The sequence below is a fragment of the Phocoena phocoena genome, chromosome 1, assembly GCF_963924675.1.
Source record: "Phocoena phocoena chromosome 1, mPhoPho1.1, whole genome shotgun sequence".
NCBI lineage: Eukaryota > Metazoa > Chordata > Mammalia > Artiodactyla > Phocoenidae > Phocoena > Phocoena phocoena.
In genome coordinates, this window is record NC_089219.1 from 153927071 (window position 1) to 154070325 (window position 143255).

The following is a 143255-nucleotide window of genomic DNA, read 5'->3' on the forward strand; positions in this document are numbered from 1 at the left end:
GGCCTAGACAGCCGAGCACCGATATCTTGAGTAGTTTCTCACTTGCCTCTGAGAGAGCATGACCCACTGTCCTGTGTAAGACAGGCCCACACTGCCCTTTATCTACCCACAGGTTCGTGGATATGGTGGCTATAGCCAATAACCGACAGACCATTGTCAACTCAGCCATCAGGTTTCTGTGCAAATACGGCGTTGATGGTCTCGACCTCGACTGGGAGTGCACAGGAAGCCGGGGGAGCCCTCCATCAGATAAGCAGTGTTCCATAGCTCTGGGGCAGGTACAGCTGGGTGAGATAGGGAAGACCTAGTTGGCCAGGGGGCCACATAGGTGCTGCTCTGCCCCCAGGCTCAGCTGCTTCATGTGTCTGCATAGCACAGACCAGGCCTGTGGTCAGTTTTCAGGCTCCTGTGTGGGAACATCTGCTTGGGGCTCACAGGGCTGCCTGTTCCCTGCCTGTGTGTTCACTCTGAGGTGCCCCTGCAGGACCTGGCCAGTGCCTTTCAGCAGGAAGCCCAGGCCTCAGGGAAGGCACACCTCCTGCCGAGCACAGCTGTCCCAGAAGGACCACACTGCACAAAAGTTGGATACGAGGGGGACAACATTGCTCTGTGAGTCTCAGGCAGATGGCATGGACCTTGTGTTCTCTGCGGGGGAGAGAGACCAAAGGTAGGCTGAGCTTCCCCCAGAATGGAGCAGGGGCTCGCCTGCACCACCAGTAGACCCAGGGAGGGTTTCCTTACCACATCTGCTACTCCATCACTCCGGAGTCCCTCTCTTTGGAGCCTGGCCCTCAGTCTTAAAGTGAAATATCCCTGGGGGAGGGGGAAAGAGGGAAGCACTTAGCATCTCCAAGAGAATGAGTTCCCACGCCAGGCCTACTGAATAAGAGCCTGCACCTGAATGAGATTCCCAGGTGATTTATGTGCACAACTAAAGTTTGAGAAATGCTAAGCTAAATTTCCCTTCAAAATAGCAAAATAGCAAGAGGTGTCCTTGAGTGGACTCTGTCCTGAGGGTGCTGAGGGGACAGCTGGGAGGAGGATGCTGAAGACGTGAGCTGCCAAGAATGAGAATGGCCTGGATGACGGTGTGCGGGGGGGCGGGCGGGGGGGGGGCGACCGGAGGTGCTGCCTATGCTGCTGCATCTCCCAGAGCCAGGAGGGAGCCCACCCCCACCATGCAGGTCTCTCCCCAGGCCACACACTGCGTGAGAGGGGAGGGAGGAGCAAGGAAGGGGTAGGGCTCCACCCTGCGCACTAGCCCCTCACTCTTTCTTCCCACGCCTCAGGCAGGAGCCTGGAGTTCCTCAGCTTCATGGCCTATGACTTCCATGGCTCTCGGGAGAAGAACACAGGGCATAACCGCCCCCGCCCCCTGACGAGAGACAGGGAGAGAGCGGGGCCGTGGCCGAATTCAATGTGGTAAGTGGGAGGACGCCCCTGGCACAGGCCCTTGCCGGTGGCCCATTTTGAGCCTCGAAGAACCAAATGGAAGGGAAAAGCAGGATACCAAGCAGGGCATGGAGAAGCCAGGATATTTTTGTTTCTTTTGTGTTTGTTTGTTTGTTTGTTTTATTTTCCTGTTCCATGTCACTGCTGAGGAGAAACCTCACTTCTGTGTAGCATGTCGGCTGATATCAGACACAGCAAACCAGTCTAGTTTGGGGACACATCAAACAAACCAGTGACTAACTGGGAGGCTGTCTTTGAGCTCAAGTTTCCAGCCAAAATGGCTTCTGCTCCCTTCATACACCCTCAGCCCCATTTCCTTCAAGATAATGGGTAGCTTTTGCTCCTTGGCACTGAATGTCCTTCTGGAAGGTGTTTTCTGGAAAGAGGTGAGAGCTTTCCCAAGTTGATAACATCTCAGGGCAGAACCACCCCTACGCCACCCCAGTCCCAGGAAAGGGAAGGCTTGGTTGTAGGCTGGAGTGGGTGGAGGTTTCCTGCCCAGCTCTTCCTCATTCAGTAGGCTAGACATTGTTTTACAAGCCCGTTCTAATTTTAAAAGTCAAGATTGACTGTATCATTTCTCCTTCTTAACAAACAACAATAACAAAAAGCCCTAAATTAAAATGTTTGTTAATTTTGCAGAGCCCACATCTTTGTGTGTCAGCTGGGTGGAACATCTAGGACTTCCATGGCTCTTTCACAAATAAAGTGCACTTCTTCAGGCACTTGAGCTGAGCATCTAGACCTCACATTGCACCTGGCTCCTCCACCCTCATCTGGGAAACTGTGTGGGTCCCAGGAGAAGCCAGCCCAGTCAAGTGGGGAGACATACAAAGACATTCAGCTGAGAGGTGAGGGGGTTGGACTCCCACTGGCACAGTGCTCTCCAAGCTGTGTGCCCTGGATCCATGTGGGGGAAGGGAGGCCTTTATCCTCCTACAAAGAGGCCTTCTACTCTCCATACTATGTGCCCTGCATGTTGCTTCTGGCCAGAGGGGTGACTTTTCCAAATTTGCACAAAAATGCCACAGAACTTAGCAGGGTGCTCTGACCTCTGCCCTCAGAAAGCTCCAGTCTGATCAAAGATAAATTATATGGACCAGCAAAACCAAATACACGTAAATCAATACAGTGAAAATACCTAAGTGCTAAGAGGTTGCAGGGTAACTAGAAAACCTGGACTCAAACAGGGTGCCTTCTTGGGGAAAGTGAGCCTACCATCCTGGTTTGAGGGAAGAGTCTTCATTATTTGTTTATTCCACAGAGTTATATTGGGTACCTCCTCATGTCACAGGCCTGGGGGTGTCATGTCAAGTAATACATGATGGGGGAAGGTCTTGTGCAGAGGCGGTGAAGAAGCCCTGTGCTCATTCGTTCTTTCTATTTGCACATCTTAGTGCCAAGCATTGTTCTAGGCACTGAGGATACAGAGATAAACAAAATTCCCTGCTCTTGTACTGAGGGTGAAACAACAGCGATGGTAATGATCACAATCATAGCTCCCCTTTATCGCACTATGTTAGACTTATACATGCATTATATCTTTTAATTCTCACCATGCCCTTAGTGACAAATATTTTTATCATTTCCATTTTATAGACAGGAAGCTCGAGGCTCAGCAAGATCAAATAAGCTGCTGAGTAAGGCAGAGATTGTTGTTTACTGAGGTATCCCAAGCACCTAGGACAGTGCCTGGCACACAGCTGGCCTTCAGTAAATATTTACTGAGTCAATGACTGTTTGACTCCAGAGCCCATGCTCTTGGCTATAGGGCCATGCAACCTCAATCACTGTGGTTCAGGGTCTAAGACAGGATCTAAAGAAGATGGGGAAGGGCTGGAACACTAGTAAATGCTCATGAAACTCCTCTGGAGCCCCCAGGCTTGGATGATCTGAACCAGTCTAAAGGCAAAGAAAATTAGCCCTGACATTCCTCCTTCACCACCAGGACTCTGCCATGCAATGGTGGCTGCAGAAAGGGACCCCTGCCAGCAAACTGATCCTTGGCATGCCCACCTATGGATGATCCTTTACCCTGGCCTCTTTGTTGGACACTGGAGTGGGGGCCCAAGCCACGGGGCCTGGAACTCCTGGCCCCTTCACCAAAGACGGAGGACTCCTGGCTTACTATGAAGTAGGAAAACCCACAGCCACCCCGAGTATTGTGCAGAGCAGGGGCTTCTTCTCCCATAATTTCTGAATGAGGATGCTAGGCACAGTGAATTCTGGTTGGGTAAATTCCATCCCATGCCTGTCATCTTGGATTTATCCCTAACCCCAGGTGCCTCATTGAATCGCCAGTTCTAGGTCACTCAGTCGAGAGCTTCCTAGATTCTCCAAGCTTCTCAGACGGGAATATTTCAGTCTCTAGTCTCTTCACGACAGGGAGAAGGTGCTTGTGGCGCCTCCCACCTCCTTCCCAGCTCTTTCCTCTGCTCCTACAGGTCTGCTCTTGGAAGGGGGCTGGTGAGCACAGAATCAAGGACCAGAAGGTGCCCTATGCCTTTCAGAGCAACCAGTGGGTCGGTTTTGACGATGTGGAGAGCTTCAAAATCAAGGTGAAGCTTGGCCCTGCTGGGAAGGTGTGGTCCTGTGTGGGCCCAAGGCCTGTCAATAACATTCAATGACAGCATTCAGAACCTCTTCAAGGAGAAATATCCCAGCATTTCACAGATCTCCATGTGATACCATTTGGTACCATTATCACCTATTGATTAAGAAAAGACACAATGGCAAAAAAAATTGCTCTACATTGAGTATCTCTCTTGAAAGTATTTGTATTTTATTAAACACAAATTCTACAGATATATAAGAGGAGAAATACATACAGTAAGGCATATCATTTTATTCAGTCCATTGACAATATTTGGTGCATGTTCAAATTATAGATCCTTTGATTTACTTTTATGACACCCCCTCCATTCCTGCCTCAAAACTTGAGTGCGATTATCTGTTTCCATGTCTCTCTCTCCAGTGAGGTCATTGGCACCTGCAGAGGGACCTGCATTTGCTCATCTGCTTATCTCTTGTCAGTTATGCAGTGGCAGGTCCTTCTGGTGGTGTAGACAAAGTGCTCTGGAGAATTGAGGAGGCAGCATGATCCTGGCTGGGGGAGATGAGAGAAGGCATCATGGTGGAAGGGATTTTGAGAAAGTCTTAAAGCGGAGAAGGTGGGCCTTCTGGGGAGGAAAGCGCAGGAGAAAGACTTGATGGAGAGGAAAGGGGAAGCTGGCCTCTGAGAGCAAGGTGTACCATAGCTGGAACCCTGAGTGGGGACTGGTGTAGAAAGGGAGGTAGCTGGGAGGGACATTGGGGCCATCAAGGGTTCCGACCACCCCTACCCTGTAACCCCAGCCTCACGCCAGAGGTGAGCCATGGCCCCCTGGCAGGGCTAGGGCCAGGGAAGCCCACTTGGAGGGGACACACAGCCATACCCTAAAGAAGCCTCAGGGAACTGGTGGAGGTGAGAAGGCCCTCAGCGTGGACAAAAAGACATGAAGACAGGGAATGGATTCAGATCTTTGGGGAAGTTTAGTCGTTCCCTATGTCAGCCGAACTCGTCACAATCAGCAGACAGTACCACAAACACAACAGCTCAGCCCAGAAAATGCTGGGAAGTTAAGGCTGCCAACCTAAGGAAGGTCACATATCCCTGTACTCCTCACACCTCCACCCTCACGTCCACCCCTGGCCATGTTTATGTCAGGGCAGGGAGATTTGAGAATGAATCATGCCCAGCAAGGATAAGGACTCATGGACCTGGGGGTGCTGGAGAACGGAGGTCCCTGCCTGGATGAGGAAACCGGTTCTGGGGCTGCTGGCCGGGCTTCCCTGCTCTCCTCCACCCCCATCTCGCTCCTCACACAGGTCAGCTATCTGAAGCAGACAGGACTGGGTGGGGTCATGGTTTGGACACTGAACATGGACGACTTTGCTGGTTTCTTCTGCAACCAGGGCCGATACCCCCTCATCAAGATGCTGCTGCTGGAGCTGAGTGAGTATGGGGTCAGGGCACCTCAGGAACTGGCTTCTTCTGAGGAAATGACTTTGCCCCAGTACCGTGATTTCCCAAATTTCACCCCCAGGAGCTGAGGAAGCTGTAGAAATGATTCTCTTTTCACACTCTTCTTCCTCTTTCTGATTGTACCAATGCCTGCCCAGGGTGTCGGTAACCAGGGCTTCCCTCCAGAGGGCCCTCAGCCTCTCTTCTCAAGGCCTGCACTCAGCCTTCATTGTGACACCCCGCTGGCCCTCACCATTCCTTGGTTGGGCTTTGCAGATGGTAGATAGCCATTGACTGCCTATGACACTGGTAGCTCCGGTGTTTTCTCTTGAGCTGTGCTCCAGCTGTAGGTGTGGTTGCTGTCTGGCTGTTCTCTGCCTTGGGTGTCTGACTATGCCCTGCCTGTAAGGTATGGGGTGTTGAGCTGCTGCTGCCTATGGTTGCTGCCTGTGTGCTTGGCCTATGGGTTTGGGATCTTTTGGAGGAGCCTTGGTTGAATCATCACTGTTTTCCCAGGTCATCCATATATGTCTTCAGGCCCCCCAGAGCCTGAAGTTCCTGCACCAGGCCAGCTGTCTGAACCTGAGTATGGCTCCAGCCTCGGACAAGACACCTTCTGCCAGGGCAAAGCTGACGGGCTCTACCCCAACCCTCTGGACTGGTCCAGCTACTACAAGTTGTACAGGGGGGTGGTTGTTCCAGCAAAGCTGCCCGAGGAGCCTGGTGTTCAGCTCCTCTTGCAAATGCTGCACCTGGAGTTGAGTCTCCAAGGCCCCTTCGGCCCCAGCACCTGGGCAAGGGCCCAGGACCACTCCATAGCCCGCCTCCCCAGCTCTCCCTGGCAGTTGCAATCTAGCTTCTTGTGTCTTTCCATATCCAAGCTTTCTGTTCTCAGCCTTGGTTTCCTCTTGTTCTGCTCTTCCTGGGCTGCCTATTTTACTTGAAAAATAAATCTTTGGTTTGCACCCCACTGCCCCCAGACGTGGTGACTTACAGAGGCTCTCTGAGCACTCTGTTAGTTCAAACTCTACCCTGAGGAAGGTAGGGAGACAAGAGGGGAGGGTGACGTAAGGCATGACTAAGTCAGAGCCAGGTGAGAAGGCGGTCCATTCAGGGTGTCATGCTCTGCACCAGGTCTCGCCTTGAAGACTCCACTTTCCAGTGGGCAGCTTCCAGGGCACAGATGATCACATCTGGGGCATGGCCCTGGATCTGACGCATTCTTCATTGGCTCAGAACCCCTTGGGGAGAGAACTCTTCCTGGTGACCTCCATTCAGGTGTTATTCCCAAGATGCTCACTAGATGGCAGCAGAGAAGAGTTGTTCCCTGCCTTAAGGGCTCAGCACACGGCCACTCTGCATTAAAACGAGAATCCAGACCCCCTGCTACTAAGCGCTCATTTGACAGATGAGGCAGGGATACTCATTACCCTCCTTTAACAGGTATTTAAACTGAAGACCTATTCTAACCCGGTTCTGAGACCAAAACCAAGGCCTAAATGGGCCAATATGGGCCAGAAGGGCATGCACATACAGTACCCTGGACAAATAGAGTAATCCAAATAGTCCTTGAAGCTTTGAGTTGAATCTTGGTCAATTTGAAGAAAATCTGCACATAATCTAATGGTCCAGCTTGCCACGAACTCACCCAAAGCTGGTGTTTTGGGTGGGACTCGGGCAGCTGAGGATGGGGACAAGTAGGGAGAGAGACGAGCTGGCCCTTCGCATGAGTACAAGCAGCACCAGATCCCTCTAGCAGCGACTTCCCCTCTACACCCTGCCTGTCCTCAAGCCTTTTGAAATCTGCTCTTCTTCAGTCCAGAGCACAGGTCTGCTTTTGCCCATGTTCCTTCCTCTGAGGTCTCAGCTGAGACCTGTCTCTGCTCAGAATGGAGTCTAGGATGGAAGTCTCCTTATGGCGGGGGCTGCGGGAGGCTTAGCACCAGACAGCTGCAGAACTGACTTCCGGCTTCACCACCTACCAGCTGTGTGACTTTAGGCAAAGAAATGGAGCCTCAGTGCCCTCATCCGGCAGCTGGGGACAGCTTCCTCCTGTCAGGGTGGGTGAGGATTAGGGGAAGTAAGTGCGTGTTAGCTGGGTCCAACGTGATCAGCACCACCTCTCACTAGCCTTCTCACTGGGCTCTCTGCTTCCTGTACCTCTCTCATCCAGTGCAACCTCCACACTGTGACCAGCTTGATCTCTCTAAATGAGGAGTCTAACCCTGTCATTTCCCATGCCTAAGAACAACCAACAGCTTCCTCCCGCCTAAAGAATAAAGTCTCTGTCATCAGCACAGTGTCAAGACACTTTATCAAGGCCCAGTCTCTTCTGCTCTCATTCCTATCGCCCAACCCCAGTTCAGTTGCCAGGTACCCCAGCTGTTGTTACTAAACTCAGCCACGCCAGCTTCTCATGTGGGACCCCCAGATGTCCACCGTCACTCTTATGAGTTTTGAGCCCCTGTCCCAAAGCAAATACTATTGTGTACTTTACTTTTTTAAATTTTTTTATTTTTTGGCTGTACGCGGGCCTCTCACTGTTGTGGCCTCTCCTGTTGCGGAGCACAGGCTCCGGACGCGCAGGTTCAGCGGCCATGGCTCACGGGCCCAGCCGCTCCGCGGCACATGGGATCTTCACGGACCGGGGCACAAACCCGTGTCCCCTCCATCAGCAGGCAGACTCTCAACCACTGCGCCACCAGGGAAGCCCCCTATTGTGTACTTTAAACAAGACTGTCTCCCTTTACCCACCTGTCTGCCCTACCCACCCACCCCCAACTTTATAACCTAGGTGACGTACCCTTGTATGGAGTAGGCCCTTGAAGTCAAGTGCAAATATTGCCCGGATTGTTAGGTTTGCTTCGCGTTGAGCAATATAGTCTGTAAAGGAATTTTGGGTCACTTATGCTCTAGTGGCTTAGTCCATGAATGTCTGGCCACTCTCTCTAACAGCAATGACCACTTTCAGCCCCATAGAGGAGAAGTTCCTCTGGTCTTCTCTCTGAGCAGACTCAGAGCATTCACCACCATGTCAAATATACCTTCTGGAACACCAGGCAAATCCTCAACCCCCATCCCACCCCAAGACCCAGCTCTCCTGGTGGGCCCACAGTCCCCTGCTCTGACATCATCCACTTCTTAATGTACCACGCCTTACCTGGAGCCATGGGAACTGAAGCACTATTGTCTTTATTTTGTTTCAATTATGAAATCTACCACACGCGCAAAAGCGTGTTTAAAAAAATACATATGTTCAGTATCTCCCAGGAATCCATCACGGGAGTAAGGAAACAACACTACCAACAACTTTGAAGTTACTCATGTGCCCCTCCCTAGTCTCACACCCTTCTAGCTAGACTTTGGTTAGTCATTCCCTCTTTTTTCTTATAGTCTTACCAACCGTGCGTATGTTCCTAAACAAGATATTATTTAGTCTAGTCTGTTTTGAAACTTAAATAAATAGAAACGTACTGTGTGGTACCTTCTGTGGCCCACTTCTTATGTTCCACAGAGCTGTAACCCACTCACCTTCACTGCTGTGCAGTATTCCATCACATGACTATACCACAATTTATACATTCTGCTATTAATAGGCATTTGGGTTGCTTCCAGCTTTTGGCTAATGTGGACAGTATTGCTATGAACACTCTTGAGCATGACTGTTGGTAAGTATGTGTAGAATCTGTCCAAGAGTGGACTTGATAGGATGTGGGGCATAGGCAAATTCAGTTTTCCTAGGCGCAGGCAAATATTTTTCCAAAGTGGTCGTACAGGTTTTCCCTCCCATTGCAATGTTCACACTGCATTCCATCCCCACCTTTACTACACTATATACCAATCCAAGAGGTGCAAAATGGTATCTCATTATGGTTTAAACTTGCATCTCCGTAGTTACTCATTATTTTAGCATCTTTTCCTGTGTCATAAGCTATTTGTGTTCTTTTGTGAATACAATGAGGGGGCCTTGCCCATTTTTCTGTTGGGTTGTTTGTCTCTTTCTTATTGAAATGTAGGAGTTCTTTACATATTCTGAACACAAATCCTTTGAGAGTTACAAGTTTGGCTATATTTTCTCCTAGTTTGAGGTTTGGCTTTTCATTCTTTTTAGGTGTTGTTTAATGTAATCTTATACCCTTTATTGTTTGTTTAAGAAATCTTTCTTTAGTCTGAGGTCAGAAAGAGATTTTCCTAGATTGTCATTTAAAATTTTTATAGTTTTTTTTTCTTTACGTCTTCAATCCTTCTGAAACTGACATTTGAGTATGCTGTGAGGTAGGATCCAAAATAATTTTTTTTCCATTTGGATAACCGGTTGTCCCAGAACCATTTATTGCATAATATAATAATAAATCAGGTTTATATCTATGCGTGGGTATCTTTCTCTGCCTTGATCTATTTTTTTTACCCCTGCCACAGTAACTCACAGACTTAATTACTAAAGCTTTACAACACGTCTTGGTATATGGGAGGGTAAATCCTTCCATTATGCTTTCTGTTTCAGGAATGTCTTGGCTATTCTTAGCTCTTACTTTTCCATGTACATGTTAGAATCCTTTCACCAAGTTCCGTTAAAAATTCTGTTTAGGTTTTGACAAGAACTGCATTGAATATATAGGTCAATTTGGGGAGAACTGACATTTTTACGATATTGAGTCTCCCATTCTAAAAACATGGTGTATCTCTTTATGTAGTTATTTCTTCTAAAACATATCTTAATAAAATTTTGTCATTTTCTTCTTAAAGATGTTATACATCTCTTATGATACTTATTCCTAGATTTTAAATTTTTTTTTTTTTTTTTTTTTTTTTTTTTTTTTTTTTTTTTTTTTTTAGAAAGCTGGATTTCTTTTTTTATTTTTTTGCGGTACGCGGGCCTCTCCCGTTGCGGAGCACAGGCTCTGGACGCGCAGGCTCAGCGGCCATGGCTCACGGGCCCAGCCGCTCCGTGGCATGTGGGATCTTCCCGGACCGGGGCACGAACCCGTGTCCCCTGCATCGGCAGGCAGACTCTCAACCACTGCGCCACCAGGGAAGCCCCTAGATTTTAAATTTTTGATAAATTTTATCCTTTTTAAAAATTAAATTTTTTCACTAATTATTGCTAGTGTATAATAATATCATTGATGTTTGGATGTCAGTGTTGTACCCGGAAACTTTCCCAACCCTTTTATTAATTTCAGTGATTATTCTGCAGAAAGTTCTATGTAGACAATCGTATCATCTCCATTGATGTTTTGTTTCTTACATTCCAAACCTTATGACTTTTTTTTGTTGTCAACTGTCCGGTACAGCGGTGAATAAAAACAGTGGCAGTGGGCATCTTTATCTTGTTTCTGGCCAGAAAGGAGATGTTTGCAACATTCATCCTTAAGTATGCTATTTATTGTAGGGTTCTGGTAGATGCCTTTTATAAGACAAAGGGAGTTTCCTTCTATTCCTAGTTTGCTGAGAGTTTTCAAGAGAAGGTCTGTGATGCAAAATAAATGAGTCACCAGCATGAAATGTACAGCGTCAATAACTATGTAGTATCTTTGTACAGCGAAATATCATAACTAGACTTACCATGGTGATCATTTTGAAATGTATGGAAATATGGAATCACTATGTCATATAACAGGAACTAACTTAGTGTTGTAAGTCAATTACACTTCAAAAACACAAACAAACTCATAGAAAAAGGGATCCGATTTGTGGTTATCAGAGGCAGGGATGGGGGAAGAGGGAATTGGATGAAGACAGTTGAAAGGTATAATCTTCCACTTATAAGATAAATAAGTACTGGGGATGTAATGAACAACATAACTCATATAATTAACACTGCTGAATGTTATATATGAAAGTTAAGAGACTAAATCCTGAGTTCTTATCACAAGGAAAATTTTTTTTCTATTTCTTTAATTTTATATCTATATGAGATGATGGATATTCACTAAACTTACTATGATAATCATTTCATGATGTAAGTCAAATCATTGTGCTGTACACGTTAGTCTTACAAAGTGCTGTATGTCACTTATATCTCGTAAAACTGGAAGAAAAAAAGCTAAGGAGGGGCTTCCCTGGTGGTACAGTGGTTGGGAGTCCGCCTGCCGATGCAGGGGACACGGGTTCGTGCCCCGGTCCGGGAAGATCCCATGTGCCGCGGAGCGGCTGGGCCCGTGAGCCATGGCCGCTGAGCCTGCGCGTCCGGAGCCTGTGCTCCGCAACGGGAGAGGCCACGACGGTGAGAGGCCCGCGTACCGCACAAAAAAAAAAAAAAAGCTAAGGAATAAAGCTGAAACATTGTAAAGCTCTAGAAAATAAAAGAAGGGCTGTGAATTTTGTCAAATGGTTTCTATTTATAGTAACTTTTTGTTTTTATTCCCTTAACGAAGTAAATTACAGTCATCAATTTCCCCTGTGAAATTCATCTTGCATTCCTAGGGTAAATCCAACTGAGTCATGATAGATTACTGCTTTTGTACATTGCTGGATCTGGTTAATATTGTGTCTCATGTTTTTGCACTTATATATTAATGAGTAAGATGGGCCTGCATGTTTTCTTTCTTACATTCTAGGATGTCCTTGCCATCCCTTGCTGCCTTCCAGGCTTATAATAAGCTGATTTGAGGTACTGAGGTTTTGCTAACCTCATAAAATGAGTTGGGGAGTTTCCCTCTTTCTACTCTCTGAAAGAGTTGTATGGAAGGACTTACCTGTTTGTCTTTTTTAAAAAAATTAATTAATTTATTTTTGGCTGCGTTGGGTCTTCGTTGCTGCACACAGGCTTTTCTCTAGTTGCGGCGAGTGGGGGCTACTCTTCATTGCGGTGCACAAGTTTCTCACTGCGGTGACCTCTCTTTGCAAAGCACGGGCTCTAGGCGCATGGGCTTCAGTAGTTGTGGCTCACGGGCTCTAGAGCGCAGGCTCCGTAGTTGTGGTCTGGGGGCTTAGCTGCTCCACGGCATGTGGGATCTTCCCAGACCAGGGCTCGAACCTGTGTCCCCTGCATTGGCAGGCGGATTCTTAACCACTGCACCACCAGGGAAGTCCCTTATCTGTTTCTTGAATGTTTGGGAGCAGTTCCTAGGAATGCTGCCTTGGCCCCATGCTTTTGTTGAGGATGATTTGTATCATGCTGATTCAATGTCTCTTTGTGGTTACAGGACCATTGCATTTTCTAATTTTCCTTGAGTAGATTGAGGGCTAAAGCTTTTTATTCCTCCCTGGGCCAAAGATTCTCCCCTTCCTCCCCAATGGATATAAGGGTTATAGCTGGTGGCACTAGAGCTTGCTTTTGTTTTACTCAGAACTCAGTATCCTTGTGCTCCTGGGTAGAGCCCTTATTTGAGATAAAGTCAGGGAAGTTGCTGGTTCTCTCTTCTTCCCATCTGTCCCTCCCAAGTGGCCCGGAGAGGGTTGGGTCAGGCTGTAAACCCACAATTTTCTCAGAGGTCACTGGAGTGGACTCAGATTTTTGAAGGCCTTATGGACAGTTATGAACCTCCTGAAAATGTTGTTCATCTCGAGGCGCCATCCTTATATCCTCCCACTAAGGGAGTTCTCAGATACCCCCAGGGATGTCCAGAGAGTTCAGGCTCAATGAACCAGCCTCCTCCATGCCTCTCTGCCTCGTTCCTCTGCCCTGATCCCCACCCCCATCCCACAAGGCAAAAGCCTCAGAATGCCACTCTCCCTGCATTGTAAGGCTCTCACCTGGGAGATACGTGCATTTCCCTTGACTCTAGGTCCTGCTATCCCTGAGTTTGGGGGAAACTGGAAAGGATCATGGCTGAGAGGCCAGTGCCAAAATGGAGAAGGATGGCAAAGCATTTTAGATGGAGCTGCCTCTGAGAGGTTGGTGGAGGGTATATCAGGAGTGGGGAGCTGCTAAAGGATCCCTGGGCACCACCTGCCATGTCATGCTGTCCTGGCAGCTACTTTTTCTAAGCATCTTCACTGGATGCCACCACCCAGTTCAGTGTGGAATCACTGCTAACAAGTACTCTTGGAGCTCATTCCACCGTCCTCTGCTGTAAGTCAAACCCATTTCCTCGTGCTGAGAGCTTGGTGCCAAGAGGAAATAGCCAGTCATATATTAATTAATTAATCCAATAATTAATTCTGTCATTCAGCAAACTATGTTTTTTAAATACATCTCAAGTAGGAAAGCATAGCTTCCGAAAGCTCACTGTTCAATTTCTCTTGGGCCTTACCTCATTTTGTTCAGCATGGGAGTGGGGACAAGAGAACATGCAGACATTCCTGGCATTCCCCCTCTCCTCGTTGGCCTCCACCATATGGCATGTGAGATCTTGGGAGTTTAGGATGGCCCCAGCATCACACGTTCCCTCCTTCAGAGTGTCCTTGCTATTCCCAGCTGTCGCCCACGCCAATAGGAAACTGACAATGCCAGGCAGCCAGGATCCCAGGCTTAGCTGAAGATAACCTCTTCCACCCACTCAGCCCCTTCATTTCTTGGCGACCACACTCCAAGAAAGGACACTGAAAGGGCAACCTGAGAAGGGGAGGCATCTGGAGGACTCAGTGCCCATATCTTCCATCATCACTACAGCTTGCCCTTGGCCTTCCTCTGAAGCAGAACAGCTGGGGTACTGAGGAGCCAGACCAGTCTAAACCAGCCCAGAGCATAGGCCCTTGGTCTTGTTTTTCCTAAGCTCCTTCCTAGCATTAAATTTGAGAGTGTTGTGCTGTAGCAATAGATCACATGACCTTATTTGGACCCCTGTAAGGATGGAAACCTCCACCCTATTCATTTTTAAAGTTAGCTCTCAATTTTCCAGATATGGCTTTTCTGTGTCCATGGTTAAGTCTTGGGCTGCCTTCCAGTGTACAACCCAATGCTCCTTCACTCAGCCCTGCCCCACAGAAAGGCAGACTTCGAATATGAGGGGCTCAGACCCTGTAACACGAGCCAGGGCAGGACTTGAAGTTAGACAACTGGGACCCATAAAGTCAAAGTACAGAGAGGTTGTCACCCTATCCTATTCCTACCACCATCACCCAGACTCAAAAGTGACCTGATAAGGAAGAAAGTGTACTAGGCTTTTACCTCTGCCTCCCTGTGTGGCCTTGGGCAAGTTGCTTCTTATCCTGAGTCCTCAGCTTCCTGCCATACGGTGGGTGGGTTGGATTTACTGGCCACAGCCAGCCACAACCAGCCACTGAACACCTCTTCCCAAGAAATAGGAAAGCAAGGGGGGTCCAGAGTCTACCTTTGGCTTAAGTATTACCCCTTTACCCTGCTCTCCCAAGTGAAAGGCCCCTTTTAATATAAGTCTTGAGCTGAATGTTGGGGGTTCGCTCTGCGGCTCTCTCCTCCACACACACACGCACACACACACGCGTACACAGGGAACTTGTGCTTTCTTAGCTAAGCAAAGGGACTTGCAACACTGGGATGGAGAATCTTACATTACCCTTCATGCCAGAGTGTGTCTTTACACATTTCTCAGGGCCTCCATCTCCACTAGCAGACCTCAGCCAGGCCTTCCTTGCCCTCTCATCTGCCCACATCTGCAGGAGCAGCCACAGAGCGAAAGCAGCTGAACGTGATGTTCTGGCTGTGTTCCAGAGCATCCTTGGAGTGATTCAGAGGTCACCGGCCTGTGGAGGGCATCCAGACCTCCACTCCCCAGGGGTGGAGAGATCTCTTAGCACACCAGTCCTCAAATGCCTTGAAACAATCTCTTTCCAATCCTTTAATCCAGTAGGTTGGAGCCATTTTCTAATAAGAGACAGTGACCTCAGTGGAAAAAAACAACAACCAAGGGTCATATAATCATATAAACTCACTTAATTGAGGTGTGCACGCTGCTGCTGCGTTTTGACTTAGAGGAGGTACATGAGCATCAAACACACCTGATTGTAAAAGGAAGACAAAACCATACAGAATAAGCAATATTTGAAAATATGTCTTGAATCCAAATTTTGGGCTGTTGCGGTATGACTTGAAATAATGTGAAGGAGAGCAAAAGTAAGAAATTTGTGATGGGAGAAAAGAAAGAAAGATAAAAAGATAAGAAAAAAGGTGAAGGAGAGAGAAAAGTCAGGGAGAAAGAAAGAGATGAAATTAGGAGAGAGCGAGGAAGGCTCATTAGGACAACTGCTAACTTGTCACTCTCTGGGCTTCATGCTCCTGGTCATCCCTAACCTTGTAATGCTTGTTTTTAAGTTATTATGTGGACTATAGGTTACCACTTATACAGAGTCAACATGATAGGTGCTTATTTCTATTATATCATTTAATCCTCGCAAGAGCTCTAAAAATGAGATATTTTACAAATGAAGAAACTAAGACCCAGAAAAGATGCCCAAGTTCACACACCACTAATAATTAGAATCAGAACTCAAATTCGTACCTTGTTCCAAACCTCTACATGCCACGCCATCTCTTATTGGCTATCTCACCATTGCCCCCCTACTGAACACTTGTTCCCCATGACCCGGTCACTCTTCCCTTCCTTCCATTCCTTGCGCCCATTAAACTCATTCCATCTCTCTCCCCACCTGCCCCAACCTCAAAGCTTCGTGTTTCCCCCTTCACAGAGTCCTCATGCCCAGACCTTTCCATGGCCACCTGTGCTCGTCCTTCAGGTCTTTCTGTAAGTGTCACTTCTTCTGAGAACCCTTTCAATCACTTCCCAGTCACACTATCACATTACTCTGACTTTTTTTTTGTTTTATCATGGCACTTACCACTACTTGATGTTTTTCCTTGCTTATCATCTGTCTTTCTGGGCTAGAACAGAATCTCCACATGAGCAAGAACTTATCAGTTTTCTTACTATATCTCCAGCATCTGACACTATTTCTGGCACATAGTAGATGCTTAATAACTGTTTGTTGAATGAATGTATGGTTGAATTAATGGATGGATGGATGAACAAACTGCTCTCTATCCCTTTATGGACTCTGTTCTTAGCATAGAGGTGCATTTTTCCCAGAGAACCAATAAAATCAAGTCCTAGGTTGCATTTTCCACATCAGTTTAGGTGCCCCCCTACAACTTTAATCAAAACTCATCCATTCCACAAGCCTGTCCAAACTCTTTGCTGAGACTGTGGATGGAGATAAATGAGATTTGGACCCCAGACTCAAAGCTTGATCTCCTGGAGTTTATAGAGTCTAGAAGGGGCAATAAGCATGCCCATGAAGCATTATAGTTCAAGATTAAATGAGCCATAAGTAGTGAGAAAGGAACAAACTAAGCATGTTCAAAGGAAGAAGAACTCTTTGGTGGGGTGATTTTGGTGAGGGCTTTAACAGATAGAGGTGCCAGCACTGAGACTGAGCCTTGAATGTGTGTTCAGACCTTCCTCAGTCTCAGAGGCAGAGCATTACCCAGGTAAGGACTGAGTGCCAGGATCCCCAGGGCACGTCCAGACTGACTGATCAAGGCACACAGGAAGGAGGCAGCATGAGACAAGGGCGGAAGGAGAGGTTGGGGCCAGATCGTGCAGGTTCATGGACTGAACCATAGCCATGGGAGAATTAGCCATGGGGGCACCTTGACCCAGGCAGCAAAGTGAACGAGTGCAGGTCAGCCCCCTGCACTCAGCAGCAGATGGGAGGAGGGAGGGTGGTCAGTGGAGGGTCCTCACCTGCAGTCATGAGGGGGCTGACCTGGCTTCTCTCTGAGAAGCTCAGTGAGACAGATCCCTCTCGTTTCTTCAAACAGTACAAAAAACAAGCTGGTCAACACACATGATTTCTCAACAGCAGGAAATTAAGCAACAGTTTCTGAGACAACATCCTGCCTTGATAGAGGGCAAGGTTCCAGGCTGTGGTCATTTTGCTCTGAAGTTAATCCTGTTTTTGAGAACAGTTCTCCTCCTAAGGGTGCTAGCCTGTCTGGGAAGGGGTGGAGACCTGGGGGACTGGAGACGGGGATGGAAACAAAGAACGAGCAGGACTCTGTGGTGTTGGCATGGACAGTGGGCATTCTGGTGGAGGAAAACCAGGGCGTGGAGGGTGGAAGAGAGGTGAAGCTGGGTTCAAGGAGACTCAAGGAGTCTCAAGGGAGATCTACCAGATCTGGAATAATTCCAAGCCTCTGCATCCTTTGTCTTCATCTTCTGGGGGCCCATGGCCCCTCCCATAGACTCGGCCATACCCCCAGGTTCAGAGACCTGAGACCAAACAGCCCCTTCTCCTGGGTTCATCTCTAAACTACTTTACCATGTTGTACTGGAGCTACCAGCTCATACACTTGCTCCTACACACTGTGAGCTCCTTGAGGACAAGGGCCTTGTCCTACTCCCCTGGTGTCCCCAGCATCTGTGGCATATGCAACCAAGCCTGTAGGCTTGATAAATGTTTGGTTGCATGAAACGGTTGCAGCTGCACCTCCTTGGTTTCCTCCACCTCCACCTGATCTCTAAATGTCAGTATCCCCCAGGGTTTGAACAGGGGCCTTCTGCCCTTCTGTCCCTGGATGATCTCATCCATTCCCATGGCTTTAAATAGCGTCTTTATGCTAATGACTCCCATAGTTATACTGGGGAGCTCCAGTCCCAGGGTCCCCTCTGAGCTCCAGACACATATATCCACAAGCCTTCTTGCTATCTCCACTCAGATGAAGTGTAAACAGCTCATCTTTACTATGCCTGAAATAGAACCCCTTACTCTAAAGCCTATCCTTACCCCAAGTGTTCCTCTCTTTAAAAAATTACCACAATCCTCTCTAAGTTGCTAAAAGTAGAAGCCCAGTGTGGTTCCTGATTCTTCCTTTTCCCTCATCCCTTTACAGCAGTAAGTTTGTTACTTTTCCTCCAATAAATGTCTAGAATTTCCCACTTATCTCTATCTCCATCCTCACCAGCCTGGTCCAGGCCACTGTATCTCTTGCCTGGACCTCTTTAATAGCTATTTATGTTCTCACCTCTTCCCGCCTGCATATCTATTCTCTACAGAGCAGCAAGAGTGACTTTCTAAAACAAAAATCCTATCATGTACCTCCTTGCTTAAACATTCAGTGGCATCTGACTGCACATAGAGCAAAACCCCTCCATGGTTTACAAGGGCCCCCTGACCCAGACCTTCTTCTCTCTCCACTGGGCCCCCTGCCTCTCTCCCCGTAGGTTCAGTATACTTTAGCCACACTGGCCTTCTCTTACGTTTTTTTTTTGTTTGTTTGTTTTGTTTTTTATAATGCCCAGAGCTGTTTCTCACCTCTGGGACTTTGCATATGGTGTTCTCTGCCTAGATCACTTTCCCACCTCTTGGCATTTCAGATTTCAGCTTAAGCTTACCTCCCCAGAGAGGCTTCCCTGGCCATCCAAACTAAACTAAGTCCCTCCACCCACTCGTCACTGCCCCCGCCCCCAGCTTAGCCCAGGATTTGGTCCCTAGCAGGGACTCAGCAGATACTTCCTGAAAGGATGGATAGCTGCAGCCCTGGGTCCCAGCTCCTGTGAGTTCTTTTCTTCCTCCTTCCACACCACCAGGGACTCAGCACCCTCCCCTCATTTTTACACTTTCTCAAAACTGCCCACACAAGCACCGTACTGTGGGGTTTCTTTCTTCTCCAAATTTAGCTGCATAATTGGACAAAGATTCCTTTGCTATCTGCTTCCTTGCTGTCACCTTCAGTTTCAGGTTTAAAAACTAGTCACTGCAGGGGAGGAGTGGAGAGAATGGAAGATCACCAACAGGGAGAAGTGGCAGAGTCCAGGGCCTGACGCAGCTCCTGTGGACATGGTGGTGCTATATAGTTAGCTCCTGACTGCCCTTCTTGGCAAGATCTTTCCAGTTTCTAGGACAGTCCCGATTCCCACCATTCTGTTCTAGTGTCTGACTACATGCCATGAGTTTTCTTACCATATGGTTGCTCTACCCTTCTCTTCCTGCCCTTCTCCCATGACAACAACCTTTCTTAAATTACCCCCACACTCAGTAGTTCAAAGGTCATGGTCTAGTTCAAGCCCTTGAGCTCTGCCACATAAAATCTGTGTGACTGTGGGCAAATTACTTATCCTCTTCAAGCCTCAGTTTGCTCATCTGTAAAATAGGATAAGAACAATACCTCCATTCCAGGAACTGCCAAAGCGGTGACTGGCATAATACACGTCAAGCATTTGGAACCCATAAAAAGTGCCCTCTTCCCCCTCAGGTGGATAAATGGTGTAACAGACTCTTAGGCTCTAGTGAACAATTTAGTGTTTTAACCAAATAGTGTACACATGAAACTGATATGGTATTGGATGACTGGTACATTGGATGGTACATTGGTTGACTGGTACATTCTTGTGGCCTGAATGGTGAGCCAGGTCATGTCTGTAGGGCAGGAGCTTGGTCTCTGTGAGGAAGGAAGGGAAGAGGAGTTGGCTTGGAACTAAGGGCTGCACTAAAGTGGGGAAAGGACAAATCTTTATTGGAAAGCAGAGCTCATAAGACTGAACTTAGGCAGAGAGGAGAGGGTCACCCATCTCTTGGGCCTGGTTCTCTTGGTCCCAGCTTGGGAGCAGGGGTGCATCCCTGAAAATGGGTTGTGAGATGGCCCCCTTCCTGTGGGATCAGGGCGAAAGCATAGCTGGGAGGTCTGCTCCTCTGGTATCCATCTCTCAGTGTGCACTTCCCTTTGATACCCTGGAACCTTCCCTAAAGTCTTATTTGAATGCCGTGGCTCAGAGTCAGCTCTGCAGAGGGAAGGTGTGCCACCTCCTGGGCTAGAGTATTTATTAAGGGACAACCAGTGTCCCCAAAGCCACATTGGTGATAGCCTCTCAAGGGGAAGGTGCATCTTGGTGAATCCTGGGGACGGAGTGGGGATCACGTGGTCCAATTGCCCCTCCCATGTAGGAATTTCTTCTTCCAGTGCCAACTCGGGCAGTCCTGCCTGAAGTTTTTTTTTTTTTTTTTAATTAAGGGAGCCGAAATGTCCCTTTCAACATTCCGGAGGTATTCATTTCACACCGTGGAGGTTTCACTTCCTCAAGGCCACCACTTTGCAGGAGAACTTTCACTTTCAGGAATGGCCTCACAGTCCCTGAGCTCAGGTCTGCTGTAAGCTATGCCTGGTGAAACAAAACTGAAGTCTGGGCTCTAGGGCAGGCTCTGCCACAGCAGCTAAATGAGCTGGAAAGGTCAAGTACTCTCAGCTTCCTTGTTGCCAGATGGAGAAAACAACCTCTGTGTTAGTCTCCTACTGCTTCTGTAACAAATTACCACGAACTTCAGTGGTTTAAGACAACACATATTTATTGTCTTACAGTTCTGGAGGTAAGAAATCCAAAATAAGTGTTATGGGGCTAAAATCAAGGTGTCAGCAGGGTTGCATTTCTTCTAGAGACTCCAGGGTGGAATCCATTTTCTTGCCTTTTACACCTTCAAGAAGCCACCTGCATTCCTTGGCCTGTGGCCCCTTCCTCCATCTTCAAAGCTGATCACTCCAACCTCTGCTTCCATCATCACATCCCCTTTTCTGTGTCTGAAGAATTCTTGTGATTATATCAGACCCACCCAGATAATCCAGAGTAATCGCCCCATCTCAAGATTCTTGACTTAGACACATCTTCAAAGCCATTTTTTTTCATGTAAGGTACTGTATCCTCAGGTTTAAGAATCAGGATGTGGGTAACTTTGGGAAACCAGTATTCTGTCTACTGTAATCTTCTTACTATATAAGCTGTTTTTTTCAAACCCCATCCATTTCCCAGGCTCCAGAAGCTTCTTATCTCATCTCAGTTCAAAAGGCCTGACTTAAGATTCCCTAAGAATGGAGGATCTGTAGATTCTTCCAGTTGCCTGTTTTAGTGTTGAAAGCCCTTAAAGGAATCATCTCTGGCTGTGGTATAAGAGATCCATGTAGCTCTGACCAAGTGCTCCACAAATTCAGTACTTAGTGGCAGAGCCACAGAAACATTTCAACTGAAGATGGAAATTCTATGGAAGAGCCAGAAATTAAGGTGGGGAGTGGAGAAGGAAGGTAACTAGCAGCTTCTGAGCATCTGCTATACCCAGCCCTTACACACAAACCTCTCATTTAATCCTGGGGAGAAATTGAGCCTCAAACGTAAGGAGGTGGCAGAGCTGAATGAGAGTGAAAGGGTTCTTTCTGAGTCTTACTCAGCGCACCCTGGGGTTGGGGGGGTCACTAGAGCCCTGGTTTTATATTTTACCAGCATTTCTTTTCTCTTGGCATTATAAGCAATCCCAATGAGGGGACCATTGGTTATGGTGAGAATGGCTATATTTAGACAGGTTAGAGCTACACATTTGTAAATGAGAATTCGAGCTTACAGAGGAGAGAGAGGAAAATTAATTCCTACTTACCTCTGGATATTCAAATGGAGAGGAAATGGGGGAGAATGCCCTACTGGATGGGAGATTAAGATTGTCACCTGGACAGGAAGGGAGGCCCAGCAAAGAATCACTAAAACCACCTCTGTATTCACTTTGTTGATGAGTGCAGAATATCCCTCAAAGCAGTGGCTTGCAATCACCACCATTATTATCCAAAGACTTTTGTCAGAGACTTTGGTCCTCGAGCTAAAGAGATCTGTTGAGAGTCATAACCCTGCATAGATACGGCAGTGAAGTCATGCAGATATTGACACAATCCCTGCCCTCAGATCTGAGATGGAAAGGAGGAGAGAGCCCTACCTTCAGGGAGAGCCATGTGTGGCATTTGGGAAAGAGACAGCCTCTTCCCTCAGAGAGTTCCCAGTCTGAGAGGAATGCTATAACCCATAGGCACTAAACACACCACTACAGGGGCCAATGTTCCCAAACCCACACGGTTCAATGGTTGTAAAGCCAGAGACAGAGGAAAGAACCATTAGATGTGAGCTTGGTTAAAGAGGGAAGGTTCTAGGAGGACATGAGTCTGGAATCAGGGAGAGGAAAACTGAAGTAGGGGGTTGGCACCAGAGTGCTGAAGTTGGGAGAGAAGCTTACCATCTGTGAGGCCTGTAAAGGCAAGAGAGGCGAGAGCTAGCCAGCTGAGGCCTTGGATGGGGAATCGCCTGGATCAACTGGATCTCTTCCCAGGCCACTTCTCAGAGAACACAGACCCACAGGGAGCCACTGCTTCCTTACAGAGGACCCCCTCACACCCCCGGCATGGCCATCCCATCTCTCCAGGGAGAAATCGTGCCTGGGTCACTTCCCATCCAGTCTACTTACCCAGAAACTGATTTCAGGTCAGCCAAGGAGACCTAGTACAACCACCTGTCCGTTATCTTCATGTGGCTTCTCCAGAGAGACCATGGTTTTCATGATCCTATGAGGGACCAGCAAACAAATGTGTTGAGCACTGAAGAAACCAAAGTTGACACTTCCCTGTTTCCAAAATGACTAAACACTCACATGCCAGGAAAAGGGGAAAAACAAACCAACAGCGTTGGCCTAACAGGTTCAGGTCCCCCAACTATTGAATATTCCTCAGAAACTTGGACTCCCTAACAAAAACAATTTGATCCCTGAGTTTTGCTATGCTGAAATGTGAGGATATGATGTGAATATGATGATTATGTAAGAAAGTTGCTGTTTTCCACCATGAATAGACTAATATAAACTTGGTCATCCTGGCCATTAAAAATGTTTTCCTTTAAATACTTGTGCTTTGTATTTGGCCAGCCACTTGTCTGAAGGCGAATTCATTCACAGACTTCACAAGTGAGTGTTTTCTTCCATTTTCTAAATGCTTTGGTCTCCGGTCCTCCTTTGACAACTTATTCCTAGAGGTTCTACCAATGATGCCAACAGACACATGGAACCTACAGAGTCCCTCTGAGGGGACTCTGTAGTCACCCTCCCCTGACACCTCTGGGGACTCTCATTTGAGGTGATGGAGCTAAAGCCGATTCTTAGCCAATTTTGCTTCTGGCTCTGATGGAGCACAGCAAGTTGTGCCCACACTAGTGGCAGCAGGAATGGTACATGATCTGGCCATTAAGTGATTTCTGTCAGGGAGCAATAGATGGTGTTTCTGGAATCTGATTCCCTGGTAGTCTTTTGGGGGAAAATATGTTTTTCTGGATTCTAATATTTCCTGGCATTTGAGAATACAGAATTGAAAAAAGGATTTTTTTTTTTATTTTGGTGGTTCTATGACTATTGATAGAATTGTCTGTGTTGATGTGTTTCATGTTGGTGTCAATGGGGATTCTGTTAACTCAGAGCCTCCTTCCTCATCCCAAAGTTCTGGCTTTTAAAGTGTATAACTCATTATGGTCCCAATAGCTACTATAGCTACAAAGGTGAAATTCCTATACCTAAGTTGAAAGGAAACAAATCAGCTTTCTTTAATTTCTCTAAAATATTAAATGATTCAAAAATTAGATTCAAATGATTCAAAAATAACAAGGTTAAAAAAGGGATGTGGACATTAGAAGAGAGAGAGCTTAGCCTGCTGAATTCAGAAGGAAATCCCCCAATTACTCAGGTTTTCAACAGTGATATTTCCCTCCATAAAAGAACTAACAGTGCTTAATTATATGTTTTAATGGATCACCTTTTAGGTTTTTCTTAGGTGATCCTTTTAGTTCTTCCAACTTGTATAAGAGTTGATAAAATTATCTACTTTATAAATATGAAAAAATTTTGAGCAAACAAATTGATATAGTTAAACTTCTGGAGGGAGTTAATAGATCAGATTATAAGGTTTTATTTATTTTTAAGTTATTTATTTATTTATTGGCTGTGTCGTGTCTTCATTGCTGCACGCAGGCTTTCTCTAGTTGTGGCGAGTGGGGGCTACTCTTCCTTGTGATGTGCAGATTTCTCATTGCGGTGGCTTCTCTTGCTGTGGAGCACCGGCTCTAGGGGTACAGGCTTCAGTAGCTGCAGCACGCAGCCTCAGTAGTTGCGGCACACGGGCTCAGTAGTTGTGGCGCATGGGCTTAGATGCTCCACAGCATGTGGGATCTTCCCGGACCAGGGATACAATCCATGTCCCCTGCATTGGCAGGCGGATTCCTAACTACTGCGCCACCAGGGAAGTCCCATTTATAAGGTTTTAAAATCTAGTGGAGCAAGCTCATGTTCCAAACGTCTTTTTTCTAAAAACAATACTATCATATCAAACACACAAATGTAAAGAATCCAAAGATTTCTAAAATATTTTCTACTTACGTGCTTTAAATCTGTTGACCGTTTCAGATTTTTTTTTTTCCCCCTAAAGCTGTAATTCAGGGGAAAAAGAAAAAAAAAGGGTTTTGACTCTGGGTTTAATTAATGACCTTTGTTTCTAAGTTACAAAATAAGAAGCAAAAGTATTACTGTTAAATAAGGTGAACGTTTTAACATCTAATATATAATTGTATAAGAAGAAAAATCTGTACAGTATTCTCATCAAGATGATTCTTTGGAAAAATTAAACTGGTTTAACAATTTTGGCTTAAAACACCTCTATGCCTTCTCCCTGATTTTACCACCATTTAAAAACAATGCAGGCACAGTGTTCTCGTTTGTAACTCCTGAGATTATTTTCTCTTGAAAAATCCAGTTATTTTGGATTGCCTAAATTTCCCCTACTGTATTTTCTGGTCATATAAACTAACATCAATTTATTTAAGATTATAAAATTGCAAATTAAAGAGTTCAGCTAAATAGATGATAATAAGTAATATCTTTGTAAAAGGAGATTATTTTATGTAATGCTAAAAGATCACATAGACTTGATGTGCCAACTTAAATTGTAATTTCCAGACCCTTAGCTAACTTTATCACCTTAAACTAATACTGTATTAATTTGAATTAGTAATAATCTCTGGATACTCAAACAACAAATTAAAAAATTCTCCCACTGTTATTTAATGCATCCTAACATAGCCAACAGTAACAGGTTGGAAGCTTATGTAAATGCCTTTGGGTTATGTTAATGTACACATTGAGTTTTTAAGAAAAGTACAAAATGTCTGGGCCAGTAGGGAAATGTGTATGCAAGATAATGGATGTGTTTTTGCTTATCAAGGGGAAAAAAAGGAATAACTTTATCTGAAATTGAAAATGTTCTTGCTGTGTCAAAACATAAAAGAGACAAATCCGAGGTTGTGTCATAAGCTTAGATGGTCTGAGGGGAAGTAAACTTTATTTTCTTGTGTGTAAAATAGCTACAAATAATGAGTTTGCGAAGCATAATTATATATGTTAAATTTTTAAATGCAGTTAGACCAATGTTAATTAATTTACTCATTAGTATTGTGTTCCCTTACTGAGATTTTTCTGCCCATTTATATAATCAATTTAACCTATTCCAAAACAACAGAAATCTCTTTTTATCATTAATATATTCTGTTAATATTAATTCTTTGTTCTTTTGGCATGTTTTACATTTTAACAAAGATCCTTCTTTTTGAAAAAGTTAATATTTCTAATAATTATTACTACCTATATCTGAGTGTTTTAAAAAAACATTGTTTATTTCTTGCCTTTAAATACTTTGATGTAAGTTCATATCTTGTATCCTCTAACAACTCTTTCGAATTTTATCTTGCCCAAATTCAGGCCCCTTACTCAGAATCGTAAAACTGTTAGGATGTCTTATTTTACCAGCCTATTTATGGGTTTTTTTAGATGGCCATGGGTAGCACGTGAATTTATTTTTTACCTTATAAAAGGTGAGATACGAAAAATAATTAGTTATATTTGACATTCTCCAGATGATTGATTAGCTCAACACCGTTGTTAGAGCCATCCTTTTCATTCCTGCTTATCAAAAAGAAACATTCAGCTTTTTAGGGTTAAGTATTTATAAGTAAAATGTATTAATTTAACCATTTCAGTGATTCCATTGAAAACAATCATACTCACATTCCACTTTGAAAAGAAACGTTCTGATGTTCATGTACAAAAACTGACACAATAATTGCCAACACATCTATTTATTTTAGGTTTTGTCCCTAGGTTTAAATATCCTTGTCAACTGGTGACATTCTTACTTTATGGCATAAAATAAAGGCCCTGGAGATTTGCTAGTATCCTCACTCTCTCACACAAATTGATTGCATATTTTACTTGAATTAAAAAGGCTCTACATTCCTACAATCTGTTGATTAACCAGAACCATTTAATCTTCTTATTACAGATGATAGTTAATTAATCATAATTACAGATTACTTTTCCTTGCATCTACTAAAGGCCCCTGCTACAAGCTAAAGATCAGGAATTCAGTCTTTTGAAAGAAATAACAAAGGAACATCAATTAAAAAAAACTGAACCTGGTACTCGTTTTTTTTTAAAAAATTTTATTTTATTTATTTTTGGCTGCGTCGGGTCTTAATTGCGCCATGCAGGATCTTCATTGAGGCATGCGAGACCTTGCAGCACGCAGGCTCTTCATTGCGGTGCGTGGTCTTCTCTCTAGCTGTGGCCCCAGGGCAAGTGGGCTCTGTAGTTGTGGCTCTGAGCTCAGCAATTTTGCACACGGGCTTAGCTGCTGCGCAGCCTGTGGAAACTTAGTTCCCTGACCAGGGATCAAACCTGCGTCCCCTGCATTGTAAGGCGGATTCTTTACCACTGGACCACCAGGGAAGTCCCTGAACCTGGTACTCTTGACTTGGATATGATAGGATACACTCATGGGTACAGACCTCCCTAAATAAGTGGACATCATTACCATGGATCTGTTAGACTGAACCAAGTGACTGAGTCAGAATTCCTAGAGTGGTTTTGGTCTAGATTTGAACAGGGGTCAGCAAACTATGGCCCTCGGGACAAATCCAACTAGCTGTCCGATTTTGTAAATAACGTTTTATTGGAACACAGCCATGCTCATTGAGTCACTATTATCTATGGCTGCTTTCCTACTACGACAGCAGGATTGAGTGGTTGCAAACAGAGTATGCAACTGATCTAAAAGTATACAACTTTGTAGAAGTAGACTACCTAACCCCAGATCAATAAAATAAAAATGAATTACCTACAACTAAGTGGACTAAATGAACCGATTTCATATGATTAACATTTATATTAATTGACATAAGAAAAAAAACCCCTTTCTTTTTAAATGTATTTCTTATCCTCTACTTAGAATATACCTAAAATTTTTTAAATAATATATTTTATTTAACCCAAATATCAACATTTCAACATGTAATCAATGTAAAAAATATTAGAGATATTTTACATTTTAAATTCTCTATCTTCAATTTTATTTTAAATGCAGTGTTTATTTTTATACTTACAGCCCACTGAATCACGTTTTTTAACATTTAAAAAAATTAATTTATTTATTTTTGGCTGCGTTGGGTCTTCATTGCTGCGCGCGGGCTTTTCTCTAGTTGCGGAGAGCAGGGGCTACTCTTTGTTGAGGTGCGTGGGATTCTCATTGCAGTGGCTTCTCTTGTTGCGGAGCGTGGGCTCTAGGAGCACGGGCTTCAGTAGTTGTGGCACATAGGCTCAGTAGTTGTGGCTTGTGGGCTCTAGAGCGCAGGCTCAGTACCTGAGGCGCACAGGCTTAGTTGCTCCACGGCATGTGGGATCTTCCTGGACCAGGACTCGAACCCGTGTCTCCTGAATTGGCAGGCGGATTCTTCACCACTGTGCCACCAGGGAAGCCCTGAATCGCATTTTGAATGTCATTTTGTCCCAATTGAGCTTTTAAATTTCAAAAGGAAGAAAAATATTCCATGAGTGATCCTAATATAGATTATAAGCTAATGTATCATTAGGACAATTTTTTTTTTTTTTTTTTTTTTTTTTTTTTTGTGGTACGCGGGCCTCTCACTGTTGTGGCCTCTCCCGTTGTGGAGCACAGGCTCCGGACGCACAGGCTCAGCAGCCATGGCTCACGGGCCCAGCCGCTCTGCAGCATGTGGGATCTTCCTGGACCGGGGCACGAACCCATGTCCCCTGCATCGGCAAGCGGACTCTCAACCACTGCACCACCAGGGAAGCCCCCTCATTAGGACAATTTTAAAAGAACAATTTGTAAATTGTAATGACATGTATTGATTGGACTTGTCTACAGAACAATGATAGCACAGGTTAAATAATATGGAAAGTGCCTTTACTAAGTTCCTATACTTTTTTTTCCCCTTTACTTGTGATGTCTTTTTTTTTTTAACATCTTTATTGGAGTATAATTCCTTTATAATGTTGTGTTAGTTTCTGCTGTATAACAAAGCTATATGTATACATATATCCCCATATTCCCTCCCTCTTGCTTCTCCCTCCCACCCTCCCTATCCCACCCCTCCAGGTGGTCACAAAAAACCAAGGTGATCTCCCTGTGCTATGCAGCTCTTTCGAACTACCTATCTATTTTACATTTGGTAGTGTATATATGTCAATTCTACTCTTTCACTTCGTCCCAGCTTACCCTTCCCCCTGCCTGTGTCCTCAATCCATTCTCTACGTCTCTGAACCTGCCCCTAGGTTCATCAGAACCTTTTTTTTTTTTTAGACTCCATATATATGTGCTAGCATACGATATTTGTTTTTCTCTTTCTGACTTACTTCAGACTGTATGACAGATCTAGGTACATCCACCTCACTACAGGTAACTCAATTTCGTTTCTTTTTATGGCTGAGTAATATTCCATTATATATATGTGCCACAGCTTCTTTATGCATTCATCTGTCAATGGACACTTAGGTTGCTTCCATGTCCTGGCTATTGTAAATAGTGCTGCATTGAACATTGTGGTACATGACTCTTCTTGAATTATGGTTTTCTCTGGGTATATGCCCAGTAGTGGGATTGCTGGGTCGTATGGTAGTTCTATTTTTAGTTTTTTAAGGAACCTCCATACTGTTCTCCATAGTGGCTGTATCAATTTACATTTCCACTAACAGTGCAAGAGAGGTCCCTTTTCTCCACAACCTCTCCGGCATTTATTGTTTCTAGATTTTTTTGATGATGGCCATTCTGACTCGTGTGAGGTGATAACTCATTGTAGTTTTGATTTGCGTTTCTCTAATGATTAGCGACATTGAGCATCCATTCATGTGTTTGTTGGCAGTCTGTATATCTTCTTTGGAGAAATGTCTATTTAGACCTTATGCCATTTTTGGATTGGGTGGCTTGCTTTTTTGATATTGAGCTGCATGAGCTGCTTGTATATTTTGAGGATTAATTCTTTGTCTGTTGCTGCATTTGCAAATATTTTCTCCCATTCTGAGGGTTATCTTTTTGTGTTGCTTATGGTAACCTTTGCTGTGCAAAAGCTTTTAAGTTTCATTAGGTCCCATTTGTTTATTTTTGTTTTAATTTCCATTTCTCTAGGAGGTGGATCAAAAAGGATCTTGCTGTGATTTATGTCAAAGAGTGTTCTTCCTATGTTTTCCTCTAAGAGTTTTATAGCGTCTGGCCTTATATTTGGGTCTTTAATCCATTTTGAGTTTATTTTTGTGTATGGTGTTAGGAAGTGTTCTAATTTCATTCTTTTACATGTAGCTGTCTGGTTTCCCAGCGCCACTTATCGAAGAGGCTGTCTTTTCTCCATTGTATATTCTTGCCTCCTTTATCAAAGCTAAGGTGACCATATGTGCATGGGTTTATCTCTGGGCTTTCTATCCTGTTCCACTGTTTTTGTGCCAGTGCCATGCTGTCTTCATTACTGCAGCTTTGTAGTATAGTCTGAAGTCAAGGAGCCTCATTCCTCCAGCTCCGTTTTTCGTTCTCAAGACTGCTTGGGCTATTCGGGGTCTTTTGTGTTTCCATACAAATTGTGAAATTTTTTGTTCTAGTTCTGTGAAAAATGCCATTGGTAGTTTGATAGGGACTGCATTGAGTCTGTAGATTGCTTCGGGTAGTATAGCCATTTTCACAATGTTGATTCTTCCAACCCAAGAACCTGGTATATCTCTCCATCTGTTTGTATCATCTTTAATTTCTTTCATCAGTGTCTTATAGTTTTCTGCATACAGGTCTTTTGTCTCTTTAGGTAGGTTTATTCCAAGGTATTTTATTCTTTTTGTGCAATGGTAAGTGGGAATGTTTCCTTAATTTCTCTTTCAGATTTTTTGTCATTAGTGTATAGGAATGCAAAGATTTCTGAGCATTAATTTTGTATCCTACTACTTTACCAAATTGATTGATTAGCTCTAGTAGTTTTCTGGTAGCATCTTTAGGTTTCTCTAGGTAGAGTATCATGTCATCTGCAAACAGTGACAGTTTTATTGCTTCTTTTCCAATTTGCATTCCTTTTATTTCTTTTTCTTCTTTGATTGCTGTGGCTAAAACTTCCAAAACTATGTTGAATAATAGTAGTGAGAGTGGACACCCTTGTCTTGTTCCTGATCTTACTGGAAATGCTTTCAGTTTATCACCATTGAGAATGAGGTTGGCTGTGGGTTTGTCATATATGGCCTTTATTATGTTGAGGTAGGTGCCCTCTATGCCTACTTTCTGGTGAGTTTTTATCATAAATGGGTGTTGAATTTTGTTGAAAGTTTTTCTGCATATATTGAGATGATCATATGGTTTTTCTCCTTCAATCTGTTAATATGGTGTATCACATTGATTGATTTGCATATATTGAAGAATTCTTGCATTCCTGGTATAAACCCCACTTGATCACGGTGTATGATCCTTTTAATATGCTGTTGGTATTCTGTTTGCTAATATTTTGTTGAGGATTTTTGCATCTATGTTCATCAGTGATATTGGACTGTAGTTTTCTTTTTGGTGACATCTTTGTCTACTGTTGGTATCAGGGTTATGGTGGCTTTGTAGAATGGGTTTGGGAATATTCCTTCCTCTGCCATATTCTGAAAGAGTTTGAGAATGATAGGTGTTAGCTCTTCTCTAAATGTTTGATAGAATTCGCCTGTGAAGCCATCTGGCCCTGGACTTTTGTTTGTTGGAAGATTTTTAATCACAGTTTCAATTTCAGTGCTTGTGATTTGTCTGCTTATATTTTCTATTTCTTCCTGTTTCAGTCTCAGAAGATTGTGCTTTTCTAAGAATTTGTCAATTTCTTCTAGCGTGTCTATTTCATTGGCATATACTTGCTTGTAGTAATCTCACATGATCCTTTGTATTTCTGCAGTGTCAGTTGTTACTTTCTTTTCATTTCTAATTCTGTTGATCTGAGTCTTCTCCCTTTTTTTCTTGATGAGTCTGGCTAGTGGTTTATCAATTTTGTTTATCTTCTTAAGGAACCAGCTATTAGTTTTATTGATCTTTGCTATTGTTTCTTTCATTTCTTTTTCATTTATTTCTGATCTGATCTTTATGATTTCTTTCTTTCTGCTAACTTTGGTTTGTTTGTTTTTTTGTTCTTCTTTCTCTAATTGCTTTAGGTGTAAGGTTAGGTTTTTATTTGAGATTTTTTTTTTTGTTTCTTGAGGTAGGGTTGTATTGTTATAAACTTCCCTCTTAGAACTGCTTTTGCTGCATCCCATAGGTTTTGGATCACTGTGTTTTCTTTGTCATTTGTTTCTAGGTATTTTTTGATTTCCTCTTTGATTTTCTCAGTGATCTCTTGGTTATTTAGTAGCGTATTGTTTAGCCACCAGGTGTTTGTATTTTTTCCAGATTTTTTTTCCTGTAATTGATATCTAGTCTCATAGAATTGTGGTCAGGAAATATACTTGATATGATTCCAAATTTCTTAAATTTACCAAGGTTTGATTTGCAACCCGAGATATGATCTATCCTGGAGAGTGTTCCATGAGCACTAAAGAAGAAAGTGTATTCTGTTGTTTTTGGATGAAATGTCCTATAAATATCAATTAAGTCCATCTTGTTTAATGTATCATTTAAAGCTTGTGTTTCCTTATTTATTTTCATTTTGGATGATCTGTCCATTGGTGAAAGTGGGGTGTTAAAGTCCCCTACTATGATTGTGTTACTGTCAATTTTCCCTTTTATGGCTGTTAGCATTTGCCTTATGTATTGAGGTGCTCCTATGTTGGGTGCATAAATATTTACAATTGTTATATCTTCTTCTTGGATTGATCCCTTGATCATTATGTAGTGTCCTTCCTTGCCTCTTGTAATAGTCTTTATTTTAAAGTCTATTTTGTCTGATATGAGAATTGCTACTCCAGCTTTCTTTTGATTTCCATTTGCATGGAATATCCTTTTCCATCCCCTCTCTTTCAGTCTCAATGTGTCCCTAGGTCTGAAGTGGATGTCTTGTAGACAGCATATATATGGGTCTTGTTTTTGTATTCATTCAACCAGTCTGTGTCTTTTGGTTGGAGCATTTAATCCATTTACATTTAAGGTATTTATTGATATGTATGTTCCTATTACCATTTTCTTAATTGTTTGGGGTTTGTTTTTATAGGTCTTTTCCTTCTCTTGTGTTTCGTGCCTAGAGAAGTTCCTTTAGCATTTGTTGTAAAGCTGGTTTGGTGGTGCTGAATTCTCTTAGCTTTTGCTTGTCTGTAAAGGTTTTAATTTCTGCATCGAATCTGAATGAGATCCTTGCTGGGTAGAGTAATCTTGGTTGTAGGTTTTTCCCTTTCATCACTTTAAATATGTCCTGCCACTGCCTTCTGCCTTACAGAGTTTCTGCTGAAAGATCAGCTGTTAACCTAGGGGGATTCCCTTGTATGGTATTTGTTGCTTTTCCCTTGCTGCTTTTAATTTTTTCTTTGCATTCAATTTTTGATATTTTGATTAATATGTGTCTTGGCATGTTTCTCCTTGGAGTTATCCTGTATGGGACTCTCTGCACTTCCTGGGCTTGATTGACTATTTCTTTTCCCATGTTAGGGAAGTTTTCAACTATAATCTCTTCAAATATTTTCTCACTCCCTCTCTTTTTCTCTTCTTCTTCTGGGACCCCTATAATTTGAATGTTGGTGCATTTAATGTTGTCCCAGAGATCTCTGAGGCTGTCCTCAATTCTTTTCATTCTTTTTTCTTTATTCTGCTCTGCATTAGTTATTTCCACTATTTTATCTTCCAGGTCACTTACCCGTTCTTCTGCCTCAGTTACTCTGCTGTTGATTCCTTCTAGAGAATTTTTAATTTCATTTATTGTGTTGTTCATCATTGTTTGTTTGTTCTTTAGTTCTTCTAGGCCCTTGTTAAACGTTTCTTGTATTTTCTCTATTCTATTTCCAAGATTTTGGATCATCTTTACTATCATTACTCTGGATTCTTTTTCAGGTAGACTGCCTGTTTCCTCTTCATTTGTTTGGTCTGGTGGGTTTTTACCTTGCTCCTTCATCTACTTCATATTTCTCTGTCTTCTCATTTTGTTTAACTTATCGTGTTTGGGGTCTCCTTTTTGCAGGCTGCAGGTTCATAGTTCCTGCTGTTTTTGATGTCTTGCCCCAGTGGGTGAGGTTGAACTAGTGGCTTGTGCAAGCTTCCTGGTGGGAGGGACTGGTGCCTGTGTTCTGTTGGAGGGGACTGGATCTTGTGTTTCTGGTGGGCAGGGCCAAGTCCGGTGTTGTGTTTTGGGGTGTTTGTGAACTTAGTATGATCTTAGGCAGCCTCTCTGGTAACAGGTGAGGTTGTGTTCCTGTCTTACTAGTTTTTTGGCATGGGGTGTCCAGCAGTGGAGCTTGCTGGCCATTGGGTGGAGCTGGGTCTTAGCATTGAGATGGGGATCTCTGGGAGATCTCTCACTGATTGATAGTACATGGGGTTGGGAGGTCGCTGGTGGCCCAATGTCCTGAACTCAGCTCTCCCACCTCAGAGGCCCAGGCCTGACACCAGGCCAGAGCACCAAGACCCTGTCAGCCACATGGCTCAGAAGAAAAGGGAGAAAAATAGAAAGAAAAATTTTTAAAAATTAAAAAAAATAAAATTTAATAAATTATTAACATAAAAAATAATAATTTTTTAAAAAAGAGAGAGCAACCGAACCAATAAACAAATCCACAAGTGATAACAAGCGCTAAAAACTAAACTAAGATAAACATAAAAATCAGGAACAAATCAGTTGCAGACAGCAAACTTCAAGTCTACAGTTGCTCCCAAAGTCCACCGCCTCAATTTTGGGAACATTTGTTGTCTATTCAGGTATTCCACAGATGCAGGGTACATCAAGTTGATTGTGGGGATTTAATCCGCTGCTCCTGAGGCTGCTGGGAGAAATTTCCCTTTCTCTTCTTTGTCTGCTCAGCTCCTGGGGTTCAGCTTTGGTTTTGGCCCCGCCTATGGTGTAGGTCTCCTGAGGGCATATGTTCCCCACCCAGACAGGAGGGGGTTAAAGCAGCAGCTGATTAGGGGGCTCTTGCTCACTCAGGCCAGGGGGAGGGAGGGGTATGGTAGTCATAATTGGAACGTGGGGCGAGCCTGTGGTGGCATAGGCCGGTGTGACATTGCAACAGCCTGAGGCGCGGCATGCGTTCTCCCAGGAAAATTGTCCCTGGATCACGGGACCCTGGCAGTGGTGTGCTGCACAGGCTCCTGGGGTGGTGTGGATAGTGACCTGTGCTTGCACACAAGATTCTTGGTGGCAGCGGTAGCAGCCTTAGCGTTTCATACCCATCTCTGGGGTCTGAGTTGACAGCCGTGGCTGGTGCCTGTCTCTGGAGGTCATTTAGGTGGTGCTCTGCCTTCTGTGGGCAGACGGGGAAGGAATCCCCTCTCTTCGCTCACCCCAAAACAATTGTCTCTTGCCTCTTCGGCAGTTCCAGGCTTTTTCCCGGACTCCACCCTGGGTAGCTGTGGTGCACTAGCCCCCTTCAGGCTGTGTTCACGCAGCCAACCCCAGTCCTCCCCCTGGGATATGAAATCTGAAGCCTGAGCCTCAACTCCCAGCCCCCACCCGCCCCGACGGGTGAGCAGACAAGCCTCTCGGGCTGGTGAGTGCTGGTCGGCACAGATCCTCTGTGCAGGAATCTCTCCGCTTTGCCCTCTGCACCCCTGTTGCTGTGCTCTCCTCCGTGGCTCCAAAGCTTCTCCCCCCCACCCCCCACCTCCCATCCCCACCAGTGGAGGGGCTTCCTAGTGTGTGGAAACCTTTGCTCCTTCACAGCTCCCTCCAAAGGTGCAAGTCCCATCCCTATTCTTTTGCCTCTGCTTTTTCTTTGTTCTTTTGCCCTTACCCAGGTACATGGGGATTTTCTTGCCTTTTGGGAAGTCTGAGGTCTTCTGCCAGCATTCAGTAGGTGTTCTGTAGGAGTTGTTCCACTTGTAGATGTATTTTTGATGTATTTGTGGGGAGGAAGGTGATTTCCACATCTTCCTCCTCCACCATCTTGAAGGTCCCCCCCAGTTCCTATACTTTTTATGGCCTAATTCCCTATTTTATAAGTTTGAGGCAATGGAACCAAATTGATGTACCTTATTTACCTCTAGAGTGATTTCCGTACTTATGGTCATGTAGATTATTTATATAGGTTCAATAAGAATCTGTCCTTTTTCTTACCAGAATATAATTAAATATTCACTATGCCAAAAATTCCATTTAATTAGGTGTGATAAGCCCTTTATTAAGGAACAAAGACTACATTTTACATGTGAGAATGACATCTATGAAGTCCTCCCAGGAGGGGATGGCTCTGGGAGCCATCTGGGATGGCTTTATGACTTATGAAATTCCAGCCTTACAGGTAGTAAAAATTTCATTTCCTGGCAGGCATATTAACAAATATGGGAATCTTAGAGAAAATAGTGCTAATAAGGATGGTAAAATTTCTTCTGACACAAAAGTTATTCCCAGCCCTAGGAGTTTTACAAGCCTCCAGACAGAAGTTCACTGTCAAGCCTCAGTGTCATGTGGCTCTAATTCTGTTAGCCACTCAAAAAGGAAGTGTTTATATGTTACATCAACTCCTCTTGTTATGCCTGTGGAAATAAATTTTAGTCAAATAAAACAAAATATCAATTTAATAACACTGAGTCAGAAAACTGTTAATCTGCTTAGGTTTTCTCAAAGGCAAGAACTTGCCCACAGGAAAAGAAAAACTGCAGAAGCAAAACCTGACACTTTTTTCTGCTTCATTCATGACTGAGCACCACTGCGGGGTGGAGGTGGGGACATTCTACATCTGGAGATAATCCAAAAACAACAGGCTATCGTGACTGGCTCAGGACTCCAAAATAATAAACTCTCATTATTTCTCATAAATATGGACTCTGGCAGAAGCAATTTTTTCCTTGATTTTTACTATGCTAACAAGTGAAGATAAACTGTGAATATGATGGACATGTGAGAAAGCTGCTGATTTCTACCATGAATATTGTAGCCTTGGTCATCTTTTTTTCCCTTTAAATACTTGTTGTGATTTGTATTTGACAAACCAATCTTTCTTTCTGAACTTGGACTCCCTTTTACCTTTTGCAGTAAATTGTTTATTTGTCCAAATGTTTCTGTCTCTGAGTCTTTGACGGCATTTACTGTGTGCTGACACTAACACCATATGCTGGAGCTGAGGATTTGGAAATGAACTTGGAGGAAGACACCTGCCTGTAAATAAAGAACTTCCCCTCAGATATTTGGCGGGATGTTAACACCACCTTCATTTGCTCTGACACTCCATGCAAAAGGAACGGATCCTCAAAACAGTTACGCCTAAGAGGCCACCCGTCTCATCTGTGCCTCTCTTGCCCTACCGCACGCTTCAACCACTCTTGAATCCTCCCAGGTCTTGGAGCATGGCAGCCTCTTCCCACCCCAGGCCTCTTCTGTTTCTCCTGCCTCACATGTTTTTGCCAAGCTAGTACCTGTTCCTTCACAATTCAGCTGAAACATCATTTCCCAAGGAAGAGTTCCCTGACCACCTGTAGCCTTTTATAAACTCTCCTAACCCTCAGAATTGCCTTGTTGAACTTTTCACAGTTGTAATAAAATATTTATGCTATCCTTTGTTTAATGTCCATGTTCTTTGCCAGACCATGTACTTCATGAGGACAGGCACTGATTCTCTGTTTTCACTCACCTTTCTGCCCTCACCACCTCCCACGGTGCAAGGCAACTGTGCCATGCTCAGTAAGCATTGGTTGAACAAGTAAACCGAATGATAAGAGCAGCGTGGGGGCTTAGAACAATTGGACCAGGGAAGTTGTCAGGATGTTTGTTTTGCGATTTCATCTTACCTCCTGAGTTGGTTATTCACAAGGTGACAAGGACTATGGAAAGAGATGAAATTTCTAGAATTTCAGGTTCCAAACAAAATAGAAGAGTTTGGAGTTATGTACCATCTTGAGATCATTCATTTTTTCAGTCGTTCAATAACTACTAAGCATCTACTATGTGTCAAGCACTAGGGATGGACACAAAGGTGAATAAAACAGACACAGTCCTTGCCTTTACTGAGTTTATAGTCTAGTGAGGGAGGCAGACATTAATGACATCCACACTAACACATGAGATGTAAAATTATAACCGAGTCACGTGCTAGGAGGAGAAGGTACAAAGTACACTGACAGCCCCGATAGGGGTTTTCCCTCACTAGGGAGTCTGCCTTTTCCAAAGGTGCCTGCTGAGCTGCAGTCTGAAGGATGAGTAGGAGTGTTTAATTAAGAATATGCAGAGTATGACCTGCTGAATAAGGATGCACAAACCGTACACACAGGGTGGGCAGGTAGCTCCCTCACTGTCTGAGCTTCCACTTTGGGGAAATGAAAACCCCAGGGCAGTTTTGATTGAAGGCACAGTTTCAATACACTCACACAAAGAAAGTAAAGTGACAAGATTTATTACTTTCAGATTCCAGAAACAGAGGAGGGAGGTGTGCATTGAGCTGGGGGCGGGGGCAGTCCTCTGTCCTGGGTCACGAGCCAGCAGGAGACAGAGAGTAAGCACCTTTTACTTATAAGGTGGTTGGGGAGCACCACTAACTTTTCCAGGGCTCAACTTTAAGTGCTTATTTTAAAAAGTGTCCTGGGAAATGCAAAGCAGGACCTTGTGGCTGGAATCCTAAACTCAGGTCCTTATCTAAATGTCCAGACTCTGGGTATGAGCGGAGTTATACTGTAAAATGCCTGGGCAGCAACTCAAAATAGCTGCCTCTTCACAGGAAATGATGCAAACATGAAGTTCATGCTGCTTGATGTGCCATGAATAAGTCCTTCGTCTCTGACCTCGGGTTCTTGTGTCTTCTGCCAGAATCCATGAGATTCTGTCTATCTCATTAACTTGCAAGTAGTATAAAATCTCAGGCCCTTCATAGTTATTGGCAGGCTAGTAGATGACATATACAAAGGCACTATGGTGGGAGAGAGTAGAGCAAATATAAGAAAGAAGGCATGAATGGATGAGTTATAGGGAGTGAAGGGGGCATGGTGTGAGATGAAGCTGAGAGGTGATGTGCCGTGGGACCCTTGGCCAATCCTGCTGGGGCAGGCCCAGGGGATGTCTTGGCTGTTATGACAATGCCACCTTCATGCAGGACATGTGGAACTAATAAACTGAGTTTGGGGGAGCACAGGACAAGGCTTGGGCTAATCTGTGCCTATGAAGTAATTTTTAACAAAGGAAGAGAGTGAACTTGGGTGTTTTCTTAACATCCTGCACCCTGTTATGAACATTTTTACGTGCCGACTACTTTGTAATACTTCTATTAGAGATGAAAGGAAGTCCACTTCCCAGTGCCCTAAACAAACAAGGGAAAGTTATCATGGACTATCATTGCTGCCAATCATCTAGGGTACAAAAGAAGGCTAGTTGCCTTGAGAGGGTGAAGCCATGACCCTTTAGTATTCGTGAGTATGACTCTGGACAAACTGCTTTCTGACGATTTCTCTTAATAAAGAGATGTTTCAGTTTCTAGGGAGAGGAAGGAAGAGAAGGGGGACAGAGGGAGAGACCTCACCAAGAGAGGGCTGTGAAATCAGTGTGGCTAACATTGGATTATTACCTAATATGATTGTAAAAATAAAGGTATCTGTTCAGAAGCCCTCTGTCCCATTCTGGCAATTGGAGTTCTGAACTTTTCACTCCCGGCCTACTAATTAATTTATAGCCTGCAAAGAATGGAGTTGTCCAGGATCTTTGGCCAAAAAAAAGTATCCACAAACAGGGAACAAATCATGCAGAGCCTTGTTAAGAAGTTTTGCTCTTATCTGAAGAGTGATAAGAAATCACTGAGGGATCTAGAAAGGGGTGGCATCGTTACACTTAGGTTTCAACAGAGAGGAGCTGAGAGTGTGGAGATTATCTCCTGAGATTATCTGCTCCTGGGGGAAATCAAGAGTTCCCTGAATTTTTACTCCTTGGTACTTCGCTGCAGCCCCGGGCTTGCCAGATTCATACTCATTTTAACGGGCCTTTCAAAAAGGAAGCAAAGCGGCACCAGGTCTCAGAGCGTTCTCAGCAATTTCCCACTCCTCTCCAGCCTTTCTTTAAAAGGCTGTGCCTTTCTTCAGCACAGGCTGGCTGTGGGAAAGAGCTTGGCGAGGGGGAGTGGGTCAGGCAGGGTGCTGCTGGGCTCAGGGAGAGAATAAATAACAGCCTTTTTTTGGGGTTACTGCTGGTTACAGAACTCAATTGTGCCCAGTTTCAACCTGGCCAAGGGCCCGGACAGAGGGCTGGAGAGGCAAAAGTAGAGGCTGCCCGAAAAGCCCGGAAACTGCTGGGTTTTGGAGGAAACTGAGTGGGAGGCTGAGTTACTGGCCACAGGAGCCCCCAGATCATCCACCTGGTGGCTTTTCTGCCAGCAGGTGCCTCAGGAAGACCTGGCCCACGTTTTCAGAACTCTCCAGGGTTTCTCAATCCACCTCAGGCGGCCCGCAGTGCTTGGCCCCGCCACTTTCCAGCCTGCTAGTTCCTTCACTGACAGCTCAGTTCCTGTACATGGCATGGTTTGGGGTGCCGGAGAGTGGAGTGGGACAGGTATAAGAGGAAGTTGGACACCCAGGGAAGCGTCCTGTCTAGGCAGCTGGGCACCAGGAGCCTGAGGGCAAAGGAAGAGGCCATGCCGTGCCCCCCTCTGCTGCAGCCAGGATGGGTCTGAGGGTGGCTCAGACAGGTCTCTGGGTTGGCCACAGAGCTGCTCCGCAGAGGGGCTGGCCTCCTACCTGCTGTGGGAGGGGTAGCAGAGTCGGTGGGGAGAGAGAAGAGGAGGCTGGTGTGAGGAGGCCCTTGATTCCTTTATGGTGGGGGGGTGCAGGGAGCAGGGGGAAGGGCAGGAGGAACTTGCAGGGGGTCTCACCCTGGATTTCCCTTCAGGTTTTGTGGTCCTGGTGTTGCCCAGAGCTGTAAGTAACCCCTTTTAAGTCATGGGTGGTGGGGGTGTGGTGAGGGCTGTGTGGAAGGGACCTTGTCGCTGAGGTAGCGCTTTTCCAGTTTCTTCTGTGATTCAAATGGTTCAGAAATATTAGCATTTGTTAAACCAAGGTGATGAGTATATAGGTGTTGATTATACTATTCTCTACTTTTCTGTATATTTAAAATTTTTGAAAATTAAGAACTTTCAAAGGCTCAGGTTCAATGAAGGCTTCAACTAATCGCTTACTGGGAACAACTAACAGGAGACCAGTAGCAGCATGGATGAGTGATGCCCAGTTATTCCTCCACAGTCAAGAGGGCAGAAAAGGCCTACTTTGCAGCAGGAAAAATTAGAATGAGCAGGGAGGAGGAACTTCCGGGTCCATTGGGATATTGTGCCCCAGCTCGGGGGATGGACTGAAGGGGCCTGGGGGATGCCATTCTGGGTGGGTTACAAGTTAGGGGCACTCCCACAGGAAGGCAGAGAAGAGATGGGCCAGAGCCTCCCAGATCAAGGACTCCACCGAAGGTCCTGCAAGACTCTCGCCTGAAGGCCAGGGTCTTCTGATATGGCTGTCGGGTCCCTCTTCTCCTTCAAAGTCGCTGCCTCCAGGAAGCCTTCTTTACTTGTACCAAGTCCCATTTCATCTTCATTCATCGGCACCCTCTCACCCCATACAGTGTTCTGTTCTTAGTCTGCAGTATGTTTATCTACTATATTTGATCTTTTCTAAGCATTTTCAAAATAGACCTTGTTTTCATCAGACAGAGAACTCCCCTGAGCCAGCCCTTTGCATTTAGAATTCTAACTTTGCTCACAATTCTGCCCATCAACCCCGCCCCCCAAAACCCCATTAGTGCTCAGCTCAGGGCTCAGCCAGAGGGTCCCTGGCTCAATCTTGGCCTTCTCCTCAGGTGCTGCATACAAGCTGATCTGCTACTACACCAGCTGGTCCCAGTACCGGGAGGGCGATGGGAGCTGCTTCCCAGACGCCATTGACCCCTTCCTCTGTACCCACATCTCTACAGCTTTGCCAGCATAAGCAACAGTGCGATCGACACCTGGGAGTGGAATGATGTGACGCTCTATGACACACTGAACACACTCAAGAACAGGTTGGGCCACTGGCTGGCCAGGGAAGGAGGAAGATGGAGGGTTAGCAGGGCTGGTCTCAGGGCAGTGTACTCCTGCTCGAGAGGGTGGGCGAGGTCCCCAGTACTCACCTCTGGGTGGAGAACTGGAGGGCCTTGGCTTAAGTGGGAAGAAGTGATGAGGGCAGGTGTCAGGGTGTAGAAGAAGACCGTAGAAGAAGGCACAGCTGAGCTCCCCTGGGAACGGGACCCCTCTCCGTCCTCTGAGGGTGCCTCTCCACGGAGAAAGTGCTCATGACTCTATTTTGCCATATTCCCCACTGGAGGGAACAAATATGGGCAACATACCTCAGAGTAACTGCCACAAATGCTTAGAAAGTCTTAGAATACTGAATCTCAGGGTTGGAAGGACCTCAGAGGCCTGATTCAGCCTCCCACCCAAAGCTAGAAGCCTGATACAGCCTCCTAAATGTGGGGCCACCCCATGTCACAACAACTTCACTCAACCCCTGCCCTCCTGCCTCCCTGTGCCCCACAGGAATCCCAGCCTGAAGACCCTTCTATTTGTTGGAGGATGGAACTTTGGTTCTCAAAGGTAGGATGACTCATCCCCCAGAGGTTGATGGAATAGGAGGAGGCATAGCTTTCTCCTCATCCACTGGATGGGGGTCACAGGGACCCCAGACTGGTCAGGCACAGGGGTCTGAATGGTTGTCAGGAGCCTGCCTCATGTGCAACCACGAAATCAGAGCGCAGAGAGGGAAAGGAACTTGTCAAGAGTCACACAGCAAGGTGGCAGCCAATGCTCTTTTTACTACTTCTCAGACATGAAAACAAAGAAATTTGGGGCGGCGAGGGATACTGTCCTAAGGGCTGGAAGGAGAGAGATGGAATGAATGGGAAATTTGGGAGTGGAGACCCTGTGAGGGCATCCTGGAGTGGGTAGAATTGGAGGAGGCTTTAAAAAGGGGGCAAAGATGGCCATAGCAGCTCTCATTTACTGAGCTGTTACTATGTGTCAGGCATCCTATCCAACCATTATCACATGTAATCCTCATAATAGCACTGTGAGATGTTATATTTATGCCCATTTTACAGATGAGAAAACTGAGGCTCAGGTTATAACCTGCTCAAAGTGGCTTGGCTAGTAGGTGATAGAGCCAGGGATATCTGGCTCCAAAGCACATGGTCTTTCTAAGATAATAGGAGGTGGGTCCTGTCCCAACCATGCCCTCCTAGAGCTGTGTGGGTTCAGACTCCCAGCTCCACATGCCCCAGAGACCCTTCCAGAGGGCTAAGGCACCCAGCGTATTGGTACTGAGCCCTCTACTGGGGTGATTTCGGTTCTAGATTTTCCAAAATAGCCTCCAACACCTGGAGTCGCAGAACCTTCATCAAGTCGGTGCCACCATTTCTGCGGACCCATGGCTTTGATGGACTGGACCTAGCCTGGCTCAACCCCGGGCGGAGAAACAAGCAGCATCTCACCACTCTGATCAAGGTGCTGATTGGGTCAGGGAAAAGGGCAGGGAGGTAGGGAGCATCAGGGAGTGGGGAGGGCAGAAGCTGTCTTCAGAGATATTCTCCTGAGGCAGGCAAAGGGGGACTGAGGCCTCTTTGCTGCAGGGTCCTGAGATCTGGACCAGGGATAAGACAAACAAGCCTGTGTCCTGAGATCTCACACATCAAGGAAGACATCTTTTGACAACAGTGGGAGGTAGGGTGGGGTTCTAAGAGGCAGAGGTCACTAAGCGGAGAACCCATTCCTCACTGCCTGTATTCATTCCCAAACCAACACTGCCCACTCCCCAGCATGCACTGCATCAGAGGTACTCAGTTACCCCAGGGACAGAGTGATCATTTAAACAAACTGTTCATGGTACAATATAAATCACTTTAATTTTGTGTTCTCCTTTATAAGCTTGAACAAAGCACAGACCAACAGGTAAATATCTTCCAGCATCATCTGTGGACCAAGTGGGATCACTCTCTATCCTCATGGTCCCTCCAGGACAGAGAATAATTGAGTGTTGATGAGTATGCACGGGGTGTAGGGATGAGATTGGTCCAAACAGTTTTTTAGGAAAAAGATGGGTGAGTCTGAGGATGAGACCACTTTATCGTTCCCACTGAGCTCCAGTCAGGTTGGAGGTTACAGCAGACAGCGAAGGCCAATGACATGCTCAGAGATCTTTCGCCTCAAGGCTTGCTGTCACTCACCTGCCTCTCTCCCAACCAGGAAATGGAGGCTGAGTTTGCAAGGGAAGCCCAGGCAGGAGCAGAGCAACTCCTGCTCAGCGCGGCAGTGTCTGCTGGGAAGATTGCCATTGACAGAGGCTATGACATCGCCCAGATATCCCGGTGAATCTCCTTCCTGATGCACTCTGCCCTAGCACTCCATGTACAATCAGAAGACTGGGCTTCTAGTCCCAGTTTCTCCAAAGATGTGTGACCTTGAGCAGGTCACTTCCCCTCTGTGTGCCTCAGCCTCCCCATCTGTCAAACGGGGCATAACAATCCCTATCCTTCCTTTCCATTTGGGGTATCGCGCTGCTCAGTTGAGAAAGTCGTTATGAATGTATGTATTTGTGGAAAAGGAAGCAGGGAAAGTTATACAAACCAGCCAGTCACTAGTCTCTGGAGGGGCAAGGCAGCAGTCATGATACCTTTCACACATGCGGGTGACCCCCTCCCTTTCCCGTCCACCCCACCCCTCCTCCTCGCCCTGCCTCCTCACGTGTGAGAATGAGTGGTCCCCAGCCAAGCAGGCTGATCTCTCGGTGAGACAAAGGCATGGATCTTAGGAAATCCAAGAGTAAGAGACCAAGACTCTTCGCTCTGACTTTAGAATCTTCTTTAGGGTCTTAGGGAGTGTAGACTTGGTGCTTTAATTGATCACTTAGAGGGTGGGAATGAGGTGACTCTCAACCATTTGCCCCAAACACCTGAAGCTCATGTTCATGCAATCCACCTGCAGACCCTCCACCTTTGTGTGTGGAAACCTAACTTCCCACCAGCAGGAATCATAGGTTCAGGCCATTCTTTGGTCCCTCTCTCTCCCGACAAGGCTAGCTGTTGATGCCGCTTGTAATCTGCTTTCTCAAAGATGAATGTGGCTGGAGTGGAGGGGGTGACGTGTGTTGGAGGCCAGCTCCCAACTGTGTGCTGGGGGCGGATTGGAAGGACCCCATTCTTGCCTTGAATGCTCCTGTGGGACCCTGAGCCCACGTCCCAGTGTGGCACAAGGGAGGTGGTCCAGCAGCCTAGACAGCGGGTCACTGGGTTCTGCTGGGTTTGGGGTTAATGGCTTTTCTCATGGCTGCCTGTTTCTCCAGCTCACATCCTGCTAGGGTGGCGCGCTTTTTCAATTTTTCGCCTTGACCTGCATCCACTCTTCCACAGACACCTGCACTTCATCAGCCTTCTGACCTACGACTTTTATGGAGCGTAGCGCCAGACCATAGCACATAACAGCCCCCTATTCCGAGGCCAGGAAGATACAAGTTCTGACAGATTCAGCAATTCTGTGAGTGTCCCAAAGGAGGGAGGGCTGAGAGGGGGCCACAGACATGCCACTTGCCAGAGCTCAGACACCAACCTCTCCACTCCTCAGTAATCCTGCAAGGGAGGGGTTATAGGGCCCACCTCACAGATGAGGAAACTGAGGCCCAAAGTTTATGCGTTCTCCACAGCTCTGGGAACTGGGGAGGTGATGCGTCCATAAAGAGTCAGGACGTCTCCTGATGGGCCTGTAGGGTGGACCTAGTGAAGGCAGAGGGCAGACTGAAGAGAGCACAGAGAAGGCTGGGGGCTGAGAGGGCAAGAGTCTAGTCTAGACCTGCCATTGTTTGCTGTGTAACCTGGGCCAATCACCAGAGTTCTGCAACTATCGAACAGTAATAATCCCTTCCTATACCTAAGAGGATTTTTTTCAAGACTGAAATTACACAATGCTTTTCAGACTGACATTATAGGTTCCCAGAAGGAAGGGAATTCCAGACGCATCTAGACCTGGAACTCCACCTTTCAAGGCAGCAGTGGGAACTGCACAACCTTTCCCCTCCTAGACCACCAGCATCTAACTGCTCAAACTGTCCTGCCCTACCCACCCACAGGACTACGCTGTGAGCTATGTGTTGAGGCTGGGGGCCCAGGCCAATAAGCTGGTGATGGGTATCCCCACTTTTGGGAGGAGCTTCACCCTGGCCTCTTCCAAGACAGATGTGGGAGCCCCAACCTCAGGGCCAGGAATACCAGGCCGGTTCACCAAGGAGAAAGGGACCCTCGCCTACTATGAGGTATGAGCTGGGGAGAAGGTAAGATTTCCCGGGGCACCCGTAGCCCCCGGGGAAGGTGAGCCTCCCACCCCACCCACACTTTACTCCTTTGGAAATTTTAAAAAATGTTCCAGCAGACCTAGCACTCTGGAGAAGAGGGAGGAGGAGGCCAGGCACATCCTGTCTGCAACCCCTCTGGCCACCAAGTTTGGGCCTTCCTTCTAGCCCAGGAAAAAGCAATGGCCAAGAGGTAGGTTCTTTTGTTTCGGCCCATCCTCTGCTGCTCTGTGCTGCCTTGGGCCGGTCCTCAGTGTCAAAGCACTATTTCCCACATCCCTGTTTAAGATGCAGGAAGCTAATCAGAGCCCCCATAATGCCCTCAGGTTATAGCAGCTACAGAATCCTGGGATCTTTGCATCTGTTTTAAGCAAAGTTGTGCGAAGCCTGCAGTCTCTAGGGGAAGATGTAGCCTGCAGGAAGAAGCAAGGGGCTGAGAGATTTGGGCTGTGGCGTCCCCCGGTGACCCGCAAAGTCTCAGCACAGCTCCCCACACCACGCCTGCCCTGTTCTCTGTTCAGATCTGTGACTTTCTCCGCGGAGCCACAGTCCATAGACTCCTTGGTCAGCAGGTCCCCTATGCCACTAAGGGCAACCAGTGGGTGGGGTATGACGACCAGGAGAGCATCAAAAACAAGGTACGTACCTAAGGCCACACCCCAAGTTGAAGAGGGGGAGGGAAGCCCCCTGCACTGAGGGTGGGGCTTGGCTACAGAGGTGTTTGGGGTCTCCGGTGTCTGCTTTTCTCTCCCACGGGGAGGTGTCCAGATAGCACGCCCCCCATAAGCACCCTGGCCCAGGGAACCCAGCCCTGCCTGCTCTGGGTCTCCAGAGCAGGTGCAGTACCTGAGGAACAGGCAGCTGGCTGGCGCCATGGTGTGGGCCCTGGACTTGGATGACTTTCAGGGCACCTTGTGCGGACAGAATCTGCACTTCCCTCTCACCAGTGCCATCAAGGATGCGCTTGCTGAGGTGTAGCCTTCGGTTCCTGGGCACACAGTGGGGCAGAGATCACTTGGCCCTGACTGGCTAGGAGCCTGATCACCTGCCCTGCTGGGTCCCCTGTTGAGCTTCAGTCTCCCTTCCTTGGGCCCATGCGGAGGGCCACAGCTCTGCCATCTGAGCTCAGCTCTGGTGGACAGGCAGGTACTCCAGGCCCCACACAAGGAGATTTCTTCAACTCCCTTACCCCCAGGCCTCTATGCCTAAGGACACCCTTTTGGCAAGCTGTACCACTGCAGAGTGAAATATCTTACAAGAAGCAGCAACCACGCTAATTATATCCTCTGCAAAGCCCAGCTTGAAACCTTTACTCAGGGACATAATCATGTCCCCACTCCACTTCCCTTTCCTGATTCTGCGGCTGCTCAGTAAAGCACTGGGGCCCGCCAGTTATTAGCGCCTGCTTCAGTCTATCTTTGCGGTCCCGCTGGACCCCCGGGGCTCACCTCCCCCGTCTCTTCTGGATTCCTCTCTCTCAGGCTTGGTAGTCCTGAGCTGCAGAAAATGAGACCACCCTGTCCTCTGCCGGGCCCCAAGAAGTCCCCAAAAGAGGCAAGCATCGCCAGACCCATCAGTCATGGACTTAACCCAAGAGGGCTGATGGGCTTCCAGATCTTAAAGTCATTGTCGTCCAGACTTCTCGATACAGTTCCTTGTTGAAAGAAGTCTTTTCTGTTTCCAGGGCTAGCAGGCACTAGGAAGGAAACGCTTTAACACCAACCCTTCATCTCCTCTCACCTCGGGGAGGTATAGGAGCCAACACAGGCTCAGGTTAGAGAGAGCCCTGACCCTGGACTCTCAGGGCTAGAAGGAGACACCTATGTTATCTCACATACCCTCCCTCCGTCCCAGGCCTAGAGTCTCTACAGGTCTTGAGAGCTAGCCTTCCAACCTCCCCCCACACTCTCAGTGACCAGTTGCTCATTACCTTAGAGGAACCCTTTCCATTGCTGGACTGAAATCAGTCAGATGTCCTAGGGCTGTAACCCAGCCCTCTGTCTCTCCCGTCTTGGGACATAGCCCTCAGCCCATGCAGAGACCAAGACTCCTCAGCTCAGCCTGGGACATGAGGTGGGGGCCAGATGGGATGGGATGGGTCAAATGGGATGACCTCAGATCAGCCAGCCTTCCAGGCTTTATGAAGTAGAGATGTTCTCAGCGGTTTCTGTGAACTCTCAGAGCCCCAAACATGCCTTGTATCCAAAGAGAGTTCAGCTGCATGCTTCAAAACCAAAGAGGATTTATCTGTGGATTCCCTGATGTTTGGATTATCTGTGACTTGGCCTAGTGATTTGTGACACTGGTTTGAGGTGTGGGGAAGAAAATACCTATCGGCCTCCCTGAAATCTGAACCAGCTGGAGCGGGGCAGATGCAACCGATCCCAAGGTCACTGCCAAGCTAAAGGAAAAGAGAGTGAGAACTTGGCCAGAGCTTCAGGGGTACCTGGCATTTCACTGCTGGCCAGTGGGCCAAGCATTCCCTAATCCCTGCCCACTGCCTACTCTACCACACAGGGGTCTTTGAAAAGCCAGGGGCTGTGAGTCCTCCAGGGAAGTCAACCCCCACCCTACCCGCCCTGGCCACCCTTCCCCCATCCTGAGATAGTCTCTGGAGGGCTGACTCAGGGTCCTGCAGAGTTAGTCACATTCACTTATAGCTGCAGAGTCAGAGGCCAGGGATAGAGATCGGGTCTCCAGTCCTGGAGGACTGCCCAGCAGGACACTGAGTCACCCAGCAGAGGGCACGGGCACCCAAGCAGGGCAGGATCTGGAGGCTCCCCAGGCCCTCCACTGCCTCTCCCCAACAAGGACAGCCACTGGTGAGAGGTGGCCACACCTCACCAGTGTGAGGCCTCCACCCTCAGTGCATGCCACTGAGGGCCCTAAATAAATTACATGTGTATTGATTTTTAAATTAGGGGATATATCATACAAGCTAAAGAGTGCGTAAAATGTATTTGTTTAATTTAAAGAATTACTGTACAGTGAAAGCCTGTGTAACCACCACCCAGGACAGGAAATGAGACCTCATTAGTGCCCCTGAAACTCCACAGTCACATACCTCCCTGTCCCTCTGCCCAGAGGCAGGCACTGTCCTGACCTTGCCTGCCTTCTTTTGTGGTCTCACCCTCTAGAGACACCCCTTGAAGAAGAGAGCTGGTGCTCCCCGCGCTTGAATTGGATATGAAAGGTGTCTCATCGCTCTCTGTGCCTGGCTCCTTTGCTCCCCGTTATGTCTGTCAGATCAACCATGTAGCTGAAGTTTGCTCATTTTATATTCCATATTTGGTTTAGAGGGGCACATACATGTCACAGTTATTTATGCATTCCCCTGTTGAGGGAGAGCTGTGTTCTCCAGATTTGGTGTTACAAACAATGCTGCTGTGAATGTTTGCATGCATGTCTCCTGGGCCACAGGTGTGAGAGTTTCTGGGGCTGTAACTGCTGGGTCATAGAATTTGCACATTTTCAATCTGACTAGATACTGTCTCACTTTTTCCAAAGAGATTGCTCCCATCTACACTCCCACCAGCAATGAGAGTTCTTGTTACTTCCCCTCCTCCCTGACACGTGTTATTTTCAGGCTTATTAAATCATTCCCAATCTTACTGTTTTATTGGATGAATGACTCAATGACTAGGAATTTGGTTGTACCTGCCTCATTTCCCCGTGGCATGCAGATGTCCTGCTTCGAAGAATACAAGTCTCAGAGTGCTGTCCTCCTCCAAGGTCTCTTCCAGACCTGTCTTATGACTTGGTTTTACCCCCAAGGGCTAGGGGACTGTCATAGTGTTCTCTGTAACAGATGGGGAAACTGAGGTCCAGAGCAGGGATTGGAGAGGCTGGGTAACCAGGGGCCTTAGACTCCCTTCCTGGGGTCCCATTGCTAGAAGACCTTCCTCCAATCAGGCCCAACTTGGGCATCCCAATTCCCTCCCTCTCTAGGCCCTCAACCTCATACAGCGCAAGTGAGAATTCCCAGGGAATGTGAGGACCAGGGGAGTGTGGGACCCCAGGGACAAAGCTGGGGGTGCTCCCAAGAGAAGGCTGTTTCCAGGCTGTCTGGAACCCCAGCACCCAAGCTGAGAAGCCCTGGGCACAAGTGGTCCCCCAGAGGCCAAACACACAGAGCCTGATCTGGGTTCATTCTCCAAATGGAAGCTCTCGTTCCCATTGCCCTGACCCCTGGCGCAGGCTCCCGGCCATGTCCCATCTCACCGATCTGTACCCTCCTCCCATCTGGGCACCAGAACCCTGCCTGCTGAGATCCAGTCGGGGTGATGGACAAGGTCGTGCACTCCTCAAGGGACCCTTGCAGTCCTCCGCCAGAGCTATTCCTGGCTTCAGCGCCTCCCCACGCACCCCCCCAGTCCCCCTGCCTGACCTGACCCCACAGCTGGGAATCATTTGCCTGGGGGTGGGGCAGCCCCCTGACTATATAAGCCTGGACCTGGGTGTCCCAGGCACCCTGGATGCACAGACCCTCCAGTGCTACTACCTGCGCCCTCCAGCCCGACCCTCCAGCAATCCTTGCAATGAGAGGAAAAGCCACCGGGGAAGCCCTTGCCTGTGGTCCGGAGGAGACTGCCTCTGAGTCTACAGATGTGCCCACCACAGAGCCCTCTGGAGAAGTGGCGGCACCGAAGTCTACCGGGGAAGAGCAGGCTCCCAAGCCACAGGAGCCTGCCCCTCAGGCACCTGCCCCCGCAGCCTCTAAACCCGCACCTCCAAGTGAAGGTGACAAGAGGCGGGACAGGTGGAGGAGGGAGGCAGCCTCGGCGGAGAGTGGTGTGGGGAGAGCTTTTGGCTACGAACCTCTTTATCTCCCCCTGCTTCTCCCTCAGATGTCCCCAGTGCCCCGCTGCTGCTGGCTGTGGAGGACGTGAGTGACAGCTCGGTGACTGTGAGCTGGGAACCCCCGGAGAGGCTAGGGAAGCTGGGGCTCCAGGGCTATGTTCTGGAACTCCGCCGACAGGGAGGTGAGCTATGGGCTAAGCCCTGCATACACCCAGGGGAGGTGGGCTTAGAGGGCAGCAGGGACAAGCCCCCAGACTCTGCAGTTGGGTCAGTCCAAGGGGAGATACAGAAGGAGGGAGAGGAAGCAGTCCGCTCAAGCCACTCACACACAGCTTCTTGCTCCGCCAACGCACCTCTGAAAGCAGGAGGATGTCCAAACGGCCTTAGGAGGCCCCCTGTCCTCCAGCTCCAGGAAGCCTCTGAGTAACAGAGATAAAAGGGTAGGTGACAGTGGGGCACTCCTCTGTGAGAAAGAAGGAGGTGCTAAGTCTCAGAGGACCCTGCTTGGGGAGGGCAAGCAGGAGGTGGAGAGCAAAAGAAGCTGAGGGGGAGGGTAAGTTGTAAGAGAGAGTGAGGAGAAATAGGGGACGGGCGGCTCTGGCCAAATTCCTCACGCCAGCATCCTGTTATCCACCTCCATGGCAGTCAAGTTCTTCATACGTGTGGCTGCCTTTGCCCCTACCTTGCTGTGTGATTTGGCAAATGTGTCCAACCCTCTCTGGGCTCCGGGCAAACCCATCTCTGGCCACCACTCAAGGGTTCTAACATCAGGTGTCTTTGATGCCATTTGACAACAAGAAGTCAGGGAAGCAAAGGGAAAATAAGTCCCAGAAAGGGAGGTCAGCTTCCTCAGATCATCAGCGAGAAGGGAAGCCCCACTGAGAAGGGTGCCCACAGCCACGGAGCCAGGGCTTTGCACTCTCTTCATTTCTCTCAGCCTTGGAGTGGGTGCCTGTGAATTCCCGGCCCATGATGGTGACCCAGCAGACGGTGCGGAACCTGGCTCTAGGTGACAAGTTCTTCATACGTGTGGCTGCAGTGAGCTCTGCAGGGGCTGGCCCACCAGCTGTGCTGGACCAGCCCGTCCACATCCAAAGGATCATCGGTAAATCCTGCTCCCCAGCCCTTCCCAGGCACCTTATCTAATGGACGGAGAAACTGAGGCCAATGGGTAGAGCGAACAGGGCAGTCATTTCCCCCCATCCCACACTCACGTGCACAAGCCACCTGCTATCGCCATTCTGCCTTAAGAAAATCCCAGGTTCCTCAGCGGCGAGGGGCCTCTAGAGGTCAAAGAGGCCACTTCCCTGAGTGGCCCAGCCCCCAAGCTTCCTGACCTCCAGAAGTGAGAGCTCAAGCTCCCCAGGTCACCTGCCTCAGAGTCCCAATGCTTAGAGTCATTTCGTTCTTCCTACCTAATCTTAATTCCTTCAGCGGCCACGGAAGTCCATTTTCTTCTCATTTCACATGGCCTGGGTTCCAGATAGGAGTCTTTGCTTGCCTCTTGCTGTCCCTAGTGGGAAGAAGATTAATGCCCTACGAAAGGTCCGCGAAGGTTTCTCCATCCCCAGGGGCCAGTGCTGCCCTGGGAACCTGGGAGGCCAGCTGCTGTCCCCTTGCTAAGATTTCTATTTGTAGGGTACATTAGCCTCAAGCCCTCCCAGGACCGATCAGGTTTCAGTCTGTTAATGGCAGTGAGTCATTTGGTCTGATCCAAGGTTTCTGGGGACAGCCCAGAGCCCCAGGGTGACAAGAGACATAGGCCAGCAGGTGGCCTGAGGCCTTTTTCCACCTTTCTCCTTGTTCCCCCCCTCCTCATCTTGACCCCATAATTCTGGACAAGGCCTCCAGACAGAGGGGGTTTCATGGCCACAGAAGGAGGTCAAGTTTGGATTCAAGGAAATACTTTTCAACTCTAAGGCCTGAGAGATGTGGGCACCAGGGGGTTGGGAGTGTAGAACTGTAGACTGTCACGGCTTGTCCATCCAAGCCAAGCAGGTCCAAAGGCACCCAGGACTCCCTTGAGGTCACCTAGCCTATTAGTGGCAGTCCCAGAACCTGACTCCCACACAGGCCAGTTCAGGTCTTACCAGGCAGCAGGGACTCTTTTTCTGGTGGTTTTCAAAACCAGAGGCCTTTCCCCTCCTTTGAGTCTTGGTGAGACATGGTGCCACCTGGCAACTTAATATGGACTCACCGATTCTAGCCTGGGAGTGCCAGGAAGCCCTCCTTGTTGGGGAGTGGGGTTGGTGGGCATCCTGGACCTTTCCTGAGGGCCCAGGGATCTCAGACTCTGAGAGCCTGCAGGGGCCAGGGTCCTCTACTTCAAGGCCTAACACTGGAGGAGTCCGCTAGACTCAGCGCCCTCTACTCCATTAAAATTCCTCTGGCAGGAGAGAAGGGGATTTCCTGGAGAGAAGAGGGGAGGAGGCTGTGAATAAACAGGGAGCAGCCAGCCAGGCCCCTCTCATGGGCAGGGCAGGGTGGGGACCCTGTCCAGAGTCCTCAGCTGCTCAGCTGTCCCTCCTCAGCCACCTGGAGCTGCCAAGCATTCCTGGCCCCCTGCAGCTGCCCCTGGAACATTCCACGCCTGAGACTCCCAGGGCCAAGTGCCTGCACAGCTAATCCTCAGAGACACCGTGTTCCTTCTGTCTCCTCCCTCTCTGCCCTGCATGCCACTGACCGACTGCTGCCACCTGTTTGCCACTGAGGAGCCTCAGCTACCACCACCCCTGCTCCCGCCCAGGGGGATAGTGGCAGGGGCTGTTGCAGCTTCCCTTGGAATGCCCGACCGTTTCAGTGGTTGCACCTGATGAGGTGATAGTCAGGAAGGTGGTTCTCTACCGTAGCATGGGGCTGAAGTAAAATGTCTGGAAGGACTCCCCCACCGCAGACTGAAAGGTAGTGGCAGGAGTAAGAGAGAAGGAAGGGGGTAGGTCTGCTCTGGCTTCATTTAAAAAGGGAAAGATCCCAATCCTCCCATATGGCTTGGAGACAGAGCAGTGGGCAAATGGGTCTCACAGGGGCTTCTCTGAAGGCCTGAGCTGTTCGAAGCAGAAGGGCAGAGGGACTGGGAAGACAGGGTTGCCACCCTTCCAGGCGCAGCACACGCTGCCCACCAGGGGGAGCCAGGGAGCCAGCTGGGGCCCATCTGGAGCCCAGGAATACCAGAGCAGCAGGGCAAATCCCAGCCTGGCAGGGTCAGGGCACCAAAGGAGTGCCCCGGATGCCTACCAGTTCACACCGTGGAGGTCCTGCCCTCCTGGAACCTCCTGGCTCTCAAGTCCCCAAGGGCCTCAGGGGATTTGGGTCCCTGGATCTGGGGAGTGAGCTTTGCCCTGTCCACAAGGAGGCAGCCTCAGAGCACACTCAGACCTCCTGCCCAGCCAGCAGCCTTCTCCAGTTGTCCCCCGCCCCTGCCACAGAAGCCTCCAATCAGCAGCCCCCTGCTGTGCTAAGCCTAGCCTCTCGCTTTAATGCAGAGGCCCCCAAGATCCGCGTTCCCCGCCACCTTCGTCAGACCTATGTCCGTCAGGTGGGAGAGATGATTAACCTGCAAATCCCCTTCCAGGTGAGTATGCCTCCTGCCCAGGATAAGAGCTTGGGTGAAATAAGGGCCCCCGTGTGAGGTGTATTAGAGGAGCCCAGGAAATGTCAGGATCCCCGTGGAGGTCTGCCTGAGACCCACCCACCAAGATGGCCTCATCCTCCCTCTGTTGTACACATGACCCTGTTGTGATTCTCCAGCCGGTGAACAGGACAGGTGGCCCCGGGGCTGGCTGGACATCCGGAGAATGAGGCTCTAGGCAGCACCTGTGGCTCTAGCCTCTGCTGCCCCTGCTCAGAAGGGCCAATGGGGACAGCTCCCCTGGCACAGGGATCCCTGGAGCTGAGTGGGTGTGGGGGTGCTGGTGCCTTCTGCGCTCACCTTGAGGGCTCCTCCCTCCCAGGGGAATCCCAAGCCTCAGGCCTCGTGGACCCACAACGGTCACGCCCTGGACAGCCAGCGGGTGAGTGTGCGCACCGGGGACCAGGACTCCATCCTCTTCATCCGCTCAGCCCAGCGCTCCGACTCAGGCTGCTATGAGCTCACAGTACAGCTGGAAGGCCTGGAGGCCAAGGCAGCCATCGACATCCTGGTGATCGGTATGGGGCGGGGGGAGGCAGGGCTGACTTGCTGGGGACCCAGAGACCTCACCTCCTGCCCCAGAACTGATGGCCAATGGGGTCAGGCCAAGAGAGAGTGATAAGAGCCAGATCTTGGGTGGGGGGATTTTGCAGCAAGCCCAGCCCTCCCCCTCACTCTCTCTCACACTCGGGTCCTACAGATAAACCTGGATCCCCCAGCAGCATCAGGCTACTGGATGTCTGGGGCTGCAACGCTGCCCTCGAGTGGACACCACCCCAGGACACAGGCAACACAGAGATCCTGGGCTACACGGTGCAGAAGGCAGACAAAAAGACAGGGGTGAGGCCCGCTGGAGCAGAGTAAGGGGAGGAGGAAGGTCTGACTGGGGTTGGGTTTGTGGGGAAAGAAGTGGCCTAGGTATCTGGGAAGGCCTGTCCACTAAGAGTCCACGGACTGAAGAGCTCTGGTCTGCCTACCACTAACCTGACTCCCTGTGTGGCGCTTGGCAAATCCCTTTCATCTCTGGGTTTCAGTTTCCTCCTGACGACTGCAAGGGTGGCTCTCGGAGGCCCTTCAAGCTCTAGAGCAGTGCTTCAGGAAATGTAATGTGCATATGAATTACCTGGGAATCTTGCTAAAATGCAGATCTTAATTCAGTGGGTCTGGGGTGGGGACTGAGATCCTGAACTTCTGTGAAGTTCTCAGGTGATTCTTACTTTGCAGGACCTCGGGCCACACTTTGACCAGTAAAGTTCTAGAATTCTCTGAAGACCCCAGCAAGGTCACATTCTCCCAGGGGTTCCTTCTCCCAATTTAAAGTCCCTCAGACCCAAAGCTGGATGTTTCAGCCTCCCAGGGCTGGGGCGTGGAACAAGCCCCTCTGAGGAAGAGGCCACAGTGGGAGCAGGGAGGGGTAGGGCAGGGGGGAGGTGAGGATGACAGGCCCAGGGTCCTTGCAGCAATGGTTCACAGTGCTGGAGCGCTACCACCCGACCACCTGCACTATCTCAGACCTCATCGTGGGTAACTCTTACTCCTTCCGAGTCTTCTCGGAAAACCGGTGTGGACTCAGTGCCTCGGCGGCCGTCACCAAGGAGCTCGCCCACATCCAGAAGACAGGTGGGTCTGGGTCCAAGCCTGGAAACCAAGCTAGGCCTTGCCATGCTGACCCTTCTCCCTGTCTCTGACATTTCCTTGGTGTGTCAGCACCCTTCCCTTTGTGCTTCTCATGGGTGCCCACTTGCCAGAGATTTTGCTGCCCTCTCCACACCCGCTCCACAGCTACCCCCCCACACACATTCACACCCGCGTGACTGTAAAGAAATGGACATGGTTGATTGATTGAAACAAACACATCGGAGCAAACCCATGCAAATGAGAAGCACCCCTTGGGAGGCTGTGCACTTATTCTAAAGATGCTGTATGGCTGCCAACATCATAACAGTCATTGGGTCTCCTGTGCAGTGTCCCAAGGGAGCTACTGTGAAGGGCAATGTGTACGGATAGGTAGACCGGTGAGTTTGCTAAAAGCAAACTCCCGACCCTAATATAACACCACATAGATGGACAAGAGAGATACGGGTATTTACTGTCTCTATACAGGCACATGGCCCTCTTGAGTCAAATGTGAAATTCCAAGCCCTTTCTCCCTGTCGCCCTGTGTGCTCCAAGGCCCTCCCCAAGCCCTTTCTCCCTGTCACCCTGTCGCCCTGTGTGCTCCAAGGCCCTCCCCCGTGCAGTCTGTGCGGGCTGCAGACAGCACACATAGCCTGAACTGCACAGAATTAGGAAGAAATTTTCATTTAAAAGAAGAAAGCCAGTCACGTCTCCAAAGACAAACAGAAATGAAATGTAGGATCCCTGGGCTTTTAGTCTCCACCCTCAGCCAAGATCATCTCATCTGTTTGGTTTTGCTGCCCACTCCCCTCTCTCCTCTCCTCTGTGACTCACCCAGCTGTCGTTTCGGCTTTCCTCTGCCTCTTTGAGACGTTCTGCCTCTAAGCTCCGGCATGTTGGCTGTGCCTGGCTTCCCAAAGACCCCAGGAGCCTAGGGTCCTGCCATGGGGTTCCAGAGGAGGAGGCAGGGATGAAATGGATTGTCTCCCGCCCTTAATTTTCCTCCAGACCACCAGCTCTCTGCTCAGAGAGCCATAGTCATCGTGTGACCTTCCATCGCTTAAGCCACAAACTCACTACGTGATATTGGGCAAGTCCCTCATCTATGAAGGGTCTAAGTTTTCCATCTGTCAACTGGGGATGACAAATTTATCCTTGCAAAGGAATGCTGTATAGATTAAATGGCATACCGAAGTGTAAGCTGTAGTGATCTTAAGAAAATGGATGAGGTCAGTCTTAAGAGGTCTCCTCCTGTAACCTCAAATTCACCCTACTTTCTCCCTCCAAACCAGATATTGTTGCCAAACCTAAAAGTTTTGTTGAGCGAGACTTCTCAGAAGCCCCCTCGTTCACCCAGCCCCTGGCTGACCACACCTCCACCCCTGGCTACAGCACGCAGCTCTTCTGCAGTGTCCGAGCGTCACCCAAGGTGAGGGGCAGGGCCCTGCTGTGGCCTGGGCAGGGGCACCGGGGTTGAAGAATCTTCCCAGGCATCTTTCCCTAAGCTGAGGACGGCCTTCGAGAACCTCGTCCTGGCCCACAAACTTCCCAGCTCTCCTCTGACCTTGCTTCCCCAGCCCAGGATCATCTGGATGAAAAACAAGATGGACATCCAGGGTGATCCCAAATACCGCGCCCTCTCTGAGCAAGGTGTCTGCACCCTGGAGATCCGGAAACCCAGCCCCTTCGATTCCGGGGTCTACACCTGCAAGGCCATCAATGTGCTGGGGGAGGCGTCTGTGGACTGCCGGCTGGAGGTCAAAGGTGAGGACTTGAGAGGGGTCACTCCTTAGGAACCCTCCAATGGATGGGAGACCAGGAGAAGCCACCTCTTCTCCTGCTGGACTAGACGAGGCCGAGCGCTGAAAATCAAGGCAAGACAGGGGTAGTGAAAATCGAGGTCAGGCTGTCAGAAGGACTTTCCAAGAGGGAGGATGGCTTCACGTGGGTAAAGGAGGCGGTAGAGCCTGCCTCGTGGACAGATGGATCACTGGGGTGAGGGCATGAGACTCACTCACCCCCCCTCACCCCCAACTCGGGTCCCCAGCAGACACCCACCCCCTCCCTGAGCTCTAACCTTCAGATCTCTCCCAGCCTCAGCCACACACTGAAGAGCCACTGGTGGAGGCTGTGACGAGCAGGAAGGTAAATGGCTGCATGCACTCCCTCCACTGCCTCTGGGGGTGGAGGCCAGGAGCAGGGGTGGGAGTGAGAAGGGAAGGGGGCAGCCAGCTCTGGGTACAAATCTGCAGTCACAGGCAACGAACACGCACAGTCCTGGGGGTGCTCCACAGATGCTGCCGGGCAGGGTGCTGCTGGTGACGCCTGGAAGGGATGGGCATTCAGTGGAAGGGATTCAGTGGATGGTCAGAGGACAGGATCTAGTCCTGGCTCTGAAAGACCTTAGGCCAGGGCCTTCCCTTGGACCTGTTTCCTCAGTCAGAGAAGTAGGGGCGACATCCTTGCCCTGACTGCCCTCCCCAGGTGGTTCTGAGGCCCTGGACTAGTGAGGATGTATCCTGGAGCTGCAGTGGGCAGAGCTGAGACCTGGGCTTTGGGCCCAAGGGCCTAAGGGGAAGGAGGCCTGGGAAAGGAAGAGGGGTACTGCTTTGCCCTCCCCATATCACCCCTTCAGCAGGGCACGTATAGCCCAGCTCTGCCTAACAGCAGGGGCTCATAAAACATGTTCTCTGCTAGGTGCCGCAGGCCTGAGGGTTCAGGGCAGCCAGGCCCAGAATCAAGCTCCACGGAGGCCAGAGGTCCCCATCTCCATAGTGATGACTGATGGCTTTGCTCCTTGGTACCTGCCTAGCAGGCCCCAGGCCAGTCTTCCTGGATACAAGGGGCCCTGGAAAGTGCAAAGATTGGAGCGCTCCTGCAGGGAGCTGCACACTGGGCGAGAAGCACTTGAATAAAGGTGTGCAGTGATACAATGCAGGGGCCTCTGTGACAGTGAGCATCATCACGATGGGGGCGGCACTGCGTCACCACGAGGTGGGTGTTGAATGTGTCACCGTGAGGGGGTCTCCACCTCTGACACCACGAGGAAGGTGCCCGTGGGAGGGGGCTCGCAGTGTCATGGGGCTTTTCCAGATGTGAGATTTTTGGGGATCTCATTTCACATGCAGAGTTTGCTACCCTAAGAGGATAACTGTAGGAAGAGACACAACCCTTCTTTGGAACCCTCCTTGCTCCAAATGCCTCCAAGTCCCCCCTCTCTTCACCTCTCCCTATCCCCCACCATTGCTTTTTCTCTGTTGAGGCTGTTTATTGCCCTCAGACGGTGGTGGGGTACGTTCTCCATGAGGGTTCACAGTCTTTTATTAGTCAAGTGGCCCGCCCTGGGAGCCAGGGGATATCCCACCTCTGAGAGAGGGAAGGGCCTGGAATCATGTCTGGAGTTGCTATTCACACTTAGAACCTGGCCCCTCATTCTTCTGTATAAGGAGCTTTGGGCTTGGCCAGGAGTAGACCCTTCCCCAAGGGTTTAGGCTAAAGGCCTAGACCCTGCAACAGAGCCTCAAAGCCCATGAACACTGTGCTAACTGTCAGGGGTACTGAGGGTACCTAAATTCTGGTAAGACCTTCCCGCCCATACACCCAGGAGGGTAGTCTCCTCTGGCCTGACCACCCTGTCACACTTCATCCCAGCATGACCACAGCAGCCCACCTTCCCTTCTTCATCCACTCCCCAGGCAGGCAGAATGCTCCCAAGAGCTGGCATGTCTGGGGCTCTCCTCTCCATCTGGCTCAGAAGCAACAGAGATGGGTGTCACCTAAGAGGGCTCATGCCCATCACCGAGAGCTGGTGGCCCAGAGGACAGGCAGTTACACTCCAAGTCTCCTACTTGGGAGGCTCAAGGCAAGAATGAGGGCTCAACACTGTCTCCCAGTGGCTGTTTGAGGCCCACACCTACCATTCCACATTAGCTCCAGGGAGCTCGGAGCCCCCACTCAGGTCCAAGGGCTAGGGGAGAATAAAGCAAATACTGGAAATTATTTCTGGACTCGTCCTTTCGGCCTCTCCCAAGTATAACCCTGGGATCCCCAGGGCAAAGAGAGCAGGCACCCTGGCATGCAGCATGGCCAGGAACACAGGGTTCTGGGAGGTGGGGACTGAGGCTCCTTGCTTCCTGCCTGTCAGTGGCTCTGGCCACCTTCTGCTACAGAACAGGAGAGAAAACAAGGCCAGGACATCTAGTTTCTCCCCTTCCCTCCATCTTGGCAGGGATATTCTCCTCTCCTTAAACTTGGTCCCAGGGCTGCACCACTACCACCTAAGACAAGCAGACTCCCCTCCCTTCCCGCCACGGGAGCTGAGCTTGCCCTCCTGGCCCACATGGCCCCATGGCAGTCTCAGTGTCCCCAAGCCCCACTCAGCCTGATGCGCTGGGCTGCCTGTGGGTTGGTCAGGCAGGTGGGGAGGGTTAGGGTTAGGGTTAGGGTGCTGCCGCCACTTTCCTCGTCCCCTCAGGTTACCTCGTTCTTTCCCCATGGACTGCCCTCCCAAAACTCCTCCAGGACCTCGAGGTGCAGGGCACTCACAGCCCAAAGGCCAGTAGGGAAGATTCAGGGAGACAAGGGAGACGAGCGGGACAGCAGGGAGGTGAGTACTGGGCTGAGATGCCCCAGATGTGCGCAGCTGGGGGCAGGAGGTGGAGTCTAGTCATCGGGTCTCTCTTCTGGAGGATCCTCATCGATGGGGGGTGCAGGTTGGCAGCGGAAGTGGTCGTTCCAAATCTTAAGGAAGGTAACCCGAAACTTCTGGATGCGGAAGGCATAGACGATGGGATTCATGGCCGAGTTACCATGTGTGAGGAAGATGGCGATGTACATGAGGAGCCTCGGCTTATGGCAGGAAGGGCAGAAGAGGGTGACGCAGTTAAGGATGTGTAGGGGCAGCCAGCTGAGAGCAAAGAGGAAGAGGATGAGGGCCAGCGACTTGGCGATCTTCAGCTCCTTCCCATAGTACTTCTGCGGGTCGCCAGAGGATGCCGACACCTTCCTGTTGAGCTGCTTGCGGATCAGGTAGAAGACCTCCAGGTAGATGAAGACCATGAGCAGCAGTGGGGGCAGCACCCAGACAAAGAAGTTGAAGTAGACCATGTACTCCATGCTGATCACCTTCTCAAACTGACACTTGATCACGGGCTCACCTACACTGCCATTGGCCACCCAGGCCCGCTCCACCGCACTCAGGTTGTTCCAGCCGAACATAGGTGTCAAGCCCACCACAAAGGAGAGAATCCAGCAGCCAACGATGGCCACCACAGCCCTTCGGGGAGTCACCACTGTCTTGTACCTGGGGGAGAGGAGGGCAGAGTGTGAGGCCCCCTCCTCAGTTCACCCGGCCCCTGGGGGTCTCTAAGAGGAGGCCCCTGCTCAGCCAGGGCCCAATGAGTGGGGAGGTGCATGTCTTTGGCTAGAGGGTCAAGTCTTTGGGATCTAAAATTTAGGCCAGAACTTGGCGATGCACTGGTTCATGTCTACTGCTGAGGGTGGGAAAAAACAGAGAAGAAAATAACAAATGAGTTCCTTTAGGAGTCTTACTAAAATTACCAAGGTAAAAATTGCTCACATGTGCTTGGCACACCCCCACTGGTGACCTTATCACTGCTTCGTGACAGTTCCCATGGGGTAGAAAAGCACCAGCAGAATGAATGCCCATTTGACAGCTGAGAAAACTGAGGTTCAGAGTAGCCACGCCTTCTGCCCGAGACCACATGGAGGGTGGCAGCGCTGTCCTGGGCTTCCTAACTGACCACAACGACAAGGTGATTAACAAACCACCCCTCCCCTTGGGCCAGCTGACACACTACCATAAAAAGCCTTCCCACACCCCTCCTTTCGGCTGTGTCCCATCTCTGCCAGTGCCCCCATCTCCCACCTCCATCCTTACCTCGCCTCCCCTTTCAGTCATGTACAGTACTTATCTCCTGAGGGGCTGATCTCAAGAACCAGCTCTCCACCCCCAAGATAATTGGGAATTATTCTCAGGAGAGAAAACTGATGTTCACTGAGGACTGCATGCAAGGGACTCCCATTTATGCATGCATGCATGGGTGTATTCATTCATTTTTGCGTGCTTTCTGTGCCATTGTTCTCTGTGCTAGGAGTAAGATAAAGAATCCCTACCTCTATGCAGCTCACATTTTGGGTGAAGAAATAGATAACACAAAAGTAAGGAAATAAATAAACAAGGCAGCTAGAGGTTGTGATATGTCCTTTGAAGGAAATAAGCAGGACGATGTCAAGGGGCAGAGCTACCAAGCTTTTTCATGCCGTGACATACACAGATGATGAAAACATTTGGATGACACAGAAAATGGATGAGGCTGCCCATGGGCCGTGACTCTGCCCCCAGGGTTGAGGTGATGCCCCTCCGGGGGGGGCTCCCCACTTCCCTTTAAACCAATCCAGCCAGCAGCCAGCATGTCCTCTGCCCACGCACTGGCCTTGGAGCTAGCGCCAAGGGCTGGGGCCCGCCCAGCTCTGTGCTGAGGAGCTGGCTCAGCCCAGCAGCTTGCCCAGTTGTTATTTTCCAATGTAGCGTCTGTGATGGAGGGAGTCCCCTCCTGAGCACGTGAACAGCTACTGAGACCCACGGGTGTGGAGGCGGAGGCCTCTCTCTGACTCCGTTTTCTTCTGTCCCATGCCTGTGGAATCTGCGCATTCTCCTTCACGGCAATGATTCTTCAGGTCCTTCTCACCCTGGACCAAAGCCCACTGCTCCTTGAAGGCTTTACAGGAGTGGGAAGGGGAATGATTTGAGGGATGGGAGAAACTGGACCCCACCCCCACCCCATCTAGAAAGCAAGCACTAGATAAGCAACCTCATTTCTAATCTCATCATTCCAGTGGGGAAACTGAGGCCCCTAGATGACTCCAACACCTTCAGTGTGGTGCCCCATCCCCTACTCTGTAATCATAGGGTCCTTGTGTCCCCAAAGCTCCAAGGGGCCTTGAAATCTGGCCAGTTTGCTTCTGCCTTCCTGAAGTTTTCTTAGGTCTAATCCTTGCTCTCTTGCTGTAACTGAAGCCTACTTCCACCTCTTGAATCCCCAGCAGGAAAGCCAGCCTGGTGCATACTTTGGAGTCAGAGAGATCCATATCTGGGCCCCAGGTCTGCAACTTACTAGGTCAGTTCTTCCCCTGTAAAGTGAGACTGTGGGACCCACTTCAGATGAGCTAACATATGGGAAATGCTCTGTAAGCACGCCACCAATATCCCTGTGCCTGAGCTCCTAACCCTCCAAGCCCCTGAAAACACACACACCTGAGAAACCCTGCTATCTCTAGGTGCTCAGCAAACACAGCCTAATGGCTCTGTAAACAGCTGGCTCAAGGTTTGTTTCTGATGAGCTTAAAGATGTCCTATAGTGAAAGAAGCTCTGGGCAAGTCCATGGGGTGAGACTAAAGGAGCGCAGGTCATTCTATCAGAAGATATGGGGAGGGGGAAGGCTAAGCTGTGACAAAGCGAGAGAGTGGCATGGACATATAGACACTACCAACGTAAAATAGAGAGCTAGTGGGAAGCAGCCGCATAGCACAGGGAGATCAGCTCGGTGCTTTGTGACCACCTAGAGGCGTGGGATAGGGAGGGTGGGAGACGCAAGAGGGAAGAGGTATGGGAACACAGGTATATGTATAACTGATTCACTTTGTTATAAAGCAGAAACTAACACACCATTGTAAAGCAATTATACTCCAATAAAGCTGTAAAAAAAATTAAAATAAATAAATTTTTTTTTAAAAAGGCTAAGGTACTCTGCCACAGCTGTCACAGGCAGGGTGCAGGTCCCTGTGGCGAGCCGCCGCAGAGCCCAGTGGAGCGGCAGCTGTGGAAGGAAGGATGTAGGCCAGGCACCCCCCATCACAGCCCATCACAGCTATGATTTATGTCATATTGATCATTTACAAAGCCCTTTTACGTTCATGTCCCAGGTAATCCCCGTAACCACCCTGTGAGGTGAGTACAGCGCAAAATGGAATCCCCATTGTACAGATTAGGAACTCGAGGTCCAGAAATGGGCAACGACTTGCCCACATCTCCTGACTCCAAGACCAGCTCTCCTCAGGGCACCAGGCTGACTGTGGGTTGTTTAGATGTGGATGACTGGCAGATTGGGAACATCCCTTTCCTACAAGCTTTAAAATGGGAATGTCTAGACCCTATTCAAAGGTGGTACCACCCAGAGAAAGGGGGGTAGACAAAGTGACCTCTGGTATTGCCGTCCAGCCTGAGGACTAGGGGAGCGGGTATCTCTCCCAGGACCCACATTTGGGCAGTGATGACCCACCAAGAGAGGAGGTGAATTCTGACAGTGTCCCAGGTGACAGAGGAGGAGGTAACTTCTAGCTAGAGAGGTGCCGCCTTTTCTCTTCCCCTCACCCTTCTCAACTGCCTGGAGCCCTGGGGGTTAAAGCTTTCCTAGGGCTCCTCCGGGCCAGGTCCCAGCAGACCCTGCAGCTTAGGGTATCAGTTCTCATCTGTTTTTCTTGCTATTTTCTCCATGGTGGGAAAGGGCTGGACCCAGGACCTTGGCTGAGGTAGGGCTGGCTCTCACAGGAAGGGCTGCCTCTCAGAGCTGGGAGAAAAACCTACCTCTCCCTACACGTGGGAAAGAGAAGCAGAGGCTGCAAGTCCTAGGGTGCACATGGGGTGGGGCGTGCTGAATGTGCCACAAACACTTGTCCCATAAGTCATGGTCCAAGGCCTCATAACCCCCAACTTTATAGACAGCCCTGTGAGAGCTAGCCAGAGAGATGGCTGTCCTCGGGAGTGTGCAGTCTCAGACAGACAAAGGGGAGGCAACAGAATGGAGGCACTGGAATACCAAGCGGAGCCCTGTCCACAGGCAAGCAGGGCAGGCAGCTCCTTAAAGATGTTGTTGAAGAAACCAGGGAGAGCCCTGCCCGCTCCTGTAGCTCCCACACAGTGCATAGAATCCCCCCATTGGTGAGATGTTCCTTTGGGTTAAGAATCGCCCTCTCTGTGTGTTATTTTTAAAGCCAAGATAACGCTGACTCCATAGTATGAATTACTTTATTTGTCAGTATCTTCTTATTGATGATGAGAAAAATGGAAAAACTGGGTACCTAGAGTAGTTGGGGTGGCAGAGACTCCAAGAGGAAAAGGGAGAGCTTAAGGAAAGAGGTAGACGAGTCTCCTGTTGCCAAGAGCTGGCCTAGCGGAACAGACAAGTTTTTCATAATATAGCTGCTGCAACAATAAGTCAGTGTGGTTTAGAGGTCAAAGTTAGGGAAGGAGGGCTACAAATCCTGTACCCAAATAGGGCACGGCAGAGGAAGCCTTTGCTACTTCCCTGGACACCTCGGCAGGGCTGCCATAGGAGGCGAGGAGGTCCTGGAGGCTAAGGGAGGGGGGATGTTCAAAAATAATAGTTAACTGATTGACAGCAATAATAGCAATGCTAATAAAAGCTAACATTTATTGATGCTTTTCATGTGCTGGCACCAACTTTATAGACAGCCCTGTGACTTAGGCATTATTATGATTTTTATTCTCATTTTCTAATCACAGTAACTGAGATTCAGATTATGAAACATGTCCAAGGTCACTCAGTGAGTAAGAGGTAGAGATGGAATTTCTAAGACTGAGATTTGTCCTAGTCCAAAGCCCATGAAGGACCCCAGCTCTGCCACTTCGGGAAGGTGGAGGACAAGGGGGGCTCAGAGGGTGGAGGTCCAGTACAGAAGAAGGGAGTCATGGTGGACCTCCGCTGCTTCAGGTAACCCTCTGGACTGGGCAGCTCTGAAGATGGCAGCAGGCCTGCCTGGGAGCCTCCCTCCTCCCTCCAAGTCCAACCTCTTTTGTAGCCCTCAGGCTGGTCTGTTCATGATCTGCTCAGCGGTTTAGTCGTCAGTGCTGGGGCAAGTAGGCAGCAGAGGCACCCTCCCTTTTCATTCATTAAACAGATATTCACGGAGGGCTCTTAGGTGCCCGGTTACAAGTGCTGGGTTCAGGAATATCGAAGAGAACAGGCTTTCAGGAAAGTGACATTCTAGAGGCAGGGGATAAACCAATAAACAGATCGTTTGAGACCTACCAAGTGAAATGAATAGGACACCCTGAGAGCGAGTGGCTGGGCATGGAGTGCCGCTGACTTAGCTTGTGTACGTGCTCAGGACAGCCTCTCTGGGGAGGAGACACTGAGCTGAGAGGGACACGATCACCTAGGGCAGCCAGGCATGAGGTACCAGCAGGCAAAGTCCTGAGGCCCGAGTGGCTCAGGGAGCAGAGCAGCTAGTGGGGGCTTCCGGAGAGTGAAGGCAAGGGCCAGGGCGGGGCCACCTGGGCTGGGCAGGTCACACAAAAGGTTCCAAGGTTTTATTCTTGCGCAGGGAAAGCCATTGTAAGCAAAGGAGTAATCTCCAATTTCTGTTTTTAAAAGATGCTTCAGGCTGCGGTGTGGGGAGTGTGTTGTGTGCGGCAGGGGAAGCAAGAACACCGCGGGGAGAGCGTACTTCAGCCATCCGGATAAGAGGCGAGGTGGTGAGCTCTCGTGGGCGGCAGTGGGGAGTGGGGAGGAGTGCCTGGCTGTCAGATGTGTTTGGGAACAGAGCCAACAGGACCTGTTGCTGAGTTTGGATGTCCAGGTGAGAGAATGCACCATCAGGATGACTCTCATGTTTTGATCCCGACCACTGAAGGGAGAGTGGGGCCATTCCCTGACCCTGACTCCTCTCTGGCCAGGGGCCCTTCCCCTACTCCCAATCCTGTTGCACTCACTCAGGAAGTCCAGACCACACTACTGGACACTTCTTTGTGTGCACCTCCCACCTGGGGCCTTTGCACTTCCTGCTCACCTCCCTGAGAGGGCTGGGAAGGCTCCTTCCCCCACGTCCAGATCTCAGCTTAGATGTCACCTCCTCAGAGGAGATTCCCTGGCCACCCTGCAAAAGAAGCCCTTCACTCCATAGCCTTCTGCCGTTTTTCATTCTCTTGATAGAGCTTATCACTTCCTGACTCTCTGAATCCATTCATCTACCACCCCCCCACAACTGCTTCCTCTCTCGTTTAGATATAGATATAAATATGTAGGTGTTTAGGAATTTATTATGTTTCTCTCCAGTGGAATGTAACTCCATTAGGACAGAGATTCATTTTGCAAGTTCACCAACTGTGTTCCCAGTACCTAGAAAAGTACTCAATAATTATTTGTTGAATGAATGAGTAAATAGATGTAAAAATGGATACATGAATCCATATATCCATTTATTCAGTCATTTATGATTTATTCAATGACAAATACATTTTATTCAATGATAAACAAATAAATGATAAATAAATAAAAGTGATAAATTAAAAAAAATTATTCGATCATTCATGATTAATTGAGGACCTACCATGTGAGTACGTCAGGGAACCACAGGTAAGGATTAAATGGTAGGTGTTCAATTAGAGACAGTCAGATTAGAAAGGCATAGCTGAAGTCTTAGAAGCAATTACAGTGCCCTGGATGAAAAAAATCTTTCCCCTGTTCATTACCCACTGGGCTAGAAGCTGTGGGGATCTGCTGCTAAGTCAGATAACTACTGGTCCCCTACTTAAGTCCTGTGACATAAGGTCGCTCCGATGAGGGCCCCTTATGAGAGGTATGAGTGAGTGCCACCAGGCCACCAGCCAGCCTCCAGCACATCCATGGCAGCCCTGAGCCCCGGCTCTGTCCCTGCATACTGTGAGACCAGCAGAGGCTACCCCGGGCCAGAACTAGCCTCCCCAGAGTCTTCCAGAGCAGCATTTCCAACTCAAGCTAAGCCCCAGCAGGAGCCATGAGCCTGCCTGAGCTCTCCATTGGTCCTTTGCTTCATGAAAAGCCCCCTTTCGTAGGTGGGATCAAATCCAGTCGGAGGCCTGACTGCACAGAGGGGTGTCCTCTGTCTGCCTACAGCCTCACAGGAGGGCTCTTCCTGGATACCACTGGGAACTGACTTTTAGGCTGACTCTGAGGACATGAACAATAAGCCTCCTCAGAACAGGAAAAGCTCAGGATGCCATCAGGTGGTGAACACACCAGGGGACCGAGGCAGGAAAGATGCATTTGACAGAGGAAAGAGAAGGGGGGCAGGCGGCATAGAGATCCGCAAAAACTCTTTGGTGGACCAAGAACTGACCAACGGAGGAAGGTGCTCAGAGAAGCTACTCCATCACTGTAGAAAAAAGGCTGGAGTGTGCTGGTCCTGAGGCTGTATGTCCTCAGCTTCCCCTCCTTGCCCTGCCCCGCTCTGAGCCGCGGGGGGAGGGCGGCTGACCCCTGCAGGCTGCATTTCCCAAGCTCCTGGGTCGCTGGGTTCATGGAAGGCATTGGAGTGCTGGAGGAAGGAGGTGGAAGGATATTTCCACCCCCCTCTCTCCGTCACAGATGGGTCTCAGGCAGCGGTTATATCTCTTCCTTGGCTCTACCTCCCACCAGCCAGGCCCCCTATGGTTTCAGCGTCCACTAGCCCCCTGTAGCCCCTGGGCTCCAGGACCACCTCCTTCCTTTGCCCTTCAGCCTAGGGGTAGCTTCCTGTTGTTGCTAATGTCTGAGTTACCTCACTATCCCCTATTTGACTTCTTAGATGCTTCATCACCTGTGTGACCAATTCCTGGCATTAAAAGCCCTCAGCTGTAAACGCCTAAAGCGATTTCCATGTTCCTGGTTAGATCCCAATGGTTCAGGAGTGAAGCTGGAGCAGGAAAAATTGAATGTAGTTATCACAAAGAACTCCCTCCTCGAGGGATGAGAGAACTGACCGGACGCTTAATAAATATGTGTTGACTCAAAAGAAGAGAGAGAGAATCCACAGGATGGGTTTGGAAAAGGCTAAACATGGCTCTGTTTGAAGGCAGGGGTGATGAAGTGTCCTGTGAACCGCTGAGACCAGGGCAGGGTCCTCAGGTCTGGCTGTCCCTGTTTCTTGTCACCAAGGCACTGGGCATGCGGCTGGGTAGGGGACCGGAGCATGTCTGCATCTTTCTGCAATGGGCAGTTTGGAGAGTCTGGGACTGAACCCTCCATCTTCCCTTCCCACTTTCTTGCCTTGTAGGAAGGAGCGATATTCCACAGCTCTGGTGACCTCCTTCCTTGCCTCCCTCCTTATCATTGATCTCAGCTAGTTGTAACTGGAAACTTGGATCTGAGGGATCCAAGGGAAGTCAGGCTTTAGGACTATAAACCACTTCCTTCAGAGAAATTCTCCCTCTCAAAGGAAACAGGAAACCGGATACAATCAAAGGCACTGGGCACACTCCAGGGGCCAAATATTTAACGGTAACATTCCCCGGGGGAGTCTGGATCAGGGACCCTGGGGAGGGACTTGGATGTCTGGGTCCTAATAATCCTGCCTTGAATCTTGCTTGCTTCAGGACCTGTGGCATCACCCACCAATTCTAAATATCAGTGTCACCAATCCCCAAAAGGGGGATCCGTTGGACACCCTCAAGGCTAGTTTGCAGAACTATAGAGAGTGGGCCCAGACACCGAACTCCTTGAAAGAAGAGAGCTGGATAAATTCGTTAGGCTAGTAGCATAATGGGCCTTGGAAATAACTCCTGGTCACGTTCTGAGGACAAACAACTCAACAGCCTGGTGGGAAAAACAATTATGTCTAGGTATGTGACCCAGTAGCGTCCTCTATTCTGAACGTCCTCTGTTCTCCCTGCTTCAGATTCAGAGCCCCTTCCTTGAATCTGGGAGTGAGCAGAAAAAACATAGCCCCTGACCTAAAGGAGTTCTCCATCTGATGGGGAAGGTATAGCCCCTGAGCAGAGGGAATGCCCAGTCTGATGGGAGAGCAGCCCAGGCTAAATAAAACATACGAGGCCAAAGTTCCTGGCGTCAACCCCAGACTGAAAGGTGGCACAGGTAACTGACATTGCAAGTCCTACCTCAGGCCTGTGTGCCTGTGACAAAGCCCCTCTCCTCTCTGGTTGCATCCTCTCATCCTTACAAAGAGGGGCTGGGATTTGTCCAGTGCACCTGATCCAGAGGAGGCTGCAGGGGGTAGTGTAGGGAGGGAGGTTCTCAGGTTTGGGGAAGGCATATTTTCAAAGTATACTTGCCTACAATCCCCAACCCTTTCCCACAGTCCGGGGCATATCAGAATGTCCCCACACAGGCAATGGGAGGCCCAGGGACTGCACTTTGACACAATCCCCTAGGTAATTTTGAGATGCAGCCACCTCCTCCCCGGCCCCAGTCCTCTAGCTCCTGAGACCACTGCAGCCCCACATCCCAGTGACAGGGTGGTCTTCAGGGAGGAGGGTGTCTGACCTGAGCTGTAAACTCAGGACAACTGGACCCAGACCTCAGCATTCCCGGCCATTTCCTGCTCTGAGATTTGATTCTCTCCAGCTCTTGGGGTAAGGCCAGGATGGTGAAAATACCAAGGGCAAATTACCCCACCTGCTGTGGGAGACTTTCTGACTCATTCGGCAGTATGGAAAAAAATTTTCCTGTCTGCATATGGATTTAATGACCTACGAGTGGCTGGCGCAGCGAGGCCTTACTGGGATGACCACTGTAGTAAAGGGGGTCAAATTTCTTTTCCAACTAAGTGGAAAGACCTGACATTATAGGAAAAGGGAGCTGATTGAATCATTCCCCAGCAGCCTCTCTGGTCTTTGCAGACAGTGGTCACTTTTAATAGGTGGCAGGGAATCCTGCAGCCTGGCTGGCACATCAGGAGGGTGAGGGCAGGAGGGAGCTGGAAATGTGCAGAGCTCCCCAGGCTTGAGAGAGCAGGGCGCCCACGCTGCCCATCAAGGTGCCTGCAAGGACAGCAATGACATGAGGACCCCAAGAGCGGGGCAGTCCTCCCTTGGAGCACCTCACTGTGGTGGGAACCAGCAGACCTTGGTTCTGGTCCAGGCTTTGTTGGGAGGGAATGAGCTGGCCTTGGGTGAAACTCCTCTCCTTTGGGGGCATCTCTATCCTCATCTGGATGATGTAGGACTGAATGAGATGTTTCCCAAGCTCTGGCAGGTCAAGTTCCCCTCTTCTGAAATGTGTCAGATCATCTTATACGAAGAGGTGAACTTGGCACTAGTGGAGGGAGGGAACACCAAAAACCAGTTTGGGGATGGGGATCCCAGGGGCAGTAGTTGAGAGGCACCTACAACTCCCCAGAAGGGAGTCCCCCCTCTAAGGATTTCACGCTCCAGCTATGTGCCCCATGGAGAGGAAGATGGGAAGCAACATGGAATGGAAAGAGAAATAAATGTTTGTTGTGAGTGAATGAATGAAGGAATGAATGAAGAGTGCTGCGGAGCCAGATCTGAGCTCAAGCTGTGGCTCTCCCAGTTAACAGCTTGTGGCCTTGACCAAGTAAAAATTTCTTGAGCCTTGCTTTTGTCCTCAGCGTAACGGCACAAGAAGACTTGCTTGGCAGGCTCACTGGGGCCATGAGGCCCCTCTGTGAATAGTGGCAGCTGGTGTCTAGTGTTATCACCACCCCTCTCCCAAGGATGTCCCCGACTCCCCCAGAAAATACAGTCAGCTCCTGAAGAGATACAAAACAGGTTGCAGTGACACAGACAAACAAAAAGTTATTTGTTTCACTTTGGAAAGACTGGTCACATGGCTTTAGTATCCATTTTGCACTCAGCTCTCCTACCTAACTCAACCCTGGTACAGAATTAGTCTGTGTTCCCTGATCTGTCTGCCTAGCATCTGAGTCTTGGGTGGGGAGCAGATAGGGATGTGGGAGCTTGCTGAGCCCAGCACAAACCCCACACAGGGCCCTGGTGAAGCCACACTTCCTGGCTAAGCGCAGGAAAGCTCTCTTGAGTAAGTGGCCAGTGTAGAGACTGGAGACGGGCGAGGCAGACTCAGGGGGAGCTCATGATGTCCCTTCTCCCACCTCCCTTCTGCATATCTCCTGGCCTGTCTGGAACCAGAGTACTCAACATCTGCCTGAAGGCCTGTTTCCCTCTAGGGACCATGATCCAACTCTGGCCAGAGAGACAATATACAGATTCCAGAGCAGCCCAAAGGCAGTGGTCCACTGAGAGCCAGAGAGCAGACCCAGTGCCCTAGTGCCCAGAACCTGGAGTCACAGGGGCTGGCTTGGGGGACAGGGATGCTTGCCCTGAGGAGGCAACTGCTCTCATAGGGCTTGGGGTCTTTCTCTGCTTTAGCTGCCTGGGCCTTCAGGGCTCCCTAAAGTTCATAGCATCTAGCCCTCTATTCTAGAAAAGATGCAACAGATGGCAGGATGTGGGAGGAGGACAGAGAAGACAGGGAGACTTTTGTCCTCTTTCTAAAGAAAGGTCCCACCTTCACCCTCAGGCCTCCCTCCATTCCATCGCTTGTACTTTTACATCAGAAAGTCCTACCCAGGGGCTTCCCTGGTGGCGCAGTGGTTAGGAGTCTGCCTGCCGATGCAGGGGACACGGGTTCGTGCCCCGGTCCGGGAAGATCCCACACGCCGCGGAGCGGCTGGGCCCGTGAGCCATGGCCGCTGAGCCTGTGTGTCCGGAGCCTGTGCTCCACAACGGGAGAGGTCACAACAGTGAGAGGCCTGCATACCACAAAAAAAAAAAAAAAAAAAAAGAAAGAAAGTCCTACCCAGGATCTAACTTCAGTCCCTCTTGCTACACCACAACCCAAGGCAGTCCTGCCCTTGGGACCTGGAAGAAGTTGCAGTCATATTCTCCCAGGTCCTGGACTTTCTCCCCACTTCACATCCAGGTTGGTGGAGTTTGGAGCCCAGATAACAGTGGTAAGAACCCCAGCACCCAGCAGTTTCCCATCATCCCTGCTTGGTGCCTCTTGTTGCTTTCTGTGTCTTACGTCCCAACACATGCCTATTCACTGAGCCCCACAGCGTGCGGGAACATTTACATGAAGCTGCAGGCCAGGCCCAATCCAGGAACCAGTGCAGCCACTCAGGTAGCGGCACGCAGAAGAGTTTAGCAACAGCTATCAGCCCTGAGCCCTGCCCCACCCTGCCCCTCCAACGCCCTGCATTTGCTGCAGGTTTTCCTCCTCTTTTCTGCCCCAGCCCCAGAGATGAGCTGGGGATAAGGGGGATCCTGATGCAGTGGAAGGTGGGGAAGCACCCAGTCTTGCCCAGGTAGATACAGGCTGGGCATACAGTCCCCTGCCCAGGACAGCATGCAGCAGGATCCCCTGGATCAAGGTGGGAGCTGATGCCCTCCTCTTCCCCATGTGGGGCAATCAGTAAAATTATTTGTTTCCTCCCTGAGCATATAACTGCCAACCCCCCAAGAGCAGGAGTCAGGTCTGGTTCAATGTTGTATTCCTAGCACCCACTGTGGTATCTGGTACACAGTACGGCACACAATAATATTTTTAGAAAGGAAAATAGATTCATATAAAATGCTCAATTAAAACCAGAGAAGGCGGAAAAGAGAAGGTAGGGGAGAAACAAACAACAAACCCAATGAACAGAAAAGTTACCAACACGGTAAACATTAATCCAATGATATCAATAACCACTTTAAATGTGAGTAAAGTAGGAAGGAGGGTAAGCGGAAGCCACTTTGAAGCTTTTTGCTTCTCTCCACAACATCCCTCCTGGCAGGTAGAAGACCCTGCACCCAGCCCACCCAGATGAGGGACCTTCCATAGAATCCTTGAGATTTCCATTCCAAGTTTCTGTCCCAGTCACCCAGTCACTTTCCATTATAAGTCATCCAGCTTAATACGTTAAGCCACTTAATTAGGTGGTTCTAACTACAAGACCAGCCCTTCCCCTCACAGCCGTCCCTGGGTGGAAGTAGGGAACGGTCTGTTCTCAGGGAGCTGCCCTACACCCCTGTGATTTGCGCCAGGATAACGGAGCAGCATGGAGCCGCTGGCAGCATCCCAGAGCAGGGGTCTGGAGAGGCAGCTTCTCTGAGCATTGATCAATGACCATATTTTCAGTCACTTCTGCCACTCTGCAAAGCCCAATAAATCACTCACATCTGCCACGACCCTCGATGCGGGAATCACACATTATGACGTATGTGGGAGCGGAGGAAGCTTATTATATCCAAACCTTTTTTTCCCATCCACCATTCACAAAAAACGTCAAAGTGCTGTGCTCAGAGCCACAAAAAAGAAAATGCAGATTGCTGACAATAACGGGCCTTGGGGACTCAACCAGGCAAGAATCAGGTAGGACAGGCACTGCAGGCACAGGGTGGGGACACCAAAGTGGCCTCCCTCACCCAGCTGATATTAATACCAACAATATGGGCCATGTGGAAGGTCCAACTCTAGGGTCCCCAACTTTCAAATCCCACAAAGGCCTGACCACCCAAAACTCTCCCTCTCTGACCTCCATAGCTGGTACCCACTATCTCCAACAGAGTTACACCAGTTGGCCGAGGAAACAAAAGGCTCCACATAACACAACACTGGCAGGCGTGTGACAGGCATTAGAGGGCCTGGGTTCTAATCACACTCAAACTTACTGTGTTAGCAGATTACATCACCTTTCAGAATCTTAGCTTCCTTATCCAAAATGGAGCTGATATCTGCCTAGCCCACCTCCCAGTGTTCCTATGGTAACCACTTGGCATTGAGCTTTACATACAGTCTCTCCTTTCCTCTTCCCACAATCATCTTAGGAGGGAGGCGGCATCTCTGCAGGTGAGAAGACTGGGTAACTCCCTCAAGGTCACAGAGCTGGTGGTCAGAATTGGAACTGCAACTCAGGTCAGCTGCGTCCCAAACCAGGGTTTTGTGTTTCACACAATAATATCCCCATGAGGCTGTGAGGACTTTGAGAATAGGGACTATAGTCTTATGTTCCCCAATACCCCTTATTGTCCAAGCTTCTCAGACTGCAATGTGTGTGAGAAGCAAGGCCCAATGGCATTCAGCCTAATGCTGGCCCAGAAGTAACCCTCCCCACCCTTGTTTGGGGAGAAGCCTGTCTGAGGAGCCCAGAAAAAGGAAAGGCATTGTCTTGGACCCTGCAGGAAACAGGAACTCAAATCCCTGCCAGGTCCCTTGCAAACCACCCGTGTGACTTGTTTCTGTTAATGGACAGCCACCTCCACCATATGGAGAGAGGAAAGGCAGGGAGCCAGGGTGGGAGAAGGGAAGGCAAGAGGCTCCCCACCTCAGCGAAATGATAGTGGGGTGCACAGCTCTCCTCACAAAGCATTTCAGCTTGCCTGATAGGGCAGATTCTGTTGTTGCCTTTTTTTTTTTTTTTTTTTTTGCGGTACGCGGGCCTCTCACTGTTGTGGCCTCTCCCGTTGCGGAGCACAGGCTCCGGACACGCAGGCTCAGCGGCCATGGCTCACGGGCCCAGCCACTCTGCGGCATGTGGGATCTTCCCGGACTGGGGCACGAACCCGCGTCCCCTGCATCGGCAGGCGGACTCTCAACCACTGCGCCACCAGGGAAGCCCCTGTTGTTGCCATTTTACAGAGGCCCAAGAAGGTTCAGTGAGTGCCCAAGGCTATAGCTTGGCTGATTAGTGTTTGAGCTGAGACTGAACCCAGGTTCCTCTGAACCTGGCCCAGTGCTCTTTGCGGCATGCATGCTACCTGTGGGTGGCAGAGAAGGTCTCCTGAAATCCCTCACAACACTCAGCCCTAGGACCCAGCCCGGGGTCGGCTGGGCTGCCTCTCTAGCCCACCTCCTCCATTCTCACTTCCACGGACCCCATGGGATTATTTCTGCTGCCATGATGTTAGCAACACCTCCTGATTTAGCTTCCCTGCACTTGTGATCGAGGTAGCTGTGCAAATGAGCACATGCAGGCCCTAGAACCTGAGAGAAAGCAGGCAGGGCCTAAAGGAAACCAGATGGCAGGTCAGGCCAGGCCTGTGCCCACTAGCAGCCTCTGTCCCAGAAATCTCAGCCCTCTTAGCTCGGCCTGTGCCAATTTCTCTTAACTGCAAAATCTTGTGTTCTGCCTCCATCTTAGCCTAGAAGCTCTCTGAGGACAGGGGCTGTAGTTCCCCACAGTCTGGAAATCCCTGAGGAGAGTGGCTGGGTTAGTCGGTATATCACAAGCAGCATTCACTTTGGTATCTGGTAAGCTGGTACAAATCCCAGTTTTGCTAATTACTAGCTGGATAACTATTTTCCAGTTCCTTTACCTCCCTGGTTCTCTTATTTCTTTATTTGTAAAAATGGTGTTGATGCCAGCCTTGCAAGGCTAAATAAAATTAAATATGCTACCAAAGAAGGCACTCATCACTGTTCCTGACATGGAGGGGACACTCAGCATGCAGGTACTCCCTCTGCCCCAAGACCACATGTCTCCTTCCTCAGGATCCTCTCCTGTCAGGCAGCCCCTGGACTCATGGAGGAGCTTGAAGCAGAGGGGGACTGTACCCAGAACAGTGACAGAGCACACGTCACCTGTGTATACGGCTCTATGCACCTCCGAGCCGTGCCACGGCCACTTCTCCAGGTGGAGCTCACCAACATTAGGCCATGGCATGCATGTAAAGGAACCTCTCAAGCCATAGTTGAGGGTGGCTGTATTAACTGTCTGCCCCAACTGCGACAGAGACAGAGAGACACACGTGTGCATGCCGCTACCCATCCATCGTCTTCCCTCCCATGAAACGGCAGGAAAGGGGAAGAACAAGCCCCTGTGATACTGGAGAGAGATGGTGGGTTTACATTATTTTCACGTGTAATCCCCTCAATAATCCAATGAGGAAGATGTCATTATTTCCATTTTACACGTGTAAAACTGAGGCTCAGAGAGTTTGGGCAAGATCATAGAACAAGTAAGTAGCAGAGTTAGGACTGAGAGACCAACATTGCCAGCCTGACGCCTAAGGCACTCAGAGCTCTGTGCCTCTCAGCGTCCCTTCTTTCCTCAGACTCAGCACACACACTGCGTGCTGGATCCTCGCAGCAGCCCTGAGAAGTCAGGCAGGGACTGTGCGTCCCCTTTGCTGAGGAACATGCAGCGCCGGGGAAGTGAGGTGGCTTGTCCAAATGGGTACAGCGGCAGACAGTTCCAGTCTCTGAGTTCCGGCTCCGGGTCTCTCTCTGTACTGGGTGAATTCGGGGATCAGGTCTCCCTGGTTTGGGAGGGGGTTCCCCTGTTCTTGATTCTCCTCCCAAGTGTTTCCCTTGAACATTTTTTTCTTTAAACCTTGACAGTAGACCGAGCTCAGACTCAGGCCATGTTCTGACAGGAAGACTGCGGCCTAGAGAATGGCCCCTCCTTGCCTGCGTGGACTTCAGCGGTGGGAGGTGACAACCGCTCCTGTGCAGACCCCTTGAGGCCCTGGAGCTGCCCATCATGGAGGAGTTAAAGCCCAGCAGTAGCCTGCACATCCAGTCGCTGTGAGTTCCCTCCCCACCAGGCCCAAGGCGCCCGCCCACCTCGTGTGGTCAGGGAGCTGCTGGTGTGGAGCCTCCACTCCACTGAGTGCTGGAGATGCAGCACCGTCTCCCAGCAGCCAGGAGAGCTGTCTACAGCTCGAGCAGGTGGTAGACAGTGTGGCACGACACCCGAGGGGGAAGAGGGAAGAGGTTTTCTCTTTAAACGTCAGCTCCAAAGACAAACTCAGCCCCTCTGCCAGGTGTGCAGCAGCACCCACTTCCTGATCCTTCTTACTTCCCGGGGACAGTTGTGTCTGTCTCTCGGGTCTCTGCTCCACTCATGTACCCACAGCCCGGCAGCCAACATTAGCTCCTTCTGCCACCTCCGTGCCAGGCAATCAGGCCAGCTCTTGGGCGGTACTCTGCAGGCCAGAGGACAGCTTGGGGTGGGGGTTTGGGAGCCTCCCCACACACACCCAGAACCAACTCATCCCTGAACAATGCAGCCATTTTCCTCTTCTGAGAGCACTCCTTTATAGATAACTCTCTGCAGTAGGGATAAGGAATTGTGCCCATTCTATAGGTGTGGAAACTGAGACCCAAAGAAGTAAGTGATTTACTCCAAATCACCCAGCAGCAAGGTTGGAGTCAAGGCTCAAGTGCAGGTCTTTTCATTCATCCATTCAATTGTTCATTCAACAATTCCAGTTACACTTAGATGTTGTGTGACTCATAATAAGTTGTTTAACCTCTCTGAGCCTCAGCTTCCTCAGAAAATGTGGAAAATAGGAATATATTATTACTATTAGAAAACACTATTAGTGCCTCTTCATAAAATTGTGCAAGGATTTAAATAAGAGAATCCACATAACGTATTTCGCAAAGGCCTAGCAAACGTTAGGTGTTCGAGAGTCACTTGCTACTATTACCGTTCACTTATTGGTCAGGCATCAGTTACCGAAAATGGGCAGAAACCATGCTGGGCACTGTGAAGGAGAGTTGAATAGGCTTGGACCCCACCCTCAAGTTGCTCACAGGCCAGTGAAGGAGGTTACCTCGGTGCAATCTGACAAGGGCTGTGTTACAGGGGAGCATGGGGAGCTGTAAACACACCAAAACAAGGAAGGTTTCTGGGAGGAGGTGTCATCTGAGTTGACTATTAACGAATGAGTAGGAATTAGGAAAGAAAAGGGAACGGATTTCTGAGCGGTGTGTGTGTGTGTGTGTGTGTGTGTGTTTGTGTGTGTGTGTGTGTGTTTTAGACATGGTCTTAGATGTTAAACATCCTTCTTTCATCTTCCTCCTCAACTCCAAGGCCTGGACAGGTTAAGATATAACTGGCTAGGAGGCAGGGAAGGTGAGTTTTGACCACAGGTAAAAGGTGGGGTGGGGTTGAGCATCCTAGGCTGGGGGAGTAACCTTGGCCCTGTGTGCTTGTGTGTGGGCCAGGCCTGCTCAGGCCTCCTGCTGCGTGGCAGCTGGTAAATTGTCAGTCTTGCCCAAGAGACTGTGGGTCTGTGCCATTGAGGGCAGGACTTGTGTTGTCAGAAAACATTTCTTAACTTGCACATATAAACTGTGTTCCTACGTCAAGGAAGATTAATGGTGGGGGTAGGGCATGAGGATTGGGTGGGGCACAAACAGGAAAGAGATTAGCCTTGTTGGGACTCTTCCCAACAAGGCCTTGAATGAGGGACTGGGGTGGGCGGGGCCAGGGGTGAGCAAGCAGAATTGAATGTAAAGTCTGAAAACCCAGGATATAATTTTTTGACCTTTAAAAATAAAAAGCTATAGCTCCCTACACACACACACACACACACACACGCACACACACACACACACCACTAAGAGCCTGAAGCCACCGTGGCCTCCTGTCATGATTACAGGTGATGACGGCAGAGGGAAGGTGTCATGCCTTCACACCCCTCTCTGGCTTGCTGGCTGCTCCTGAGCCTGACAGAGCTGCTGAGTGGTTTCTGCGTCTCTCCCCTGCCCTTGCTGGGCCATCTGAGGATGGCAGCCCCAGGAGCCCATAATGTGGGGTACGGGGTGCTGTATTTACTCTGCAGAGGATGGGCCACCATGGCAGGTGTGTCTGCTGAGCACAGCAAGTCCCCAAACACACCAAACGTCTTCCTCCCCAGAGAGGATTTACGGAGCTGCCAGCCCCCAGCGGAGCCCTTGCTTCGGCTCCCTCAGAGGCCAACCGTCCAGGCAGGGCTGGACAAGGCCTTGGGAAGACAAGCAGAGCTCAGGAGGGACTATTCACACCCTTTCCTCATAGAAACAGGAGCACGGGGACCAACAGGAGCTGAGCTGGGGGTCAGGAGGCCAGAATACTCCCCCCTAACTTGCCAGGTAAGCTTGAGCGAGACCCTTTACTCCTCTCATCTCCTGGGGACGTTTTAATGAACTAACCCTTCACTCTCCAGTACCTGCGTTTGCCCTCTGTGGGTGAATGTAAAATTTCCAACTGACTTCTTCTCTACCTGGCTACTCAGTCTGCCCCACTAAGGCTTCCTTCGCCCCACAGACACTGATTCAGCCACCTACTGAGTGCCAGCCAGGCATGTGTTGTTAGGTACTGAAATACAATGAGCGAGGCAGATGGAGAGAACCACACCCTGCTCTCACAGAGTACGCAACTCATCTCGATGAGGACTTGTCCCAGTGGAACTACAGCGGCCACACAGCAAGTGGTATGTGAGAACCAAGTTTGGATTATTTGACGATAGTAACAGTCCCCATTTACTGAGTGCCTACTATGTGCCAGGCTCTTAATGTATCTCATCCCTAAGCCTCATTACAACCTTTAGAGGAAGTATTAAGAAGCCTGTTTTGCAGAAGAGAAAATGGAGGCTCAGAAAGGTTAGGTAACTACTCCAAGATGACACAGTTCCAAGTACCTGAACTTACTGTCTGGGGAGACCGCCCTTACCCTTCATTCGACTCACGTACCTCCATAAAGCAGGGGGAGAGAGATGTGTCTCTGAAAAGGTGATCGTTAAAAATATCTGGGGTAAAATAAGTCATGGGAATGTAATATACAGCATAGGGAATATAGTCAATAATAGTGCAATAACTTTGTATGGTGACAGACAATAACTAGACTTATCCTGGTGATTATTTTGTAATGTATAAAAATATGAAATCACTATGTTGTACAACTGAAACTAATATTGTAAGTCAATTATACTTCAATAAAAAAATGAAACAAAAAATCTGGGGTAGAGGGGCTTTTTTTCAACAGACCTTTCCCTCTGGTGCCCCCAAGAGAATCACTGCCTGGGACATTGCATTCTAGCTGGGTGGGTGTGCATCAGAGCTCTTGGTTCCACTGGGCTAGAAAAAAAGGGCTAAGAAGTAGCTCTTGCTCTGCTGTAGTCTCGGCCCCTGCTCTCCCAGGGGTGGGAAGCAGAGAATTGGAAGCCTGTGGACTCTGAGAGCAGGCTGCATGGTGAGAGCTGCAAGGTCTGGCCCTCAGGTTCTGCACCAACCTCACCAACTGCACTGCAAAGCTTTTTCTCTGCTACACGAGGCAAAAGATAGTTTCTGCACAGAAGAGCTGACAGTGCTCCACCAAGCAGTCCAGAGCAACAGAGACCCTGTCCCCGTGTGCCCTATGCTAGCCTTGGGGCTCCCCCGGCCCTCCTGCTTTGCCCATCAGGGCTAGGCTGGAGCCGATACTTGATAACTGCCTGCTTATTGATTGACCATCTTCTCTGCTGCATTAGCTGAAACTGGGCCACCCAGTGCCCAATATAGCAACTGTGAGAGGACCCTGCTGAGGAACTGGGGAGGAACGACCACTGTGCAGGGGATTAACACAATCCCCAGTGTCAGGCCACTAGTGGGTTCCAGCGATGAGGGTGGGAAATGAGGCTGTGAAGGTACAGAGCATCCAGGGAGAGTGACCACCTGACTGAGGATGGGTAGAGAATTGGGGGGTCTTAGCTATCACAGAAGCTACTGTGTCTCATTCTGAATAAAGCCTGGCAAGAAGGACGAACCCGCAACTCTGCTGTCTCCTTCTGGAAGCTTTAGGGAGCTTCCCTAAAGCCACATGTCCTTATTGCTGTGGTTTCAGCCTAAGAAAGCCAAAAGCCTGCTGAGAAGTGAGGTGGGAACAGTAGATGGGGCAGCTGGAGGCACCCAGGAAGCTTGCTGGATATTTGAAGGACTCCTTCTTTGGTGCTGCATGAGGCAAAAGGGGGCCCATCTGTTGGACCACATGAAGGGACAGAAGCTGGGGAACAAGCAAGAGAGAGACCACTAGTGGACCCACTATTATATCACTACCACTTGAGTACCTACTAGGATCTGAATCTTCTCCCCATCCCTCCCTTCCCCACCCTTCCCTATCTCCAGAAATGGCACCCCATCCGCCCTGTGGCGTCAGCCTTAATCCTGGGGAGTCATACTTGATCCTCCTCCTACTCTGTACATCCAGTCCATCACCAGTTGGTTCTAACTCTAACATGGAATAAAACCTATTTGGTTGTGATATATTATCCTTTTTATGTGTCACTGGATTTGATTTGCTAATATTTGGTTAAGGACTTGACATTTTAAAAATGTAATCTGGATAATGTCATTCCCTGCTTAAAGCACTCAAAGGCTTCAATGTGTACCTAGAATCCTATCCAAACTCTTGACCATGAACCACATGGCCTATAAGGCCCTACCTTAGTCCTTGAGCCCTGTGAGGGCTGGACTGACACAGGGTTTAGAGAAGCCAACAAGGGCCAGGCACAGTCAATTCCAGGATGGCTTCCTTCCTCAAATACTTCTCAAGTTGTAATTGTAGCTACTTCCTTGCTTATCTGTGTCTTGGCTCTCTCCCAGCTAGTCTCTAAATTTCATGAGGGCAGGGACCAGGACCGACTTCTTGGCCACATAATAAGATACCTAATGTCTGGCATGGAGTCTGGTGCTTCTGAATTAGTGAAGGAGTGAACTTGCTGCCTCCTCCATGCCTGGGCCTGTGCATCTGAACACTCAAATTTATCACCACGAACTTCAGGTGGGCCCTTAACGCTGCCTCCGACTCCACTAGACTTTCTGAGTCTAGTCTTTCTCCTACTTCCTAAAGAATTATTTCACACTTGCTACTCTCTCCATCACCTCCTCCCTCTCAGCTGATGACCTCGCTTCCCACTTCACTAAGAAAACCGAAACGCTCCGAAGAGAACGTCACCTACCAGCACCCACATACCCTGCCTTTCTGCCTCTTGGATGATCTCCAGGCTCCTCTGAAGCCAATCCCTCTGTGTTTGCCCTAAGTCCCAGCCCTGCTTGCCTAAACAAGGACATCAATCCAGAAATTCTATCCTTTGCCCTATCATTAGTTTTGCACTCTCTACTAGATGGTCTTAGTCAGTACACAGACATACTAATGTCCCTTCTTCGCAAACAGCAAAGCAAAATGCCTTGTTTCCACTTCTCCTGACAGCTCTTGCCCCATGCCTTTACGCTCTGCAACAAAATACCTCAAAAAAGTAATCTACGCCAGCTGTTTTCAATTCCATTCCTCTTCTCTCCTGAGCCCTCTCCAACTAGACTTTCTGCTCCTACCACTATTAACATTGCTCTTGCTAAACCCAATGGTAATTCTCAGTCCTCACCTCACTTGACCCATTGGCAGCCCTTGACAGCCAATCTCTTGCTCCTCCTTCATATACTCTCTACTTGGCTTCTAGGACACCACACCTGGGGCTCTGGGTTTCTTCCTATATCTGTAGCTCTCCTTAAGTCCCTTTTGCTGGTGCTTCATCATCTCCCCAAACTCTCAATGTTCAGTCCTTGGTCCTCTCCTCTGCTTTCTTAAACTTTAAAAAAAAAATTTTATATAATTTTGAAAAGTTACTTTCCATTTACAGTTATTACAAAATATTGGCTATATTCCCCACGTTGTACAATACACCTTTAAGCCTATGTTACACCCACTCCCCTACTCCTATATTGCCCCCACCCCTCCCACCCCCCGCACTGGTAACCACTGGTTTGTTCTCTATATCTGTGAGTCTGCTTCTTTTTTGTTACATTCACTAGTTTGTTGTGTTTTTTAGATTCTACAAATAAGTGATACCATACAGTATTTGTATTTCTCTGACTTATTTCACTCAGCATAACGCCCTCCAAATCCATCTATGTTGCTGCAAATGGCAAAGTTTTGTTCTTTTTTATGGCTGAGTAGTATTCCATTGTATGTATATATCACATCTTCTTTATTCATTCATCTGTTGATGGACACTTAGGTTGTTTCCATATCTTGGCAATTATAAATAATGCTGCTATGAACATCGGGGCGCGTGTATCTTTTCGAATTAGTGTGTTCATTTTCTTCAGATATATACCCAACAGTGGAATTGCAGGATCATATGGTAGTTCTATTTTTAGTTTTTTGAGAAACCTCCACACTGTTTTCCACGGTGGCTACATCAATTTACCTTCCCACCAACAGTGTAGGAGGGTTCCCTTTTCTTCACATCCTTTCTAACATTTGTTATGTGTGTTCTTTCTGTTGACAGCCATTCTGACAGGGTGAGTTGATATCTCATTGTGGTTTTGATTTGTATTTCCCTGATGATTATCTTTTTATGTGTCTTTTGGCCATCTGCATTTCCTCTTTGGAAAAATGTCTATTCAGTTATTCTGCCCACTTTCTAATCAGGTTTTTTTTTTTTTTTTATGTTGACTTGTGTGAGCTGTTTACATACGTTGGCTCTTAATCCCTTATTGGTCATATCATTTGCAAATATTTTCTCCCATTCAATAGGTTGTCTTTTTGTTTTGTTGATGGTTTCCTTTGCTATGCAAAAGATTTTAAGTTTAATTAGGTCCCACTGGTTTATTTTTGTTTTCATTTCCATTACTCTAGGAGATGGATCCAAAAAAATATTGCTGCAATTTATGTCAAAGAGTGTTCTGCCTATGTTTTTCCTCTAGGAGTTTTATAATATCCGGTCTTACATTTACATTTTTAATCCATTTTGACTTTATTTTTGTATATGGTGTTAGAGAATGTTGTAATTTCATTCTTTTACATGTAGCGGTCCAGTTTTCCCAGCACCACTTATTGAAGAGACTGTCTTTTCTCCATTGTATATTCTTGCCTACTTTGTCGTAGATTAATTGACCATAAGTGCATGGGTTTATTTCTGGGCTCTCTATCCTGTTCCATTGATCTATGTGACTGTTTTTGTGCCAGTACCATACTCTTTTGATTACTGTAGCTTTGTAGTACAGACTGAAGTCAAGGAGTGTGATTCCTCCAGCTCTGTTCTTCTTTCTCAAGATTGTTTTGGCTATTCTGGGTCTTTTGTGTTTCCATACAAATTTTAAAATTATTTGGGGGCTTCCCTGGTGGCACAGTGTTTGAGAGTCCGCCTGCTGATGCAGGGAACATGGGTTCGTGCCCCGGTCCGGGAAGATCCCACATGCCGTGGAGCGGCTGGACCCATGAGCCATGGCCGCTGAGCCTGCGTGTCCGGAGCCTGGCTCCTCAATGGGAGAGGCCACAACAGTGAGAGGCCCGCACACCGCAAGAAAAAAGAAAAAAAAAAAATTATTTGACCTAGTTCTGTGAAAAGTGCCATCATTATTTTGACAGGGATTGCACTGAATCTGTAGATTGCCTTGGGTAGTATGGTCATTTAAACAATATTGATTCTTCCAATCCAAGAACATGGTATATCCTTCCATCTGTGTGTGTCATCTTCAATTTCTTTCATCAGTGTCTTACCGTTTTCAGAATACAGATCTTTTGCCTTTTAGGTAGGTTTATCCCCAGGTATTGTATTCTTTTGGTTGCGATGGTAAATGAGATTGTTTCCTTAACTTCTCTTTCTGATACTTCACTGTTAGTGTGTAGAAATGCAACAGATTTCTGTATATTACTTTTGTATCTTGTAACTTTACCAAATTCATTGATGAGCTCTAGTAGTTTTCTGGTGGTGTCTTCAGGATGTTCTACGTATAGTATCATATCATCTTCATCCTCTTCTTTATTTCTACTTTCTCTCTTGGGGATCTCATCCAGCCTCATGTATTTAAACACCATCTACATGCCAATGGCTGTCACATTTACATCCCCAGCCCAGACCTTTCTCCTGAACTCCATCCTTGCATATCCATCCAACTGCCTGCTCAACATTCCACCGAGGCATTTAATAGATACACCAAACTCAACGTGTCTAAATCTGAACTCCTTTTATTGCTCCCAAAACTTGTATCACCTGCAGCCTTTCCCACCTCAGATAATGCACACTCTATATTTCCAGTTGCTTAGAACTAAAAGTTTGGTCATACTTGACTCTTCTTTCTCTCACACCCCATATCCAATCCATAAGAAAATTTTTTTCTTCCAGATACATCCAGAATTTAAACATAGCGGCACATTCATTCAGTGGAATTCTAACAGCAATGAGAAAAAACAAAACAAAACAAAACCAAACAAGCAAAACCTACTATTTTGCTCAATAGTATGGATGAATCTCTGACATAATTTTAAGCTTCAGAAGCCAGACAGAAAAGAGTATATACTACTCAATTACCTTTATAAAAGTTCAAGAACAGGCAAAATCAATCTATAGGTAGCCTGGGCAGCTGGTAGCCTCCTTGGGGCTTGAGTTAAGAGGGAGGCTGAGGCTGAAGGGGTGATTCATGCAGCTCAAAGAGCCAGGTATCCTCCTTCCTCTCTGTTCTGTGACCATCCTGCCAAATGAGGCCAACCAGGAAGTACCATACTCCAAGCCCTCTACTCCAGGGACTGCTCTCCTCACTAAGACACAAAGAAACAGGATGCCCAGGCCTAAGAGGAATAGAGACTAGGCAATGTGGAATAGACTGGCGGCCCAGACAGTCCTGCCCTACCTAGCCCAGAAGGGCAAATGGGCAGAGAAATGCCAGGTGCACCTCTGGGGGTTTGCAATTTTGGTGAAACTGGGCAGGAGGAGCAGGGAGAGTTGGAGGAAAGGGAGTTAGGAAATATTTAACCTTATAAGAAAATCCTTACAGACAGAAGCTGTGCTATCTACTAGGAGGCAAAACCCAAAGTTCTAGGCTTGGCTCTGATCCTACAAACAATGTGAATTGTGGGTATCACTGTAGTGTTATTTGTAAAAATTAGAAATCTAGTCAAAATTATAAAAATGAGTCATACAAAATATAAAAGTCATATAAAATATGATAATCATTTATTTAAAAAAACGTTTATAGCATGCCTACTGTGTGCCAGGCATGGGGGTTACATAGGTATGTGAGCAGATGTGGTCCTGGCCCTTTTGGTGCTTACCAAGCCCAGAAAAACTACCTGGGCCAGGAGAGATGGGGAAGGAAAAATAGATCCACCTGGAGTAACTAACAGAGGAAATGAAACTGGTCTAGCGGGGGAGGGGGTCAGAGAAGGCCTCCCTAAGAAGGGGCTGTTTTAGCTAGGACCTAAAAGATGAATAAAAAGACAATCCAATATTATACCATTATAAAAATCCTTAGAAAATATTCTTTATTGACATGGGGGAAATGCTTATAATGTAACATTAAGTGTATAAAATAGGATATAAAAACCATAGATGCACTCAACTATGCAAAAGTAATTATCTATCTAACATCTATCATCTATCTATCATCTATCTAACATCTATCTATCTATCATCTATATATGTTGGAAAATTTTCTGGAACACCAGAAATTTAACAGTAGTGATCTGCAGGTGGCAGAATTACTGGTTATTTTGTCATCTTTATTCTTTTCTATATTTCTCAAATTTTTAACAATAAACCTGGATTGCTTTTATGCTTGGAAATAAATATCAAACACAACACAGCCTCCAAGGCTCTGCCCCATGACCTCTGGGTAGAGGGGTTCTTCAGAAAGTATCCTGGCCATTCCCTTGCTTCCAAGCAGCACTGCTAAAGGACTCATTCCAATGTCAGCTGGGAGAAGGTTTCACCACTGATACTAATCTGGATTGCCCAGAGCGCTCTTTAGCATAATCCACCTGAAGGCTATCCCTAGTTCAAACAAAGAAATTACCTTTTTAATCACAAAGTTGACATCCTTCCATCACTTTCCCCCTCTAAGCCCACCACTAATTTGCTGACTTCACCTGTGGAGGCTGAAATTTCTCTGTGCTGTTCCTTGCAAGTAAGCCTTTTACATCAAAGGCTGGGGAGCCAGAGTCAGAATTAGGAGGAGAAAAGAGCCTGTGGCTGAGTGACCTTGAACATGCTGGAACTCTGGGCCTCTGTTTCCTCTTGTCCAAATGTGAGGGAGTTGGGCATCAGGGCTTGCTATCACTCCTCTTCTATCTCAGCCACCCTAGGCCAACGACTAATCCATCCATACAGGAGCTAGAGATGGCCTACCTCTGCCGAAAGCAGATGGCACCACCAGAGAGCAACTGTTCTGGGACCCTGAGACCACAGATGGTCACCTGCTGCAGTGCAAGCACAGGAGGCACTTTAGTTGTCCAGAAAAGCCCAGGCTAGCTGGGGGGTGCGGGGAGAGGGCTAAACTGATGCCTAAAAGCAAACATACGTTAATCTACCAGATCTCTTTCCCAGAGCTCTGGTCCAGCAGTCTGGCCTCCCCCACACTCTGCTGTACTTCCCTGGCCAGCAGCCCAGTTGGGAAGGCCTCCAGCTGTGGACAGAGGCAGGGCTGCCAGGGGCTCAACTGCCCACTGGAGTGAAGGTGAGGAGGGAGGGGGAGGCACCAAGCATGGGCTGGAGCAGAGTGCAGAGGCCATGGCAAAAATCAGAGGGGAAAAATCACCCCCGCTGACAGCCGTGAGGAAACTGCTCCATAAATCCTATAGCTTCTCGAGGCTGATTCAAAACACATATGGGCTCACCGGTTAAAGGCATCTCTGGTAGACAGACCTGGATTCAAATCCTGTCTTGGCTCCTGATAAGATGTTTGGGAAAATTACTGAACCTTCCTGAGCTTTAGACCTCAGTGTATCTATAGACGTGTCTAGAATGGGGATAACAATAACCTTTACCAGCAAGAAACTATGAGCATTAAATGAGATAAAACTATAAAAATATAGCACTGTGGGCTTCCCTGGTGGCGCAGTGGTTGAGAGTCCCCCTGCCAATACAGGGGACACGGATTCGTGCCCCGATCTGGGAGGATCCCACATGCCGCGGAGCGGCTGGGCCCGTGAGCCATGGCCGCTGAGCCTGCGCGTCCGGAGGCTGTGCTCCGCAACGGGAGAGGCCACAGCAGTGAGAGGCCCGCGTACCGCAAAAAAAAAAAAAAAAAATATATATATGTATATAGCACTGTGCCTAGCTCATAAGCACTAGGAGCTAAAAAACACACACAATCTTCCTAGGATTTCAACACAGTATTGGCAGGAGTCATGGTCAGGAAGGACTATAGAAACTTAGAACTGAAAGGAACCTCAGAGACCTCGAATCCAGAATCCATTCCCTTCATTTAACAGACGGTGGCAGGGGGTGTGGTGGCGAAGAGGAGGCTCAGGGGTTGAATAACTTAACCAAGAAGGTTGCACAGCTAGTTTGTAACAGCAAGGTTCCAACTCAGGTATTTCTGACTCCCAAATACCCATCACCCCTTCACCCCACACCAACCCATCTGGTCACCTTCCCACAGAGAGGGTCAGGCCTCCTTCCCACAGAGCGGGCTGTGGTGGTCAGGGAGTGGCACTCCTCACCATAACAAGCCCCCTGGAGTAGGTATCAAGTTGGCACCGAGTGCCCCCAAGAAAACCCAGGGATTCCCTAGAAGTAGGAGCTGAGGGGAATGGGGTATCCATTACCAAGCATGTGGAGGTGGAAGGCAAATAACCTGTAAAATACATGTAAATAACCACAGGTTGTTGATACATCAACAATTTAAGCTTTTTTTGTTTTTGGTAACTGGATCACACTACACCACGTGAACCTTTTTTCCTCTTGGCTTTCTGCCAAGTGGAAGGAAATAAAATTTCTGGTTACTAACCAAACCATGCCTTGCTTGGTGAGGGGCCCAGCTGACTCCTGTCACTGAACGCCCCATACATGCCTCACCAATGCTTGAGCAGTATTGCCCCCTGGTTCCCAGACCACATCTACCTCTGCCTGGCTTGTCAGGGCAGGGAGCCAGGTACCTGGGGACCTCCAGCAGAAAGGTGTTGTCCCAGACCCAGCAGCCGGCTGACTCCAGCTGCCCAGGGGGCAGCAGCGCATGTGTTCCTCCTGCGGGGGGACCTGGAGTGACCCGTCACCTCAGCCCAGCCTCCAGGATCCCAGCTTTGGAAGCTAGGCCCAGCAGCCTTTCTCTAACTCAGGAGAAAGACTCCTCTCTCAGGCGCTACTGGAGTGTGGCTCTGAAGGAGCCACCTGAGCTGATAAGGGCAGCTGTGGTCAGGGCCCTGAGGTAGAATGCTGGGAAGATACAGGCCACAGCACGATGGTCAGAGGTTAGACCCCTGGAAGGCCTGCCTGAGGTACAACCATGTGAGCTCTGAAAACTCATCCAATTCAGTCAACGTTTACTGAGTGTCTGCTGTGCGCCAGACACTATGCTAGGCGTTCTGGAGAATTTGTACAAACGAACAAAATGTGGCCACTGTCCAGGTCGCTGCACTTGAGGCATGGCAGTCTAGCAAGGGAGAAAAACATGCATAAATACAGCTTAACAGTACTGGGACACTTCTCTGGAAATGCGGTGTGCCTTGTGTGCCCGCGTGTGCGTGCATGTGTATAAGGGCACATGTGTTGTCATGTAAAAGCATCAGTGTGGGGGGGTGAGGGCGCAGGGCTTGCCTATTCAGACCCACTTTGAGCCACATGTTAACAATGATAATAAAACTACAAAATAAACCTACCACTTATGGCTTGCACATACCGCCAGGTGCATTATACAGTACCATGTGCTTTATATGTAGGAGTTTATTATATTCTTCCAATCACCCTAGGAAGAAGGCACTATCATTAACGTCTCCTTTTATTGACGTGGAAGTTAAAATTGAAGGAGGTTAATAAGTGACTTTCTCAAGGTCATGCAGCTAGGAATTCATAGCAAGGATTTGAACCCAGGCCTGCATTCTTAGCCTCTGTGCGTACCTCTGCCTTGGCCCTCCAACGATAGCTCCTAAAGACCCCCAGCTCTTCAAGGCTGGAGCAAGGAGCAACAGAAGCTGTCTTCTGGAAGAATGAGCCTGCAATTCTGCCAGCACAGCCATCCCCATCCCCACAGGACAAGGAGGGCACATTCTATGGGCCCACGACCTCTGTTACATCACGACCAGGCCTTTGGTTTGCCTTGGCACCCACTCAGTAGACCAGATTTCTTAAGCAGCCTTCCTATATTCACGTATCTGCATGACTTTCCTAATGTGGCAACACTTTGCTATAATCACCAGGCTCAGAGGCCCAGCCCACGCTAATGGGTTGAAATCAGGTTCTTTGGTATATAGCTCAGCCACAACCTGGGGCTAATGGCAGCATGAAGGCCCCTCAGCGGCTGAGCTTACAGGGTTTCTGGGCTGCCTTCCCTGTCTTCCCTTCTCTCCTGAGCAGCAGTCTTCACCTCACCTTCCCTGGGAAACTTGGAGCTTGTGAAGGAGGTAAACAGGGCAGGAACACTGCCATCAGGGGGCTGGGACACTGGGGGAATCAGGAAGGAAGGGGAGTAGTGGAATCAAGGCTCTGCTCCCAATCAGCTTCAGGAGGTTCTCTGGATCTGTTTCCCCTTTACCAGCTCCTACTTCACCTCCCTTATAGGATCACGATGAAAAGAGGAAAACCATGGTGCATTATAAAATCTCTGAAAACTTAAATGTGTACAAATGTAATGCAAACAGGAGAAACATGGGTGCCTAGGCCTGCCTGGGCAAGTTGTCAGGTGAGGCCAGAGGCTCCATGTCCCAGGTATGGAAGCTACTCCAGGGACAGCAGGTGCTGAAGACGTCTAGAACTCCGCAGTAGAAAGGGAATCTACTGGTGAGAAGATTTAACGAGGGGGCAAGCACGCCTCACAAGAATGTCCCAGAGAGGCCAGCACTGGCAGTGTGCCCAGGCATTTGCTGGCGCTTGGTGGCCCAGGCACTGCCTGGTGACAAGATTATGGCCTGGCAGGCCCAGGGAAAGAGCCCCAATGTGGACTGGACACTTGCATGACAGGACTGCCACTATTAGGTCACCCACCCTGGTGCTGCCTGGACACAGCATAAGCACCTCTGCTGTGACCGGAAAGACAACATGGTTTTGCAACACAACAGGAACGTTAAGAGCCTGCCTCCTCCTGCCTGCAACAGCGATCCCATAAGTGGGAGTTGGGCAGAGGTAATCGGACTGTCTGTGTTCAACAGGACAGCCCTGGGGCAGGGAGCTGCCTAGCACAAGGGTATCTGCAGAACAAGAGTATCCTCAGGAAGCTTTCCCAGTTCTGGTTAGAGAAGCAGCACTGCTGTCCGTGGCGCGCCACCCTAAGCCCACCCTAGCAATCTGCTCTGCCCCTTCCACTTCCCTCGAACTGGTGGAGATCAGCTCATTCCCAACCAGGGCTCACTGTCTACCCCGCACCCCCCGATCCCGCCCCACCCCAGGCCAGGCTGAACAGGCAGCCTCAGGTTCCCCGGCCGGGTCAGGAGAACAGCAGGGCTTCAGCTCTGGGGTCCTGAGCACTGCCAGGTTCACATTCCTCCAGCCACCCAGCCCCCTCCTGCTTCAACTTGAGTTCAGCCTGATACTGCAGGGCAGAGGAGAGGAAGGCAGACTGAGGGCTGGGGCACAATGGCCCAGAGAATATCCAGCTTACTTGGGGTCTTATGCTCTACCTTTTATCCTCTCTAGATGGCCCTCAAGCCACCCAGCATGGGGCACAGCAGGTACCTTCAGCTGCTCTGGACTCACCTGAGCGGGATCTTGACACGGAGGTAGCGGTCGACAGCGATTGCCAGCAGGGCCAAGATGGAGCTCTGAGTGAGGATGAGGACAGGGCAGGCGACCATGAGGCAGGTGTGGAAGTAGGTCTGTGGCCCAATGTTGATGAGGATGGCAAGTGGGATGACCAGAGCGCCCACTGCCACATCAGCCACTGCCAGTGACACGATGAAGCAGAAGGTGGCATCCCGCAGTGCCTGGTTCACCTTCACTGCCCAGATCACCAGCACGTTCCCAGGCACGGAGACCAGGGCGATGAGCACCTCGATGCCAATATACGCGGCCTGGAAGGCCGAGATGGAGGGCGGCATGGTGGGCACAGGCTGGGCACATCAGCAGACAGGCACCAAGGGGCAGGAGGCAAGCACCTGTGGTCACGGAAGCCTGGGGTGGGAAGGCCTGCCTGGGAAGGGGAGGGGAACCCAGGCGGCTCTGGAAGTCCAGCTGCCCTTTGGAGATGTGCCCCACTTGGCACATCTAGTGCCTGCCCAAGCTGGTGGGGTACCCTAACCCTTTCTCTGCCAGATCTTTGTCCCCTCCCCTTATCAGTCCCAGCGGATCCATTCGACAACATAAAAGAGCGGCACTCACTCCTCCACCGGCTATTTTATCAGGTGTGAGGCAGTTCCCAGCACACACTCACCCCACACGGGTCCCCAGTGCCTGGCTCTGCCTACCCATGCCCACAGAACAGGATGCAGGGAGCTCACCATCCTGTCTGCTGGTGGCCAGGGAGTCCCAGAGGCTGTGCCCAAAGTTCCGGACACCTGGTGCCACTCAGGGCTCGAGGCCGCGCCAGGCAGGGCTGGGCTCTCAGCACCGCGCGTAGCAGCTCACGGTCCTCCAGGCTCCCGCCGCAGAGCTCCTAGCCGGGCCTTTCAGGCAATCACATGGTGCGGCAGAGGCTCAGCCCGGACGATTTTAAAGAGGTAGCGCCCCTATTTCGCACCTGGGACTGGTCTGGCAGACGTGGGTCTGGAGGACTGAGCCGAGCAACAAGCCAGGCTGCGCGGTCCCCTCTCCCCAGCTTGCAGTGCACACATGCCCTGCGCCCACCCACCAGAGGCACTGCTGGCTCCTGCTTCCTAGCAGTCCCCGGTCCCGGTCTGGCTCTGCCAGGGACCCTCGCACACACCCTGCCCCAAGGGGGCATTCTAGTCGCCTCTTTCAACCCTTTCCTGCATCCCCACTGGGGATGACCCGGAGGCGAACTGAGGTACAGACTTACCCAAGGTGACCAAAGCTGGCAGAGCTCCTAGCCACCTGAACGGTTCCGTCCAAGCGCCCTCCCAGCTCCACGCCTTGGGCAGCCTCTTGCTCCAGGGATGCCTGAAGAATCCAGGGCCAGCCTGTCAGGTCCAGAGGGATGGCAGCTGTCTGGGACTCCACTCGGGCACCCGGCGCCTCCGTCGCCCACGGCGCCAGAGCTGAGTGGCAGTCGGGCTCCGCACAACCGGAGGGGGTGGGGGCGGCGGCGGCACCGCGGGGCCCCTCCCTCCTGGCCCTCTGTCTCCTCCCCCATCCCCTCCTCTAAACAAAGGCAGTGATTCTGGGTGAGAAAAGCTGGGAAATGTGAGCTTGTCGTAGGGTTTGATGTGTGAATCCTGTCTCAAGAGTGGACAGCGGAGCAGCCTCCCCGTGTTCACTCTCCCTCTCTTCTCACATGTGGGGTGTCAGCGATCCCTCCACCGGTCACGGCAAGGCATCTCACCTGCAAGACTCCAGGATGCCCCCCTTCTCCATTTCCCCCAACAGTCAGTTGGAAGTCCTGGCACGCTCCCGGACCCCTCAGTCCTGAAACACTGCTTTCCCATGAAATCAGCCTCTGCATAGTCCAGCACGCATTGCTTTGCAGGCTCTATCCTGAGTAATTATGTTCCTTTCTCCTCTATCTAGTAATTTCCTTTTTACAGAAGAGGGCACTGAGGCTCAGAGAAGTTACCTAGCTTCACAAGGTCATCTACATCAGTGTCACCTCCTCTTGTGCCTCTTTTCTTTCCTCCTTCTCCCTCTTCATAGCACAGTACCTAAGCCATAGGTATCCAGTCCAATTTCCTCATGTTATTGATGAAAAAGCAGACCCAGGGACGGAAGGGACTTTTCATAAGTTCCCACAGCAAATCGTAACAGAACTAGAGTAAGAAACCATGCTCCTGACTCCCAGCACAGGGCTCTCCACCACTGTGCTCCATCCTGATCCCACTCTTGGCTGTCTCCTGCCACAGTTTCAGTTTAGGTGGGCCACTGGTATTGCCTAAGGACCACCCCACGGCAGATGCTCACTCAGACCAGGTGCCTTACAAAGATTCCGACTTGAGAAATCCTTGTTCATGGATATGGGGAAAGAGCTCTATGAGGGCGAAGAGAGTCAGGCTGGGAGACCCCAATGCCACCTGGCCACACCCCAGTCACTGAGGTCACTGCATTCTTGTTGGGTTTCAGGATGTCAAGAGAGGAGTTCTGCTGAGAGGAGGGTGCCAACTAAAACTGCCACTTGTCATCTGCCTGTACAAGGGTTAGGTCACTAGCCACTGCAGTCACTGATCTTCAGCCCAGGAGCTCAGGGCAGAGATCAGGAACGAGGCACTCTAATGAGTTTTAGATTGTAATACTTGAATCATGACTAAGTGTTAAAATGAGATCTCTGGTTGTATCTGTCTATATGTCTATGTTGGCATATATGTCTTTACCTTTGATGGTATTAGCTCTACTTAATTGGCTTAGAGTAAATTAAGTGCTTATATAAATTTCTCAGAAAGGAAACTTGCCAGAATGAATTTTGTGTTCATGTGAACTGGGAAATATTCAGTATTAAAATAATACCTGGTATTAAAGTTAAAGTTTGTAGATTTAATTAATATAGATATGTCTTTAGAGTCATCAACATTAAGTGTAATATTTTTATTGTATCAATACCTAGATTTCATAGAAGTCAAATAAGATCTTATTACATCCGTTGCAAACTTGTCAGCAAGAAAAATAACTTGGTATGATGAAATTTTTATCAGTAATTTTATAAGTAAATTAAGTGTAAGTGAGATAAGAGCTTTTGGGTGAACTCTTTAGGAGTAATTATATTTTAAGAATGTCTACTTAAAAATAATCTCTCCAGGGCTTCCCTGGTGGTGCAGTGGTTGAGAGTCCGCCTGCCGATGCAGGGGATGCGTGTTCATGCCGCGGTCCAGGAAGATCCCACATGCTGCGGAGCGGCTGGGCCCGTGAGCCATGGCCGCTGAGCCTGCGCATCCGGAGCCTGTGCTCCGCAACGGGAGAGGCCACAGCAGTGAGAGGCCCGCGTACCGCAAAAAAAAAACTCTCCAGATATTTGGTAACTTAAAAGTTTAGACTTGTGCTAAATTAAGTTAAATGATAGAAGTTTATTGAATAGCTAAGTCATTCCCAAATAAAATAGGATACTGAAACATTAATTACTGAACATTGGCTTCCTTTTACAGAGAAACTAAAGGTATTGAGGATTATTAATAAATGTATTTGGTGCCACACTGAGAAATTTTCTATTAAAAAGCACATTTGTTTTTAGAAGTTATTATTGGTATTTATGTTTTTCAATCTACAGAGTGCTAATGTAGAAGACAGTTCCCAATTGCTTACTTTTTCGTTCTCACTAGAAATTAAGATGTTTAAGAGTTGAGGATTCTAATTTAAATATGTCATTAAAGCTACTTGAAATAGTAAAGGAAACATTTCAGTATGCAGCAAGAAAGTAGGGTGTGTATTTTCATTAAAGGAAGGTATAAGGAATGGAATTGCATTTCACTAAGGGAAAAGTAATTCTGTCCTAGAGCTGGTTGTTTCTGGATGGGGAAAATAAGGGACAAACTAATATGGGTACAGAAGGTGATGGAAGGTTTGTGGGAAAGGAACCTTGAGAAGAGTTTTGTGCATGGTCAGGATTGGCTAAATTTAGAATAACTTTAATCCAGTAAATAAATTTTAAAAGTAAGTCGGTACAAAACTTGAATTTGGTTTTTCTCTCTGTAAAGAGTACAAAGTTTTCTTAAAATGTTGATCTGCTTTTGATAACAGATTTTAAGTTTCTTTACCTTTTCAGTGATTTGTTCTGTATTTGTCTTTGAAATCTTTTATTGTCACTTTGGTTAAGTGAATAAGTATTATTTCACAATGACCTATGATCCTATTTGACCAAGTGTTTTAAAACCTTTTTGTTATTTTTTGACAAACTTCCCAAATCAAATTCTAATGAAGTTTCTTTGACCTCTAGCTAACTTTGGGATGCTTTAAGGGGCCCTAAAACATCCCAAAGAAAGATATTAAACTAATTAGGTTCGTTTGGTATGTTAATTACATGGGAAGCATTGTCAAATGGGTAATAAATCTTCTTAGGTTATATTGTATGGGTAAATGTTTTTAATCTAGATATTCTAGAAATTATATGGACTTTCTAAAACTATGGTATGTCCTGGTAAAATGTTATCAGTCATAATTCTAGTTATTATCTTAAAATGTTGTATGTCACAGCAGTAACCAAGTTTTTTGTCAATGACATCGTATCAGGTCTTTAACTGTGCCTTCTTAAGTCTTTGTCATTCATAGACAGTTACTGTTTTACGCTTATACCTGCAAAAATGCTTCCTCTTCAAGAAGACTCATAGTAAGAACTTTCTGACAAGTTACAGCAAAGCCAAACGTTAAAAAAGCCTGTATGACCAATTATATGAGTCATTAGACCAAGTTTATTGAAACCAGACTTATTTTGCAAACAAATTAGTCAACTTGGCTGTATTTGGTAGAAATGAAGGTAATTTTAGAGAGAAAAAGATTACGTTTCAGTGGATTTTAAATTCTAAATTTGTTAATTGAGGTCTGTATTCACTGCCTAAGACTGACTTCACACATAGCTCTTTGCTGTTATGTTATATTATTGTAAAGTTTAATTGAATTATTAAAAAACACTCTAAGTTTGTTTCTGAAGCTTATCTCAGTAACCTATCTTTGGATGAAGATCAGATGCCCCATGACCTGAAACCAGGGGAGTATACATACTGGAAAAGACATAATTTAAAAGACTATCTCCAACCTAGATGGAAGGACCCTTATCAAGTACTCTTAAGTAGCTTGTGCACAGCAAAACTGAAGAGAATTGACTCTTGGATTAGTATATCCTCTTAGAAAGGGCTCCTGCACTGAACCAGCCTACAGAGAGGACTTCAGACCTTAAAATCACCCTAAAACAATGCTCAAGCAGAGAAGAAACTACCAGACTAGGATAAGAGGAAGACAACATCTGAAGTAGAGAGCTGACCCAAGATGCTGGACCAGGCCTCTATACCAATTACTTTGATAATTGCTCACACCTTTGCTTATGAACCAACTATATATCACAATCTTATGCAGAGTTAAAGTTCATCCAATTGTTAGGTTTATGGCCAATTACCTATATCCAGTATTTCTGGGTTACATTGGTGGATTTCTCCACTCCAAGGCTCTAATTGGAAGGCCCTTAGAGAATTATTCTAGAAGAAAGAAATTATAGCTCTGTTCAGGTCATTACTGATCTGGTATTACTAGGTGGGATCCCCTCACCTGGCCACTTAATAATACCTACTCTGGCTCTTACCATAAATATGAATTTTCTTCTAAAGTTACTCAAGCTCAGTCAGAGCAACAATTAAAATTTCAGCCAAGGAATATAAACTCCCTCAGTTGTGGGATGGATTTATATGGCTAACACCAGGCTATAATCGTTTAAGTTTAAGGTCCCCCTTAAGTTGGGAACCATATTAAGGATAACCAGCATAATAACACTAGGAAACTGGGTTGGGTGCCTTCTGAATAAAACCAATATATAATTTCCCATAAAGATAAGGATATGTACAGAATTGACTGAGATGACTGGGGATATACCGGGGTGCACCTAATGGAAGTTCTTGGCATTTGTATTTTGCCTGATTTACAAAATTGTTGTTCTTGCATTACCAAATGTGTGACTGAGCCTCTGATAAAATGATGACTAGGCGACTTGAAGCAGTTGACCAATCACATAGTTCTATATGAACGATTGTAATAGTGTAACTCTAAATATGGAAAAAAGCAACAATAAGGAATCATTGCCTGGACTGTAACAGACTAGTAAGACAGGTGGTCCAGAGACGTTTGGCTACCATTAATAAGGTCTAGTCCAGTAATAGCACATTGAAAGCAGCAGGATACAAAATTAATGCACAGAAATCTCTTGCATTCCTATACACTAATGATGAAAAATCTGAAAGAGAAATTAAGGAAACACTCCCATTTACCATTGCAACAAAGAGAAAAAGTACCTAGGAATAAACCTACCTAAGGAGACAAAAGACCTGTATGCAGAAAACTATAAAACACTGATGAAAGAAATTAAAGATGATATAAACAGATGAGGACATATACTATGTTCTTGGATTGGAAGAATCAACATGTGAAAATGACTCTACTACCCAAAGCAATCTATAGATTCAATGCAATCCCTATCAAACTATCACTGGCATTTCTCACAGAACTAGAACAAAAAATTTCACAATTTGTATGGAAACACAAAAGGTCCCGAATAGCCAAAGCAATCTTGAGAATGAAAAATGGAGCTGGAGGAATCAAGCTCCTTGACAGACTTCAGACTATACTACAAAGCTACAGTAATCAAGACAGTATGGTACTGGCCAAAAACAGAAATATAGATCAATGGAACAGGATAGAAAGCCCAGAGATAAACCCAAGCACATATGGTCACCTTACTTTCGATAAAGGAGGCAAGAATATACAGTGGAGAAAAGAAAGCCTCTTCAATAAGTGGTTCTGGGAAACTGGACAGCTACTTGTAAAAGAATGAAATTAGAACACTCCCTAACACCATACACAAAAATAAACTCAAAATGGATTAAAGACCTAAATGTAAGATCAGACACTATAAAACTCTTAGAGAAAAACATAGGCAGAACACCCTATGACATAAATCACAGCAAGATCCTTTTTGACCCACCTCCTAGAGAAATGGAAATAAAAACAAAAATAAACAAATAGGACCTAATGAAACTTAAAAGCTTTTGCACAGCAAAGGAAACCATAAACAAGATGAAAAGACAACCCTCAGAATGGGAGAAAATATTTGCAAATGAAGCAACAGACAAAGAATTAACCTCCAAAATTTACAAGCAGCTCATGCAGCTCAATATCAAAAAAACAAACACCCCAATTCAAAAATGGGCAGAAGACCTAAATAGACAATACTCCATAGAAGACATACAGATTGCCAACAAACACATGGAAGAATGCTCAACATCATTAATCAGTAGAAAAATGCAAATCAAAACTACAATGAGGGCTTCCCTGGTGGCGCAGTGGTTGAGAGTCTGCCTGCCAGTGCAGGGGACATGGGTTCGAGCCCTGGTCTGGGAAGATCCCACATGCCGTGGAGCAACTAGGCCTGTGAGCCACAACTACTGAGCCTGCACGTCTGGAGCTTGTGCTCCGCAACAAGAGAGGCCGCGACAGTGAGAGGCCCACGCACCGCGATGAAGAGTGGCCCCTGCTCGCCGCAACTAGAGAAAGCCCTCGCACAGAAACGGAGACCTGACACAGCCAAAATAAATAAATAAAATTAAAAAAAAAAAAACTACAATGAGATATCACCTCACACCAGTCAGAATGGCCATCATCAAAAAGTCCACAAACAATAAACATTGGAGAGGTGTGGAGAAAAGGGAACCCTCTTGCACTGTTGGTGGGAATGTAAATTGATACAGCTACTGTGGAGAACAGTATGGAGGTTCCTTAAAAATCTAAAAATAGAACTACCATACGACCCAGCAATCCCACTACTGGGCATATACCCTGAAAAAACCATAATCTAAAAAGAGTCATGTACCACAATGTTCATTGCAGCTCTATTTACAATAGCCAGGAAATGGAAGCAACCTAAGTGTCCATCGACAGATGAATGGGTAAAGAAGATGTGGCACGTATATACAATGGAATATTACTCAGCCATAAAAAGAAAGGAAATTGAGTTATTTGTAGTGAGGTGGATGGACCTAGAGTCTGTCATACAGAGTGAAGTAAGTCAGAAAGAGAAAAACAAATACAGTATGCTAACACATATATATGGAATCTAAAAAAAAATAATAATGGTCATGAAGAACCTAGGGGCAGGATGGGAATAAAGATGCAGACCTACTAGAGAATGGACTTGAGGACATGGGGAGGGGGAAGGGTAAGCTGTGACAAAGTGAGAGAGTGGCATGGACATATATACACTACCAAACGTAAAACCGATAGCTAGTGGGAAGCAGCCACATAGCACAGGGAGAGCAGCTCGGTGCTTTGTGACCACCTAAAGGGGTGGGATAGGGAAAGTGGGAGGGAGGGAGACTCAAGAGGGAAGAGATATGGGGATATATGTTTATGTATAGCTGATTCACCTAGTTATAAAGCAGAAACTAACACACCATTGTAAAGCAATTATACTCCAATAAAGATGTAAAGAAAAAAAAATAGCCCATTGAGTGGCCTATCAACGAAATCCTCACCTGACCTAGGAATGAGCATTCCTAGCACCATGGAACAAAATGGTCATAAAATGCCTCCCAAGCTATGGTCGAGTTTAGGACCATGAGGGGTTCCTGCTAGCTAAAAATTGTCATTTGCCATCTGCCTCTACAAAAATTAGGTCACTAGCCACTGCAGTCTCTGACCTTCACCCAGGAGTTCAGGGCAGAGATCAGGAATGAGGAACTCTGTGTTCTGGGAAAAACTGGAAGAATAGGTCTTCAGATAGTTATTTTCAGGAGAATATTGTATGAGCCCAATTTCTTATATTTTCTCATATCTAGAAAAGCACTAAAATCATTTATGGAGACATTTGCTCCTTATGACCAGCAGCAACCCTCTGCCAAGATGTGCGCTTGATTGCACCTATCTCCCTTTACCCAAATCGCATATATACTGACCTCTCCCACACTTCTTTGGGGCAGTTCCTCAGAGCTATCTGAGAAGCTGTCTCCAGGCTCTGGTCCTCCTTTTGCCCCAAGTAAAACTTAACGCACAACTGTCACGTTGTGCATTTTCTTCAGTCAACAAGGGTGAACGCACAACTTCTGCTGGGAGTCTGTGCGGAGTCACAGTGAGGCCTAGGGTGGGGCTTGAACCTGAGTAGCTGGGAGGAAAAGGGTAAGGGTGGGTTGAATCTTCCTCGGGGAGGAGGAAGCCCAGCATGGGGAAAGCTAACTTCAATTTCTACCTTCAGGGGGAGAAAAGAATCTATGCCTCAAATATCAAAATTGCAATCTTTCCCTAGAGCCTAGCTGGAGAAACTGGGACATGTCAACTCTCCTCCCCGCTTTCCCCTCTACTTCCCCTACAGATTTCCTCCACACTCCCAATGGCATCCTGAAGGTCTGCTTATTCCCCATGTCACGTGAACATACAAGGCTTGTGTCCATGCCCCTGCCTCTCAGCCCTTTACTTGGCCCAAATTCTTTTTGGTTCAAGGCTTTCTCTTAATTTTCACTTAGCTTCCTAATTTTCACTCATCTAGCTGTCATAAAAACCTGCAAAGACCCAGGCAGGCCTGGCTTGGGGCAAGGGGTGTATGGTTGGGTCACCCTATCTAAACTTCAGCAGCAACTTCAGCTCTGGAGACAACAGAGATCTCCTGCGACACACACACACACACACACACACACACACACACACACACACACAATTCTTCTCACCTCACCATGGATTGTTGACATGTAGTAGATACATTTGCATAATACCTGTAGGTAATGTGTTTGTTCCTCAGTTCTGGGTAAAATAAACCAAAACAGTTTTCCCTTCTCTCCTCCCTCCCTTCTTCCCTCCCTCCCTCCACCCCCTGCCTGTTTCCAGGGTCAGGTCTTCTGGGGGATTGGACTGGCCTCTTTGAGAACAGAGCTGATTCAGTCAGAATCTGTCCTGGAGAGCTGCCCTGGGAAAAGCACACCATCTCCTCAGAGTCTTCTGGGCGGGAGAGGGTGGGGGTGTTAGTGGTAAACACAATGCTCCTGGGCATCAGGTCCCTTTGGTGCAGTGAAAAGACCACTTGATTGAGAGTCAGAAGAGCTAGAAGCTGGCTTCTGGACCATACTCTGCCACTCACTGGCTACATGGCCCCAGACAAGTTAATTTTCCTCTCCTGGCTTCAGTTTATCCGTCAGTCATCTCAGACAATTGACATCTATCATCCTGTCCTGCTCTGACAGCCGGTAAGTCTGTTCCAAGGTGGAAAAAATGCCAAGATGGAGCCCTTGGGCACTTGACTTTTCCATCTAGAAACTTCTAAGTCCAGGCCACTGCATCTAGGACAGATTCCAGGGCTGAGAGGAGGGGCGGTTTGTGGTGGGGGAAGTAGAGAAGGGGGTCAGAGGTCTATAGTGGGCAAGAGGATGATGTGGAGAGGTATAGGCAGAACAGGTGGAACAAAGGTGTCTGGAATTTACACTGAGCCAAAAACTCCGGCTTTCACACTATGTCCAGGACACCCTGACTAGATGACCCTCTCCATGGTCAGGGTCCACTTATGCTCTGGAGACATGTGACCTTGAACAGCACAGCCTTGGTTTCCTCATCCATAAAATTGACGTAGGAAAACCAACCCATAGCATGGTTATGAGGGCTTAATGAGCTGACTTATGGAGTGTCTAGCACAGATATTTTATCAATAAGGCAAGTAGGCAGCACCAAGCAGGTGGAGTCCTGGGGGTGGAAAGAGCAGAAGAGTGAAAAATTCTGGAATCTGCTCCGTGCAGCCAGTCATGCTAAAGTCCCACAGGTACCAGGTTTGGGTGTCCTTAAAGGTACCCAGTGAAAAGCTCCTATTTGGCATGTGGTTCTGGGAGCAAGATAACATCACAGAGGGTCTAAAGACCCCCAGGGCCTGGTCCTCACCCCCTCTACCCCCTTACCTCTTTGTCCTGCTTCTCTCCTCCCAAGGCCCCTGTCCCGGGTTTCTCCACTGACCCTTCACACCTACAGTCTCTGCACTGGGGAAAAGGGTGGATAGGGAAGAGGGAGGGCTGATGTGGAAGCAACTCCTGAGGGGCAGCCCTGCATGTCTTCCTTCCTTGAGTTCTCCAAACTGGGCTAGACACCCCAAGTCAGAAAGGGGCCTGCCCATGGAGGCTGAAGCTCTCTCAGTCACCCCTCAGGACACCAACAGGGAAGGGGGGTGTCAAGGCTCGGCTCAGCTCCGGGTGGGTAAATGAGGTTTTAGGATTCTCCCCTTCCCAACAGCAGGAGGTTATTTTGGTCCTTGCCTTATTTTTCAGCATTGTTCTGGGCAGCATGTGTACGAGGAGAAGGAGGAAGAAGAGCAGGGCTGGGAAACGACAGGCAGTTTGGAAGGAAAAGATTTCTGGATGGCAGGGTAGCCCCTGGCCTTTCCCCAGTGGGGCCCACCCCAAGCCAAGTCTGCCTCTGCAGCGGCTTCCCTGAAGTTCCCTTCCTCTCCTTTTTTCCTCTACCCTTCCCGCTTCAGATTTGGAATCTAAGTCTCTCTGACTCCTTCTCCCTCCCTCGTCCTCTCTCCCTTCTCCAGGATCAGAGGCTCCTATGGGGGGAGATGCTGGGTCCGTAGGAAGTAGTGTCGACTCAGGCTGAGTATTCCCTGTGGATCGGTGTGTTCGTGAGGTCAGGGGGGTGTGGGATAAGTCAGGGCCAGTTAGCCCAAGTCCCTCCAGACAGTCACGGAACTGTTCCTAAGTCCTGAGGATGTCACCTTCATTTCTTCTTAAACTCATTGTTCGTTTGTTCATTAATCCATTCACCTATTCTATTCAACAGACATTTATTGAACCCCTTTTGTTGTATCAGACAGTGAGATGAGCACTGGGGATATAGAGATAAGAAAACCTCCCAGTCAGGTGGGGAACAGAAGGCATAAACGACCCCAAAACACAGTCCCTCCTGTGAAGATTGGGGAAGATGTTTTCTACTTCGAACCTCAGTCTTTCTACCCCCACTGATGAGTACTTCCTCCCGTTGAATTTCAGCAGGCATGGAAAAGAGCTCACGCCAGTGCTAGAAGGATCTCTGTGATACGATAAACAGAGAATCCCCTCAGGGCTTGGCAAAGGAGCCTCCAAAGGCTGGGAAGGAGGGTCAGGTTTTAGGGGTTCATAGAGCTGCTCCTGTCTTAGCTGTTTTGACTTATATGACATATGGGTTGCTGGTAAAAGATTTTATTAGCCATGTAACTTTAAAAAAATTTGAAAATCTGAGCTTCAACTCAACCTGTCCATTGTATAGATAAGAGAACTGAGACCCAGAAAGGCAACAAACTTGTCCCAACCCATCCATGAGTTGGGAGGCAGAGCCTGGTGTCTGGGGAGATGTCTGGAGGTGAGCCATGCTCGGAGAATCCCTCAAGCACCAGCGCTTCAAACTCAGAACTTGGTTGAGTGAGGGTTTTGGCTTTCACACCCTCCCCATCTCACATGGGAGGGAGGCGGGCTGTGAACATACACAGGTGGACACACATTTCTGCAATAATTAATCTCCCTCACAGTTGCACAGCACCTTAGTGTTCACACAAACACACGTTATGCCTCACATAACAACATCTCATTTAATGCTCACCACACACCGGGGAACTAGCAAAGGGTATGTTATTAGAGCCCAATCATAGATGAGGAAACCAAGGCTGAGGGTAGTTAAAGGAGAGCCATGCAGCAGAGATGAGACTGACCCAGATGTGATGTGCTTTACTCAGGGAGGTGTGTGTGAGGGTCAGGGGGTGATTAGAACCACTGAACCAATTGGTCTGCGAGGGGTTTCTGGAGGAGGAGAAACTCCAGCAGCCCCGTCCATTCATTTACTTGCTCAGCTGGTTTTTATTACGGACCTCCTATGAAGATGACACTATTCTAAGGGGCCATCCAAGAGCTCAAAGCTCAGGGGCTGGAGTGTCAAGTCTGCTCCGGGGTGTGTTCTGAGTGCCATAGACAAAAGAGAGAGCACATGGGGCCAGCAAGGGTTAGTAGCGACCTTGGAAGATGGGGAAGACGCTCTGTTTTTATGCAGAGGGGCTGGTGGCATGGAGGAAAGTATTCTGGGCAGACAGCAAGAGCAAACAGCCTGAGCAAGAGAGGTATGTTTTGGGCAAGGCCAGGGGCTTGGCGAGAGCACTGGCCTCCAGCTGGGCTGATGGGTGATAGTGAGGGGTTACGTTTCTGAAAGCTTCCCAGGGGAGGCTGAGAAGACTGCAGTGGGCGGTGCCCCCAAGTAAAGCTGGAAGGCCTCGGTGCCTGTCCCCGCTCCACACTTCAGCCCTGAGGGAACCCCCGCAATTCACCACATCTCTCTGAGCCTCAGTTCTCTTACCCATAAAGAAGGGACAATCACATTCCCTATTTTGTTTATTTGAAAGTGTTTTTCAGGTTGTAAATCACTAGGCAGATATCATGGTCTATTCTATTGGGGATAGAAAGACTTTGCAGATTTTTGAGCAGGAGACTGAAGGATCTGAAAGAGGCTCTGGAAAGATCATTCTGTGACTCTGCAGAGTGAGATGGAAGAGGGAGAGGGTAAAGGCAGGGAGACCTGTCAGAGGTAACAGCAGTCTTGGTCAAAGAAGATTAAAAGCCAAACATAAGAGGAAGCAGTGGGAACAGAGGAGATGAACAAGAGAGATGTCGCATAGGATTCCCGGGCTCCTTGGCCAGTCAAGCAGGACAGCCAGGCAAAGATCACCCTTGGATTTCAAGCTTGAACTCCTGGGCAAATGCTGAGGCCTGTAAGGGAGATAGGGAGCAGCAGAAGCTGGTTGTGGGGCCTGGAGAAGGATGGGAAGTCCACTCCTGGACAGGTTGGTGGGATGTGCCTATGGCGACATCCAGGCACAGGGTCCAGCAGGCTTGTGGAAATGGCCAAGGGGACAACTGGAACTCCCCTTGATGTCTGGGTCATCTCAAGTGTGTTCTGGGAGAGATGAGATCACTCAGGGAGAAGATGTAGAAGAGAAGTTGGAAAGAAGCAGGGCTGTGCCCATAGCACCAGGGAGGGAGAGCAGCCAAAGTGGGGAGCAGGCTAACAGGTATTTCAGGAAGAAGGGTCCTGGGGGCGTTCAGGGCTGGAGAGCAGCTGTGAATGATACGAGGGGGAAGTGGTAAGATTTTGTGACAAGAAGGGGGAAGAGTGGGGTAGAAGTACCATCTCACAGGTTAACACTGGAGCAGGCAGGAAAAGGTGGGGGTGTGGGTGCGGATGAGGCTTTGAAAGGGTTTGGCAGGGAAGAGAATAAAAGATGGACTATTAGCTGCAAGCGAGTGGGGTCAAAAAGAGGTTGGTTTTAGATGGGGAGAACTGAGCATGCTCACAGCCTGAGGGAGGGACGTAGTGGCAAGGAAGAGATGAATCAGAGAGAAGAGAGAAAATCTCGAGGGGAGGCTCCCAGGTCTCCTGCCCCAACCTAGTCTCTCCGAAAAGCCCCTCCACTCCCCTGCCCCCAGCCACACCCGACCCGAAGCCAGCAGCCTGCCCTGCCATGTTGCACATCAGTTAAAGAACCAGTCTTCTCTCGGCATCGGTTCCTCTTCATCTGGGCCCCTGGCCCAGCCCCTACTCCTGACCCCAGCCCACAGGGTACTGGCTATGAATTTCTTGGCTTCTCTGGCCCTTGATGGCAGCCAAAAGGGCGCCACTGGGCAATCCATCTGCCACCCCACCACAGGCTGGAAGCCCTGGAGTTGACTACCATGAGAGCTCACACCTCCCAGCACAGCCCACCCCATCCTGGCCAGAATATTCGTGCCCAATTTCCTAGACCCCTCAAACATCACCTCTAAGGGTGCAAGGCAAGGATTCTCTGCTTCCCCTTCCCTCAGTGGGCAGAAGGAAAAATCAAGGCTAGAGCCAGGAGTCAGGAGCCAGGAGTCAAAGCACCAGGCACTCATCCCATCACACTGAGGAGACAACATTCCTGGGAAACAGCTCTGGGAAAAGAATGGACAGGAGACCTTTATTCTGGCTTCAGCTCATTCTCTCAGCTCCAGTCTTGTCCTGGCCCTAATTCCCTGATCTTAAGCAGAGCTCTTAATATTCCATTCACATCTGCCTTTCCCCTCTGCCCTGAGCCTAAGACCCTTTCACCAAAGAGCACTGGGAGTGTGAAAAGACTCTGCGCTAAGTATATTTTCCTGAAGTCAGGATGGATGGAGAGGTAGGCTGTGCCCTGGGCTCCCCGGCCCCTCTGCGAGCCCATCCCAAAGTCCCAAATTCCAGGCCATGAGAACAAACAGGAGCTTGCCAGAGGTGTCCATCTATACCTAAGAGCCATCCACTCCATCCAGCTGATCAGAAGAGCTCTCCAGGTGCTGGACTTTTCTATTTCAACCACTGTCCCTGGCCCAAGGGTTGGAGGGATTCCATCTAAGGCTTAAAATCACTCCTGGCACACAGTAGAGCTCAAGAAGCATTTACTGAATGCTGAATTTTCAGAATAATACAGTACAAGACTACAACAAGAAGAGGTCTAGCAATGCTCTCTTGTTTATTTAGAACTCATTTAACTCACAGCATTGCTGGTGAAGTAAGTATAATTACTTTCCCTTTTTCCAGAGCAGGAAACTGTGGTGCAGGGAGGTGTGTGGATATGCTCAGAGAAGGGATCCAGAGCCAGAAGAAGCCGCCCAGCTCAGGGCTGTTGCCTGGGGCTCAGGGTCCCCCTGCTGGCTGCCGGAAGCCTGGGTATGGGGTGAGGATCTTGGAAGGGCTGGCTTCCACTCCAGCAGCAGAGGCACCCTCCCTGGGCCGGCTCTGGGCTGGGTTCCTGAGGCTGGGAGGAGGCTCAAGGCTAGGGGGACCATCAGATGCACTGTGAAAGGCTTCAGGTGGGATGCTCCCGGGTAGAATGGACAAGACCCGTGGGAGACAGACAGAGCTCATGCCCCCTAACCTTTCTAGGCTTTGCCCATCTCCTCCGGAGAGCCCACCCAGAGGGAATGAGCTCTCCTGACACCCAATCCAAAGTACTTTGTCCCCCTTTTTCTAGGCAAAGCCTTCTAAACCGGCCCAAAGCAATGGGATGGCTCCTATTTAGAGAAATCTCTAGAGAAGAGGATTTTCCAGCTTCCTTTACTTTTCACCACACCTCATCTAGCAGCTCTCAGTTCTGACAGTGAGAAAGGCTAGCTTAGACCCACCCACCTCTTGTTCCTTCTGGAGATGTGGGTCTGCTGGCTTTCCGCTGGATTTTTGTTAATTCAATCCTCCTCAAGGATTATGAGTTTAGTCTGTAGTGTCAAACAAATTTGGCATCTAATCTCACTTCTGTCCCTTCTTAGTGTCTGACTTTGAGCACATAACCAAGAAACCTCATTTTTCTCACTTATAAAATGGGCTTAACTTTCATAACAGGTTGTTGGGAATATTCAGTGATATATCACAAAATCAACAGCACTCTGCATATAGCGTCTTCAGTCAATGTTATTAATAATTATTATTATTTTCGTAGTTCTTTTACCTTTCTTACTCTATCACTTAACTAAAGAGGAGTGGGATGAGGGGTACAGTAGGCAGGTAGGAGCTCTGGACAGAAAACTGTGGCGCATCCTGTCATGTGCTTGAAATGTCCCCAACCTGGTCACCTCCTTTTGCTCCTACCCTTGTCTGCAAAGGGAGGGGTGACAGCTGCTCCCCCCACACCTGCCCAGGCCCTGACCCAGCCAAAGGACTGGCACAGCTGCTGGAACGGCTCAAATGCCTTGGATTTAGGGCTAGGTAGAGGACAGCTGAGGATGGGGGAAGAGGGTGAAGGGCCAGAGAAGGAACACTCTTCTCTCTCATTATGTCCACTTACCCTGCAGCTTCCTAAGCCTTTCAGGTCAACCTGGGACCTCTGACCTCATGCCTGCTCCACCCTGGGGGTTGGACAGGAGGTGCTCCCCCTCTTTCCCTCCCTTGTCCTCTGCCCTCTCATGCCTCCTCCCCCATGGCTGAACTCGCCCACCCCACCCCCATGCCCCTGCTCCCTCCCCCACCCACGTGCTGCCCAGCTGTCACTGGCCCTGAGCTGGGCACTCTGCCTGCCTGTACCACTCATGAATTGCCACTATTCACACTCTGGCTCCAGGGTCTCCACCTGTTCCCCTTGGTTTGCACAGCAGGACAGTGTGGCCTCATCTGTTGTCCTCCATTCAGGACCCAGTGCAAGAGACTAAACTTAAAAATTCCCAACTTCCACCTGCCAGGACCGGGGTAGGGAGGACTGGCTGAGAGGCAGAGTCTGAGTTAGGGGCACCCTCATCTCCTGGAAGACCAGGCCTGGTTCTTGCCTGTCCCCGACCCACCAGCACTGTCTGAAACAACCTGCAGTGCAGTGTGAAGAAAAAGCAAGAAGCCCACTTTTCCCAAAAGGACATTTGCATAATTCATAACATTCTCTTATTACGTTTCATTTATTCGTGGCCAGGGCCTGAATCAGGGGCTGGTCAGTGCACAATGTGAACAGAAAGAGACACAGTGGCAACATTTTAAAAATTAATTTCTTATTATACAAGCAATATGTGAATACACTTTCCTTGATTGGGAGAATGAAACCATTGCAGTTCAGGCTCACATTCCCTTTGATCAATCCTCTAAATCCAGACCATTTCCCCTAAACACAGAGGTGACCACTGTTACCAGCTTGTCTATATATTTGCATAATATATCCATAGAAAATATATAATTCTATCATGTGGGTTTGGGTTTTGCTGTTATTTTTTACATAAATTGTAAACTACAAATATTTTGCAACTAAATTCACTAAAAAAGGTCTTATCTGGGCTTCCCTGGTGGCGCAGTGGTTGAGAGTCCACCTGCCGATGCAGGGGATACGGGTTCGTGCCCCGGTCCGGGAAGATCCCACATGCTGCGGAGCGGCTGGGCCCGTGAGCCATGGCCGCTGAGCCTGCGCGTCCGGAGCCTGTGCTCCGCAACGGGAGAGGCCACAACAGTGAGAGACCCGTGTACCGCAAAAAAAAGAAAAAAAAAAAAGGTCTTATCTAAGTCAGTACATATAGATTTACAACAATCTCTTTAAATGCTACATGATATTCCTAGCATAGACACATCACAGTTTATTTAGCCATCTCCCTATTGATAGACATCAGGTTCTGTCATTTTCTCCCATTATAAACATTGTGTTCTGTCACATGCTTGAGGCTTCTCCAACCTGGTCCTGCCTGGTCCTATGTTCCTACCCCTGTGAAGAGGAAAACTTATCATTTATACTGTTTTAAGGGTGTAGAAATGGCAAAAGTGTCCTTAGAAGCATTTTATAACAAATGTTTAGTAATTTAAAAAACCCTGGGTCCTATTAAGATGATCTCTACATCCACCTGAGAACAACTTACTGCTCTAGGAAAGAGAGTGCACCCAGTGAGGTAGAAGGAGAGGCAAAAGAGAGTGAAGAGAGTAGAAAGTGAAAGAAAAGTGAACAGAAAAGAGCAAGAAAGAGAAAGATGTAAAAGGGCACGTATATAACAGTGCTCTCTGCAACAGGATAAAACTGGACATGCCTAGTGGAAAAGAAACAGTTAAGTAAAATTTGTCATATCCACTCAGCAGAATATTATGTGGCCATTAAAATGATAATTATGAAGACTATGTAGGAGTATGAAAAATGCTTCTGATATTAAGTTAAAGAGTAGAGTACAAAATTAAAACTGCATTATGATGGCAACCATGAAAAATGATGGGAAGGGAATATAGGCAAATAAGACAATTTGATTTGTTGTAGTAGCAGAATTGTGGGTATACTATTATTATTGCTTACTTACATTAATATTGTCATAATATTGTTTTGCAATATATGATTAACGTTAAAGTTAAATAGCAACAGGAAGAAGGAAGGAAAGGAAAATGAATTTTAAAAAAAAGGAGAAGAAGAGAGGGAGGGGAGAAGGGCATGGAAGAAGAAATGAGAGGAGAAGAGAGATGAAAAGAGAGGGATTGGAGTAAAGCCCATGTTTTGAGGGCTGGGCCATCTTTGGCAGCCACCTCAGCCGTAGTATTGACTCAGGCTCTTCTTCCAGGCTCTTTGGACTGAAAACAGTTTTCACTGTACACAGAAGATGTTCACCTCCCACCCTCTTCCCTTCAGTACTTTTTAAAGCCTATTAAGGAGTTAGGGATACCAAGCTCAGGATTTCAAGAAACTCAGATTCTAGTGGCTAGAGAGAGATAGGGGCATAGATGTGTGAGCAAACAATTACAGCCAATCAACAAAAGCTCAAATAGAGGTCTAAAACTCTGTAGGTGGAGGCCGTAGGCTCTCAGAAGGCTTCATGAGCAAGCGACATTTGAGCTGCGTTTCAAAAACTGGGCAGGAGATTATCAGACAGAGAAAGGGGGGTAGCATCCTAACATCCTAGGGAGAAGGCACAAGTGCAAAGGCACCAGGGCCTAAACACACACACACACACACACACACACACACCACATATACTACCATTTAGTATGGCTAAACATAGCATTCAGGAGGAACAGAGGCAAGAGATGAGGCCTTGAATTTACGCTAATGGCAATGAGAAGGATTAAAGCATTTAATCAGAGGAATAGCACACTCTAATTTGTGCTTTAGAGAGATGACTGTTGAGGCAATGAGGAAAGTGGGTGGTAGTAGGGCAAAGTGGAGAGAAGGAACATAAATTAGGAGGTTATTGTAAGAGTTCGATAAGAAAGAGTAAGACCCTAAACTGGGGCAATTAATGGCATAAGGGTAGAGGGATTAACTCAAGAAATCTTTATGTAGAAATAATAGAACTTTATTCATTAACTCATTTAGTGAACAACTTTTGAGCACCTCCTATGGCATTGGGTAGTCAGTGATCAAAGACAGTGTCTGTCTTAAGAGGGGAAGATAGACAGAGAGACAGCTGGTTACAGATCAGTGTGAAAAGTGCTATGATAGAGGTAAGCCAGTGAGGGAGAGGCCTTGAGAGATCAGGAATAAATGGGATATGGGAAGGGAGGGAGGAAGGGTCTAGGATGACTTCCAGGTTTCCACCTCAGATGTTAAGTGGAGAGTTGAACCACTGGCTAAGGTGAGGAGCACAGGGTAAGTGTGTGTCTGGAGGCACATGGTCATTTTGATTTGGTTCTCTCAACTCTTCCTTTGCCACCACCCCATTAAGAAAGGCCAATTGTGGTTTAGGGAACCTGTTGTTGCCTTCCCAGTTGGAAGAATTGCATGGAAAACACCTAGTATAGTTCCTGGCACATAGTAAGTGCTCAATAAATGTTAAGTAAAGAAAACTAGTAAAAAGTGCAGAAACTTAAAGCAAGATTCAGACTTACCATGCTGCCTCTCTCCATAAAACCGTTGAGGGATGTGTGGCCCACTGGCCCTGAAAGGCAGTCTACCAGAGACTTTTGACAGAACCTCAGCCTCCCAAGAAGAGGTTGTTAAAGAGAGTACGGATATAAATATGCAAAAACTGAGCTCACTGTTGGTAGATTGGGCTCCCACAGAGAAAAGGATAGATGTGGCACAGGGATCTCAGCAGTTTATTCCCATCAAAAGGCATCTGCATTGCATCATTTGTTTGAAGAATATGTACTGTGAACTTTGAAACCCACCTCATTGCATGATACCATGGAGGAAGTCACCAAAGTTGTGAATTTTCTTTGTTCTTGTGCTTTTACTATTGTCGCTTTACTGAAATTTTAGAAAAAGATGAAGCAGAGTATGGAGACCTTGTTTATGTCAATGCTGTTGGGTAGTAAAGTCATGGAAAACTTGTTGAAAGATTTACTGAACTGCTTCTCCACCACAGGGAATTAAAAGGCTTTGAGGGACCCAACTCATCAGACCTCAGGCAGCTCATGTCTTCCAGATGTGACAAGACTTGTAAACACTCTAATCTTGAAAGTGAAACACTGCTGATGCATTGGATGGAGGAAGTGCTCACGTTGAGCTTAAGCCGGACATGTGGACTAAGTGACTGACCACTAGAACCTGCTTTCATTTCTTATTGCTTCACTACATTAAGTGCAATGAAATCACTAACAGTGAAGAAATGTGGTGCTGTTTGATGGACACAAAGTCACTTTTTAAGAGAAATTCTCAGATTTGGGTAAGTATGAACCTTGCTTTAAGTTTTATATTTTTTTTACCTTTTTGAAATTTACATGTATTGAGTGCTTATATGCTCCAGGGACTAGCCTAGGTGTTTTACATGTACTCATTCATTCCAGCCTCACAACAAACCTAAGAGGTAGTTTCTAGCATTATTCTCATTCCACAGATATTAACAGTGAGGTTAAGAAGAAAGACTTTTAAGTGGGGGAGCCTGGACTCTACCCTGGCAGTCTGACTTCTGTGCTCTTAACCACTCTGTGCAAACTTGAAGATGTGTCTAATCACCAAGCATCAGTCCTATCAGTGGGGCTTCATTTCCAAGGAACTGATTATAGTGAAAGGGAATTATGCTCACCAAGAAGACTCAATTTTCCTAGAATTTTAGAAAGCACTGGATAAATCCCAGAGTCTAAAATATCCTACTTTATGGTCTAGCTCTGGGCAACACTTGGGTCAATTTTCTTTTTCTCATGAAACCACTGAGGGCAGTGCTGAGAAACATCACTAGTGAGTAAATCTGGAGACTGTGTTGAGAGGTGCCCTGATGCAGCACCCTCCACAACTCCATTTGTTTAAATTCCTGTCCTCATGGACTTCATCAATGCTCTCAAAATCAACCCACATCTAGCATAGGCCTATAAGAGTGCACTTTTGTATAAATTATGTTAATCTAACTGCTTTTATACTGCTTTTGTGTTGGTAAAAATCCATAAATGTGTTCATCCTGCTTCACTATTGTTATTAATTTTTAAGTTATGGACTTCATGTTCTGAGGTATAGCATCGTACGTTGTTTTTAAAAAATTTTTTTATTGTAGTATAGTTGCTTTACAATGTTGTGTTAATTTCTACTGTACAGCAAAGTGAATCAGCTACACGTGTACATATATCCCCGCTTCTTTGGATTTCCTTCCCATTTAGGTCACCACAGAGCACTGAGTAGAGTTTCCTGTGCTATACAGTAGGTTCTCATTAGTTACCTATTTTATACATAGTATCAATAGTGCATGTATGTCAATCTCAATCTCCCAATTCATCCCACCCACCCCCCTTCCCCCCTTGGCATCCATATGTTTGTTCTCTATATCTGTGTCTCTATTTCTGCTTTGTAAATAAGATTGTCTATACCAATTTTTTCAGATTCCACATATATGTGCGAATATACTTCTTTTTCTCTTTCTGACTTACTTCACTCTGTATGACAGTCTCTAGGTCCATCCACATCTCTACAAATGACTCAATTTCATTCCTTTTTATGACTCAGTAATATTCCATTGTATATATGTACCACATCTTCTTTATCCATTCCTCTGTTGATGGACATTTAGATTGTTTCCATGTCTTGGCTATTGTAAAGAGTGCTGCAATGAACATTGGGGTGCATGTGTCTTTTTGAATTATGGTTTTCCCTGGGTGGGAAATCCCAGTAGTGGGATTGCTGGATCACATGGTAGTTCTAGTTTTTTAAGGAACCTATATACTATTCTCCATAGTGGCTACATACTGTTCTCCACAGTAGCTGTATCAATTTACATTCCCACCAACAGTGCAAGAGGGTAGCTGTATCAATTTACATGCCCACCAACAGTGCAAGAGGGTTCCTTCTTCTCCACACCCTCTCCAGTACTTATTGTTTGTAGAAGGTTTGATGATGGCCATTCGGACCAGTGTGAGGTGATACCTCATTGTAGTTTTGATTTGCATTTCTCTAATAATTAGCGATGTTGAATATCATTTCATATGTTTTTTTGCCAACTGTATGTCTTCTTTGCAGAAGTGTCTACTTAGGTCTTCTGCCCATTTTTTTGATTGGCTTGCTTGTTTTTTTGCTATTGAGCTGCATGAGCTGCTTGTATATTTTGGAGATTAACCCTTTGTCAGTTGCTTCATATTTTCTGCCATTCTGAGGGCTGTCTTTTTGTCTTGTTTATGGTTTCCTTTGCTGTGCAAAAGCTTTTAGTTTAATTAGGTCACATTTGTTTATTTTTGTTTTTATTCTCATTACTCTAGGAGGGGGGGTCAAAAAAGATCTTGCTCAAAAAAGATCAGATTTATGTCAAAGAGTGCTCTGCTTATGTTTTCCTCTAAGAGTTTTATAGCGTCTGGCCTTACATTTAGGTCTTTAATCTATTTTGAGTTTATTTTTGTGCATGGTGTTAGGGAGTGTTCTAATTTCATTCTTTTACATGTAGCTGTCCAGTTTTCCCAGCACCACTTATTGAAGAGGCTGTCTTTGCTCAATTGTATATTCAGGCTTCCTTTGTCATAGATTAGGTGGCCATAGGTGCATGGGTTTATCTCTGAACTTTCTATCCTGTTCCATTGATCTATATTTCTGTTTTTGTGCCAGTACCATACTGTCTTGATTACTGTAGCTTTGTAGTATAGTCTGAAGTCAGGGAGCCTGCTTCCACTGGCTCTGTTTTTATTTCTCAAGATTGCTTTGGCTATTCAGGGTCTTTTGTGTTTCCATAAAAATTGTAAATTTTTTGTTCTAGTTCTGTGAAAAATGCCATTGGTAATTTTATAGTGATTGCATTGGATCGGTAGGTTGCTTTGGATAGTGTAGTCATTTTCACAGTATTGATTCTTCCAATCCAGGAACATGGTATAGCTCTCCACCTGTTGGTGTAGTCTTTGATTTCTTTCATCAATATCTTATAGTTTTCTCATACAGGCCTTTGCCTCCTTATGTAGGTTTTTTCCTAGGTATTTTATTCCTTTTTGTTGCAATGGTAAATGGGATTGTTTCCTTAATTTCTCCTTCTGATCTTTTGTTGTTAATGTATAGGAATGAAAGAGATTTCTGTGTATTAACAGCGTGTCCTGTGACTTTATTAAATTTGTTGATTAGCTCTAGTAGTTGTCTGGTGGAATCTTTAGGATTTTCTATGTATAGTATCATGTCATCTGCAAACAGTGACAGTTTTACTTCTTCACTGCCAATTTGGATTCCTTTTATTTCTTTTCTTCTCTGATTGCCATGGTTAGGACTTCCAAAACTAGGTTGAATAATAATGGTGAGAGTGGGCACCCTTGTCTTGTTCCTGATTTTAGAGGAAATGCTTTCAGCTTTTCACCATTGAGAATGATGTTGGCTGTGGGTTTGTCATATATGGCCTTTATTATGTTGAGGAAAGTTCCCTCTATGCCCACTTTCTGGAGAGTTTTTGTCATAAATCGGTGTTGAATTTTGTCAAAAGCTTTTTCTGTATCTATTGAGATGATCATATGGTTTTTTATCTTCAGTCTGTTAATATGGTGTATCACATTGATTGATTTGCATATATTGAAGACTCCTTGCATCTCTGGGATAAATCCCACTTGATCATGGTGTATGATCCTTTTAATGTGTTGTTGGATTTGGTTTGCTAGTATTTTGTTGAGGATTTTTCTGTCTATGTTCATCAATGATATTGGCCTGTAATTTTCTTTTTTTGTAATATCTTTGTCTGGTTTTGGTATCAGGGTGATGGTGGCCTCTAGAATGAGTTTGGGAGTGTTCCTCCCTCTGCAATTATTTGGAAGGGTTTCAGAAGGATAGGTGTTAGCTCTTCTCTGAATGTTTGATAGAATTTGCCTGTGAAGCCATCTGGTCCTGGACTTTTGTTTGGTGGAAGATTTTTAATCACAGTTTCAATTTCATTACTTGTGATTGGTCTATTCATACTTTCTGTTTCTTCCTTGTTCAGTCTTAGAAGGTTATATCCTTCTAAGAATTTTTCCACTTCTAGGTTGTTCATTTTGTTGACATATAGTTGCTTGTAGTAATCTCTTATGACCCTTTGTATTTCTGTGGTGTCCATTGTAACTTCTCCTTTTTCCTTTCTCCTTTTATTGATTTGAATCCTCTCCCTTTTTTTCTTGATGAGTCTGGCTAAAGTTTTATCAATTTTGTTTATCTTCTCAAAGAACCAGCTTTTAATTTCATTGATCTTTGCTATTGTTTTCTTCATCTCTATTTCATTTGTTTCTGCTCTTCTTTATGATTTTTTTTAAAAAATTAATTTATTTATTTATTTATATTTTTGGCTGTGTAGGGTCTTCGTTTCTGTGCGAGGGCTTTCTCTAGTTGCGGCGAGCGGGGGCCACTCTTCATCGCCGTGCATGGGCCTCTCACTGTCGTGGCCTCTCTTGTTGCGGAGCACAGGCTCCAGACACACAGGCTCAGTAGTTGTGGCTCACGGGCCCAGTCGCTCCGTGGCATGTGGGATCGTCCCAGACCAGGGCTCGAACCCGTGTCCCCTGCATTGGCAGGCAGATTCTCAACCACTGCGCCACCAGGGAAGCCCTCTTCTTTATGATTTTTATTCTTCTGCTAACTTTGGGTTTTGTTTCTTCTTCTTTCTCTAGTTTCTTTAGGTGTAAGGATAGGTTGTTATTTGAGATTTTTCTTGTTTCTTGAGGTAGGATTGTATTGCTATAAACTTCCCCCTTAGAACTGCTTTTGCTGCATCCCCTAGGTTTTGGATTGACATGTTATTTGTCATTTGTGTCTAGGTATTTTTTGATTTCCTCTTTGATTTCTTCAGGGATCCATTGATTATTTAATAACATGTTTATCCTCCATGTGTTTGTGTTATAAATAGCTTTTATTATGTTGAGATATGTTCCCTCTATACCCACTTTGGTAAGAGTTTTTATCATGAATGGATGTTGAATTTTGTCAAATCCTTTTTCTGCATCTATTGAGATGATCATGTGGTTTTTGTCTTTTCTTTTGTTTAAGTGGTATAATACATTGATTGATTTGTGTATGTTGAACCATCCTCATGAACTTGGGATGAATCCCATTTGGTCATGTTATATGACCGTTTTTATGCGTTGTTGGATTCAGCTTGCTAATATTTTATTGAGAATTTTTGTGTCTATATTCATCAAAGATATTGGCCTGTAATTTTCTTTTTGGTGGTATCTTTGTCTAGTTTTGGTGTCAGCATGATGGTTGAGTTTGAGTTTGGAAGAGATTGAGAAAGATTAGTATAAGTTCTTTGTGTGTTTGGTAGAATTCCCCTGTGAAGACATCTGGTCCTGGACTTTTGTTTGTAAGGAGTTTTTAAATTACAGATTCTATTTCATTTCTAGTGGTTGGTCTGTTCAAATTATCTATTTCTTCCTGATTCAGTCTGGTGGGCTGTATGTTTCTAGAAAGTTGTCCATTTCTTCTAGGCTGTTGAATTTGTTGGCAAATAATTATTCATAATATCCTCTTATGGTGTTTTGTATTTCTGCAGTATCAGTTGATATTTCTCCATTTTCATTTCTCATTTTGTTTGTGTTCTCTGCCTTTTCTTCTTGGTGAGCCTAGCTAGAGGTTTGTCAATTTTTTCTACTCTTTCAAAGAACCAGCTCTTGGTTTTATTGATTTTTTCTATTTTTTCTTGAATCTCTATTTTATATATGTCCTCTCTTATCTTTATTATTTCCTTCATTCTGCTGACTTTAAGTTTTGTTTATTTTTCTTTTTCTAATTCTTTTAGGTGGTAGGTTAGGTTGTTTATTTGAGATTTTTCTTGTTTTTTGAGGAAAGCCTGTAGCTCTATGAACTTCCCTCTAATACCTGCTTTTGCTGCATCCCATAGATTTTTTATTGTTGTGCTTTCATTGTCATTTGTCTCAAGGTATTTTTTAATTTCCTTTTTGCTTTCCTCATTGACCCATTGGTTTTTTAGTAGCATGTTATTTAGTCTCCAAGTAATCTTTTTTTTTCTCATTTCTTTTTCTGTGATTGATTTCTAGTTTCATGCCATTGTGCTCAGAAGAGAGGCTTGAAATAATTTCTATACTCTTAAATTTGTTGAGGTTTGTTTTGTGCCCTAGTACAATCAATCAATCCTAGTTGATTGATTCAATCCTCTAGTGGTCAATCCTAGAGAATGTTCCATGTGCACTTGAAAAGAATGTGTATTCTGTTTTTTTTTTTTTGACGTAATATCCTGAAAATATCAATTAAATCTAACTGTTCTATTGTATCATTTAGGATCTCTGTTGCCTTACTGATTTTCTGTCTCGAAGATCTGTCCATTGATGTGAGTGGGGTGTTAAATCTCCTACTATTATTGCATTCCTGTCATTTTCTTCTTTTATGTATGTTAGCATTTTTTAAAATGTACTTGGGCACTCCTATATTAGGTGCATATATGTTGATGAGTGTAAGATCCTCTTTTTATATTGATCCTTTTATCAATATATAGTGCCCTTCTTTATCTTTCTTTATGGCCTTTGTTTTAAAGTCTATTTTGTCTAATATGTGTATTGTGAACCCTGCTTTCTTGTCATTTCTATTTCCATGAAATATCTTTTTTTATCCCCTCACTTTCAATCTATGTGTCTCCTTTGCCCTAAAGTGGGTCTCTTATAGGCAGCATATTGTAGGCTCTTGTTTTTCTTTCCAGTCTGCCAGTCCACGACTTTTGATTAGAGTACTTAGTCTGTTGACATTTAAGGTAATTATTGACAAACATGTATTTATTGCCATTTTATTTTATTTATTTATCTTTAACATCTTTATTGTAATATAATTGCTTTACAATGGTTTGTTAGTTTCTGCGTTATAACAAAGTGAATCAGTTATACATATACACATGTTCCCATATCTCTTCCCTCTTGTGTCTCCCTCCCTCACACCCTCCCTATCCCACCCCTCTAGGTGGTCACAAAGCACTGAGCTGATCTCCCTTTGCCATGTGGCTGCTTTCCACTAGCTATCCATTTTATGCTTGGTAGTGTATACTACCACTACCACTACCACAGTGTATATCCTCAAGTCCATTCTCTAGTAGGTCTGTGTCTTTATTCCCATCTTACCCCTAGGTTCTTCATGACCTTTTTTTTTTTCCTTAGACGCCATATATATATGTGTTAGCATACAGTATTTGTTTTTCTCTTTCTGACTTACTTCACTCTGTATGACAGACTCTAGGTCTATACACCTCATTACAAATAGCTCGATTTCGTTTCTTTTTATGGCTGAGTAATATTCCATTGTATATATGTGCCACATATTCCTTATCCATTCATCTGATGATGGACACTTATGTTGCTTCCATCTCCTTGCTATTGTAAATAGAGCTGCAATGAATATTTTGTTACATGACTCTTTTTGAATTACGGTTTTCTCAGGGTATATGCCCAGTAGTGGGATTGCTGGGTCGTATGGTAGTTCTATTTGTAGCTTTTTAAGGAACCTCCATACTGTTTTCCATAGTGGCTGTATCAATTTACATTCCCACCAGCAGTGCAAGAGTGTTCCCTTTTCTCCACACCTCCAGCATTTATTGTTTCTAGATTTTTTGATGATGGCCATTCTGACTGGTGTGAGATGATATCTCATTGTAGTTTTTATGTGCATTTCTCTAATGATTAATGATATTGAGCATTCTTTCATGTGTTTGTTGGCAATCTGCATATGTTCTTTGGAGAAATGTCTATTTAGGTCTTCTGGCCATTTTTGGATTGGGTTGTTTGTTTTTTTAATATCGAGCTGCACGAGCGGCTTGTAAATTTTAGAGATTAATCCTTTGTCAGTTGCTTCATTTGCAAATATTTTCTCCCATTCTGAGGGTTTCTTTTACTCTTGTTTATGGTTTCCTTTGCTGTGCAAAAGCTTTGAAGTTTCATTAGGTCCCATTTGTTTATTTTTGTTTTTATTTCCATTAATCTAGGAGGTGGGCCAAAAAGGATCTTGCTGTGGTTTATGTCATAGAGTGTTCTGCCTATGTTTTCCTCTAAGAGTTTAACAGTTTCTGGCCTTACATTTAGATCTTTAATCCATTTTGAGCTTATTTTTGTGTATAGTGTTAGGAAGTGTTCTAATCTCATACTTTTACATGTACCTGTCCAGTTTTCCCAGCACCACTTATTGAAGAGACTGTCTTTTCTCCACTGTATATTCTTGCCTCCTTTATCAAAGATAAGGTGACCATATGTGTGTGGGTTTATCTCTGGGCTTTCTATCCTGTTCCATTGATCTATATTTCTGTTTTAGTGCCAATACCATATTGTCTAAATTACTGTAGCTTTGTAGTATAGTCTGAAGTCAGGGAGCCTGATTCCTCCAGCTCCATTTTTCGTTCTCAAGATTGCTTGGGCTATTCGGGGTCTTTTGTCTTTCCATACAAATTGTGAAATTTTTTGCTCTAGTTCTGTGAAAAATGCCAGTGGTAGTTTGATAGGGATTGCATTGCATCTGTAGATTGCTTTGGGTAGTAGAGTATTTTCACAATGTTGATTCTTCCAATCTAAGAACATGGTATATCTCTCCATCTATTTGTATCATCTTTAATTTCTTTCATCAGTGTCTTATAATTTTCTGCATACAGGTCTTTTGTCTTCTTAGGTAGGTTTATTCCTAGATATTTTATTCTTTTTTTTGCAATGGTAAATGGGAGTGTTTTCTTGATTTCATTTTCAGATTTTTCATCATTAGTGTATAGGAATGCCAGAGATTTCTGTGCATTAATTTTGTATCCTGCTACTTTACCAAATTCATTGATTAGCTCTAGTAGTTTTCTGGTAGCATCTTTGGGATTCTCTATGTATAGTATTATGTCATCTGCAGACAGTGAAAGCTTTACTTCTTTTCTGATTTGGATTCCTTTTATTTCTTTTTCTTCTCTGATTGCTGTGGCTAAAACTTCCAAAACTATGTTGAATAAGAGTAGTGAGAGTGGGCAGCCTTGTCTTGTTCCTGATCTTAGTGGAAATGGTTTCAGTTTTTCACCATTGAGGAAGATGTTGGCTGTGGGTTTGTCATATATGGCCTTTATTATGTTGAGGAAAGTTCCCTCTATGCCTACTTTCTGGAGGGTTTTTATCATAAATGGGTGTTAAATTTTGTCAAAAGCTTTCTCTGCATCTATTGAGATGATCATATGGTTTTTCTCCTTCAGTTTGTTGATATGGTGTATCACGTTGATTGATTTGTGTACATTGAAGAATCCTTGCGTTCCTGGGATAAACCCCACTTGATCATGGTGTATGATCCTTTTAATGTGCTGCTGGATTCTGTTTGCTAGTATTTTGTTGAGGATTTTTGCATCTATGTTCATCAGTGATATCGGCCTGTAGTTTTCTTTCTTTGTGTCATCTTTTTCTGGTTTTGGTATTAGGGTGATGGTGGCCTCCTAGAACGAGTATGGGAGTGTTCCTCCCTCTGCTATATTTTGGAAGAGTTTGAGAAGGATAGGTGTTAGCTCTTCTCTGAATGTTTGATAGAACTCGCCTGTGAAGCCATCTGGTCCTGGGCTTTTGTTTGTTGGAAGATTTTTAATCACAGTCTCAGTTTCAATGCTTGTGATTGGTCTGTTCATATTTTCTATTTCTTCCTGGTTCAGTCTCGGCAGGTTGTGCATCTCTAAGAATTTGTGTGTTTCTTCCAGGTTGTCGATCTTATTGGCGTAGAGTTGCTTGTAGTAATCTCTCATGATCTTTTGTATTTCTGCAGTGTCAGTTGTTACCTCTCCTTTTTCATTTCTAATTCTATTGATTTGAGTCTTCTCCCTTTTTTTCTTGATGAGTCTGGCTAATGGTTTATCGATTTTGTTTATCTTCTCCAAGAACCAGCTTTTAGTTTTATTGATCTTTGCTATCATTTCCTTCATTCCTTTTTCATTTATTTCTGATCTGATCTTTATGATTTCTTTCCTTCTGCTAACTTTGGGGGTATTTTGTTCTTCTTTCTCTAATTGTTTTAGGTCAAGGTTAGGTTGTTTATTTGAGATGTTTCCTGTTTCTTAAGGTAGGCTTGTAAAGCTATAAACTTCCCTCTTAGAACTGCTTTTGCTGCATCCCATAGGTTTTGGGTCATCGTGTCTCCATTGTCATTTGTTTCTAGGTTTTTTTTTAATTTCCTCTTTGATTTCTTCAGTGATCAATTCATTATTAAGTAGTGTATTGTTTAGCCTCCATGTGTTTGTATTTTTTGCAGATCTTTTCCTGTAATTGATGTCTAGTGTCATAGCGTTGTGGTCGGAAAAGATACTTGATACAATTTCAATTTTCTTAAATTTACCAAGGCTTGATTTGTTACCCAAGATATGATCTATCCTGGAGAATGTTCCATGAACACTCGAGAAAAATGTGTATTCTGTTGTTTCTGGATGGAATGTCCTATAAATATCAATTAAGTCCATCTTGTTTAATGTGTCATTTAAAGCTTGTGTTTCCTTATTTATTTTCATTTTGGATGATCTGTCCATTGGTGAAAGTGGGGTGTTAAAGTCCCCTACTATGAATGTGTTACTGTCGATTTCCCCTTTTATGGCTGTTAGCATTTGCCTTATGTATTGAGGTGCTCCTATGTTGGGTGCATAAATATTCACAATTGTTATATCTTCTTCTTGGATCGATCCTTTGATCATTATGTAGTGTCCTTCTTTGTCTCTTCTAATAGTCTTTATTTTAAAGTCTATTTTGTCTGATATGAGAATTGCTACTCCAGTTTTCTTTTGATTTCCATTTGCATGGAATATCTTTTTCCATCCCCTCACTTTCAGTCTGTAGGTGTCCCTAAGTCTGAAGTGGATCTCTTGTAGACAGCATATATATGTGTCTTGTTTTTGTATCCATTCAGCCAGTCTGTGTCTTTTGGTAGGAACACTTAATCCATTTACATTTAAGGTAATTATTGATATGTATGTTCCTATTACCATTTTCTTAATTGTTTGGGGTTTGTTTTTATAGGTCTTTTCCTTCTCTTGTGTTTCGTGCCTAGAGACGTTCCTTTAGCATTTGTTGTAAAGCTGGTTTGGTGGTGCTGAATTCTCTTAGCTTTTGCTTGTCTGTAAAGGTTTTAATTTCTGCATCGAATCTGAATGAGATCCTTGCTGGGTAGAGTAATCTTCATCACTTTAAATATGTCCTGCCACTCCCTTCTGGCTTGCAGAGTTTCTGCTGAAAGATCAGCTGTTAACCTTATGGGGATTCCCTTGTATGTTATTTGTTGTTTTTCCCTTGTTGCTTTTAATATGTTTTCTTTGTATTTAATTTTTGTCAGTTTAATATGTGTCTTGGTGTGTTTCTCCTTGGATATATCCTGAATGGGACTCTCTGTGCTTCCTGGAGTTGATTAACTATTTCCTTTCCCATATTAGGGAAGTTTTCAACTATAATCTCTTCAAATATTTTCTCACTCCCTTTCTTTTTCTCTTCTTCTGAGACCCCTATAATTCAAATATTGGTGCATTTAATGTTGTCCCAGAGGTCTCTGAGGCTGTCCTCAGTTCTTTTCATTCTTTTTTCTTTATTCTGCTCTGCAGTAGTTATTTCCACTATTTTATCTTCCAGGTCACTTATCTGTTCTTCTGCCTCAGTTATTCTGCTATTGATTCCTTCTAGAGTATTTTTAATTTCATTTATTGTGTTGTTCATCATTGCTTGTTTCCTCTTTAGTTCTTCTAGGTCCTTGTTAAATGTTTCTTGCATTTTCTCTATTCTATTTCCAAGCTTTTGGATCATCTTTACTATCATTATTCTGAAATCTTTTTCAGGTAGACTGCCTATTCCTCTTCATTTGTTAGGTCTGATGGGTTTTAATCTTGCTCCTTCATCTGCTGTGTGTTTTTCTGTTTTCTCATTTTGCTTATCTTACTGTGTTTAGGGTCTCCTTTTTGCAGGCTGCAGGTTCGTAGTTCCCATTGTTTTTGGTGTCTGTCCCCAGTGGCTAAAGTTGGTTCATTGGGTTGTGTAGGCTTCCTGGTGGGGGGGAGTAGTGCCTGTGTTCTGATGGATAAGGCTGGATCTTGTCTTTCTGGTGGGCAGGTCCATGTCTGGTGGTGTGTTGGGCTGTCTGTGGCCTTATTAAGATTTTAGGCAGCCTCTCTGCTAATGCATGAGATTGTGTTCCTGTCTTGCTAGTTGTTTGGTGTAGGGTGTCCAGCACTGTAGCTTGCTGGTTGTTGAGTGAAGCTGGGTGTTGGTGTTGAGATGGAGATCTCTGGGAGATTTTCGCTGTTTGATATTACGTGGAGCTGGGAGGTTTCTTGTGGACCAGTGTCCTGAAGTTGGCTCTCCCACCTCAGAGGCACAGCACTGACTCCTGGCTGCAGTGCCAAGAGCCTTTCATCCACATGGCTCAGAATAAAAGGGAGAAAAAGTAGAAAGAATGAGGATAAAATAAAATAAAATAAAATAATTAAAAAATAATTATTAAGAAAAAAAATTTTTTAAGTAAAACAAACAAACAAAAAACAGATGGACAGAACCCTAGGACAAATGGTGAAAGCAAAGCTATAAAGACAAAATCTCACACAGAAGCATACATATGCATGCTCACAAAAAGAGGAAAAGGGGAAAAAATAATATATCTTACTCTCAAAGTCCACCTCCTCAATTTGGGATGATTCATTGCCTATTCAGGTATTCCACTGATGCAGGGTACATCAAGTTGATTGTGGAGCTTTAATCCGCTACTTCTGAGGCTGCTGGGAGAAATTTCCCTTTCTCTTCTTTGTTCACACAGCTCCCGGGGTTCAGCTTTGGATTTGGCCTCGCCTGTGCATGTAGGTCATGGAGGGCATCTGTTCTTCGCTCAGACAGGATGGGGTTAAAGGAGCAGCTGATTCGGGTGCTCTGGCTCACTCAGGCCGGGGGGAGGGAGGGTAGAGATGTGGGGCGAGCCTGCGGAGGCAGAGGCCAGCGTGATGTTGCACCAGCCTCAGGCGCGCCATGTGTTCTCCCAGGGAAGTTGTCCCTGGATCACGGGACCCTGGCAGTGGCGGGCTGCACAGGCTCCCGGGAGGGGAGGTGTGGATAGTGACCTGTGCTCACACAGAGGCTTCTTGGTGGCAGCAGCAGTGGCCTTAGCATCTCATGCCTGTCTCTGGGGTCTGCGCTGATAGCCGCGGCTCATGCCCGTCTTTGGAGCTCCTTTAAGCAGCACTCTTAATCCCCTCTCCTCGCGCACCAGGAAACAAAGAGGGAAGAAAAAGTCTCTTGCCTCTTTGGCAGGTCCAGACTTTTTCCTGGACTCCATCCCGGCTAGCCGTGGTGCACTAGCCCCTTCAGGCTGTGTTCACGCCGCCAGTCCTCTCCCTGTGATCCGACCGAAGTCCGAGCCTCAGCTCCCAGCCCTGCTTGCCGCGGCTGGTGAGCAGACAAGCCTCTCGGGCTGGTGAGTGCTGGTTGGCACCGAGCCTCTCTGCGGGAGTCTCTCTACTTAGCCCTCTGCACCCCTGTTGCTGTGCTCTCCTCCGCGGCTCCGAATCTTCCCCCCTCCACCACCCACAGTCTCTGCCCGCGAAGGAGCTTCCTAGTGTGTGGAAACCTTTCCTCCTTCACAGCTCCCTCCCACTGGTGCAGGTCCCATCCCTATTCTTTTGTCTCTGTTTATTATTTTTTCTTTTGCCCTACCCAGGTATGTGGAGAGTTTGTTGCCTTTTGGGAGGTCTGAGGTCTTCTGCCAGCGTTCAGTGGGTGTTCTGTAGGAGTTGTTCCACATGTAGATATATTTCTGATGTATCTGTGGGGAGGAAGGTGATCTCCATGTCTTACTCTTCCGCCATCTTCCCCCTCTCTCTCTTTTTTTTTTTTTTCAGTATGCGCGCCTCTCACTGTTGTGGCCTCTCCCGTTGCGGAGCACAGGCTCCAGACGCGCAGGCTCAGTGACCGTGGCTATTGCTTACGGGCCCAGCTGCTCCACGGCATGTGGGATCTTCCCGGACTGGGGCACGAACCCGTGTCCCCTGCATCGGCAGGCAGACTCTCAACCACTGTGCCACCAGGGAAGCCCTTCCCCGCCTCTTTATTGTCATTTTAAACCTGTTTTCCTGTTGATTCTGTTTCTCCTTTGCTCCTTTCTTTTTCTTTTTGTGGTTTGATGATTTCCTTTTATTTTATGTTGTGTTCTCTTCTTTCTGTTTTTTGTGCATCTATTTTATGTTTTTGATTTGTGATTACCCCTTTTTTCAAGTATGTTAACCCCTTCCTATATCTGCTTCCTTTAGATGGATAGTTATGTAGGCTCAAACAAATTCTAAAAAAAGATAATAAGAATCTACATTTTTTACTCTCTTCCCCCACACTTTATGATTTTGATGTCCTTTTTTACATCTTCATGTTTATCCTTTTGCTGTTCCTTGTGTTTATCATTGTTTTCACAGATGGATTTCTTTTTTCCTTTTTGATCTGTATACTGGCTTATTTAAGTGATTTACTTTCCAATTGTGATTTCCTATTTCTTCTTCCTTCTTTTCTATTTAGAGAAGACCTTTCACTATTTCTTGTAGGATAGGTTTAGTATTGCTGTATTCTTTTAGTTTTTGCTTGTCTGAGAAATTCTTTCTCTCTCCTTCTATTCTAAATGATAATCTTGCTGGGTAGAGTATTCCAGGTTGCAGATTATTCCCTTTTAAAACTTGTTAATTTTTGTCATTTTCAGTATAATGTATCTTGGTGTAGGTCTCTTTGGGTTCATCTTCTTTGGGATTCTCTGTGCTTCTTGTATCTGGATATCTGTTTGCTTCTTTAGGTTTGGGAAATTTTCAGCTATAATTTCTTCAAATACATTTTCAATCCCCTTTTCTCTTTCTTCTCCCTCTGGAATCCCTATTATGTGTAGATTGGCTTGTTATATTATCCCATAGGTCTCATATATGGCTTTCATATTTCTTCATTTGTCTTTCTGTCTGCTGTTCTGATTAGGTGATTTCCATTATTCTATCTTCCAGATCACTTCTTCATTCTTCTGCATTATTCATTCTGCTATTCATTGCCTTTAGTTCAGCTTTTGTCTCAGCAAATGAATTTTCTAATTTTTCTTGCCTCCTCCTTATATTTTCTCATTCCTTTTAACAGTACTCTGCATTTCTGTTGATAGCCTTTATTAATTCCGTCAGTGTTTTCATTACCCCTTTTTGGCTCGGTGTCTATTAGACTGAAGAGGTCTGTCTCATTGTTTGTTCCTTCAGGGAAATTCTCTTGGTATTTTAAGTGGGAGTGGTTTCTCTGCTTCTTCATTTTACTTCCGTTTCCCTTACTCTGTGAGTTTAGGAGAAACAGTTATCTACTGTAGTCTTGGAAGGCTAGATATACGTGGGAGCATCCCTGTGTAACTTGTGTGGGTTTAATATTTTTGGCATGAGAGCTGCTTTTAGTTTGGATGCCTTCCACCTCTTTCCTCAGCATGTCCTGGCTGTTATCCCCTTGATAGGGGGTGTGCAGATGTGGTGGCTCATGCATACTCCCAGGGGCTGCAACAGCAGGGGCAGCAATTGACTCTTGCTCATGGGTCTCTCAGCAGTGGCAGCAGTCTGAGCACACTCCCTGGACCCATGACAGGGTGGGGACAGTGATTGGCACTCACTCCCGATTCTCTCAGAAGTGGCAGGGACCCACACCCACCTCCGAAGCCCATGATGGCAGTGGGGGCTCACGCCCACCCCCAGAGCTTGTATAGGCCATCCTGTTACCTGACAGCCTGAATGGGGAAAGAATTTCCTACGTGGTCCCACCCCTCTCCTTGAGCACCCCCCAACAATGGTGCCTTGCCACTCTGGCTGGCTCAGGCTTCTTCTGCATATACCCTCAGTTGCAGCCACACCCTGCTCCAGCCCCTTCAGGCTGTCTCCACTCAGCCAATCCCAGTTCTCTCCCCAAGTTGACCTCTGAAGCCCACGCTTTAGCACTCAGCCCCCAACCACACCGGGGACAAGCATCTCAGGCTGGGGAGTGCACAGTGGTGGTATCGACCATCTGTGAAGGTCTCTCTCTGTTTTGCCTTCCACAGACTTGTTGTCATGCTCTCCTCCAAGGCTCCAAAATTCCCCCTCTATCCTGGCTTGTCTCCCCGCCAGTGAGGGGACTTTCCAGGGTGTGGGAACATTTCTTCTTCCATGGCTCCTTCCCAGGGGCACAGGTCCTATTCCGATTCCATTCTCTCTCTCTCTTTTTCTTTATTCTTTTGTCATACCTGGTTACATGGAGCTTTTCTTGCCCTTTCAGAAGTCTGAGGTCTTCTGCCTGTGTTCAGTAGATATTCTATGAGAATTGTTCCACACAGAGATGTATTTGTGGGAGGAGGTGAGCTCCACGACCTACTCCACCACCATATTGATCCCCCTTCTGTTTTATTTTCTAATATAAGCATTTAAGATTATAATTTTTCTCTAAAGTACCACTTTAGTTGTATTTCACAAGTTTGACATGTAGTGTTTTGTCTCTAAGCCTTTCTAAATATTTTTAATTTCAATTATAATTACTCTTTAATCCATGAGTTATTTAATGTTTTTAGATCTCTTTCTTTCATGGATGTTATTTTCACTAAGTTTAATAATTCTAGGAATAGACTTATTTTTTCTTTAGCACATTAGGAATATTGTTGTACTGTTCTCTAGCTTTCACTATTGATGAAAAAAGGAGTTAATGTAATTGTCATTTACTTGAAGGTTATATATCTTTTCTCTCTGACTGCTTTTAATATCTTTTCTTTTCTCTTAATTTTTAAAATAAAAATTTAGTTTATCATCTATTTATGCAAGGTACACAACAGGCAAAGTGTTTCACATCATAGATTGCACTTCCAACTCCTTGGAATATTCATTTCTTTGGCTGAAAGAGAGACTAGACAGGAAAGGCAGGCAATGCTTAGGCAACTAAAATAAGGTTGGGGCCAAGGGGAGCAATACTAACATCATCCTCATAGGGAATGGGCACAAGGGGGCTGTTAGTAGCAAGCTGATTTTCTAGAACTGTTAGCTAGAAGCATAGAAGCACTACTTCTAGACATTCAGACAGTCTCAGGCTTCAGTCATCCCCACCACACAGGTACAGAGCACTTTCTGGTAGTCACTCTTGGTGTCTTGCTGGATGTAGTAGTACAGCAATTTGGAGACCATGATTCTAATCAACACCTTATAATGAGTTCCCTTGCCTTTCATGGAGCAAAATGCAGGGGCTTATTATGAATACACTAGGCCAGGTTCAGGAAAGCATTTTCCTGGTCTCCTTTGACCTCTTTCTTGATGCTGCTTAACATGTTATAAGGTCCATAATTCTTGTACCTTTCAAATACTTTCTGGAGGTGACACAGACTCCACTTGATCATGATGCTGATCCATTTGAGAACCTCAGTTCCTCCCCTCTTCTCTTTAGTACAATAGAGATCGAAGGCATCTTGGTCAATCAATACAAAATCAATGACAGAGCCATCCTCTCCTCTTCTACCCTTTGCAGGGGCAACCGTCTGCTTGCAGAAGTCACCAGATATGTCAGAAACAATGTCCTTCTCCAGATCAATCTTATACACTTCCTTGTAGACTGTTAATTTCCTGTTGCTCCTGGTTGGTCCTTGAGCAAATGGTCTCAATGAGGCAGTCCTTATCAAACCCCAGCCCCTACATGGAGGCTTTCAGTTCAGAAGCATAATACTGAGCATGTGTTTTCAATGGGCCTCAAATCACCATCTTCAGGTGGCTGGACAAGGCTGACTTCAGTGTTGATGCAAGTTCCTTTTTGGTCTTCCTCTGGTAGGCAATATCCTGTCTCTGTTCATTGCTGCATTTGGTCAAGATGTTGATGATGGTAACTTCATCTATACCTTTGGTCCTGATGGCCGTTTCAATGTTCAAAGCATTCTACTCAGCATCAGAGTTCTACGCTTCGACTGACCTGTATGTACTTGAGGGTGTAATGTAATCACCCTTCAGGCTAGGCTTGTACAAAATTTCATAAGCAGTAGACATTTTGACAGAAGCTGGGCCACATACCAAGAGCTATGAGCATTCCCATATGTGGACTTTTTTTTTTTAATTTTAGACATTCTGGAAAGTTTCACTATGATGTGCTATAGGTGTGGATTACTTTTTATTTAAACTGCTTGTGATTACCTGGGCTTCCCAATTTTGTCAGTTATCTATTCTTCAGTTCTGAGAAATTTTTAGCCATCAACCCCTTCAAATACTGCCCCTTTTTTGTCTCATGTCTTTTAGAATTCCAATGCAATCTTTCTTGCCTACTTTTTATCTCTTTGTCTCTCTGAACTGCATTCTGGACAATTTCTTTAGATCTGTCTTCCAATACAGTAATTCTCACTTCAGCTTTGTCTAAGCTGCTGTTAAACCTGTCCACTTCATTTTTTAAACTTTTTTTTTGCATTGAGAATATGTAACACAATTCAGAAAAGTGCAAAAATATAAATGTATAGCTTAACAATTAATTATGAAACAAATACCAAATAATCACCCTATAAATGGAACATTATCAATAGTCCAGAAGTCCCTTGTGTCTCTGTTTCTGATCCCCAACCACCACTGCTTCCACCAGAGATAATTATCACTGTGACTTTAGTGTAATCATTTCTTTGCTTTTCTTTATAGTTTACCAGCTATATCAATTATTGTTTGTTTTAATGTAACACTCTGTATTATGGGTCTTGCATCTTTTATTCAACACAATATTTAAAAATTAATCCATGTTTGTACCCGTGGTTCACTAACTTTCCCTGCTGGGAAGTAGTATAGTTCATGAGAATATTATAATTTTTTATTCTATTTTTGAAGAATATTTGGATTAGTTCTTTCCCCTTTTTGTGGAGACTATTTTCAACAATGCTGCCATGAACATCATTGTATATGTATATTGAAACACATGTGCATAAATTTCTTAAGGCTATGTATTAGGAGTGGAATTTTTGGGTCACAGGTTATGTATACCTTTAATTTTACTAGATAATTCCAAGCTATTTTTCAAAATGTTTGTTCCACTGAAATTTTTATTTCAATTGTTTTACTTAATTCATTTTTAGAAATTTTATTGCATTCTTCAAATCTGCTTGATAATATATTCCCTTGCTCTTTATGCATATTTTAAATTTCTTCTTTCATTTTCCTTAAGTTTATACTTATTATATATGTTTTTTTTCAGATGATTCAAAAATAGAAGCTTTGCAGGCATGATTCTGATATCTCAGGGTTTCTCAGCGTTAGCACTATTGACATCTTGAGCCAGATAAGTCTTTATTGTAAGAGGCCATCCTGCATTTTAGAGGATGTTTGACAGCATCCCTGACCTCTATATACTAGATGCCAAGAGCACACACATTCCCCTCCCAATTGTGACAGCCAAAAATGTCTCCTGGAGGGCAAAATTGCCCCAGCTTGTGAACAACTATATGCCCTCTACTTTTTCCCTTATGGGACCTCACTCATGGTGTCTTGTTTCCTTGTGTTTTGTGATTTTTTTAGGTAAGCTCATGTTTCTTAAACCTATACCTGTGGGAATTCTCTGATGCCTAGATTGAAATGTTTTCCTTTGGGACTGTTTTCCATTTGCTACTGCCAGGCACCTCAGGACACTGCCAGCTCAGGATCACACAAAAATTAAATATTTGGATGTAGGTTTTTTGAACCATCAAGATAGTGTGAATTTTGTGCAGCAAATCTGCACAAGGGCTAGCTGGTAGTTACTAATTCTCAAGAGAGATGTTTTTCTCCCTTCTATTCAGTGCCAGGTTTAAGGCAGGTTGGTAGAGCACAGACTTATTTTTAATTCACCCTTATGATGAATTGTAGCCTTTGGGTTCCAGGTTTATGGGATTATACTGGGAGTGTGGACTCCTGTTAGACTTTTTACATTTGACAAGTCCTCCATGCCTTGCAAGATTTGTGAAAATTGAAACTCATTATAAATGCTGAAATTAGTACAGGCTTATATTTCTGGCTTTTATGTGATGTTAAGGCTTCTGAATTTACCTGTAATTTTTCCCCAGTCTATTGATGCGTTTAAAAATAGGTTTTAATTATTTTGTCCAGCATTTTTGGGTTTCCTTAGTGAGAGGATCAATCACTAAAGTACTATGCTGGATTTCACCAAGATGGTGGAGGAGTAGGAGAATGTGGAGTTCATCTCTCTACAAAAATGCATCAAGAATACATCTGCAGATGGAACAATTCTCACAGAACACCGCCTGAACACTAGCAGAAGACCTTGGACACTGGAAAGGACAAGAAAGATCCCCGCATAACTGGGTAGGACAAAAGAAAGAAGGGTAAAAGAAGAGGAGAGGAAATGGGATGGGATTTGTACCCCTGGGGGGGAACTGAAGCAGAGAAGAGGTTCCCTCATTCAGGGAAGCCTCCTCACCGATGGGGAAATCAGTTGGGACAGAAGGGGAATATCTGTGGCTGTCAGAGGAGGGTGAAATGGACAGTCTCTGGCAGACAGGACAGAGTGAGACCTACACAGACAGTCTGTGACACAGCCTTGCATGCCCCAGACTGGGACATGTGTCCACCGGTGCACACTGGGGCTGAGAGCTTGAACGTGGGGACTAGAGAGAAAACCCAAGGGGAGAAAAGCTGTTGGCTGTGAGGAGACAGCCTGAGGGGACGGGAGGGAGGAAATCTACAACTGGAAATGCTTGTGGAAGAAACCCAGACTGCCATAGAAGCAAGGCACCACTGTTGAGTGATGCACAGGGGGTGGAGCTGCCATTGCAGCCTCTCTCTCCCCACATGTCAGTCCCCTGTCCCACCAGGCACTAGGAAACGCCCCCACTAGGGCTGGCCTTCTTTCACTTGCTGCCAGGTGCTAGGAAAAGTCCCCACCAGGGCTGACCTTCTCATGCTGGCTGCCAGGTGATAGGAAAGTCTTCCACTAGGGCTGGATCTCTCGCATCCATGGCCGCCAGCTTTCCTGCATACCTGCTGCCACCAGGGACCCTATGACACAGGCAGTCATGCAATCTCCATGCCCTGTCCTCACCAGGGCAGAACAGAGTGTTCCAGGGCAGCCTTGGGAGCAGACTCCTGTGTATGGCCCACATGCAGAGGTGGAACTAAAACCACAGCTGAGTCCCAGGGGCAGGGCAACTAATGAAGAGGAATGAAAATCTTTCTGTGACACTGCACAAACTGCAGTTTAAAACCCCAAAATCAGCTTGGTAAACCCTGCATCTATGGAATATCTGAATGGACAATGAGTGTTCCCACAACTGAAACTGGTCTAGCTCTAGCAGCTGTGGACTTTGGGGATTAGTACCTGTGGAAGTTGGGCCACGTCAGAGTCTGAGATGCACCCATAGTGCCCACAGAGGGACTAGAGACCTACCTAGAGGTTTTTGAGGGCCTCCTGGGGAGGTGGAGGTTAGCAGTGACTCACAGTTGGGGCAAGGACAGCTGAAACACCAGAAAAATGTAATTTTTTAATGCTTTGTTCTGTTCTGCTGTTGTTTTTTTTAATTATTATTTAGTTTTTAATTTTTTTTATATTTCTATTTCTATATTACCTTTTTGTTGTTCTGTGTTTTTTCCTTGTTTATTTCTTTCCTTTGTTCTATTTTGTTTTTATCTTTTCTCCCCCCATCTTCTATGTGTTATCTTTTTTAATCATTTTTTATCATTTTTGAGAGTTTTGTTTTCTTTCCTTCTACCTTCAGTTTGCATTATGCTTTTCTTTTTTTTTTATGCTTTGTTTTTAATTGTTTGATTTCATTTTGGGGTCCTTTTGTTTGTCTGGTTGCTCTCTTGTTTTTTGTTTTCTCTGTTTTTGTTTATATTTCTTTTTTGTATGTGTGTGTTTTTTTGTTTTTGTTCGGTTTTGCTTTTACCATTTATCTGGGGTTTTGTTTGTTTTTAATTATTGTTGATGCTGTTTGCTTTGCTATTTGTCTTGGGTTTTGTTTGTCTGTTTGTTTTCATCCTGACCTTTTTCTCTTCTTTTTTCTTTTATTTTTTTCCCCTTTTTAATCAAAATGTGTGGCTTGCAGGGTTTTGGTTCCCAGGCCGGGGGTCAGTCCTGAGCCTTGGGTTGGAGTGCAAAGTCCAGGAAACTGGAAATCCAGAGAATTCCCAGCCCCAGGGGATCCCAGAGGTCTCCATCTCAACTCCAAGACCCGGCTCCACCCAACTGCCTGCAGGCACCTGTGCTGAACGCTTACACCAAACAACAAGCAAGACAGGAACACAAACCACCCAACAGCAGACAGGCTGCCTAAAGGCACACAAAGCCCACAGACACCCCCAAACATACCACCTGATGTGGGCCTGCCCATCAAAGGGACAAGCTCCAAATCCACCCACTGGAAGACAGGCACCAGTCCCACCCACCAGGAAGCTTACACAAGCAACTGGACAAACCACACCCACTGGGGTCAGACACCAGAAGCAAGAGTAACTACGACCTGAGCCTCATCCACCAGAGGGCAGACAGCAGAAGCAAGAACTACAATCCTGCAGCCTGTGGAACAAAAACCACATTCACAGAAAGATAAACAAGATGAAAAGGCAGAGAGCTATGTACCAGATGACAGAACAAGATAAAACCCCAGAAAAACAACTAAATGAAGTGGAGATATGCAACCTTCCAGAAAAAGAATTCAGAATAATGATAGTGAAGATGATCCAGGACCTTGGAAAACGAATGGAGGCAAAGATCGAGAAGATGCAAGAAATGTTTAACAAAGACCTAGAAGAATGAAAGAGCAAACAAAAAGAGATGAACAATACAATAACTGAAATGAAAATTACACTAGAAGGAATCAATAGCAGAATAACTGAGGCAGAAGAACAGATAAGTGACCTGAAAGACAGAATGGTGGAATTCACTGCTGCAGAACAGAATAAAGGAAAAGGAATGAAAAGAAATGAAAACAACCTAAGAGACCTCTGGGAGAACATTAAATGCAGCAACATTCGCATTATAGCGGTCCAAGAAGGAGAAGAGAGAGAGAAAGGACCAGAGAAAATATTTGAAGAGATTATACTTGAAAATTTCCATAACATGAGAAAGGAAATAGGCACCCAAGTCCAGGAAGTGCAGCGAGTCCCACATAGGATAAACAGAAGAAGAAACACTCAGAGACACAGTAAACAAATTGGCAAAAATTAAAGACAAAGAAAAATTATTGAAAGTAGCAAGGTAAAAATGACAAATAACATAAAAGGGAACTCCCATAAGGTTAAGCTTATTTCTCAGTAGAAACTCTACAAGCCAGAAGGGAGTGGCATGATATACTTAAAGTGATGACAGGGAAGAACCTACAACCAACCTTACTCTACCCAGCAAGGATCTCATTCAGATTCAATGGAGAAATCAAAAGCTTTACAGACAAGCAAAAGCTAAGAGAATTCAGCACCATCATACCAGCTCTACAACAAATGCTAAAGGAACTTCTCTAAGAGGGAAACACAAGAGAAGAAAAGGATCTGCAAAACAAACCCAAAACAATTGAGAAAATGATCATAGGAACATACATATTGATAATTACCTTAAACATGAATAGATTAAATGCTCCAACCAAAAGACACAGGCTTGTTGAATGGATACAAAAATAAGACCCATCTATATGCTGTCTACAAGAGACCCACTTCAGACCTAGGGACACATACAGACTGAAAGTGAGGGGATGGAAAAAGGTATTCCATGCAAATGGAAATCAAAAGAAACATGGGGTAGCAATACTCATATCAGGTAAAATAGACTTTAAAATAAAGAATGTTACAAGAGACAAGGAAGGACACTACCTAATGATCAAGGGATCAATCCAAGAAGAAGATATAACAATTATAAATATATATGCACCCAACGTAGGGGCACCTCAATACATAAGCCAACTGCTAACAGCTATAAAAGAGGAAATCGACTGTAACACAATAATAGTGGGGGACTTTAACACCTCACTTACACCAATGGACAGATCATCCAAAATGAAAATAAATAAGGAAACAGAAGCTTTAAATGACACAATAGACCAGATAGATTTAATTGATATTTATAGGAGACTCCATCCAAAAACAGCAGATTACACTTTCTTCTCAAGTGTGCATGGAACACTCTCCAGGATAGTGGGTCATCTTGGGTCACAAATAAAGCCTCAGTAAAGTTAAGAGAATTGAAATCATATCAAGCATCTTTTCTGACCACAACACTATGAGATTAGAAATCATAGGGAAAAAAACATAAAACACACACACACATGGAGGCTAAACAATATGTTACTAAATAACCAAGAGATCACCAAAGAAATCAAAGAGTAAATCAGAAAATACCTAGGACAAATGACAATGATAACATGATGATGCAAAACCTACGGGGTGAGCAAAAGCAGTTCTAAGAGGGAAGTTTATAGCTATACAAGCCTACCTCAAGAAACAAGAAAAATCTCAAATAAACAATCTAACCTAACACCTAAAGGAACTAGAGAAAGAAGAACAAACAAAACCCAAAGTTAGCAGAAGGAAAGAAATCATAAAGATCAGAGCAGAAATAAATGAAATAGAAACAAAGAAAACAATAGCAAAGATCAATTTAAAAAAAAAGCTGGTTCTTTGAGAAGATAAACAAAAAATTGATAAACCATTAGCCAGACTCACCAAGAAAAAGAGGGAGAGGACTCAAATCAATAAAATTAGAAATGAAAAAGGAGAACTTACAACAGACACTGCAGAAATACAAAGCATCCTAAGAGACTACTACATGCAACTCTATGCCAATAAATTGGACAACCTGGAAGAAATGGACAAATGCTTAGAAAGGTATAACCTTTCAAGACTGAACCAGGAAGAAATAGAAAATATGAACAGACCAAACACAAGCAATGAAATTGAAACTGTGATTCAAAATACTCCAACAAACAAAGGTCCAGGACCAGATGGCTTCACAGGTGAATTCTATCAAACATTTAGAGAAGAGCTAATACCCATCCTTCTCAAACTCTTCCAAAAAATTGTGGGGAAAGGAACACTCCCAAACTCATTCTATGAGGCCACCATCACCCTGATACCAAAACCAGACAAAGATACTACAAAAAAAGAAAATTACACACCAATATCACTGATGAATATAGATGCAAAAATCCTCAACAAAATTCTAGCAAAGAGAATCCAACAAAACATTAAAAGGATCATACACCGTGATTAATTGGGATTTATCCCAGAGGTGCAAGGATTCTTCAATATACGCAAATCAGTCAATGTGATACACCATATCAACAAATTGAAGAATAAAAACCATATGATCATCTCAATAGATGCAGAAAAAGCTTTTGACAAAATTCAACACCCATTTGTGATAAAAACTCTCCAGAAAGTGGGCATAGAGGGAACCTACCTCAACATAATAAAGGCCATATACGACAAACCCACAGCAAACATCATTCTCAATGGTGAAAAATTGAAAGCATTTCCTCTAAGATCAGGAACAGACAAGGATGTCCACTCTCACCACTATAATTCAACGTAGTTTTGGAAGTCCTAGCCACGGCAATCAGCAAAGTAAAAGAAATAAAAGGAATACAAATTGGATAAGAAGAAGTAAAACTGTCACAGTTTGCAGATGACATGATACTATACATAGAGACTCCTAAATATGCCACCAGAAAACTACTAGAGCTAATCAATGATTTTGGTAAAGTTGCAGGATACAAAATTGATGCACAGAAATCTTTCATTCCTATACACTAATGATGAAAAATCTGAAAGAGAAATTAAGGAAACACTCCCATTTACCACTGCAACACAAAGAATAAAACACCTAGGAATAAACCTACCTAGAAAGACAAAAGACCTGTTTGCATAAAACTATAAGACACAGATGAAAGAAATTAAAGATGATACCAACAGATAGAGAGATATACCATGCTCTTGGATTGGAAGAATCAATATTGTGAAAATGACTATACTGCCCAAAGCAGTCTACAGATTCAATGCAATCCCTATCAAATTACCAATGACATTTTTTATGGAACTAGAACAAAAAATCTTAAAAGGAACTAGAACAAAAAATCTTAAAATTTGTATGGAGACAGAGAAGACCCCAAATAGTCAAAGCAGTCTTCAGGGGAAAAAAACGGAGCTGGAGGAATCAGACTCCCTGACTTCAGACTATACTACAAAGCTACAGTAATCAAGACTATATGGTACTGGCACAAAAACAGAAACATAGATCAAAGGAACAAGATAGAAAGCCCAGAGATAAACCCATGCACCTATGGTCACCTAATCTATGACAAAGGAGGCAAGGATATAGAATGGAGAAAAGACAGTCTCTTCAATAAGTGGTGCTGGGAAAACTGGATAGCTACATGTAAAAGAATGAAATTAGAACACTCCCTAACACCATACACAAAAATAAACTCAACATGGATTAGAGACCTAAATGTGAGACCAGACACTATATAGCTCTTAGAGGAAAACATAGGAAGAAAACCCTTTGACATAAATCACAGCAAGATCTTTTTTGATCCACCTCCTAGAGCAATGGAAATGAAAACAAAAGTAAACAAATGGGACCTTATGAAAATTCAAATCTTTTGCACAGCAAAGGAAACCAAAAACAAGACAAAAAGACAACCCTCAGAATGGGAGAAAATGTTTGCAAACGAATCAACGGACAAAGGATTAATGTCCAAAATATGTAAACAGCTCATGAAGCTCAATATTTAAAAAACAAACAACCCAATCCAAAAATGGGCAGAAGACCTAAATAGACATTTCTCGAAAGAAGACATACAGATGGCCAAGAAGCACATGAAAAGCTGCTCAACATCACTAATTGTTAGAGAAATGCAAATCAAAACTACACCTCACACCAGTTAGAATGGCCATCATCAGAAAATCTACAAACAACAAATGCTGGAGGGGGTGTGGAGAAAAGGGAACCCTCTTGCACTGTTAGTGGGAATGTAAGTCGATACAGCCACTATGGAGAACAGTATGAGTATGGAGGTTCCTTAAAAAATTAAAAATAGAACTACCATATGATCCAGCAATCCCACTACTGGGCATAAAGCCAGAGAAAACAATAATTCAAAAAGACACATGCACCCCAATGTTCATTGCAGTGCTATTTCCAATAGCCGGATTATGGAATCAACCTAAATGCCCATCGACAGATGAAGGGATAAAGAAGATGTGGTACATATATACAATGGAATATTACTCAGCCATAAAAAGGAACGAAATTGGGTCATTTGTTGAGACGTGGATGGATCTAGAGACTGTCATACGGAGTGAAGTACGTCAGAAAGAGAAAAACAAATATTGTATATTGATGCATGTATGTGGAACCTAGAAAAATGGTACAGATGAACCAGTTTGCAGGGCAGAAATTGAGACACAGATGTAGAGAACAAATGTATGGACACCATGGTGGAAAGCCATGGGGGGATGGGAGTGATGGTGTGATGAATTGGGCGATTGGGATTGACATGTATACACTGATATGCATAAAATTGATGACTAATAAGAACCTGCTGTATAAAAAAATAAATAAAATGTAAAAATTCAAAAAAGAGTAACTACGACCCTGCAGCTTGTGGAAAGGAGACCTCAAACACAATATTTTAGACAAAATGAGAAGACAGAGAAATATGTTGCAGACGAAGGAGCAAGGTAAAAACCCACAAGATCAAAAAAATGAAGAGGAAATAGGCAATCTACCTGAAAAAGAATTCAGAGTAATGATAGCGAAGATGATCCAAAATCTCGGAAACAGAATGGAGAAAATACAAGAAATGTTTACAAGGATCTAGAAGAACTAAAGAAAAAAACAAACAGTGATTAACAACACAATAACTGAAATTAAAAATACACTAGAAGGAATTGATAGCAGAATAACTGAGGCAGAAGAACAGATAAGTGAGCTGGAAGATAGAATGTTGGAAATAGCAGCCACAGAGAAGAATAAAGAAAAAGAACCAAAAGAATTGAGGACAGTCTCAGAAACCTCTGGGACAACATTAAACACGCCAACATTCGAATTATAGGTGTCCCAGAAGAAGAAGAGAAATAGAAGGGTCTGAGAATATATTTGAAGGGATTATAGTTGAAAACTTCCCTAACATGGGAAAAGAAATAGTCAGTCAAATCAAAAAGGCACAGAGAATCCCATATAGGATAAACGCAAGGAGAAACATGCTGAGACACATATTAATCAAACTAACAAAAATTAAATTCAAACAAAAAATATTAAAAGCAGCAAGAGAAAATCAACAAATAACATACAAGTGAATCCCCATAAGCTTATCAGCTGATCTTTTGGTAGAAATTGTGCAGGCCACAAGGAAGTGGCAGGAAATGTTTAAAGTGATGAAAGGGAAAAACCTACACCCAAGATTACTCTATCCAGCAAGGTTCTCATTCAGATTTGACTGAGAAATCAAAAGCTTTACAGACAAGCAAAAGCTAACAGAATTCAGCACAAGCAGAACAGCTTTGCAACAAATGCTAAAGGAACTTTTCTAGGCAGGAAACAGAAGAGAAGAAAAAGACCTACTAAAACAAACCCAAAGCAATTAAGAAAATGGTAATAGTAACATACATATTGATAATTGCCTTAAATGTAAATGGATTAAATGCGCCAACCAAAAGACACAGTCTGGCTGAATGGACACAAAAACAAGACCCATATGTGTGTTGTCTACAAGAGACCCACTTCAGACCTAGGGACACATACAGACTGAAAGTGAGGGGATGGAAAAAGATATTCCATGCAAATGGAAATCAGAAGAAAGCTGTAATAGCAATACTCATATCAGACAAAATAGACTTTAAAATAAAGACTGTCACAAGAGATAAGGAAGGACACTACATAATGATAAAGGGATCAACCCAAGAAGAAGGTATAGCAATTGTAAATATTTATGCACCCAACATAGGAGCACATAAGGCAAAAGTTAACAGCCATAAAAGGAGAAATTGACAGTAACACAATTATAGTGGGGGATTTAACACTCCACTTATACCAATGGATAGATCATCCAGACAGAAAATTAATAAGGAAACAGAAGCCTTAAGTGACATATTAGACCAGATAGACTTAATTGATATTTACAGGACATTCCATATGAAAGCAGAAGAATACACTTTCTTCTCAAATGCACACAGAACATTCTCCAGGGTAGATCACATCTTGGGTCACAAATCAACCCTTGGTAAATTTAAGAAAATTGAAATCATATCAAGCATATTTTCCAACCATGATGCTATGAGATTAGAAATCAATTACAGGGGAAAAAAACTGTAAAAAACACAAAACATGGAGGCTAAACAATATGATACTAAATAACCAAGAGATCGCTGAAGAAATCAAAGAGGAAATAAAAAATACCTAAAAACAAATGACAATGAAAACACGATGACCCAAAACCTATGGGATGCAGCAAAAGCAGTTCTAACAGGGAAACTTATAGCAATACAATCCTACCTCAAGAAACAAGAAAAATCTCAAATAAACAACCTAACCTTACGCCTAAGCAACTAGAGGAAGAACAAACAAAACCCAACATTAGTAGAAGGAAAGAAATCATAAAGATAAGAGCAGAAATAAATGAAATAGAAATGAAGAAAATGATGGAAAAGGTCAAACTAAAAGCTGTTTCTTTGAGAGGCTAAACAAAAAATTGAAAAACGTTTAGCCAGACTCATCAAGAAAAAGAGGGAGAGGATTCATATCAATAAAATTGAGAAATGAAAAAGGAGAAGTTACAATGGACACCACAGAAATGCAAAGGGTAATAAGAGATTACTACAAGCAACTATAGGCCAATAAAATGAACAACCTAGAAGAAATGGAAAAACTCTTAGAAAGGTACAACCTTCCAAGACTGAACCAGAAAGAAATAGAAAATATGAACAGACCAATCACAAGTAATGAAATCGAAACTGTGATTAAAAATCTTCCACCAAACAAAAGTCCAGGGCCAGATGGCTTCACAGGCAAATTCTATCAAACATTCAAAGAAGAGCTAATACCTATCCTTCTCAAACTCCTCCAAATAATTGCAGAGGGAGGAACACTCCTAAACTCATTCTAGGAGGCCACCAACACCCTGATACCAAAACCAGACAAAGATATTACAAAAAAAGAAAATTACAGGCCAATATCACTGATGAACATAGACGGAAAAATCCTCAACAAAATGTTAGCAAACCAACTCCAACAACACATTAAAAGTATCATACACCAAGGTCAAGTGGGATTTATCCCAGAGATGCAAGGATTCCTCAATATATGCAAATCAATCAATGTGATACATGATATTAACAAATTGAAGAATAAAATCCATATGATCATCTCAATAGATGCAGAAAAAGTGTTCGACAAAATTCAACACCAATTTATGATAAAAAA

General features: G+C 46.2%; 4 protein-coding genes and 1 pseudogene across 5 annotated transcripts in view; 3 read left to right on the forward strand and 2 right to left on the reverse strand.

Moving 5' to 3' along the window:
- Positions 1 to 6217, forward strand: part of CHIT1 (chitinase 1) — a 12103-nt gene extending 5886 nt beyond the window's left edge. The window contains 9 exon segments of the mRNA XM_065885913.1: positions 113 to 278; positions 485 to 609; positions 1294 to 1372; positions 1375 to 1422; positions 3401 to 3586; positions 3897 to 4010; positions 5320 to 5446; positions 5972 to 6129; positions 6131 to 6217. Coding sequence (XP_065741985.1) covers positions 113 to 278; positions 485 to 609; positions 1294 to 1372; positions 1375 to 1422; positions 3401 to 3586; positions 3897 to 4010; positions 5320 to 5446; positions 5972 to 6129; positions 6131 to 6217 — 1090 coding nt within the window.
- A 33989-nt stretch (positions 6218 to 40206) lies between these two features.
- CHI3L1 (chitinase 3 like 1) lies at positions 40207 to 46874 on the forward strand. The gene is given in 12 exon segments (XM_065879436.1): positions 40207 to 40231; positions 40432 to 40460; position 41152; positions 41386 to 41490; positions 41493 to 41586; positions 42101 to 42157; positions 42913 to 43063; positions 43802 to 43923; positions 44965 to 45088; positions 45678 to 45860; positions 46418 to 46534; positions 46734 to 46874. Coding segments are annotated over 12 exon segments (1149 nt in total).
- Positions 46875 to 50370: 3496 nt separating this feature from the next.
- MYBPH (myosin binding protein H) lies at positions 50371 to 58052 on the forward strand. Its single transcript, XM_065888210.1, has 10 exons — positions 50371 to 50636; positions 50744 to 50878; positions 51634 to 51801; positions 54179 to 54267; positions 54647 to 54842; positions 55025 to 55164; positions 55785 to 55944; positions 57234 to 57370; positions 57519 to 57705; positions 58036 to 58052. Exons 1-10 carry the CDS (start codon positions 50372 to 50374, stop codon positions 58050 to 58052), a joined length of 1494 nt encoding a protein of 497 aa, XP_065744282.1. The 5' UTR covers position 50371.
- Positions 58053 to 59939: 1887 nt separating this feature from the next.
- Positions 59940 to 93539, reverse strand: ADORA1 (adenosine A1 receptor). 2 transcript variants are annotated; one of them, XM_065880581.1, is made up of 3 exons: positions 93341 to 93539; positions 92073 to 92425; positions 59940 to 61243 (listed from the first exon to the last, which is right to left on the reverse strand). In XM_065880581.1, exons 2-3 carry the CDS (start codon positions 92411 to 92413, stop codon positions 60604 to 60606), a joined length of 981 nt encoding a protein of 326 aa, XP_065736653.1. In that variant the 5' UTR covers positions 92414 to 92425; positions 93341 to 93539; the 3' UTR covers positions 59940 to 60603. The 2 variants fall into 2 exon arrangements, with proteins under 2 accessions (XP_065736653.1, XP_065736663.1); XM_065880591.1 differs by lacking the exon at positions 93341 to 93539 and adding an exon at positions 92838 to 92856 and having other exon boundaries at positions 60604 to 61243; positions 92073 to 92415.
- Positions 93540 to 129932: 36393 nt separating this feature from the next.
- Positions 129933 to 130870, reverse strand: LOC136129903 (annexin A2-like; annotated as a pseudogene).
- Positions 130871 to 143255: the final 12385 nt, after the last annotated feature.

What these genes read in the sequence shown, in the direction of transcription:
- MYBPH (XM_065888210.1), top strand. Translation starts at nt 50,372, where the DNA reads ATGCACAGACCCTCCAGTGCTACTACCTGCGCCCTCCAGCCCGACCCT. An exon ending in ACCCGCACCTCCAAGTGAAG is followed by an intron (nt 50,637 to 50,743) that starts GTGACAAGAGGC and finishes CTTCTCCCTCAG; the next exon opens with ATGTCCCCAGTGCCCCGCTG. An exon ending in AGGCAGACAAAAAGACAGGG is followed by an intron (nt 55,165 to 55,784) that starts GTGAGGCCCGCT and finishes GGGTCCTTGCAG; the next exon opens with CAATGGTTCACAGTGCTGGA.
- ADORA1 (XM_065880581.1), bottom strand. Translation starts at nt 92,413, where the DNA reads ATGCCGCCCTCCATCTCGGCCTTCCAGGCCGCGTATATTGGCATCGAG. An exon ending in CGTGTCAAGATCCCGCTCAG is followed by an intron (nt 61,244 to 92,072) that starts GTGAGTCCAGAG and finishes CCTCTCCCCCAG; the next exon opens with GTACAAGACAGTGGTGACTC.